The sequence below is a fragment of the Suncus etruscus genome, chromosome 7 (assembly GCF_024139225.1).
Source record: "Suncus etruscus isolate mSunEtr1 chromosome 7, mSunEtr1.pri.cur, whole genome shotgun sequence".
Classification (NCBI taxonomy): Eukaryota; Metazoa; Chordata; class Mammalia; order Eulipotyphla; family Soricidae; genus Suncus; species Suncus etruscus.
In genome coordinates, this window is record NC_064854.1 from 81,484,680 (window position 1) to 81,628,858 (window position 144,179).

Genomic DNA, 144,179 nt, shown 5'->3' on the forward strand with positions numbered 1-144,179 from the left:
TTAGTAGTTAACATAAAGATCCAAGAGATAGTACAGTAGGTAAGGTGCTTGCCTTGCACATAACCAACCTGGGTTTGATCCCAAGAACCTCTTGTAGCTCTTAGGGCCAGCCAACAGTGATCCTGAGAGCATAGAGGCCAGGATTAAAAAGTACAATCAGATGTGGCCTCAAAAACATTTAACATATTTGTTGTTTTATTTTTTATTTATTTTTTAAAATAATTTTTATTGAGACCCATGTGAATTACAAGTATTTCAGTTATCTATTTTTTTGATTTTTATTTTTTTTGTTTTTGTTTTGTTTTGTTTTTGGGTCACAGTTGACAGTTTTCAGGGTTTACTCCAGGCTCTGGGCTCAGAAATTAACTTCTGGCAGCTCAGAGGACTATGTGGGATGCCAGGATTCGAACCATCATCCTACTGCGTGCAAGGCAAATGCCCTACCTCCATACTACCTCTTCGGCTCCTCAGTTATATTTAAGGTACATAGTGACAGTGAATTAGGGCAATTCTCCACCACCAGTGTTGATCTCCCTTCGCCTCTGTTGCCATCATGCATCCCATACTTCCCTCTTCCCCCACCTGGACGGCTAATGTAACTGGTCCCCTTTGTATATTGTTGTAAATCTTGATTCTGTTGTCATTGACTTTGGGTTTAGTATTTAGGTGTGATAATTATTTATCCGCTCAATTATTATGTATGTACTCAATGTTCATGTGACTGTTTGCTCCTTGTACCATCCATGTTTTCCCCTTAATTTATAAGGCAGAAAGAGATAATTCAAGTTCGGCAGTTCTGTTGGGAAAAAAAAAAAGCTGGGAGGAATCCATCTAGGGAGGTATCAATATTAATTTAAAAGAAGAAAAAAGGGGGATAAAAAGACAAAAAAAAATGAAGAAGAAATGACAAAATACACAACAGCCACAATAAACAGCTACTAAACCACAACACAAAAAATATTTAAAATAATGAAGGGGGGCTGGTGAAGCGAGATTTTGTGCCTTATTTTTTTGCATAGGCAGAGTAAATATTGGGGGTTGTTTTGTTTATTTGAAGGAAGTTTTTTAGTTGCTACTACCTTGAGAAATTTTATGTGTGAACATTTATGGTCTTAATTTATAGATTTGAAAGTACATTTAAGATACAACAAGTACACTAAAATTATTCAGGGATTTTTCAAGTAATCATTTAAGAAATTTACTTTTAAAACAGTAGTGTAGCAAAATAAGGTCTTTGTCATAGAAGAAATAGAAACACAAATGAAAAAAGCATGAAATTAAGTAATTTTTTATTTTTGGTTCTCTTTTTTTTCTTCTTTCCTTCTTTTCTCTCTCTCTCTCTCTCTCTCATCTCTCTCTTTTAAAATTTTAGACCACATTATTTCTGTGTTCAGAAAACCATATACAGTGTGCTGGATCAAATTGTGGTCTGCAGTATAGAAGGAAATTGCCTTATTCTCAGTTTTGTCTCTGACCCCTTTTCCATTCTATTTACCTCCAGTCAAGAAAATTATTCCCAAGTAAAGTCATCTACTTCAATTATCCACCAGTATAGAATATCTGAGGATGTAACTCATTCTTTCTTTTGAGCTACATTCATACATCATTAACTGCTGTCCACATTTGGGTAACTCACAGACATCTGAAGCATAACTATAAATAAACTTTCAGGTAACTTTTATACTCTTTTATATTCTCTATAAACACATACACACATGCACACACATATACAGAAAAAAAACCCGAAGGTCTGCTCCACTTTAAATACTTTTGTTAAGATTAAAATGATATTACAATACGTGTTAACGATAGGGTGCTATTTCGAAACAATGTTCTACGACATTGTTACCCTCCACCAGAGTGAGTTTCCCTTCACCATTGTCTTCTATTGTAACTCAGGAAGAGACCATATACTATGTTAGGTGAAAATCTTAACATTCTTCAAGACTCTCCAGTCCACACACAATTACCCAAACAGATAAGCTATTCTTTTTCGTTCTAATTTCAAAAGTGTTTCCATTGTGATCCTTTATTTAAACCCAAATGCCTATATTTTATTATAACATTTACTAAATGTCTTGGGTTACTGTAGTAATTTTCTTGTTAAAATACATATAGCTTGTTCCTAATCCAATTTGTGGTCACCACTAGCAGATGCTCTGAGTTTTCTCCTGACTGTGTGCCTTAGGTACTACTCCTAAGAGATGTTTTGGAGGAAAACATAGTGTTACTATATATTAAATTCAGGTATTTTGGCAGGCAATCATCTTGTCTCATTCATTTCACAGTTCCATCAGTTCCATTATTTCCACTTTTCTCTTTCTTTCTTTCTTTCTTTCTTTCTTCTTTCTTTCTTTCTTTCTTTCTTTCTTTCTTCTTTCTTTCTTTCTTTTCTTTTCTTTCTTTCTTTCTTTCTTTCTTTCTTTCTTCTTCTCTTTCTTTCTTTCTTTCTTCTTTCTTTCTTTCTTTCTTTCTTCTTTCTTTCTTTCTTCTCTTTCTTTCTCTCTCTCTTTCTTTCTTTCTTCTTTCTTTCTTTCTTTCTTCTTTCTTTCTTTCTTTTTTCTTTCTTTCTTTCTTTCTTTCTTTCTTCTTTCTTTCTTTCTTTCTTTCTTTCTTTCTTCCTTCCCTTCCTTCCTTCCTCCTCCTCTCCTCCCTCCCTCCCTCCCTCCCTCCTTTCTTTCTTTCTTTTATCTTTCTTTCTTTCTTTCTTTCTTTCTTTCTTTCTTTTCTTTCTTTTTTCTTTCTTTCTTTCTTTCTTTTCTTTCTTTCTTTTTCTTTCTTTCTTTCTTCCTTCCTTCCTTCCTTCCTTCCTTCCTCCCTCCTCCCTCCCTCCCTCCCTCCTTCTTTCTTTCTTTCTTCTTTCTTTGTTTCTTTCTTTTTCTCTCTCTGTCTGTTTCTTTTAATTTCTTTCTTTCTCTCTTTCTTTCTTTTTCTTTCTTTATTTCTTTATTTCTTTTTTTCTTTCTTTCTTTTTTTCTTTCTTTTTTCTCTTCTTTCTCCCTTCCTTTATTCCTTCTTACTTTTTTCTTTCTCTCTTCTTTTTCTTTCTCTCTCTTAGTTTCTTTTTTCTTTCTTTTTTCTTCTTCCTTTCTTTTTCTTTCTTTCTTCTTTCTTTCTCCTCTCTCCCTCTCTCCCTCTCTCCCTCCCTCCTTCCTTCCTTCCTTCCTTCCTTCCTTCCTTCCTTCCTTCCTTCCTTCCTTCCTTCCTTCCTTCCTTCCTTCCTTCCTTCCTTTTTTCCTTTCTCCTGGGACAATATAGGATGCTGGGAATTAAACCTGGGTCCGTTTCCGGTCTGTTGTGTGCATAGCAAACGCCATACCTGTACTATTGATCCAGCCCCTGTAATTTTTTTCTTTTCATTAAAATAAAAATAAAGTATTCAAGTCCCTTGTTGCCTCTGAGTTAACATCTAATTTGTGTTTATCACATTAACTTTTTAATCTGGATAAAAACTTTTTATTTTCAGCCACACCCAGTGATGCTTAAGGGTTACTCTGGACTCTGCACTCAGGCATCATTCCTGGGAGTGCTTGGGGACCAAACAGGATGCCAGGTTTTGAATCAATATCAGCTGCATTCAACTCTCTATACACTATACTATAATTTCAAAAAAATACATTTTAGGAAGAACCACTGGAGTTATTATTCTCGTCTCTCACAAAATGAAGAAAATAAAAGTACTGGAGACATTTTTCTTTATATTCTTTTAAAAAAGTAGTAAGTGATGTCATCAAATTTCCCACAATTTATGTCAAGTAAGTCCCTCACATGTCACATTAAGAATATTTTTCCTGGGGCCGGAGAGATAGCATGGAGGTAAGGCATTTGCCTTTCATGCAGGAGGACGGTGGTTCAAATCCTGGCATTCCATATGGTCACCCATGCCAGCCAGGGGCGATTTCTGAGCATAGAGCCAGAAGTAACCCCTGAGCGCCGCCAAGAGTGACCTCCCCCCCACCAAAATATTTTTCTTGTAAATGAATTGAGAATAATAATCATGAGTCACACACATACATACACACGTTTGGAGCTTTAGTGAATAACCAAAGAATAACTTATTATTTTATTTTTATTATTAATTTAAATAAGTAATTAATACTAAGTCAAGAAAGGTAAGTTATTTATGGACTGATAAGTTTGAAAAACAGGTAATAGGCCTTTAAAAATATATGTTTATATATATATATATATATATATATATATATATATTGAAAGTCCTCAAAAGTAAAAAGAAAATACATTTTAAATTATGGTCATACATAATTGTGGACAATTAAATGTAGCATTCATTTTTGTACTGTAAGAAATCTGATACTTCTTATTATAATATATTTCCATTTTTTTTTTTTTTTTTGCCTAACCTGGGGACTCTCAGGTGTTACTCCTGGCTATGCACTCAGAATTAGCTCCTGACTTGGGAGGGACTCCATATGGGATGCCGCGGATCCAACCGATGTCCTTTCTGAGTCAGTTGTATCCAAAGCAAGTACCATAATATGCTGTGTCATTTCTTTGGCCCCTCTATTTCTATTTTTAAAAGTTGCTATTGATTATTCATTAAATCTGATTGCTTTGTTAATGCCTAATTGCAAACATTATTCTATATCATAATACAACTATTATTATTCTACCTGCTGATTATGTTCACACTGTGTTCTCTATTATCCTTTTCATAAGGCTCCAAACTTTTAAGTAATTCATGTTCTCACTCTAGCCTTATTCATCAACATAATAAAAATAAAAATCATATGAACATATCAATAGATACGGAGAAAGCATTTAATAAGATTCAACAACCATTCTAGATAAAAATCCTTATCAATATGGGAATGAAAAGAACTTTTCTCAAAATAGTCAAGGCCATGTACCATAAACCAGTGACAAATATTATTATCAATGGAGATAAATTAAAAGCCTGTCCCCTAAATTATGGTACAAGACAAGGCTGCTCTCTCTCACCACTCCTGTTCAACATAGTGCTGGAAGTTCTTGCCATAGCAATTAGCAAGAAAAATATATCAAAGGCATATAGATAGATAAGAAATAAGTCAAGGTCACACTCTTTGAAGATGACATAATACTATATTTAGAAAACCCTAAGACTCTTCCAAAAGGCTTCTAGAAATAAAAAAATTAGATAGCAAACTGGCAGGCTACAAAATTGCCACACAAAAGTCAAAGACCTTTTTATATATCAATAATGCTAGAGATGAAATGGACATTTAAAAACTTTCCCATTCACACTAGTGCCCCCAAAACTCAAATGTCTTGGAGTCAACTAAAGAAGTGAAGGACCTATATAAAGAAAACTACAAAAGCCTGAAATCAAGAAATAAGAGAGGACACAAGGACATACAGACACATAATCTGCTCATGGATTGGCAGGATTAAAATAATTAAAATGACAATACTCCCTAAAGCATTAAAGATTTAATGCATCCCTCTAAAGATACCTATGGCATTCTTCAAATAAGTGGATCAAACACTCCTGAATATCATTTGGAACAATAAACACCCACAAATAGCTAAAGCAATTCTTGGGAAAAGAAATATGGGAGGCATTACTTTCCCCAAATTTGAACTTTATTACAAAGCAATAGCTATCAAAACAACAATGTATTGGAATAAAGACAAATCCTCAGATTAGTGGAATAGAATTGAATATTCAGAAAATGTTCCCCAGACAGACAATCAACTAATTTTTGATAAAGTGGCAAGAAATCTAAAATGGAGCGAGGGAAACCTCTAAAACAAGGGTTGTTGGCATAATTAGTTAGCTACTTGAAAAAAAAGAAACTCAATCCCCCATCTCACATCATGCATAAAGCTCAAATTCAAACTGATTAAAGATCTTGATATCAGGCCTGAAATCATAAGGTATATAGAAAAACACGTAGGTAAAACACTCTATGGCATTGAGACTAAAGGCATATTCTAGGAGGAAACCACACTCTTTAAATAAGTGTAAGCAGGGATAAACAGATGAAACTACATTAAGCTAAGAACCTTCTGCATCTCAAAGGAAATAGTGCCTAGAATACAAAAGCCACCCAGAATGGGAGAAAGTATTCTTCCAATACTATTCAGAAAAGGGGCTAATATAAAAATTATACAAGTTATTGACAGAAATTAATAAGAAAAAAAACACATAGCCTCATCAAAAAGTAAGGAGAAGAAATGAACAGGGAAATTTGTCAAAGAAGAAAGACAAATGGACAAAGGGCACATGAAAAAATGCTTCACATCACTAATCATCAGGGAGATGCAAATAAAATCATCAATTAGTTACCATCCCAAACCATAGAGACTGGCACACATCACAAAGAATAAGAACGATCAGTGCTGGTGGGGATGTGGAGAGACAGGAACTCTTATTCACTGCTGCTGGGAATACCTTCTAGTTCACACTTTATGGAAAAAATATGGAGATTCCTCAAGCTGGAAATTGAGCTCCCATATGATCCAGCTATTCCCCTTCTAGGGGTATACCCTAGGAACACAAAAATACAATTCAAGTATCCCTCCTCACACCTATATATTCATTGCAATGCTATTTACAATAGCCAGACTCTGGAAACAACCACATTGCCCTTCAACAGATGAATGGCTAAAGAAACTGTGGTTCATATATACAATGAAATATTATGCAGCCATCAGGAGAGATGAAGTCCTGAAATTTTCCTATACATAGATAAACATGGAATCTAATATGCTGAGTAAAATAAGTCAGAGGGAGAGAGATAGACACAGAATAGTCTCACTCATATGTGGTTTTAAGAAAAATTAAAGACAGTACTGTAATAGGCCCAGAAACATTAAAGTTTAAGGGCAGGAAGAGCCAGAAGGATTGTCTCACAATTTGGAGCTCACCACGAGTGGTGAATGCTGTTAGGAAAATAATTACAGTAACAAATAACATGACAATGTTAAAGTAAGAAAGAAGTAGAATGCCTGTCTCGAGTACAGGCAGGGGCAGGGGTGGTGCTGGGGGCATTGGTGGTGAAAATGTTGCACTGGTTAAGGAGGGTATTCTGTTTATGACTGAAATCCAACTAAAATAATGCTCGTAATCATGGTGCTTAAATAAAGATTTTACATATCAAAAAATAAAAACCCTACAAAACCTCCACTTTTTAATAAGTATCCATGCTAATGAAAAAGTTGAATGTGCAGTCCCTCTAAGATGTCAGCTTCTATTAACCTTGAATACAGAGCACATTTTATATTATTTCAAATATATTTGAACTGATTGGTAAAACAAATCAAATAATAAAAAGATAATTATTTTATACTTGTCATTATACAGGCATCAAAAAAATGACAAAGTTTCCAGATTATTTGGTACAGATTAACATATAATTCATTGACAAAGTACTTGATAAACATGCATATAGATAAATTTTGTTTTGATACCAAACATTTGTAATTATAATTAATTCCAAAATGTAATTTTAAAAATCTTGAGGATTTCTCTATTATATGGAAGCAAGTGCTTGATATATGAGAAATAATTTATGCACATTAAATTAAAATATAAATACATCTAACTCGTGATATAGGGATATATAAAGACACAATTACCAGATATAAAACTTAATGGAAAATTTTACCTATAAATTTTTCTTCATAATTATATATTGAATGCATATAAAATAAACATGCATTGGTATAAGATAATATATCATTGTGATCTTGATTTGGATTTTCCTAATGAAAGTGATGAACAGTTTTTCATGTGACTATTGGCCATCTGTTGGTCTTCCTCAGAGGTGTTTCTGTCATTTTTTTCTCCTTATTTTTGGATGTGTTTCTTTAGATTTTGTGAGTTTAACATTTTGTCATACTTTTTATATCATGTATCAGCGGTCTTCAAACTACGGCCCGTAGGCCACATATTGTATTTATTCCCATTTTGTTTCTTTACTTCTAAATAAGATATACGCAGTGTGCATAGAAATTTGTTCATAATTTTTGTTTTTACTATAATCTGGCCCTCCAACAGTCTGAAGGACAGTGAACTGGCCCCCTGTTTAAAAAGTTTGAGGACCCCTGAATTGTATATCAACACTTTTTCTGATACTTAACATTTTAATATCCAGTATTAAGAAATCAAACTTTTGTTCAAATTTGAACTCATTGGTCATTGGTGATGGGAATGTTACACTGGTGATGGGGGGTGTCATCTTATATGACTGAAACCCAAGCACAATCATGTTTGTAACCAAGGTGTTTAAATAAAAAATTTAAAAAAAATATGAACTCATTGGAGAGACATATAAAGAATTTCAATTTAACAAATATTTAAATTCCAAAAAATGATAATATTGTGCTAAAGTTGATTCTTTGACCTCCTTGCTCAAAAGCACTAAAATTAGAAGGTAGATTTATTTGATAGATGTTACAACAAACACGGCTCAGGGTTTGCCATTAGCTCTGTGCGTAGGGATCATTCTTGGTGGGCTTGAGGGTTGGTTGCATGGAAGGCAAGCATTCTGTAAGCTCCAGCCACATGCGTTTACTATCATTTCTCTGAAATACAAATGATTATCTTTATTGAATATGAAGGCAACAATCACAAAATTCTATGTCAAAAAGTATCTTTTTAGAATAGCATCATCAAGAGCTGAGTTGCCCCACCCAGAGACAGTGGAACTAGCTGATCTCTGATGGGTGCCAGGAGACCGGCAGACATCTTGGGCCTTTTCTGCTTTCCTGCAGCCTGAGAATTTGATCTCTTGAGCATATTCTCTGAGGGCTAGCCATTTTCAGAGGTGACTAGCCTGGCCTACAGACAGTGGAATGAGCTGATTTCTGATGGGTGCCAGGAGACAGGCAGACATCTTGGGCCTTTTCTGCTTTCCTGTGGCCTGAAAGTTTGATCTCTTCAGCATTCTTCCCTGAAGGCTTGCCAACTTCAGAAGTGAGTCACCCCGCCCAGAGACAGTGGAACTAGCTGATCTCTGTAGGGTGACAGGTACTCGGCATCTCCCCTTCACTTCATGGCCGCACATATTCTAGCCAATGAATATCAGCATAACACAAGAAAAATCCACAAAACAAGCGTGACAATGGGTGAACCCAGTAGGCAAACACCATGCACAGAGAATGAAGATGATAGATTTGATGATCCAAAAAATATAAACCATTTGATTAATCTCTCAGATAAGGAGTTTAGAATAGAAATATGGAGGATCCTCATAGAAATCAAAGGAAGCATAGACCAAGCTGAGCAGAACACAAAGATAGAAATCCAAAAACTCCAAACTGAAATAACAGATCTGAAAAACACAGTAGCTGAACTGAAAACCTCAATGGAAAGCCTCTCCAACAGAGTAACAGCAGCCAAGGACAGAATCAGTGAACTGGAGGATGAAATGCAGAGACTGTAAAAGAAACTTAAAGCAAATAAGCAGACAATGAAAAAGTACTCAAAGAATCTGAACAGATGAAAACTGAAGTCTTTAATAAACTCAACAGAAACAAAATAAGAATCGTTGAAGTCCCACAGGCCCAGGAAGAAGATACCCAGGAAGAATCAACAGTCAAAGACATCATCACAGAAAAACTTCCAGAGCAAAAGACTGCATGCAACCAACTCCTGCATGCCTGAAGAGTACCAGCTAAAAGAGACCTGAAGAAAAGCATCCCAAGACACATCCAAGTCAAAATGACAAATTCCTCAGATAGAGATAGAATATAGAAGCAAGATCAAGAAGGGAAATTACATTCAAAGAAGCATCATTAAGATTTACAGCAGACATGTCACAAGAAAAAAAAAATCCTCAAGGCCAGAAGACAGTGGTGGGATAATGTGACAAGACTGAATGAAATGAATGCTTCACCTAGAATACTGCAGTCAACCCAACTCATGTTCAGGTTTGAAGGAAGGATATATAGCTTCATGGATAAGCAAAAGTTCAGAAACTATGCAGATGCAAAACCAGACTTAAAAGACAAGACAGACCAGCAGACACATCTAACTTATACACAAAAATGACATCAAATCTGCCTCAACATCAATGGACTAAATGTAACTGTTAAGAGACAAAGAGTGGCAAAATGAATAAAAAAGATGAATCTAACTTTCTGCCTCCTACAAGAAACAAACATGAATAGTCATAACAAACATAGATTCAAAATCCAACACCCATTCATGATAGAAACTCTGAGCAAGATGGGGATGAAAGGACCTTTTTCTATAGTTACAGCCATCTACCACAAAACGATGACAAATTCTATCCTCAACAGAGAAAAGGAAAAAAATCTGTACCTCTCAAATTTGGTACAATACAAGGCTGTTTTCTCTCACCACACCTATTCAACATAGTACTGAAATTATTTGCTATAGCGATTAGGCAAGAAAAATATATCAAGGGCATCCAGATAGAAAAGAATTCAAGCTCTCACTCTTTGCAGATGACATAATACTGTATATAGAAAACCCTAAAGACTACCAAAAGTTTCTAGAAACAATAAATTCAAACAATAAAGTGGCAGGCAAAAAATAACACAAAAAAATCAATGGCTTTTTTATTCAACAGCAATGATAGGGAAGAGATGGACATTAAGAAAACAACCTCATTCACATTAATGTTAGAGAAACTCAAATATTTTGGAATCTACTTACCTAAAGATGTGAAGGACCTATACAAAGATTACTATAAAACCCTGCTTCAAGAAATAAGAAAAGACACGTGCAACTGGAAATGCATACTCTGCTCATAGATTGGCATGGTTAACATAAATAAAATGGCACTACTCCCCAAGCATTGTACAGATTTAATTCAATCCTTCTAAAGACACCCATGCCATTCCTCAAAGAAGTGGATCAAACACTTCTGAAATTCATTTAAAACAATAAATACCCACGAATAGCTAAAGCATTCCTTGGGAAAAGGAATAATGGGAGGCATTACTTTCCACAATTTTAAACTCTATTACAAAGCAATAGTTATCAAAAAGAGTATGGTATTGAATAAAAACAAATCCTCATATCAATGAAATAAGCTTGAGTACTCAGAAAATGTTCCTCAGATATACAGTCACTTAATTTTTTATATAGGGCTAAGAAATTCTAAATGGAGCAACAAGTGGTGTTGGCACGACTTGTTAGCCACTTGTAAAAAAAGCGAACTCAGACCCATCTCCCAGATAACACCAAGTAATAAGGTAAAATACAGATGAATTAAAGACCTTGATATTAGACCTGATACCATAAGGTATATAGAACAAGTATGTAAAACACTCCATGGCAGTGACACTAAAAGCATCTTCAAAAGGAAACAGCAGTCTCCAAACAAGTGAAAGCAGAGATAAACAGATGGGAATATCTTAAGCTGAGAAGCTTTTGCACCTCAAAGGAAATACTGCCCAGGATACAAGAGCCACCCACTGAATGGGAAAAACTATTCACCCAATATCCACCAGATAAGGGGATAATATCCAAAATATACAAGGCATTGATGGAACTTTCCAAGAAAAACAAACATCTAATCTCAGCAAAAATGAGAAGAAGAAATGAACAGACACTTAGTCAAAGAAGAAATACAAATGGGCAAAAGGCACATGGAAAAATGCTCCACATCAATAATCATCAGAGAGATGCAAATCAAAACAAGTATGAGGTACCATCTCTTGACACAATGATTGGTGCATATTACAAGGAATGAGAACTAGCAGTGCTGGCGAGGATGTGGAGAGAAAGGAACTCTTATTCTGCCATCAAGTCCAATCTTTATGGAAAACAATATGGAGATTTCTCAAAACACTGGAAACAAATTCCCATCTGAACCATTTATAGCACTCCTAGGGATATACCCTAGGAACACAAAAATACAATTCAAAAATCCCTTCCTCACACCTGTATTCATTGCAGCACTATTCACAATAGCCAGAATCTGGAAACAACCAAGAAGCCCTACAATGAATGAATGACTAAAGAAACTGTGGTACATACACACAATGGAATATTATGCAGCCACCAGGAGTGATGAAGTCATAAAATTTTCCTATACATGGATGTACATGTACTCTATTATGCTGAATGAAATAAGTCAGAGGTAAAGAGATAGATACACAATAGTCTCACTCATCTGTGGGTTTTAAGAAAAATAAAAGACATTTTTGCAATAATTCTCAGAGACAAAATAGATGAGTGCTGGAAGGTCCAGCTTATGATATGAAGCACATCACAAAGAGTGGTAAATGCAGTGAATGCATAGAAATAACTACACTGACAACTATCATAACAATGTGAATGAGTGACGAATGTAGAAAGCCTGTCTTGAGTAAAGGTAGCATAAGGGTGGGACAGAGTTTGATTTGGAACATTGTTGATGGGAATGTTGCACTGGTGAAGAGGGTTGTTCTTTATATGACTGAATCCCAACTACTTTCCTATTTGTAGTCAAGGTGTCTAAATAAAGATATTAATGAAAAAACTTAAAAAAAATGAATAACAGTATCAGCTTTCCAACAAGAATTGATTTTGATCATTCAATTTCAATCTAGTTTTTTTTTTTTGAAAATAATGTCTCACATTGTTTAGTTTAGAATTCAAAATCTCAGACTTTTTGGAGACTAAAACTCATAGTAACTACTTATGCCAAGTACTGAAAGTAATTTAAGTAATTGGTATGTCTTAATTCTGTTTGCATAATTCCTTAAAAAATGTTTTGCAAAACTCAGCATTTTATACTTTAATTAGAAAAATATCAAAACACGTAATAAAAATGAGATTTTACTTCTTTTTATTTTCAGACATATTTTATATAACACCACTAATTAATCTTATAGAAATATACCATTTAACTCAAAGCAAAACATACAAAGAGAAGTCATGACCAAATTTGAAGAAAACAAATCTGAAGACTTGATGATCATATCCAATTCTTAAAGTCATAATTTTTTAATTAATTGCTATTTACTGAATGAATTTCGAGGTTGTGTGGAGGGTGACAGAAGTCCCTGAGACAATGGTGGAGTTAACTGGGCACTCTGATGGCAGGTGTGGAATTGAAATAATCTTTAAACAGGGCTATTATTGAAAATAATGTAAATCATAGTTCATAAACAAAAATGAGAAGTGGAAACCAAAAAATTGGTAATATATTGTAGTAGACAAGAAAAAGTGTATCCAGTGCTGCTTAACATGACATATTATCAGTAAATATTAATATAAACAAATAATATTGCTTGAAATTAAATATGAGTTAAAAATCTTTTAAAGATGCTTCAAAAATCATGGGAAAATAATTTAAAAAGACTAAAAATGAAGACTCATGGCTATGAACACAGTAAACACATGAATGAATGGAAAACTTCTGGATATAATGTTAAAACAGTAAACTTACAATATATTAATATTTGTACAAAGTTATTAATATTCATTCATTAGATCTAGAAACAAACTTTAATTTGGAATGACAATTGTTAACATTGTACAAGTATATGTATACATACATATAAAGTACTAATTCTTTGGCTTATAATTTCACCCTCTTTGTTTTAAATATTTTAGAACCAAACTAAATATTAAATAAATTTATTCATAAAACAGAATCACATAAGTAATACAGTAATAAACAAATTTTACATTATAGTATTTAGCCACAGACATATTGAAAATGCACGTACATTTTATGGAATACAAACACTTATGAAAAATTCTTGAATAGAGTCAAATGCAAACAAAGATCAATTTACTTCCATATTAATATTAATCCATTGGTATCAACTTGACTGAACACATTTGTTCCACAAGTGTAGACTCACACCCAGACCTCCCAGGGTAGGACTGTTCCTCATCTCAATCACACAGTTATATAAACTATTTTGAAACTATTTGCTATGACTTACTTTGAAATGTCACCTGTATCTTGAGTTTCTACTTTTCAAATTAATTACCAGAAAAAGTAAAAACTGCATTGCACAAACCTAATATGATAGTACATCTGTTTCATTACTTTTTCACCATTATTATTATAAGAAGTAAAATAAAATATTGTTTGAAATGATAATATCTAAGTAGTCTGGAATAATCTTTATAAAACTGAAAACTAATTAAATTATTTAAAGATTTAGGTTAATTTGCTTAATATTTTTTAACCTGAGGGATGAAGAGCCACATAAATTGGACAGTTGTTTTGTATAGATTCTGCACACACATGTTACAAGAAAGGGAAAAAGTAAAATAATATGAGAATGTTTAAAGGCATAGAATGTGTTTGCTGTGTTGAAAGCTTAATTAAAGTTCAAGCAGATTAATTAAGGTATCTCTACTCCCTATTATCCAGGAACTATATAAAAAAGGAACTATATTAAAATTATATAAAATCTATATATAAAAAAAGCAATGTTTCCAAAGTGATATATCTTTCTTATGTAAAGGAAACAGATGTTTCCTAGTAAATAAACATAATTAAAACTAGCCTTTACATAATTTATGTTTTTAACTGGATTATTCTTAGAATAAGAGTATGGAGAATATACAAAGGACATTTGCCTTGTACAAGGCAGACCAAGATTGGTCCTTGGAAGCCCATAATAGTTTTAGATCTTGGGTGAGATCAGAATCAATCTATTTAGTTTGCCTCTGAGTTCTGCTTTAAGTAAGTGGATAAAAGTTTATGTTTGACATTACAAAAATAAACTATTTTAATAACAATAAGAAAGTAAAACTTAAGGTACTAAATTCACTGGGTTATTTGGAATATTCAATTAGAAAATATATTTAATATTGAGCTCCATCCTCTGTCTAGTTCCAAATAATTTGCACTTTTCATAGAGCAAAGAAGCAAGATAGAATTCATTTATTTTGACTTTTCTCTTGCCACATGTGTAGTAGGTCAAAGATGTTGATTAAATCATTAAAATTTATCTGCTAGGTTTGCTATTTAGAAATTAATCTCAATATGATTTTCAGTTTAATGTAATATGGTTATTATATTTTATTGTATTATAATATAAACCCTGTATGTCTCCTTGTTGTCTAGTGAAATCCAACTAAACCTCTTTTTGAAAGTTATTATTGAGTTAAGAATTAGAAATAGGGGCCAGAGAGATAGCACAGTGGTAGGGTGTTTTCCTTGCACGCTGTCGACCCAGACGGACCTGGGTTCCATCTCCAGCATCCCATATGGTTCCCCAAGCCTGCCAGGAGCGATTACTGAGTACAGAGTCAGGAGTAATCCCTGAGTGCCTCTAGATGTGGCCCAAAAAGCAAAAATAAATAAATTAATAAATAAAATTAAAGAATTGGAAGTAAACCCTGACATAATTCCCAAAACTTTGGGTGAAGAAATTATTAAACTAAGTCAAGAGGTAATGCAGTTAAATAGAAAGTTACAGATATATTAGAATTGTTATGCAATTTTAGTTATGAAATTTGGGATGCAATTTGGTATGTACTTACTCTACTTGTTTTAAAACTTTAATTGTCACTACAATAGTCAGCAATAACTATAGGAGAAACTATACCCATAAAATATTTCTGTGAGAACTTTAGGTCTAGAACTAAGCTCAAGTAGGGAGCATGTTTAAAGAATAATGCTACACTTTTCCAATTCTCAAATGATGCATTGAATTTTAAATTTCATTCCTTGTGAATTAAAGCTGAGTTAAAATATGCCACAAATATGGAGCTTTGGTTCCTTACGCTAAGTAGGGCAAAAGAATCTTAGGAATCGCATATCTTAACATCAAATTGAGCTATAAAATAATTCAAAATCTTAATGCAGGCCCAGTTGTTATGGAAAATTTATAAAGATACTACTTGTCTGTTTCATGATGACACTGTCATGAAAACATCCCACATGTGCTGAATTTGAACATTTTTTTTAAAAATGAGCAAATCAGTGTCATACTAATTTATTGTAAGTGTCTGAAAATGGTTTGCCTTTCTAAAAGCTTCATTATATAGTGAAAGAAAGTGGTATACTCTAAACTGTTCAACTTCTTGTTAACACTCTGAGCTTGAAATAAAATAGACTGTTAAAGACCAACAGCCAACAAATGAATGTGCTACAGGCTCTTTGGAAAAAGTAGGATAAATGCAAAACTGTGGCTATTTTCAATAGATTAAGAAAATAAATACCCACTATGTGTGTATTAATGGGGTACTTTAAAAACATCTCAGGTAAAATTAAAAATATTATATAGTTGAATCTGTTATTACTGTCCACCTAGGTGTATACAGAAAAAAATGTTACCCTGCAAAATTTAAAGTTAATTAAAAGAAAAAGATTGTCTTTTTTTTATCTGAAAATATGAAAACCACCATGGAGTTTTACATGGTAACTGATAACTGTGATCTTGTTTTATATATTTTTTTATTTATAGGAAAGACTTTTACATGGTAACTGATAACTGTGATCTTGTTTTATATATTTTTTATTTATAGGAAAGACTTTCAAATAAATGGCTAAATTAATTCACCATCTCCTTGCTCATTTACAAATAAGATGTAAAATATTAATTCTGAAAGAAACAATTTAAATGTTTCTTCTACCATTACCATTTCTAAAACAACCAGGCATTTATAGACTATAGTAGAATAAAATACACCTAACTTTGTCACATGGATCAATAACTTTACTGTTCAGTATACCTCAAAATTCCATCTAGAGAAGATAATTGGCAAGTTACATAAACTGCACATTATACTGCTTTGAACCAATATTTATAGTCACTTTATTTCTTATTAAAATGACTACTTGAAATTACAGTATTTTATTTATTTTTGTGTAGGAAATTTTCAAACTTCTGCACAAATCCACGAAATTTGTTTCCACTTGGCTGGTAGGAGCGATAAACACCAGTATTATAATTTAGCATTGCGTTGGATCTACCATAACTATTGCCCATACTTGTAGATTTCATTTCTGGGCGATGTATGCTAGTAATTGCCATGTTATTTGTTGGCTGACGAGAGTTCTCAATCTTACAAAATGGCTCAAATCGGCTGTAAACACGCCGGTCAGTTGAGTGAGTTCTGAGAATCTCATTAGGCTTTGTTCTTGGTGAAGGTGGTTTTCTTTGAGGAGCCATTGCTACGTTAATCTCTTTTGAATCTTGGTATTGAATCTGCTCAGTGTTAAATCTTGGAGCAGAGGCATTTTCAGCTCTTTCTGAGAACTTTCTTTCTACTGGACCTGTAGAGGGCATTATTTTATTACACTCATCTGATGGAGAATTCCTTCCTTGAGAAGAATTGACAGTTACATCTTCCTTACTCTTGTGAATGCTGCCTTGAGAGTTTGATGAAGAAGAACGCTTTCGTCTAGGAGATGAATCGATTTTGGGTTCTGACCTTTTTAGTTTTTGATTATGCTCCACCTCGGAAACTAAGGTGTCAGAACTACTGCACATTTTGTAAAAGGCAGATCCTTTATTTTTAGACAGATTATCTTTCTTATCAGGACTAAGGCTGAGAAATGATCTTATTTTTTGAGATCCCTTTTTTAAAAAACTTGGAGAGCCCTTACCTTCTTTCTTTGGTGTAAGTTCTTTGTTATGTTCCTCTTTATTCACATCCAGCAAAGCAGCCATGGAAATAGATTTGGTGGTATTGACAACTGGTGGCTCTCTCTTGATAATCATTGTCTCCTCTTCCTGGGCCACATTGTGCATACTTTTAGAACTTTTCAGCATATTCTCTTTGGGCTTTTCTGGTTGTCGAATTTGATTCCTGGAAAGGGTACTGTACACATGATGCTTATTATTTCCATGATCAAAACTGACCTTTGCATGTTCAAAATAAGGGAAGCTTCGTCTTTTAAGGAGAATCTCTTTGTGTTGATTATTTGGACTTTCTGACTCCTTATTTCCACACAAGGTAGTGTATAAATAGTTGTTTGACTCTATCTGGCCATTTGTATTTTGATTTAAAACTGTTGAGTGTTTTTCAGGGACCTGCAAGGTATGTGATTTTGGTGCCTCCGATTGCAGCGATAACTGTGGAGCTAATTCTTGTAAGGGTTTGTCTGTTGAATGCTGTAAAGTTGTAGGGGTATCTTGGATCTCCTTGGGTGTGTCACTTCCCTGGGAACCAATGACAGTTGAGTTTGAAGATTCTGTTGTACAACTGTTAACTTCCTGTTGTTCAGGTAAAGTTGGTTTAAACATGAAAGAGGAACGAAGTCGAGAATGATTATAAAGGGCATTAGCTTTCAAATTCTCGGGACAATCATAGCACTCAAGCCGGTCACCCAGAGCTGATCCAGTAGAATCAGGTGCTGACTCTGACTGATCATTTAAGTAGGATTCAATTCTCCAGTTGCGTAAGAATGATTTGGTTGTATGTTCAAGGGTTGGCATTCGTTGTTGCAAAAGGCGGACATGATTATCGGTTCCATTAAAAGACCGCCGCATAGTTGAATTTCTTTCTCCAAGATTTGTTGCTTTTCTATGTGCAAGCCGATCAGCAAAACTCTGGGAAGGTGCATTCTGCTGTTTTACATAGCCTCCTCGGGAGGAGGATGAAACACTGAGACTATCTGTAGATCTTTTCCAGTTACTATGATGGTTAATGTTTCGATTCAGAGCTCTGTTAAGCATCAGGTATGGTGCTGTTTCTGATTGTTCCCCAGCATAGCTATGCCTCTTCCAATTTTCATTAATCTGACTGTTTTGATACTGATGGACAGCATTTGAACCATTAAAGTTTGGAACAAAATGTGATCTATAGCCATATTTTCTTATGCCATATTTGTCACGCTCATTTAAAGTACATATTCCTCTATTTTTGAAGTAGTTAGAATCTAGTTTATGAATTGGATCTTGCCTACCAAAAAGGTTTCTTTGACTAGAAACAGAAGCAAGTGAAGAAACTGAACACTGATAATTGCCATTCTTCCAGAGTGCTTTGCTGTGCTTCACTCTTGCTGATTCTTCTTGAATGAATGAGATAGGGATACAGGATCTAGCATAGAGAGTTCTAAATTCTTCGTCAAAGGATTCAACAAGTTGTCCTGTGATTATCTGAACCATGCTGAGGTGGACTTTTTCAAATGACCACATATAGCTAAAAAATCAAAAGAAGAAAATTTATTTTGGCAAGTAAACATATTAATAAAAGTCCTATTAATAAAATATATCATTGAATATCAACAAAGCTATTTTGATTTTGTTTCCTTTGCTGGAAAAATTTAGAATTTAAGCCATATCATCTTAAAATAGATGTTTCTCCCACTCTCATATGCAAAATTTTAAGAATGAAGGAACTGAAGTCCTGGCTTTAAATCTATCCATAATTTTTTATATTGTTCTTGTGGTCAAAAGAACAGCCTTCTATGCATTTCAGCTACAATGTTCATGGAATTAAAATACATCATCACAAATTGAATCCTGGAAGTTTGATAAAGTCAGAAATTAAGAAAAAGCTGGAAGACCTATTGTTGTTTGAGATACCCAGCCATATATGTTTGTATTTCTATTTTTTCATGTTCAAAATGAAAGCATAGAAAAAGCAGCTGAAAAATTTATTATAGATCTGAGATGCTCTAATGCAAAGCAGTCCAGTATTTAGAGTGCATTATGTTGAACTGAGGTTGACAGTATGCAAGCTAAGTACCTTATCTTGTAATATCTCTCCAGTTCAATTTTAGATTTTAGATGTTAAACTAATGTTTTCATATGAGAGTCATGGCTAAAACTAAACAGTGTTCACTGAGTGGGAGAAAATATATGCACTCAACATATCAGATAAAGGGTTGATATCTAGAATATACAAAGATCAACCTGCAAAAATTGAAAACAAAAATCAAAATATTAGGAAAGAAAATGAATAGACACCTTCCTGAGGAATACCAACAAATGGCTGAACAAGGCACATGAAACATGAATCAGGTTCATCAACACTTATCATTATGGAAATCCAAATAAAGATGACAATGGAGTATCATCTTATACCTGGGAGGACAGCACATATTAAATACTGGGAACAATCTGTGCTGCCTGGGATGTAGAATAAAAGGAACTCTCATCCACTATTGGTGGGACAGCTGGCTGGTCCATTCCCAATGGAAAATAGTGTCGAGTGTTCTCAGTAAGCTAAAAATTGAGTTACCATAGACTCAGTATTTTCATTTTGGATATATATCCACAAGACAGAAAAATATTAATTCAAAAGGATGTATGCACACCACTATTCATCACAGCACTCAGTATGATAGCTAAGAAATGAAATCAACATAGATGTCTGGGGCTGGAGCGATAGCACAGTGGTAGGGCATATGCTTTGCATGCAGCCAACACAGAATGAACCCCAGTTCAAATCACGGCATCTCATATGATCCCCCGAGTCTGCCAGGAGCGACTTCTGAGTGCAGAGCCAGGAGTAACCCCTGAGTGTTGCGGGTTATGACCCAAAAAGCAAAACAAATCAAAAACAAAAAACAACAAAACAATAAAACATAGATGTCCAAAACCAGATGAGTGGATCATGAAGATTTGTATATATGTATACTAATATACACACATATATTTGCAATGCATATATACATAATAGAATACTACATAGCTATAAGGGATGATGCACTCATGCAAATTTGTGCAACATATATATGTTAAATGAAGTAAGCCAGAGAAGGAGGATAAATACAAGATGATATCACTTATAGGAGGTATTTAGAATAGCTCTATGAAAGAATTCAATGATTTAAAGAGGAGTTTTCTAGAATACTCTTAACCCCACTGAATAGTCTGAAGAGAAAAAGAGTGGAGGCAGAGAAATACAAATGCGAAATAATGGGGTCAGGGTTCAAGGAGACTCAGGAGCATTTGTTGTATTAGGGAAGGGTAGTACTAAATATCCAAATCAGTGAGTCAACAATGAAATCATGAGATACAAACTTTAGCAACAAAAGTTAAAATATGACTTTTAGGGGCCAGAGTGATAGCACAGAGGTAGGGCATTTGTATTACACACAGCCAATCCAGGATGGATGGTGGTTCAAATCCCAGCATTCCATAGGGTCCCCTGTGACTCCCAGAAGCGATTTCTGAGCACAGAACAGGAGTAGCTTCTGAGTACCGCTGGTGTGACCCAAAAACCAAAATAGATATATTATATATAGTATATATGTATATTATATATTTATATAAATGCCTATAGTTAGGGTAGGCTTTAAAGGAGAGTGATGGGGCCTGGAGAGATAGCACAGTGGCGTTTGCCTTGCAAGCAGCCAATCCAGGACCAAAGGTGGTTGGTTCGAATCCAGGTGTCCCATATGGTCCCCCGTGCCTGCCAGGAGCTATTTCTGAGCAGACAGCCAGGAGTAACCCCTGAGCACCGCCGGGTGTGGCCCAAAAACCAAAAAAAAAAAAAAAAAGGAGAGTGATGGGATGAATTTTGAGAACATTGGTGGAGGAAGGTTGACACTAGTGGTGGGATTGATGCTGAAATATTGTTTGTATAAAACTTAATTATGAATAACTTTATGAATCATAATATTTTAATAACTCATAGAGTAACATATATTAAGTCAAGAAATTATCTAACAGTGATGAATCAAAAATAGCCATATCATCATATAATTTAAGAAAATGAAGCAAAGTCATAAAACATAACTTAACAATTCAAATATTACAGTTAGAGGACAGGAACTAGAAATAAAGAGAAAAATGAAACAAAATTAGTTTAGTTTTGTATTGCATATAGTTAAGAAATAGTGAATTCTAAAAGTACGTCCACATATCAACTTAGATAAAATTAAATAAGTTTATTAGCTCTCCTCCCTTCACAGTGCATTGTGATAGTCATTAAGTTGGCAAAGAATTATAAATGAAAAAAATGATTCAACCACTTTAATTTCCTAGAAGGTTATTAGAAGGGCCAAGTATATGGAGTGAAGGTGTACATGGAGTGAACGTGTCCAAATTTGAAGCCAACAATTTTTGTACGTCTAGAAAAAGTAATTTTTATAGAGTATAGAATAACAAAACTAAAAATGTTCCAGTAGAACTTGTGAACAATAGTGTATATATTCAATGACAATTTCACGTGAGGGTAGTATCCAGTACTAAACATAATTTACACGTCTAAAAGTTACAAATGTCTATGAGTTATGACTCATCAATTCTATCATTATGGTAATTGTGGTAAAACAAATGCTGCATTTTCTTGATCTATTGTATGGGAATTGGATATGGACATGCCCCTTGGATACCCCCACTTGGCATTGCACTTGGACATACCCCTTGGATACCCCCACTAAAATGATTATTGAACCTGGCAATAATTCCTGGACACATGCCCCCTTGTCATGTCAGGTATAAAAGGAAAAACTTGGACTGTTGGGCGGGGGGCAAAAAAAATAAAAAGAGCAGACCTGCTGGACATGGGGGGCTGAGATAAAGAATCTGTGAGATGCTGCCTGCCTTTTATCTATTCTCTTTTCTTTTTTCTTGGAACCTCTCCGACCACCTCTGGCTGATAAAATTCCTTTAAATTATACTTAGTTTTAATTACTCTATTCTCTCTATCTCAGTCCTGGGCAGTCTGTCACTACAGGTTGGCATCCCTGGATAGGCACGAGGCACACCCTGGCAGCCAGGCCCCATAGGCATCCTGTGAGCATTGAAGCACTGGGCCCTGGTAGTCTTTGGCCTCTGTAGCTTGTAGTCCTGGATCCATGGCAGCCTTAGGACATTGGAAATTGCAACCTTAACATGTCAAGTGAATCCTGTCTTTGTCAAGAATTTCACAAAAAAGAAAAAAATGTAAGTAAAAAATGAAAAGAGAAATTGAATGAATGAAAAAGATAGAAATGAATATGAGAATAAAATAACAGATAAATAAAAATAGATTTATCATATATAAAATAGATTAAAATAGAGAAACAGATAAATGAGCAAAAATATTTATTACATTGAGAAGAGTTAAACGAAGAGAAAAAAAGACAAACAATAAAATGATGAAATGACTTTTTTATAGAGGGGGTAAAAGACATTTAGACATAGAGAAACACACAAATAAAATTTTTACATAGAGAATATTTGCTCCTTTGATAGATTGAAATAGAAAGTCAAAAACTCTGGTAACCCCATAACTGTCCCCTATCAGCAAGAAGCAGCTAGAAAAGAATTTGTGGCCCCTTTACTCTAAACAATTAGCGTTTTTCACTTTCTTAGGTTAGGCATAGGCTTGATAAACAGTTACAAAGTTAATATTTCACTTCTTAAATACTATTTCATTTCTTCCCTACACTGTCTTTTGTCTTTGGAGCTTCTAAATAAATTTTAGGAAGAGAAATGCAGCTGGTAACCACCATGGCTTTTACAGACTGTCACCTGAATGAACCCCACTGACTGCTGAAGATAATCCTCAATATAAACAAAAAAGTAGAAATGCATGGCAGTTGGACTTGAACACACCCCTGGATATTCCCACTGTAATGACTGTTGAAAATGGCAGTACCCTCTGGATAGACCCCTTTGGACAGACTCTGTCATGCCTATATAAAAGGAAAAACTTAGATTGTTGGGAGGGCAGGCTAGTGACCAGAAAAGGCTTGCTAATCCAAGTGTGGCCAGAGATAAAGAATCAGTGAGATCCTGCCTGCTTTGTCTCTATTCCTCTTTCTTTCTTCTTGAAACATGGGCCCTCCTAGACCACCTCTGACTGATGAATTTCCATCAAAGTATACGTGGTTTCAATTTCTCCTGTCTCTCCATCCTGAGAGGTCTGTCACTACATTTTAGTGTCCTAGGTAGACATGAGAAACCACCTGGCAGCCAGGCCCCATGGGTCCCTGCGAGCCTTGCTTCTATGGGCTCTGGCAACCTTGGGCCTCTGCAGCCCTGAAGCTCTGAAAGCCATGGTCCAATGCAGTCTATCATGAAGAGTGTGCTGAATACAATGACCAGGTTTAGAACAGATACCAGGTCTCTGTAAACTTAATAAGTACTTCAAGTATGAAGATGTTGTATGGTAAATAATTGAATTAAGAAACCACTTTGAATTTGCTGATGAAAAGATCAATGGTGGTACTATAATATGAGTAAAGAGTTTATGATTAACCGAACAAGTAAAATTTTAACTAGATGGGTGAAAGTTGGTTTATAATTACCAGGTCTGCTAAATTGTTGTTAGTAATAAATAGCAAAGGTCCTTGATAATCAGAACAAAAAAATAAATGAAAGCCAATAATTCATTTAAAAATTATATAAATATTGTTATAGGTAATTGATTACATATTTTCTTAATAATACATTGATGCACTTTTATAATTTGTGGTCATATATATACTATATTCACTTACACAAATAGTAACTTAAATGTTACCTCTGTTTCGTGATGTAATAAATAAGAAAAGTTTTGTTTGTTTTCTAAACATTTAAGTCTCAGGAAGACATCTTAATGTTTAGCATCTATTAATAACTAGTAATGGCTAAATGATTTGAATTTAACACTTGATGATAATAAGAATTATATTGTAAAGAAATTACAATTTTGAGATTTACTAATGTAACTAATTCTATAAGTTAACTGAACACCCACTATTAATTAATTTTAATTAAAAATTCTCTAAAAAGTGAATATGAACAAACAAATACACTTTTAATGAGTTTTTTAATAAGAATCAAAATCCTAAGTACTAATTATAATTTTTATTCTTAAGAACTTTGCCATTAAATTGTCCAATTGTATTGTAAAATAAAGGGAAAATTAGTGAATGTGAAAACAAGGCCCCAAAGCAAAACTAACATTAAACGCTTATGATTCATTAACTCATTCAATTCTCACAATGACTCAAAATATGTTCTATTATTTATTTCAGTTTATAATGAAACAAATGAAGGTACATTCAAGTTAAATAAGTTTCTCACATCTATCTACATTGACTGTGTGATGCTTTATGTAAATTTGAAAAATTTTTGCCTTGTATTGTCCTATTTATATTCATATTCTCATGACTTCTTTCCACTGTCTTTAGTAAAAAATCGACTTTGCTCTGGTGACTTAGCAGTCCGTAAGACTTTGCTATAGTTTTATGTGCCTTTCAATATAGCCTCTTTGTGTATCCCGATAAGAACTGAATTCCAGATTGACAGGGAAATAATAGGGCAGCAAAATTATTAGTGCTGATTTTTTAGGGGGCTAGCCTGATGTGTCTGGCCCTTACTTAAGTAGGATAATTTCAGATAAGTTATTAAATGGTTTGAAACTTCAGCATCATTATTTATAAAATGTAGATGAAAGTAATAGGCTTGCGTGTGTATCAGGAATGGGAGCAAAAACTGTAAAAGAACCAACTCACAAAAAGGTAAAAAAAATATTCTACAAATGGCAGCTTAAAAATTGTTGAAAAACAAAATTTTGGATTGTGCAACTGTGCCTATTTCTATGAAATGTTTACTAGACAGAATAAAATATGTTTCAATAATAGTATAGTGGAACATGAGAATTATGAAGTTTTAATATTATAATAAGAAAATTATATCTCATCATTTTTCAAAATTATTTTAATACAAATGTTACAACTTCTAATCTTGATATTCTTTTATGGTCATTTTTAGTGATGAAGGACAGCTTTTATTGAATGACATTTACATAGAAAGACAGAGAGAGAGAATTGTTCAGAATACCAAAAAACAAAAAAACAAAAAACAAACAACAAAAGGGCAGAAAGAGGAAGATACATGTTCAAGGGAGAACCAGGGCTTGAAAGAGTAAGTCATTTTATATTTTAAAAGAAAGCAAAAGCACTTTTATTTTTGAGATCTTTATGGAACCTGGAATACTTGTAAACTTTTTGTGGGAATAAACCTTAATATCTAAGGGAGTTTATATATATATATATATATATATATACTGAGTCTTTAAAATTCCTTACTGGCACAGAACTAAAATCCAGTTCTTTATGTTTCACATATATTTCTCTTTTGTTGTGAAGAAATAACAAAAAAACAGTATATAAAAGCTTGAAAATAATTTGAATTGTTTGATGGATGGTAATTTGATCTTACCTGTAGGAACCATACATAACTTTCTGGCAGTCAATTAACAAAAACTTTTGTTCTAATTTTCCATGAAACTTTGATCCTGTTTTTGAAAGATAATCTTGGCCTCTTACTGTCCGAACTCGAATATTCTAAAATTATAGACAAATACAGAGCAAAAAAATATGGTTATAAAAGGGATGAATATTTTAAAATAAAAATGTTAACATAAAATATTTGTATAAAATGTATAATTGAAATAGTTCTCAACTCATAAAATAACAATTCAAAATAGTGAAAAATGTGAAACATCATCATAAAGTATGTACTAAAACAAAATAGTTGCTAAAATTATTAACATATTTTAATATTTAATATTTAATACTTCAATTAATATTGAAGTATTAAGATAACTTCAATAGCAGTTACTGCAATGTTTACAGAGAGTAATTTTATTATTTTCTTTGGATCTTACTGTATGAAACTTTACAGAATATGATGATGATAAAATAAAAATCTACAATTCTTTTAAAAATTTTTAATTCACTTAGATGTTGTAGCACATAAAACTGAAGCAAAGTAAGTTCTGAAGCTGATGTATTTCCCTATTAAGAAAAGATCATTTCAAAACCATCAGGGCTGTTGTATTTCCAGCCATATTCTACAAGGTAAAAGGGCTTTTCTGTGATCAATTTTAATATTACCATAATACATATTTTATCTTTTTGTTTGTTTTGGAGCCACACCTGGCAGTGATCAGGATATAGTATGACTCTGCTCTCAGAGATAATGCCTGGTAGGGTTAGGAGAGCATTTTAGATTGAATCCACACCAGCTTCATCCAAAGAAAACTCACTACCCACTCTTCTATCTCTCTGGCCCCAATTTTTATTTTTATTTTAGGTTTATTTTATTTTATTTTAGCTTCACAGATTTTCATTTTGACTATAATTAAATATACTACACAAAGATTAAAGAAATAGAAAAGATTTTCTTACCCTGAGCCGCTGAATTTGACAGCCCTGTTTCTCAGTCATATTTAAGAAAAAACTGAAGTTTTTCTCATCAAGCAGAATGTATACAGATATGCCACGAACTGATGCCTCCACAAGTTCTTTAAAAATGTCTATGTCTGTAAATATATCCATCGCTAAAGCAATGACCTGTTAAAGACAAGATCATAAGACAATTGTAGATTCTCAATAAGTCTCATAAATCATTTTTTAGGAAAAATGAAAGAAAAAATACGATGTATGATACATATATACATTTATATTTATATACATGTACACATAAAAGTATATGTAAGCTTTACAAATTATAAGAATTTTAATAGGAAGCAATAGTAGTCTTAATTTTAGAGATATTTATGGAACTTGAAATATTTGTAAATGTCAAACATAAACATCAAAGATAAACATGAACTCAAATATTTTAAACATAAACTATGTTTAAAAATTGTGTCATTAATTCATGTGCAATCATTACAGAGACTGACCACATATAGATCAGCAAAAAAGTGGGAAAAATCATCTGTCATTAGTAAAGGTTATATTCTACTGTGATAACATAAGTAATCAAAATATTAACAGCCACATTGTATAATTATTTATAGCATAGTAATTTTTGTTGGTGGTGTTACAATTTTCCAAACCTCCCAAGTACTTGGAATTATTTCTGGCTCTGAGCACAGGGATCAGTGCTGAAGTAGAAGGGGATCATACATTATATTAGGGATAGAACACCTGTCAAAGTACAAAGCAAATATTTTTTTCCACTGTATTATTTTCTGACCTTAGGTGAATAAATATATTCAAAATGAGATTGAGAAATGAAGTTTTAAGTTATTTTCCAACTTCATTCATTGGTAGTCATTAGGCTTGAGGAGGCTGAAAGTTTTATTTAATGATAAACATTATATAATGTGAGAGAAGAAAGTAAAATTGAGGATGAATGTAGAATGGAGAGAACTAAAAGAATATACTATGGAATTTAAACTTATAAAGTTTAGAGGAGATCATGGATTAAAGATTCAGTGAGCTACATGTAAGGATCAAAGGTTTGAAATATTTCTATGGAAAAATAATGGGTCAATATTAAGAACCCATGAAAATGTTTAGGGTCCTGAGCTATAGTACTGTGCTTGCCTTACATGCTGATGAACCGGTTTAATGCCTGGCTTCTCATAAGATCTCTCAAACAACACCAGGCATAATTCCTGTCTCAAATATAGGCGGGGGTAGGGTGAGGAGGAGGGAGATTTCGGACATTGGTGACGAGGATGTTGCACTGAAGAAGGGGGGGGGGTGTTCTTTACATGACTGAAACCCAATTACAATCATATTTGTAATCAAGGTGTTTCAATAAATATATTAATAAAAAAGGCAAACACTCCCTTAAAAGTTTGTGGTAGCCATATTAATATCTGAAAACTAAGACGTTTTATTTGTAAATGTTATAAGAGACAGAGATGGGCATTTTGTAATAATAAAAGGATGTGTACATCAGGAACATTTACATACCTAAACATGCATCATATATACTGTATATATGTGCTATTTATCCACAGAAAGATAAATACATATCCGTTTCTTTTCCTTTTTTTTTCAGTTTTTGAAACACACCCGGTAGCTCTCAAAGGTTACTCCTGGCTCTATGCTAGAAATCGCCCCTGGCAGGCTTGGGAGACTATATGGGATGCCGGGATTAAACCTCCTTCTTTTTGCATGCAAGGCAAACGCCTTACCTCCATGCTATCTCTTTGGCCCCACATATCCATTTCTAATACACACAGGGCATTCTAGTGATAGACCACATGCTGGTTCATAAATGATACCTCCATACAATGAAGAGGATAGTAATTGTATAAACTATCTATTCAGATCATGATGCACTCAAAATTGAAGTGAAACCTGACCCCCAAAAATAAATTTAACTTCTGGAAATTAAAAAGCTCACATCTAATAAAACACTGTGTCAAACACAAAATCAAAGATTTAATCAAAAGAGTCCTGGACACAAATAAGATTCAAGACAAGAAGAATAGGAATTTATGAGACACAGCCAATATTGCCATTGAGGAAACTTCATAGCTTTGCAATTATTCATTAGGAATAAAATCAGAACCAACAATAACTTAATAAAAGAGCTTAGAAAATTTACAAAGAAAATAAATAAAAATAGAAGGAATTCATAAAACTTAGAGCAGAAATTAATCAACTGAACAACACCCCCCCAAAAAAAAACCAGTATCAGTGAAAACTAGAGTTGGTTATTTGGTTCTGAAGTGATAGCAAAGTGGTGGGGCATTTGCCTTGTAAACTGCCAACGCGGGACGGATCTGGGTTCAATCCCCAGCATCCATATGGTCCCCCTGAGACTGCCAGGAGTTATGTCTGAGCACAGAACCAGGAGTAACCCCTGGGCCACACACTGGGTGTGGGCCCCCAAAAAACAAACAAAAAATAATTGATTATTTGAAAAAATAAAAAGTGAACAATAAACCATTAGCAAGACTCACAAAGAAAGAGAGAGAAAGCATCCTGAAAAGAAAGGAAGAAATCAATATCTCATTGTTTGCAGATAACATATAAAAAAACAAGAAAACTTAAAGGACTCTAACAACAAGCTTCTAGAAAATAAAATTCATAAAACAAATTGGCACACTACAAAATTAACACAAAAAATCCAATGGGCTTCTTATACACAGATAATGATAGAGAAGAAATTAATATTAAAAAACAATCCCATTCACATTAATGTCACCAAAACTCAAATACTTGGAGTATTGGTTGGTTGAACTGCTGGAGTTTCAGGGTGCTTAATACAAGTGGTTTGTTTAATTGTGTAAGAGGTGGTTGGAGCTATATATGGTTTAGGGTTTATTTATTCAAGGTACGGGAGGTTACCCAAGTATAATAGAAATATTGCAAACTAATTTGTTGGGCTGTTCTTCTGGAATTGGTGCTGTAAATTTTCTAAGGGGAAGAAATGTTAGGCTTGATCTGCCTAGAACTAACTCTCTGGTATAAACTAAAGTGTCTGTGAGTTTTGTGAGGCATCAAGACTATGGGCATTTCACACAAATCTATCCTCATTAGCATTATTGGCTTCATTGATGGCTACTGGAAAAACCCAGAAAGAATGTTGGTGGAGGAGCTGTTATATGCATACTCTTGCTTTGAAAAGTTTCTTAGGGGTCCCTCTGTCCCACTCACACCTAACTAGGGTCCACAAGGTTGGAGTTTGGGTTTATGGGTTGTGGCAGCACAGATCTATCCTGGGCAGTAATAGAGGTTTCTGCATCAGCCAGGAGCGATTTCTGAGCCCAGAGCCAGGAGTAACCCCTGAATGTCAATAGGTGTGGCTCCCAAACCAAAAAAAAAAATAATAAGAAAATGCAGAAAGAAAATTGGAGGGGTGGGGATTTGGGCCACACCAGGTGACACTCAGGGGTTACTCCTGGCTCTGCACTCAGAAATCGATCCTGGCTCAAGGAACCATATGGGACACTGGGGATCAAAACATAGTTCATCCTGAATCATGCAAGACAAATGCCCTACCACTGCGCCACAGCTCCAACCCAAAATTTCTGAATTTAAGAATCAGGTAATGGGGTCGGTGAGGTGTCTGCCTGCAAGCGCTAGCCAAGGAAGGACCGCGGTTCGATCCCCCGGTGTCCCATATGGTCCCCCTACGCCAGGGGCAATTTCTGAGCACTTAGCCAGGAGTAACCCCTGAGCATCAAACGGGTGTGGCCGAAAAACCAAAAAAAATTATAAATAAAAAGAATCAGGTGATATAGAACATTTTAATAACAAATATCACAATGCTAAATTAAACATCTGGGTCTTTAAAAGAGACTTCCAACCTCTATTTTTTAGGACATAAAATATCAAGGAATCAGTAAAAACCCTACAACCAGGGACAATGGCATTTTCCTTTCATCTTGGTACATACACCATTTAAAAACCTGAGATAAGTTTATTTAATGTTTTATGTATTGTATGTTATCCTGCTACATACTTGTATACATTATATTTAGAAAATATAATTCTAGATTACGAGGCTTGGACAGGCACATATGGAGGTGAACCAAGCTATGTGACAGGGAGAGGGGGAGGGGGAAATTGACCAGGTCCGACCTGCAGCTTTTCAGCAGCGGCTCCAAAATTACTGAGGCTGTAGTTATTCCCATGACAGTATACTTCAAGGGCAGAGAAACCCTATATCCCTTAGGCCAAGGAAATTCCCTTTCTAATCTCCCCAATATCTACTGTGCCTATGCAGAGAAAGAGAGAGAGAGAGAGAGAGAGAGAGAGAGAGAGACAGAGAGACAGAGAGAGACAGAGAGAGACAGAGAGAGACAGAGAGAGACAGAGAGAGACGGAGAGAGAGGGATAGAGAGAGAGAGAGGAGAAACACTAATTAAGTTTTAATTATTTTTGAAGTTGTTTGCTTTTTTTCATTTGTTTGGGTTTTTTTTTTTTGCTTTGTTTTGTTTTTATTTCAGGACCATGGTTATTGTTTGGTTGTTGTCTTTATTGCTGTGGTGCTTTTCGGGTTCTTTTGTGTTTGATTCTTTTGGTATTATTATTAGTTTTCTTCTTTTTTCACTTTATTCTCTTAAGTTAATATTTATAGGCTCTAGAATGATTCCTCCCATTTTTCCTTTCCTTCAAACAGAACCACATAACTTGAACCTTCTTGTTATGCCTCATAAATTGAGGGAGAAATAATGGAGGGTACCAAGACCAAACAATCGTATGAACATTGAGTAGAAATAAAAAATGATCAGACTTAAACACCAAATCCAAAGCCAACGACAACAGAAAGGATATCCAATTTACAACAAACGAGACACAGAGGGAACACTTATTCTAGCAGCCCAGGGGGCAAAGAAGGGGATATGGATGCATGCTGGAAATAGGGGTGAAGGGAGGACAACATTGATGGTGGGAATGCCCCTGATTCAATGTCACTATGTACCTAAAAAATTACTGTGAAAGATTTGTCAAAATAAAATTGGTCAAAATAAAAATTATTTAAAAAAAGAAAATATAATTCTATAAAGAACAATAAATGATAAATCTCCTGCAACAATCTAGAAACTTATTTTGCAAGGGGAGCATGTAATTTAGTGTTTTAGCAGGAGATATTTTCTTTTTGAAATGGAAACAAGTTGCCATTGTTGAAAAGATTGTTACTGATTTGCATGCATGGTTAAGAAAACTATCAAAGGAGATATTTAAAATACTTGTAAGCTCAAAGTTAACAAGGACACAGACAATGAAATTTTATTTGTATTTATTCTTAAACTGATGGTTATTTCTGTTGGAAAACTGACTGATTACATCAGTCTTTAAAAACCGAAGAATGGTCACTTTGCCATTTACCTTTAAACCACATATGAGAGAGATGAATCTGTATTTGCCTCTTTTCTTTTTGGACTGTCCTCATTAAGCATGATATCATCTAGATACACAAAGGTTAGCAGCAAAGTATAAAGGCAACATAATGGGAGAACTGATACAATTGAGTTTAGGGAGTGTTTGAGAGTGAGGGTTAGGGATCCTTGGAAAGAGAAAGGGGGTTCAGTGTTGGTGGGTGTGGTACTGAAATTACTTACATGAGAAACAATTATTAATATTATTTAACCCAATAAAAATAGAAAAGAAGAGCAGCAAAAAAGAATGGCAAAATGATGAGAAATCACTATTAAGGGGTGTGGGGATTATATAAAATATAAAAGTTAGATACCTGAGAAGGTTGGAAACTGGCAGAAATATTAGTAGCATTCAAGTATAGCATGGAGTAGAGTTAGACAAAATCTTCCATATTTCTGGCTTGAGTGATTATAGCTGCTATTATAAAGCAGAGGCAAAGGCTGAAAGAATATTGGACAGATTAAGTATGACTTTGAGAATATTGATTTTAGCTCTAACAAAGCCAAGAAGAGAATGTGACATCATATCTTTCAAACTACATAAAATTATATAATTGAATATATATATAAATGTATATATACATTATATGCATATATATATATTTCTTCTTGAGCCACATCCAGCAGTGAGCAGAAGCTAATCCTGGCTCTGTACCTAGGAATCACACTTGACCATGCAAAGGGGAACATATGTGATGTCAGGAATCTTATCTGGGTTAGCCATTTGCAAAGCAAGAACAGTAACAGATGTACTATCAATTTGGCTCTAAATATAAGTTATTAATAATGGCATAAAATGTCTCTATAATTTCAATAAATTTCCTTCTTAGATTTATTCTCTATTATATCCCTAGTACATATTTTATGCATTGTTCTCTAAAGGCCATGCTCTTCGAATATCTCAGATATTTTTTCTATAATTTCTGCTGTCTAAAATCCATGTCTTCTCCTTTACTATGACTGAAAAACAAAAAATATATATTTTCAGGTATACTTCACTGGAGAGCACTTAGAAAAACCCTTTATCCACTTCCTCAGCCTAAATTAAATGCATATTCATTTAGTTGATTACAGTTTTAATACTCTTTTAATAACATTTATTTCAGGAAGCCATACTGCTTAGTTATTATATTCAAGAGAATAGTTATTATTTTCAAGGGAAGCTGTAAGATGTGATGAATCTATGTCAGTCATTTTTTAATAATTTTTATAATTTTATCCTTCAAAATTTGTTAGTCACTGTAGATTATATAAAAACATCAAATATAATTATTATCAATTCTAATTTTTTCTCTTTTGAAATTTTCAGTACTCTATTTTTAATAAAATATTATCTCAAACATATTTCATGTCACTCACTTGAAACCTACCAAAGTTTAGGAAAGAGGATCTTAGCATATGCAAACTATTATTATTTGTTTATTCTAATTATAGGTTATATTTAATGCATGCATAACTACATACATAGCTTGAAGTCTCTTAAACATCTACAGTTTGCTATTCAAATGAAGTTTGTCCTAAATGTGTCCTAAAATTTCTCAATGTCACAGGCAATAAATGCAGGTAACTTCGGTCTAGTAAACTTGGAATAATAACTTTGTACTGTGGAATTTACTGTGCTAAACAAATAATGCTATACATCAATAATGTAATAAAAAGCTGATTATTCCAGAAATGACTATACTTAATGTAATGTAAGAGATAAATATATAACTATAATTAATTTAATAAGTACAGTGCTCTATTCTCTATTCTTGATTCTATTTGAATCACACTTCTATTTGAATCAAGAAGAAATGCTTAAGTCTGAGGGTATTCTTTGTACAGTGGCCATTTATTTAGGTGGATTCCAACTTGATCCAAGGTGAATTTTTTCTGATAATCAGAAGTAACAAATTTTCTCAGAGTTCATTTTATTTTTAATTTATTGAAGTACTGGTATCAAAGATTAAGAATATTGTGGGGTATAATATTACCACTTCACACTCACCAACATATTAAGCCTGTGTTCTTCCATGACAGTTCACCATACCACCTGCAGTCTTTCAAGCTATTCAGTCATTGTTAACCTCAGTTCCACTATTATAACTCTAAAGTATTGTTTTCATTGGAAATTGTCTCCATGCTGTGTTTACTAAAACTGTAAGAGTGAGATAATTTTGTGTTTATCTTTTATTTCTGCCTATTTCATTCCATAAGACTTTCTTAATTTAAATCCATGTCACTGGTGTGAGACTAGCATGAGTGGCCATATGCAGTGGCCAGAAATTAGATTTAAAAATGCAAGCTGGAATCAAACCTTAGTACTTGAACCCAGACACAGTTGTCTGCCAGTGGTGGGCTTAATTTTGAGGAAAAAACAGTTTGAGTTTAGATCAATGGTCCTCAAACTACAGCCCGCGGGCCACATATTGTATTTATTCCCATTTTGTTTCTTCACTTCTAAATAAGATATATGCAGTGTGCATAGAAATTTGTTCATAATTTTTGTTTTTACTATAATCTGGCCCTCCAACAGTCTGAAGGACAGTGAACTGGCCCCGTGTTTAAAAAGTTTGAGGACCCCTGGTTTAGATGATGTGTGTAAAAATAGCAGGAATGGTCACAAGCCATGGCAAAGTAATTAGATTAAAAATCACTAGCTGGAATTGAATGTCCATTATGTGAACCCAGAAATAGCAGCTTATTGGTTGTACACAGAGTTTTGAAGAAAAAATGCAGTTTGAGTCCAGCGAGGTGTATAAGACAAGCAGGATTGAACATAACCAGTGTTCAAAGATGGAATTAAATAGTACCAGCTGTAACTGAGCCTCCAGGACATGAACCCTGATGCAGCTGCCTGACAGTTATGAAAGGTATTTGGGGGAAAGTATTTTACAGACTAAAACCAACCTTGTTGATGTGAGACCAATATGAAAATTTTCCAGTCAAAAGACATGGTTTAGGAAGACTCTATTGAAGGCTCCACATGACACAGAAAGGCCATGAGAAAATAAAGCAAACAAACTCAAATGAAACTTTAACTCACTGGCTTGGTGTATTGTATCTCTGCCATTACTCTGTATCTTCAGACCCGTCCACCTGGGTGTTAGAAACAGTCCCTAAGATGTCCTCACCCAACTTGTGGAACTTAATATTTAATATTTTTATTTTGCAACATATAATAACTAATTTCACTATCGGAAAACTACGCATATTACAACCACACTTTGTGATTGAAGATGATAATTTTGGAGACATAATAAAAACCTGCCACATATATATTACCTTTGATGAGGACTTTAGAGAGAAAATATTAAGAATGTTAAAAGAAATTAAATAAATGATAGAACAGACTGTCCATAAGACTCAAGAGGATTTGAGAGTAGAAGTAAAAAAATCGAAACACAAATCTCAAGGCTGAAAAATATTAGTAGGAATAAAAACCACATAGGAAGCATTACCAAAGCAGTAATAGCCAATGAGACAGAATTAGTGAGCTACAAGATGAACTGCATAATACCTCCTTACAATAGAAAATGCTGGAAAAAATATCCTCAAAGAAAGTGAACAAATGGCAACAGAAATTGCCATTGATGAAGTCATGAAATTTTACATGTATGTACATGGAATCTATTACGCTGAGTGAAATAAGTCAGAAGGAGAGAGACACAGAATAGTATCATTCATCTATGGGTTTTAAGAAAAATAAAATACATTTTTGTAATAATTCTCAGAGACAATAGACATGAGGGCTGGAAGGTCCAGCTCACTATAGGAAGCTCACCACAAGAAGAGGTAAGTGCAGTTAGAGAAATAACTACACTGACAACTAAGAAAATAATTTGTGTGCTTTTTGTGTGTGTGTGTGTGTGTGTGTGTGTGTGGTTTTTGGGTCACACCCAGCAGTGCTCAGGGGTTCCTCCTGGCTCCATGCTCAGAAATTGCTCCTGGCAGGCACAGGGGACCATATGGGACGACGGGATTCGAACCGATGACCTTCTGCATGAAAGGCAAACGCCTTACCTCCATGCTATCTCTCCGACCCCAACAACTAAAAAAATAATTTGAATGAATGAGGAAAATAGAAAGTCTGTCTCAAATATAGGTGGGGGTAGGGAGGTGGTAGATTTGGAGCATTGGTGATGATAATGTTAGACTGGTGAAGGGGGGGTGTTCTTTACATGACTGAAACCAAACTACAATAATTTTTGTAATCAAAATGTATAAATAAAGACATCAATTAAAATTTGTAAAAATAACAACAAAAAACAATAAAAGGAAAACTACTTTCAAAGAGGCATCCTATATAGTTACAGATTTATCACAAGCAAATCTCAAGTTCTGAAGGCAGTTGTAGGATATAGTAACAAAGCACAACGATATGAATGCTTCACCAAGGATACTTCATCCAGCCCGGCTTTCATTCAGTTTAAAAAGAAAGATGCACATCTTGAAATATGAGCAAGAATTGAGAAACGTTACAGACTAAAACCAACCTTAAAAGAAAATCTAATGGACAAAAATAAATCAATTAATTGTGATCAGAATGACAGCACAGTGGGTAAGGTATTGGGCTTTCATGCTGCCAATCTGAATTCAAACCTGAGCAATCTATATGGTCCCCTTCCCAACTTCTTGTTTATCTAACTTGAATGATCGGAACCTCCCACACCAGGAATGGATGGATAGAGGAGTCTGCCTAGGAGGAGAGAGGGGATAAAAAGGAGAGTTAGAGTCAACAAAGGGGGTCAATCAGCAAGGAAGCCTGGAGAACAGCTGAAAGGGAGACAAGAGGCAAGGAGAGAGGGAAGTGGCTGCTTGGAAAAGGCTTAGCATAGAAGCCAAGTGAGGAAATATACATGGTGCTTAGGACTGTGAAATAAAGCTGGCTGACTCCTGGAACTTCATCTGACTGTTTTTGGGAATTTCTCCACCATCACTCAGCGACCATCAGACCCACCAGTCTATAGGAGCTGCAGGAGCCAGACCTAACCAAGAAAGACTTCACCATGCCTCTACCAAAACACGTGAACTGTCTAAATTTATTTAAAATAACAAATGGCACTCAAACACAGACAAAGGACTTGAGATCTCCTCAATGATGGTGGGTGCTTTGACCTTAGGGTGGCTTGTCAGGGCTTTAAGCTGGACTGAGAACGGAGAGCCCTGAATGGTGTCTGTTCTGAACAAGACAGAGGTTCATTCAGGTGGGACAGACTTTAGAAATGAAGGGGGAGAGTTGAGAACTTGAAGCCCCAACCCCCAGAGACCTAGGAACCTGACCTTTCTCCTACCAAAGGTAACTTTTCCAAGGACCATGGCCTTCCAAACTGCAAACAGAGTTCACTGATTGTAAAAAAGCCAGAAAGAAATCTCCTTGGAAAGGCATTGGTAGCAGGCAGAGGAGAGGATTCCCCCAACCCAGATTCCAGCCCAGATGAATTTAGCAGCCTAATGCAGAAGGTGAAGATGGAGAAGATGGAGGATCCAAGATCAGCTGAAGCACAACAAAGAAGCTGCTTTCAGAACATCTTGCACCTTGTTTACTTACAAAAAATTAACTTGCTCCTAGGCTAGTCTCTTGATTCTAATTTCATTGGCCTACTATGATGCTGGTTAAACTGTGTTTTCTTTATGGATATTATTGGTTTGTTCTAAGCCCCATTGCAAACAAAACATTCTGTATCTAACTTTAGTGCTTTAATACTTGTTTGCACAATACTAGGGAAATGCATGTAAAAGTTTTGAAAGTTGTCATCTATCCTAGTATATGTTTTCCAATTGCTATGATGTTATATTGCGTATCTTATGTAGCAGCATATTTTCAAACTGTACTATATGCAGAAATGTTCTTGTAATTTTGTTCAGAGAATCTTATGAAAAGAAACTTGGATGTTATATTTTTATCAATAGTGCTTGTAATAGTGTGTAATAATACAAAAAGGTTGGTGAATGTGGATATCCTCTCTCAACTTCTTATTTATCCTACCTGAATTATCAGAACCACCACACCTGGAATGGGTGGGTAGAGGAGGCTGCCTGGGGGTAGAGAGAGGATAAAAGGAGAATTAGAGTCAGCAAGGAGAGTCAGTCAACAAAGAAGCCTGAACAGCTGAAAGGGATACAGGCAGAGAGAGCCAAAGAAGGAGCAGAGAAGAGCTTGGAAAAGGCTTAGCACAGAAGCCCTGTGAGGAAATGTACATGGTGGTTAGAACTGTGAGATAAACCTTGCTGACTTCTTTTTAAATTTCTCTGCTGTCACCCTGAAAACTTCAACCTCACCAGGCCATTGGGGCTGCAGAGCAGCTGAGCCAAAAAAAGCTGCATCATACCCCTTCCAAACACGTGGACTGTTTTATTATATTAAAATAACAGGGCTAGAGGGATAGTATAGAGAGTAAGGTGCTTGCCTTTCACATGGCCAACTGAAGATGTATCCTCAACATTCCATCTAGCCCCACAAACATCCCCAAAAGTAACTCCTGAGGGTCAAACCAGGAGTAAACATGAAAATCTCTGTACGTGTACTCCTTAAAATAAGAGCTGAATGTTTTACTTTAAGGCATGGCTGAACCAACAAACACACCAATCTTCAATAAAAATATGACAATTAATCCCAGAACACATATCTCTCATTGTCATTGGACTAAATGCATCAATTAAAAGACAGAGTGGAAAAATGTAACAAGATATTGAATCCAACATTTTGCTACCTGCAAGAAACATCTCAATAGTCAGAGCAAATATAAACTCCAAGTCAAAGATTAAAAACAATCATTCAAGGAAAAACATCCCTTTGAAAGGCTGAGTTGTCATATGAATATCAGACAACACAGACTGTAATCATAAAAGGTTAAAAGACACAGAGATGGAGAAAGAAATGGAAGTCTGTTTGGCAACACCCAACCAAAGAAAAGTGGACTCCCACCTGAAGGACAGAGATATTAATGATAAGATCAAAGTTTATTCTCTGAAAAATAAATAGGATCGATAAAACACTAGCAAGACTCACAGGGAAAGAGAGAGAAACTTGATAAAATGAATCAGAAATAAAAAGGAGTTGACCACAAATACTGTAGAAATTCAAAGAATAATCAGATATTATTTGGGAAACTTTATGGTATAAAATAAGAGAACCTGGAAGAAATGAATGAATTCTTAGTATCTAGTAATGTCTCAAGAATGAATCAAGATCTGAAATATTTGAACAGATATTCAGATTTTCTACTGGGGATATTTAAATGGTAATATTTTTTTTTCCTCAAAAACAAAAGTCCAATCGCAGATGGGTTCATTAACAAATTCTTTCAAACTTTTCAAGTGGACTTATTGCTCTTCCATGAAATTCAAGAAACAGAGACAGTCCAAAATAGTTTTTATGAGGCAAAAATTACCATTATAGCCAAACTAGACAGAATATCTATAAAACATAAGAGAAATTCAGGTCAATATCTTTGATGAGCACAGATGCAAATATTCTCAACCTAATTCTAGCAAATAAGTTCGAACAGTCATCAAGAAGTTCATACATCATTACCAAATAGGATTCATTCAGAGATGTATGGATGGTGTCATGTACAGCAGTCAATCAACATAATACATCATATCAACAAAAGGAAATATAAAAATTATATGATCATAGCAATAGATGATTTAAAAGCAGTTGACAAGATCCAACACTGATTCACAATAAAAACTCTCAAGATGGACTGGAAGAAAATTTTTTCAGTATAGCCATAGACATTTACCACAAGCCCATAGCATATATTATACTCAATGGGGACAAAATAACAACCTTTCCTTTAAGTTCTCAAACAAGGCAATATTGCCTCCTCTCATTTCTATTTAACATAGTACTGGATGAACTTGCAATAGCAATCAGTAAAGAAAAAGATATCAAAGACATCCAGATAGGAAAGGAAAACTCAAGCTCCCATTGCTTGAAGATACTCTATTTGGAAATACTAAATACTATATTGATATGTGGCTAGAGAAAGAAGCATCTAGCTTTAAGATAATAACTAAGAAGTTTAAGAAAAATCATTTAGGTTCAGTTTTAAAGTTTTTCAATTAATCTTTGATAAAAGGGCAAGAAACAAATATTTGACCAAGGAAAGTTTTTCTAACAGGTGGTGTTGATATAACTGTTCATCTACATGCAAAAATATGAACTCAGAGCTCTCTAACACCATGCCAAAGTTCAATCAAAATGAATTAAAGACCTTCTTATCAGATCTGAAACCAAATGGTACAGAAAGGAAAATATAGGCAAACACTCCATGCCATTGAAACTAAAGGCATCTTCAAGCAAGATACATGACTGTCCAAGAAACTAGATGCAAAGATAAACAAATGGAAATACATTAAACTCAGAAGCTTCTGTACTTCACAGGAAACAATGACTAGCATTGCTTTGACTTTTTTTTGTCTTTGTTTTATTTTCTGTCAATCTGGAAATAACGCTAAATGCTTACTCCAGGCTGTGATCAGGGGCCATTCCAGATAGAGCATATATATATATGTATGCATATGTATGTATATGTATATATATAAACAAATATAAAACCAATATATATTTGTTTTGTTTTGTTTTTATTTTTTGGGCCACACCTGATTATGCTCAGGGATTACTCCTAGCTATGCGCTCAGAAATCGCTCTTGGCTTGGGGGACCATCTGGGATGTTGGGGGATCAAACCACTGTCTGTCCTAGGTTAGCGCTGATGAGGCAGATGCCTTACCGCTCCACACCACCACTCCAGTCCCCAGATAGAGTATATTTTTTATTCAATATATTTTCAAAATTTAGTTATCACTGTGCTATTTAACTACTCCATAGTATAGAATCAATTTATATATTGAACGAAGGCATACATTTGACCTTCTGGTTTTCTAATGGAATTTCTGATACTGAGAGTATTTCTGTTAAAAGATATATTTCTGTTAAAAATTTCATAAACATTCTCTATGAAAATCTTTCAAGCTTTTTTCTTCTACTTCCTGATTTCAAACTATTAGCCAACTCCACATGTTAAACACAGATGTAGATTTTAGGCATAGAGGCAAAAGTAAAGATCGTATAGGAGGTGAAATAATTAAAAACTAAAGAGACATATCATTAAAACTTTGAGAACAGCTCCTAAAATTCCTAATAGTGTTAGTCATACTGGAATATTTTTAATGCTACTAATATTAACAACATTGAACAGTATTCAGCTATTTTCCAATCTAACATTTTATATAATTTAGATCAGTAAATAAAATTTTTATATTTATTTATTTATTTACATATTTATTCATCTATTTTCCAAAGTAACATTTTTATACAATTTAGAACAGTAAATGAAATTAAACAACCTAAGAAAATACAAACATTAATATTGAATTATATTAAATATATAATATATATTACATTTATAAATATTTTATTTTTATTATATATTTATATAATATAGATTATTTATTAAATTATATTAATAACATCAAATTAAATTAAATAAAAAGAAAACAATCAAAATGATTCCACTACATTAAAATAACAAAAATTATCAAAATATGTTTCTAACATTTTTTATTAGCCAATATTGGAGAAAAAAACAGGCTAAAAACAGAAGCACTGTACAAATTCAAAGTAATATTTCCCTTGATGATGATAATGAGATACATTCTTAATGGTATAGTTCACTCTAAAAACATTACAATCATAAAATAAAATGGGCACTTTATAAAATAAATTTGATATAATCAGGAAAATGCCTACTAAAAGTATCTACAAATATATGCTTGAACATATAATATCAATTTATCTGTGAATTTATATTTTGTTCCTATTTTTGTTTCATGATTGTGTTTCAGTCATACAATGTACAACCAACATGCACCAATGAAAATTTCCTCACCAGTGTCTCCACTTTCCTTCCCATCCCCCCTTCCCAGATCTAACTCTGGAGCATACATTTAACTTATTTTTCTCCTTTTTTCTCTCTCTCTTTTTCTCCCTGACCCCATTTTGACACTGTGGTTTGTACTAATGAATGGATACCATGAATATCTTTATCCCCGTTCAGCAACATATAAGGACATTTTTAATTGCCTATTAATTACAGACAAGTGTCATTTCCTTTACTTATTCTACACTAAACTCATTCTACACTAAATTAAATTTTTTTCTTACATTTAATGAAAATAAAGTCAAATGTAATAAAAATAAATAAATCCACTGGATTTGCAAGGCGCTATCATAGGTTTTGGTATGTTAATCTGCTCTGAATAGTTAGTCACCTACCTTATTTCTAAATTTAATTGTCATTCTGTATGTTGTGACTTTTGAAAAGTCATTTTATAGAGATACAGGATTGTCATATTCTTCTGTTCTGTTAGGAGTGTTTGTGGTATGTCTGAGGGGGAGCCCAGCCAGATGTGCTTAGGATTTACTCTTGTTTCTCTAACCAGTGAATGCTCCTGTAATGTTCACTCCTGTAACATCATATATAGAGCTAAGGATTAAATGGGGTCAGCCATGTGCCAGGAAATTGCCTTAATTCTTGCGCTACTGCTCTGACTCAAGTTTTAGATTATTAATTAACTTTTATAACATCACAATATATATAATAGGAGCTTCATTTAGAGTAAAGGAAAAAGCAGGTTTTACAAGGAAAAATATCTGGTACCATGTCCATATGAAAGCAGATCTGAGAGGCACAGCTAGAAACAAAGGTGACTTCAATCTGCTCTATAGTCTTACACTGTATGTACAGAAAATAAATAGCTTTTACTAGATCAAAGATATTTATTTTCTTTTACTCCACACTTTGAATGGAATTAGACAGATTTAGACAATTTTCATATCATTTTACTGTTCCAGCATTAACCAACAAGTTATTTGTGATCTTTCCATAATTTAGTAGAAATTCCCTCATTTACTTCACAGGAATTAATATTCCCTCATCTCCTCAATCTTCTTTAATTTAACTTTCTGACTTTCTTCTTTAGCCTGTCTACTTTGTCCCTTAAACATATTTTTCTTTAGTTTCTTTACTAGTTGTTTGTATCATAAAGTTTTTTAAATTTAAATAATGTAATAGTTATGGGTTTAAATTACAATCGAGGGTAGGAGTTCATTCATGGAATGATACAATACTACCCCCATCAGGGTGTTCCATTTCCCTCTACTACTGTCCTGGTATCTACCCCTCAGTCTTTTGCTCCCATCACAAGTCCTAGTACACCCTGTCTCTTTCCGCCATGGAAAGTTTAGTTCTGAAAATCAGTTCACAGATTCTGTTTCTTTTCAGCAGAAAATTAATGTTTTCACCTCTCTCTCTCTTTCTCTCTCTCTCTCTTTCTCTTTCTCTCTCTCTCTCTCTCAACATTGATTTGAAGGAGTTACTAAAGTCATACATATTCTTGGCTTCTTGATATCTGATATCTGAACAATACCTTAACAGTTATGAATATTTTATGCCCATCTATGAAACAACTAGTAACAGTATGGGTAGATAAACATGAAAACAAGTCCATCTGTTTATCTTTTTTTTTGAGGGGGCACAACCAGCTGCTGTCAGGGGTTACTACTGGCTCTGTGCACAGAAATCACTCCTGACAGGCACAGGGGACCATGTTGGGATGCTGGGATTTGAACCACCATTGGTCCTGGGTTGGCTGCTTGCAATGCAAATGCCATACTGCTGTGCTATCTCTCTGGCCCTTCCATCTGTTTATCTTAAGTAAATAAATATTAAACAAATTTTCTTGTCTAGTACTATATGAGATTATTAAACTGAGTTGGAGAAGGATTGTAGACTGTGGTAAAGAAAAATTGAGCTTATATTATCTTAGAAAGAAGTAGAGAGAAAATAACTTAGATTAGAGCAAACTATATCTTTATTAAATTCCCTAACACTATGAAATATCCAACAGAAATAAGTATAACACTTTGGAAAAGAAATCATATCTATATCTATATATATGTACATATATTACACCTACTGATACAATACTATTTAAACTCTGAATAATATACAGACTTTAAGCTATCTGTTATGAGTCATAGAAGCTTTTTGTTTAGAAGAGAATATCTTGCCAAAATAGTATCTAGAATACAGATGTCAATTTTAAACAGAATAAAGATCTTTCCCAACCAATATATTAAATAATAGTTAAGAATAGTAGGGTGTACCTAAGAGATAATTCAGTGGACCAAGTACTTGTCTTGCATGCCCCAAATGTGCCATGCTGAAGACCAACCATATTTCATTCCCTAACATTGCATTTGGTCAAAAAAGCACCACTAGGAGTGTTACATGAGCAGAGAGTAATAAATATCACCAGTTGTGACAAAGAATAACATAAAACAAAACAAGAATGTTTAAAATTCTTGGATGAGGATGAACTGGAAAGTGATATTTGGAATCTAATTTACATACACACTGTATATAATGATAAAGAGCAATGATTTTTAAGAAAGAGCAATGATTATAGTAGTTGCCAGAATATAAACTTTGAATAGATAGAAAAATTTAGACAATAGACATGGTTCATGTGGCCAACTGGGTGCATTCCCAGGCATCACATATGGTCCCCGACATACTGCCAGGAATAATTCTCAAATGTAGAGCCAGGAATACAACCTGAGCATTTCCAGTGATATTCCAAAAACCAAAACCAAACAAACAAAAAGAACATTTCAGAAAAAACATAATCTAAAAACTGTAAACAGTTATATATAAACAAGTAAAAAGAATAGTAAAAAATAGAGTAAAAATGAGTGAAATGCATAACAACTTTTCTTTTTGATAATATGATGTTAGAGTACTTACATCAAATTTATGATATTAATGATTATATTAATGATGTGAGAAAATATGAAAATAAACCTAATATCCCAATATAAAAGTGACTAAACAATACAAGTGACAAATATACAAAAGATGTGCAAGGTTGCCAAAGGATTACAACTTACTAAATTTACTCATTATCTTATAAAAAAATTGAAGTGGCAGTCAGCAGAAGTATATAGTAAGAGAAATGGAATGTGGAATTCCAGTAGAATTAATTTGAGTACTACACTGGGGATTTGAATCATTTGAAACAAATATATCTACTTTGATCCTAAATACTACACTTAAAGTAAAACTCTAAAATTCCCTTAAACTTCTAGTGTATCAATTAAACTAACATAGTAGCTAGTAATCCAAGTTGGACCCAAAAATGATCTTGGCTCAATCCCCAGTGTCCAAGTCAGGAGCAATTTCTGAGCTCATAGCCAGGAGTAATTCAAGTATCATCAAGTGTGGTACAAAAAACAAAAACCAAAACCAAAACAAAAACAAAAAATCAGAAACAACAACAAAAACAAAAATAAAACAAACAAAAACTATCTTAATAAAACATTTATTTTCTGAATAAGTGATTCATAGGAAATACTATACTAAGAGCATTTAAATTATATTATAATTTAAATACTAAGTATTTTAAAAATGAGAACAAAATGATACATACAAATGATACAAAATGATACATACAAATACAAATTTAAATACTAAGAGAAAAAGTAATACATACAAAATAAAGAAGACTTTTTTAATTTAGATCATATAACTTATTTTCATTTCATCATAGAATTAACAAATCTAGAAATGGTCAAGTATAAGATAAATAAACTGACTAATAACATGGATAACTTCTATAATAATCAAGAAAACATGATTAAATATTCAGAGACACGTGAATATCAATAGCTATGTGATCTCTGCAACTTCTATGGCAAGTGATATGTTTAAAATAATGAGAAATTTGTTAGGGAAATTACACTAACAACTAGTATGACAATGTTAAAGAATAAGAGAAGTAGAATGCTTCCCAGTAGTTACTGTGCCTATGCAGGGAGAAAAAGGAAAAAAAAGCACAAAATAATCATTTTTCCACATATAAAGTTATTGATTGATCGATTTTTATTGACGTCTTTATTTTGGTGTAGATATTGAAGTTGATGTTTCCAATTTTATTTTATTATTTTATTTTATATTTATTTTATTTTTTATTTTATTTATTTTATTTTATTTTATTTTTCTCTCTTTTGGTACTCCAGCATTGTTTGATTTCAGAACCGAGACTATTGAGTGGTGCTTGTCTTTATTGCTGTAGTGCTCACTGGGTATTTAATTTGATATTTCTTTCTGTATTGATGTGGTGTTTCAATTACCTTTTTCATGTCCTTGCTCAAACTGAAGTTGAAAGCCTAGAAGGACTCCACCATGTTCAGCTTATTTGATTTAATTTAATTTAATTTTTTAATTTTTTTCTTATTTTTTACTCCATTCTGTTGCTTTTCTTTCCTTCAAATAAAACCACATAACTCGAATTATCGAGCTCCACCTCTCAAATAGAGGGGGGAACAAGGGAGGGCACCAGGACCAAACAGATGTATGATCACTGATAGTAAGCTAGACAAAGAGGGGATACCACCTACTCTAGCAGCTCGGGGAGTGATGGGGGGAATATGGTTGCAGGAAAGGAACGGGGATGGGGGGAGATCAAATTTGGTGATGGGTATTCCCCTGATTCAATGTTAGTATATACCTAAAATACTACTGTGAAAGATATGTAAGCCAATATGATCAAAATAAAAATTAAAAAAAAAAAATGAAGTAGAATGCTTGTTGGAAATACAGACAGGGGTGGGGGAAAAGTGGGGTATTGGTGGTAGGAATGTTGCACTGGTGAAGGGGGGTATTCTGCTTATAAATGAAACCCAACTACAAACACGCTTGTAAGCATGGTGCTTAAATGAAGATTTATTTAAAAAAAATTGAAACGGGGCTAGAGATATAGCATGGAGGTAGTGTGTTTGCCTTGCATGCAGAAAGACCATGGTTCGAATCCCGGCATCCCATATGGTCCCCCGAGCCTGCCAGGAGTGATTTCTGAGTTTAGAGCCAGGAGTAACCCCTGAGTGCTTCCGGATGTGACCCAAAAACAAACAAACAAAAAAGAAATAGAAACAGGAAAAACACATAGATAAACATCTGACCAATTAGATAAATAGGTACTGAAACAATATTCAGAAAATCTTGTTTGGATAAAAATTTGTTTGGAATTGGAAAGCTTATCATGGAAAAGGATTTTAAGTGACTTTAAAGGTATTTTTTTGAATACATGATCAGAATGAAATGCCAATTTCCTAGCCAGAAATAAAGATCAATTAAATATCTGATTTAAAGTGGGGTAGCTATAAAAAATTCAGTTGGGGAATTATTAAGCTTGGGTCTGAGAAACATAGAGGGCAATATCTAAAACAGTACAAACTGATGATTTAAGCATCTCTTTCTACTTTGGTACCAATTTTACACATTTAATATATAAACTCAAAGACACCTTCATTTCTATAACTGGTTCATTGGAAAAATATGGAGTGTTGTGCTTGCAGAGAGTCTTCCCAGGAATCCTGGAGTGCCTATATAGCTAAAGGCCTGGCAGAGGATTCTTTGTTGAGCTAGAGACAATTTAAGGGATGAAGAATATTAAAGAGCACAACAGCAGATTGGAGTTTGCCACAGTATTCTTTCTAACCCCATGGATTAATTCGAAGGAATATAAAAAAGAAAGCTGATCTATATAGTGTTATCTAAACCAAAAGGTTTAGCCAAGTACCTAAAGAAAAAAAATATAATAATAGTCATTCCAGAAAAGACCAACTAGAGCAACAGAGGAAAGAAAAATTATTTGCTTACAGCCAGTCACCAAATAGTTACCAAAATAAGTGATGGCATACTTTTTATTTTTGTTGATGCAAGATAAAAACCATAAAATAATTTGAACATTTTATTTTAAAGCCATTGTATTTGTCTAAATTTATTATTTTATTCAAAAGTATGAAGTTAGGAAAAGTTTCCCTTTGAAATTATTTTTAGAAAAATTTAAAACAAGAATATGTTAGTTCATGAAGAAAATTTCTAATGACAAAATCAATCTATCTCCCCAAATCCCAACACTAAAATCCATTGGTGAAAATTCAGCAGGGACTAAAAATCACCACTCATCTTCCTTGAAAGCCTTTGCAATAGACTCTTTGCCACATAGATTATCAATCAAGGGAATACTGAAAAGAGCTAGAAAGTAAATTTTGCAAAAGAAATCTTGGAGTATTCAACTCTGATATGGTCCATATCTAACTTGGGGTGTATAAGTCCTTTCATTTACACTACACATTAAGTGTATAGGTGTGATCTGAATATCTTAACTCACAATGCATATCATTATTAATGTTGTTATTAGTATTATCATATTTCTTTACACAGGGTCTTTTTCTTTGCATATTTTCTAAATAAAATTATTTTGCAGCCTCCCAATTCTTACCACAGGCTGTGTTCTTTACACTGACTATATAGAGGAGGAGGTACAGTAAATGCACCCCATATACACCTCAACACAGGCCCTTTGTCTGGCCTGTTTTGTGAATTGGGGGAACAAAAATTATTTTGCTTCACTGTGTTCTAAAATTTTCTTCTGTAAAAACAAAAAAAAGAGTCTCGGTGATAAGCAAAATAAACATTCCCTATGCTGAGATACACTTGCCAGAGAACTGAACTTAGCCCAAAACAATGAATACTCCAAACAGTAGTTAGGGAGCAGTTCTCAGGCTGTGTGGGTCAAGATACTGCTTGTTGATTGTCTTGCTGAGACTAGCAAAACTTTAGTTTAGAGTATGTAGTAACTGGTATGGATTTTCAAGAGTTCAGAACTGACTGGGTTCTTCATTGCCATGATTGTGTTGTGTCAAGCAATTGCAAATGTTTGATAACACTCACTTCATTGATCTACCTATTTTCTCCTCCATGGCTTCCCCCCCACACACACCCAGCAAGAATATGATTGTGCTATAGTTATATTATTGAAATTCCTTAAAAGGTAATGTTAATTATTAAGAGAATAGTTAAGGAATTCTTTCACGCATATCTAATTGCCACCTCCTTGCCAAAAGATTTGCTGTCTTTGAAGTGGCAAGTTAACTACCTAATTTTTCTGCTAGATAACTTAGAATGACTTACCTTTCTTTCATATTATTCTACTAGTACAGACAAAAACCAAAAATCACGTGTATCTAAAAATTTGACAAGATAGCCTATGAAACAAAAGCTTAAACATTTTACCTAAATTTGTCAGAAAATGCAAGAGGCTTTATACAAATATATATATGTATATATATATGTTTTTTTATACATTAGTAAACTTTTTCAAAAGAAAACTATTTTTATAGTTTCACTTAAAGTTTAAAACAGTACTGATCTTAGTTTTCTGTCCCTATAGTCTATTGACAAGAGAATAAAATAAACTATAGGTTAATGCAGAAAACTTTAATCAACCACATGTAAAATAAGTGAACTTGGACCTCCATCTAACACCATCAAAGGTCAAATAAAAATGGATTAAAGACCTTGATATCAAACCAGGAAAAATAAGGTATATTGAAGAATATGTAAGTAAAACACTTCATGACATTTAAACTAACTTCATCTTCAAGAAGGAGACACCAGTGTCCAAACAAGAGCAAGCAGAGATAAACAAATAGGACTATATTACTCTGAGAAGCTCACTCTCATTAATCCAGATTTGGAATGTTATTGCTATTATTTTTCACATCCCTTCTGGATGAGATAGTTCACAGTATTTACTTTTTAAAAGGCCCTGGCTGTAAGTTGGAAACTTAGGTTCAAATATTGTTAATAGCAATATTATTGGGACAACTTTTTGTCAAAGAACCCCTTGATTTTTTTAGTTTAATTAAAAAATGGGAATATAGACAGACCTCACTGTGCATAGAAATATCAAATTATACTATGTTGGGCAAATCACAAGATACCAAAAACACACCAAAATTGATGAAGCTGAGATTCAAACTACTCTCTCTAGATCTACTATTTATATTTAAACCCACTTACTATACTAAGATATCACATGTTTTTGTATAGTTGAATAGTAAATAATTATATTTTCCTCTGATTAGCATTACGCTTTATGGTCAAGAAAAGTTATTCTCTACTCCAACTGACTTTCCATTATATCATCCATAAATTAATGTGTGATTTACTTACCATTTTAGTAAAAAGCATCTTTGTACAAAGCAACAATCTTAGAAGTGCAATTTAATATAAATCTTAGTAAGTAACAATACTTACTAACAATCATGTATAAAAACAGAGAATAGGTTTTATATTCTATCAGTGAAGAACCAAAATTTTAATTTAAATACAAGATGGCCAAGGAAAAAACACTCGAAGGTATTGTTTCTTAAGCTTCTTAATATGGCACATATTCTTACTTATTTCTTAAAATATATTATCTCAAATATAAAGTATATTTATAGTAAATTTATTTGACATGTGCAACCTTACTGACAATCATTATATATATATATTTATGTTAAAGTTACATAAAGTAGATTATAGTTCCCCACTTTACTAGGTTGTTCATCCATAAAAATAAAATAATTCATCAAGTCTACCTTAGAACACACATTTACTGAGGTAAGCAGGTTATTGCATGACTTAATTTTGAAAATTCTTACCTATATGCACTGCTTGTTGCGATTAGATATGGAACACTTAAGAAAACACCAAGAAATCAATCAATGACACTTATGACGAAGACCATAAGCCTACTGAAACTATAGCATTTATGTGATAAAATGCAAAAGACTCGGGGTTAAATATAAGCCTATAAAAAACTCTTCTCAACTTTACATTAACTGCTAAGAGAAAATATATAGCAAAAAAATCAGAATGAAGAATTTTTCTTACTCAAACAACTAAAGATCTTTTTTCTTTGATTAGCATAAAAATATTACTGTTTAGTAAAAATAAAGGAAACAAAATATAACCTCACAAGAAGCAAGTTTCTTTTGGCACTTTTAACTATTACTCTGAGTTAAAATAGTCAGAGGGAGAGAGATAGACACAGAATAGTCTCACTCATCTATGGGTTTTTTAAAAAAATAAAAGGACATTTTTTGCATAATCCTCAGAGACAAAGAGAGGAGGGCTGGAAGGTCCATATCACAACATGAAGCTCACCACAAGGAGTGAAATCACTAACCATGTAAATGAATATGAGGGAAGTGGAGAAAGCCTGTCTAGAGTATAAGTGGGGGTGTGCTGGGGAGGAGGAAGATCTGAGACATAGTGGTGGGAATGTTGCACTGGTGAAGAGGGGTGTTCTTTACATGACCGAAACCCCACTACAATACATATTTCTTAATCAAAGTGTTTACATAAAGATATTAATAACAATAACTCACAGTAATGTTACTGTAAATTTACAGAATGTAAATGTCATCCAAAATGGAATGAAGATAGTCTAGTAGTAAATAAGGAGACTCTAAATATATACATATGTGTATATATCTAATATGTGTCTATAAACTATCATTTTAAGGTTATTTTTTATAGTCTCACTGCATCTCAAATTTTATATAAAATAATTTAAGTGCAAATAATTAAGATTTCTATAAAAATAAGTAGTAAGTCTGATATATCACTTGCTCCAGTATTGGACCATAGAAATAATTAAGGATTTGGATCTGTAACTTGATTTGGCATTAAATAATGTTATAATTTATTAGAATCTGAACATTTATCCTCATATAATTGTGTAAGATCCACAAGAAAATGACAAGCAATCATATTTAGGAGACTCTCATAAAATAAATTGTGGAGCTACCACAATATACCAAATTATAACATATATCAACAATATATTTAAATGCATAAATGCTATAGTAATCTTAATATTAATATTATGAGTCAAAGAATCTACCAATGAAATAAATCAAAGAAGTGTTAATGAATAACTTCATCTCTATTAAATATCAAGTTTTCTAGAAAATATGCTATATAAATTATTTCATGCTAACAAGTCACCAAACAAATTTATTACATAAAAAAGCATCCATTTCCAAGTTTTATAATCAAGAATTGAATCATAACTTGGTTCTGTTGTAATAAACTAAAACATTTAATCACCTGAAGGTAAATGAAAGTTTTCCTCTCATTGTAACAATCCTTCATTTATATACTAATATTGTTATAACTATATGCACCATACATGTATGAGTTCCTTTTTGTTTACTTTAGCTTGTTCTATTATCTCACTTTTATAGATAATTCTCCTATAAACCACTCTGAGTATTTTAGCTTATTCAATTACTTTCTTAAGATATATTTACTTAAGTTATATTTCAAGTAGAAATATAATGCTTCCATGATACTTTCTTATCTTTTATCTCTTTATATAAAACTACTGAGTGACATATGCCATAGTATCAATCTTCCCCATGAAATCCCAGTACTCCAAAAAGGAAAAAAGAAGAAGAACAATATATTATATTAACAATTTCCCCATTGTAATTTCTCCCCCATGTCCCATCTATTAAAAAGAAATCATTATGTCTCACTCAACATTCCAAAGTAAAAAAATACATCTTAACTTTTCTAGAGAAAAGTTTACTAAAGACATGTTGTATTATAATTAGTATATATAACATTAAGTTTATCCACAAACATATATAGCAATATGTTAGTGAAACAATGCATTATTTAGCAATGGACAAAATAGTACACAGTGCTGCTCAGTAAGTCTCACTCAACTTACACTCTATAGCCTATAATATAGTAGGTTGTACCATTCATGTTTGCATAAACCTGCTCACACTATACTACAAAATATCAAATGCATTGCTCAGAACATGTCTGTCTCTGAAAATACATGACTTTAAAATAGTAATAAAAAGAGATGAAGGAAAGCATTTCTGTAAAAAAAAATAAACAGCTAAAGATAAAAGCCAAGGTTTAGAGGTAAGAAACAGCAGATACAAATCTAGCAAGAAAGCCTCTGGCTGAGGTCAGTGCTTCTATGGCAACTGGAATACAAATATTCAAAGGTTGGTAGTCAGAACAGCTGAAGTCATTCTTATATGTCACAATAAAAATACTATAGAACGCAGGACTGTTATATAGTACAATGCACCTAATGTGGACTGTACTTAATCAACCCACTTAGATAGAAGAAAAAAACTTATTAGCAATGGAGAGATTTAAGAGCAGGTAAATTTGACAGAAACTCCAGAACTTTTGTCTTAAACACACACTCCCTAAAATGAGGTGTTAATTGGAAGAAGGGATGAATTATATGTAATTCCAAATAATTGTGAATTTTTTGGTTTCTAAGAATATGATAATATTTTAACAAAGGCATTGCTGGTGGGAAGGTTCTATGTGTGAGCGAAGTGTTCTTTTTTATAACTGCAACCAAACTGCAAACATGTTTGTAATCATAGTACTTAAATAAAGTTACTATTTAAAAAGGAAAAAGGAAAAATAAAACCAAATGGAGAGGAGAACACAGATTTGAAAGGATGGGAGTCATGGGCAAGTGGTCTCAGGCTGCATTGGTAGTGCTACAAAAGGGCAGAACTAAATATCTAAGCCAAGGCAACAGCTATTGACCTCAAAGGACCCAATCTTTAATAATGGTAAACCTAAACTGGGGCCTGTTATACGGCCATGCTGGGGGGCAACGCGAATGGTATCAGGTGAACTTGGGGGACATTGGTGAAGAGAGGAGGACAATTGCTTGTGAAATTGGCCCCAGAATTCATTTTATATCTGAAAAATCAACTGTAATTCATAATGGTTTTAATAAAATATTTTAAAAAATTAAAAAATAATAGTGAAATGTTTGGTTAACTAGCTACTACTTTGTACAAACTCAATTTTAATGAGCCCCAAAATTTTAAAATGTTGGACCATTTAGCTAAAATACAATGTCTCTGAAAAGAATAACACTCATACTACACACAATTGTAGTGACAAGTAGACTGTGTCAAGGAATTAAATGCAAAAAAAGACTAGTCCTCAAGGACAAAAACATTTGGGGCTGAGCAGTGGTGTGGAGTGGTAATGTGTCTGCCTTGTCAATGCTAGCCTAGGACAGACTGCAGTTCAATCCCCGTGCATCTCATATGGCCCCAAAGCCCAGGAGCAAACTTTTGAGCACATAGCCCAGGAGTAACCCCAGATCATCACCAGATGTGACCACCAACACAAACAAACAAAAGAACAACCACATTAAAATATGCACATACAGAAGATGCAGAGTTTAAAAAGCAACATTAAGAACTATAAATGTGAAAGAAAAGCGAATAAAGAAAAATAAATATAGGAGATAATGGTAGCATTCAGAAAAATACAACTTTCAATAAAGTGGGAGAATATGAGAGTATTCAAAATAAACAAGCATGTCCCATGTATGTTTGGAATAGTAGTCTCTAAGACACCAGTTTAGAAGAGTAAAATCCAAGTGCTGTTTGGAAGAAAGAAATAAAGAATGATGAGATATTTGATAAAAAGAAACTACAACTATTACAGTTATACAGCAGTAGTAATATATTACCAGTTAGTTATCAACAAATTACCAATTATAAAAGAAGGAAGTAGGGTCCCGAGTGGTGGCTCAAGCAGTACCAGATCTGTCTTGCCCCAGGCTAGCTTAGAATGGACAAAGTTCAATTTCCCCCCTGAATGTCACCGGATTGGCCAAAAAAATACAAAAAAAAAAAAAAAAAAAAAAAGAGGAAACAGTCTTGAAGCACTGGCTATGTGACCTATAGTTTAAACATCAATGCATCATAAACTTCAACAATTACAATTTATGGAGAGAGATGGTGATTTCGACTACATAATCCAATAGATCACAATCACTTAGAATTGATTTCATAGATATTATACAATTTCAAACCAACTAGACAGAGACGATATCTGTAAACCCTTAATTCTAATACAATTTGTATCTCCATTACACATTCAAAAATATTAGCAAGAGATTAAGAGCAGGATAGGAAAAAGAAACTTACTCCACGGAAAGAATGTTTACTTATAGAGGATAGCAAAAAAAGAAAGAACTCTCTGGGGTTGGAGAGAGAGCACAAACAGTAGGGCATTTGCCATGCAAGTGGCCAACCCCACGTTCAAAGGTGGTTTGAATCCCAGTATCCCTATGGTTCCCCTGTGTCTGCCAGGAGCGATTTCTGAGCAGAGAGCAGGAGTAAACCCTTGAGCTCCACCGAGTGTGGCCCAAAACAAAAATAATACAAAACAAAAAAATAACTCTAAATACAAATTAAAAAGTATAAAGTTCAAGACTGAAAAGATAGTACAGGGAATAGAGTATGTGCAAGCAAGGTGGCATGGTCTTGATCTCTGGCATAGCCCATATGGTCTCCCAGTCCACTCAAGTAGTGATCTCTGAGTATAAAGTTAAGAGCAAGTTTTTACAAACTGATATATATGGGCTCAAAAATAAAAAGGACAAAATAGTATAAATTTCAGATAAGTAAAATTATTGGTAGTTTATATTATATGTTTTCTCTTGTAAAAAAAAATCAGACATTAGATTTTGAGATAAAATGGCAAGATAATGAAAGGAATTCAATGAAAAACTCCCAAATCAAAAAGTAACCAGAAGATGATATTCAAAGAAGCAGTAGGTGTCACATGAGGGACATGAACTTTTACAATTTAAAATGTTGAGTCCTGACAAACTACACCCTGCCCAGTGGGGCCCCGCCCATGAGAAATTGTGTGACGTGCTGCCTGTCTTATCTGTTTCCTGTCCTGTCGCTTGAACCTCTTGGAGTGGGCTGAAATGAGGCTCCAGAAAAATCGCTCTCCCAAGAGGCTCATTCAAGGGCGGGCACACCAAGAAACTGCTTCACAATGTGAAAAACCGGCTATAAGCAGTACTTTGCAGAAGTCAGGTCCCCTGTTTGTGACGTCAGGCTGGGAAATCTACGAAATTACGCGTACCCAGTGGGGCCCCGACTGTGAGAAATTGTGAGTGCTGCCTGTGTGTGTCTGTCTCCCTATCCTGTCACCTGAACCCTCCCTGGGAGTGGGCCAAAAAGAGGCTACCTGGCCATGTGCTCTTTCTAAGGAAAGAACACCCATTGAAACAAGAAAAAAAAAAATCACACTAAGAACTGTGCTGGAGGCTGAAATCTTGTGGAAACTAGATGTCAGCAACCCTATCTGCCTGTCTTCTGTGCTGTGCTCCATTTTTGGCCTGATTTCATCCTGTATGTGGCTCATCTGTGGATAGCTCGCCTTCCCTGAAGCCCTCCCTGGAGCTGAGTTTACAACCCCAAAAAAGGAGAAACTACTGAACTCTGCTGGAACTCAGATGACAGCACCCATATCTGCCTGTCTTCTATGCTGTGCTCCATTTTTGGCCTGATTTCATCCTGTGTGTGGCTCATCTGAGGATGGCTCGCCTTCCTTTGGGAGCCTTCCCCTGGAGGTGAGTTTACAAGCCCAGAAAGGGTGGAGCCAGAGAAGCACGGCCACCTCCACTTTGCTTCCCCAGCCCATGCACATCATTTAGCCAATGAATACTACCACAAAATGTAAAAAAAAAAACCCACAATACAACGTGTGACAATGGGGGAAATAACTCAGGCCAGTTCCAGACATAAAGAATGATGATGGCAACTCTGATGACTTGAACATGACCAACCAACTAGACAGTCTCTCAGATAAGGAGTTTAGAGTTGCAATATGGAAGATGTTCAAAGAACCCAAAGAAAGTATAGAAGAGAACACTAATAAGAATCAAGAGAATATGAAGATAGAAATCAGAAAACTCCAAACTGAAATATCAGATCAAATAACAGGTCTGAAAAACTCAGTAGATGAATTGAAGAAAAACATGGTTGGCTCTCCCACAAGTTAACAGCAGCTGAGGATAGAATTAGTACACTGGAAGATGAGATGAATAACAATTCCATACAGCAGACGAAATTGGAAAAAGCTTTAAAGCAAATGATCAAACAATGGAAAAATTACTCAAAGAATTGGAACAGATGAAAATAGAAGTCTATGATAAGCTCAACAGAAACAACTTAAGAATCATTGGAGTCCCAGAGACCCAGGAAGAAAATCTCCAGGAAGAATCAATGGTCAAGAACATCATTAAAGAGAAACTACCAGAGCTAATTAATACATGCAATAAAATCCTGCATGCCCATAGAGTACCAACAAAAAGAGACCCCAGAAAAAAACATCCCAAAGACACATTCTAGTCACAATGATGAATCCCACAGATAGAGACAGAATTCTGAAAGCAGCAAGATCGAAAAGAGAAATTACATTCAAGGGAACATCCTTGAGATTTACTGCAGACCTATCACCAGAAACACTCAAGGCCAGAAGGAAGTGGTGGGACATAGTGACAAAAGTCAATGAAATAAATGCTTCACCTAGAATACTGCACCCAGCAAAACTCACTTTCAGGTTTGAAGGAACAATACATGGTTTCACAGACAAACAACATCTCATAAACTTTACAGACTCAAAACCATTCTTAAAAGAAAAACTGAATGGCCTTCTTTAAGACAAGACTGACCAACAAACACACCAAACTCCAATATAAAATGGCACCAACTCCCAGGACAATTCTTTCTCTCAATGTCAATGGACTAAATGGACCAGTTAAGAGACCACAGAGTGGCTAAACTGATCAAAAAATTCAATCCAACCTTCTGTGCCTATAAGAAATGCACCTGAATAGTCAGAACAAACATAGACTCAAATAAAAGGCTGGAGGAAAATCATCCAAGCAAGCAAACACCCATAAAAATAATAACAATAAAAATAATAAACAATAATGACCTGGTCTGTTTAACTAAGAATTGCTAGAGTGATTCTCTCTCCACAAATTTAAATTTCTTGTAATCATTTAACTTTGATGTGGAAACCTACAGCTTTTGAGAAAATCCTATTGTCTCTGGATATTACCACACTATCTTTATTTTTTACATCCCACAAATAAATTTGAACACACTATGTCAATCTTTTCCCTCTAATCATTTAACACAGCCTAATATTCTCCATATCCATCCAAGTTTAAGCAAATTTCATGATTTCATTTTTCCTAACAGCTGCATAGCATTCCATTGTGTAGATGTACCACAGTTTCATTAGCCACTCATCTGTTTTCTGGCACCTGACTTTCTTCCAGTTTCTGTTATTGTAAATAGTACTGCTATGAACAGAGAGATACAAAGGGCGTTTTTATAGTGTGTTTTTGTGTTCCTAAGTACTTCCCTATGTCTGCCATTCCTGGTTCATATCATAGCTCAATTTCTAGTTTTTTGAGGAGTATTCTTTTCAAGAAAGGCTGTACTAGACGGCATTCCCACCATCAGTGAATGAGAGTTTTTTTCTAATAACATCTGCAGCACCAGCACTGGTTAACCAACTGGTTTCCTTCCTTCCTTCCTTCCTTCCTTCCGTCCTTCCTTCCTTCCTTCCTTCCTTCCCTCATCCTTCCGTCCTTCCTTCCTTCCCTCCCCCTTCCCCCCCCTTCCTTCCTTCCCTCCTTCCTTCCCTCCTTCCTTCCTCCTTTCTTCCTACCCTCCTTCCTTCCTTCCTTCCTTCCTTCCCTCCTTCCTTCCCTCCCTTCCTCTTCCTTCCCTCCCTCCTTCCTTCCTCCTTTCTTCCTACCCTCCTTCCTTCCTTCCTTCCTTCCTTCCCTCCTTCCTTCCTTCCTTCCCTCCTTCCTTCCTTCCCTCCTTCCTTCCCTCCTTCCTTCCTTCCCTCCTTCCCTCCTTCCTTCCCTCCTTCCTTCCTTCCCTCCTTCCTTCCCTCCTTCCTTCCCTCCTTCCTTCCTTCCCTCCTTCCTTCCTTCCTTCCCTCCTTCCTTCCTTCCCTCCTTCCTTCCCTCCTTCCTTCCTTTCCTCCTTCCCTCCTTCTTCCTTCCCTCCTTCCTTCCCTCCTTCCTTCTTCCTTCTCCTTCCTTCCCTCCTTCCTTCCTTCCCTCCTTCCTTCCCTCCCTCCTTCCTTCCTCCTTCCCTCCCTCCTTCCTTCCCTCCCTCCTTCCTTCCTTCCCTCCTTCCTTCCTTCCCTCCTTCCTTCCTCCCTCCTTCCTTCCCTCCTTCCTTCCTTCCTTCCTCCTTCCTTCCCTCTCCTTCCTTCCTTCCCTCCTTCCTTCCCTCCTCCTTCCTTCCTCTCCTTCCTTCTCCTTCCTCCTTCCTTCCCTCCTCCTTCCTTCCCTCCTTCCTTCCTTCCCTCCTTCCTTCCTTCCCTCCTTCCTTCCTCCCTTCCTTCCTTCCTTCCCTCCTTCCTTCCTTCCCTCCCTTCCCTCCTTCCTTCCTTCCCTCCTTCCTTCCTCCTTCCTTCCTTCCCTCCTTCCTTCCCTCCTTCCTTCCTTCCCTCCTTCCTTCCCTCCTTCCTTCCTTCCCTCCTTCCTTCCCTCCCTCCTTCCCTCCCTCCTTCCTTCCCTCCCTCCTTCCCTCCCTCCTTCCTTCCCCTTCCTTCCCTCTCCTTCCTTCCTTCCCTCCTTCCTTCCCTCCTTCCTTCCTTCCCTCCTTCCTTCCTTCCCTCCTTCCTTCCTTCCCTCCTTCCTTCCCTCCTTCCTTCCTTCCCTCCTTCCTTCCCTCCTTCCTTCCCTCCTTCCTTCCTTCCTTCCTTCCTTCTCTCCTTCCTTCCTTCCCTCCTTCCTTCCTTCCTTCCTTCCTTCCTTCCTTCCTTCCCTCCTTCCTTCCTTCCCTCCCTCCTTCCTTCCTTCCTTCCCTCCTTCCTTCCTTCCCTCCTTCCTTCCTTCCTTCCTTCCTTCCCTCCTTCCTTCCTTCCCTCCTTCCTTCCTTCCCTCCCTTCCTTCCCTCCCTCCTTCCTTCCCTCCCTCCTTCCTTCCTTCCTTCCTTCCTTCCTTCCTTCCTTCCTTCCTTCCCTCCTTCCTTCCTTCCTTCCTTCCTCCCTCTCTTCCTTCCTTCTTTTTCTTTTTTCTTTCTTCTTGTTCTTCTCCTCCCTGCTCTCTTCCCTCCTGCTTTTCCTCTTTCTACTGTTTCTCCATCTCCATATTATTCCTCTTCCTCCTTTTTCCACTTCCTCCTCCTTTTCTTCCACTTCATCTTCTTTCTTCCTTTAAATCTTCTTCATCCTCTTTCTCCTCTTTTATTGTGATGTATGCCAGTCTCTGTACTTTGAAATGGTACTCTATTGTTTTGATTTTCATCTGCCTGATGTGCGGTACTTTTTCATTTACTTTTTGGGCACCTGTTTTTCTTCATTGAGAAAGTTTCTGTTCATCTCTTCTTCCAAATTTTGGATAAATTAGAACTTTTTTCTTGTTAGGTTCTACCAGTGCTTTATATATATTACATATTAAGTGCTTATCAAATGGAAACTTTGCTTTTAATAGCCTTTAAATTAAACCCTGAATAAAAAGAATTTTACTGCTAGAAATGCAGCTTATACATAATTTCTAAACACTGAAATAGTGAGTTTAATCTTCTTAATGTTGAAAAGCTGCATATATGTCTAATATTTATAATTTTTAGTAAACTGACATGTGGATTATGTAATATTCTCTTACTTTTTTCATTCAATGTAAAAGAAAAATAAAACTATAATTGTTTTCAATAAGTATTTCTTGTTTTTAAATAAAATTATAACTCTAATTTGGTCAATCACCCAAAAGAAATAGTTAGAAGGATTAGAAAACAAAAAAGAAAGAAAGACAGATTTTGTATGCTAGGATCAATTAATAAAAGTAAAATGTCATTTTTCTTCATCAATTTTTCATTTTAGATGATCTAAATCAAATAAAATTAGATATTTAAACTATAATTAAACTAGTTACCAGAGAAGAAAGAATAGTAGTACGAAAATTGGGTGGATAGATTAATTATATAGTGAAGGTAAGACATTGACTCAGTATTATATTTAATATATAAATATGTGTTGGACTTAATGATGCAAACCTGATCTATAACTAATTTCAATGTAATTAAAGTATATTTAAAACTATGAAATCTTTATATAAATTTTGAGATAAATATTCCTAGATCCAAAGCATCTATACTGTAAAAGTAAGCTCTATAACCACTTTATTATTCTACACACTTTCAATCAAGTTTTAATTTTATTTGGAAATTGATTTTTAAATGACTTTCAGAAAAGCAAATGGTTTTGAATACGCAGCATAGGAAAAGTACCCTAAGTAAATAAATGTTAGTACTAATTTAACAAAGTATCTAAACTAATAAACAAATAAAAATGAAGAACAGAGTTCTGAGATATAGAATAAAATAGTCAGCTTGCATTCAGTCAAGCTGGATTTGCTGTGAATCATCTCATATGATTCTTTGAGCCTTATCAGGAGTGATTCATAAGCAGAAAGCAAAATGTAAGCTCTGCACACACAAAACAAAACAACATGAAGTATAATGGTAATAATGATATACAGAATAACTAAATGAAGTCTTATCAAAGGAACTGCTCTGGGCCTCAACCAAGCTAGAAAAATTTAAATGGATTTTAAAAGATTAAGAACAAATAATGAAATGGGAAGGTTACTTCAAGTAAATTAAAGAGAAATAAGTACCATAAGAAACCTGATAAAATGCAGTGATAACAGAAAGAAAGGAGAGTAGAAAGAGAGAAGCTGTTGCACAAAGGTAGATATGCTGTAAAGCATGAACAGTCTCAGTATTATGCAAGGCTTACTTAGTTGTACTCAACAGCATAGAAATCCAGGTATGAATATAATAGCAACTACACAAAATAACTGCTCTGTACTGGAATCTTGGAATGAGTCACCTAATATTGAAGGCTAGACATTCTCTCTGAGCTTGAGAAACAAATGTCAGCCCCTAAAATTTCCTACTTCTAAATCCAGAGATAAATTAGTTAACTTCCGTTGGTTAAGTAAAAATAGTATAAAGATAACAATGTTAGACACCTGTCATGACTAGAAACATGTAAATCCTTCTGAAGATCTAATAATTCTGAAGATCTAATAATTCAATATCAGAATATCATTAACACATCTCGGTCTTCTTCTTATTAAAAATCAATATGAAGTAAGCATTTTGGAATGACAATTAAGGTCCTTGAGTATTATCTATCCCTAGAGTTATTCATTAGTCAGGTGACTGACCTTTTGGACTCTTTCAATTTCCTTTTACACATGTGTAAATAGGCATGGCCACGAACTTTAAATTATTTTTGTTTATTTTTCTTTTAAACAGTACTTCAGAATGTCAGTGCAGTCAGGTAAAATTATGAGTCAGATACTGATTTTATTCAAGACTATGTATTTATAAGTACCACATACTGATTTAATATTTAGCCAAACAGCAATGTTTTTACCTTTACATTTATTTACTTGTTTGAAACATTTACTTCAATTCAGAGAGGAAGAAGACTGGAATGTGACTTTTAATAAAAATAATAATATTTCAAAAGAAGTTTTATTTTGTGAAAGAAAATGTAGAGTGATTTTTTTTCTGCCATAAAAAGTTTTATTATTCCATGGGCTAGAAAAATTAAGTGCAAAGTTCACAGGTTTTTCTTGATCCCTTGTACCACAGAGTTCCGAAGCCTTAGCAGTATAGCTCTGGAGTCCTTGAGCCTCACTCAGGGGCATTTAATTCCCAAAGAAAACAAATTCAAGAGTCAATTACTTACTTGATGGTTAATGATTACACAAAACTTTTTCAAGATTTTCCTCATTTTAAAGGGGTTATCACTATGAAAATTACTAAAACCAGCCCTGCTAGACATGGGGTGAGAGGAAAATTTAGGGATGGATGGATGGTGGAAGTAATCAGTGAAAAGAATCATATTACTACAGATGGTATTCACAATTATTTGCAAAGGGGATAATAAAATATGACTACAGTTAATCAATTTTATTATAGCTTTCACATAGTCTGAAAATAGGGCACATAGCTTGTACCACCCTCTTTGTTATGCTACTGCTTATTAGAAAGGGAATCAATTATTTAACTGTGAAAGGAACCCTAAATTAAAACACCAAGCAGCAAGTTTTTATTCATAATCTAGTAATAATGTCAAATATATTCTATACTTGAACATTATTTCAAAAATTAGTATAAGGTTGGGGCCAGAGAGATAGCAGAGTGGTAGGGCATTTGCCTTGCATGCAGCTGATCCAGAACAGATGGTGGTTCAGATCCTGGCATCCCATATAATAGCTCATGCCTGCCAGGAGCTATTTCTGAGCACAGAGCCAGGAGTAATCCCTGAGTGCTGCCAGGTGTGACCCAAAACAAAAAAAAATTTGTATAAGGCTATGAAATGTATACACATGACCTTCTATGCTAGCTACCATTTTATCTCATAGAAAATAAGTTATTTTGGCAACTTACAGGATCTATGTACTTATTCCTAATTCAGTGGTTAGGATCACATCTGGTGGTGCCCTGGGGGACCATATGTGGTGCAGAGGTCAAAAGAGATGGTGACATAAAAGAAACATGCATTGTCCACCATAATATTTTTCTGACCCTTTTCTTTTTTTTAACCTTTAAAATTTCAAGAAATAGGGGCCGGAGAGATAACACAAAGGTAGTGCATTTTTCTTGCATGTAGCTGACCCAGGATGGACGGTGGTTTGAATCCTGGCATCCCATATGGTCCCCAAGCCAGGAGTGATTTCTGTGTGCAGAGCCAGGAGTAACCCCTGAGCACTGCCAGGTGTGACCCAAAAACCAAATAATAATAATAATAATAATAATTCAAAAATATATTGTAACACTTTGAAACATAAAGAAAAAATATAGGTAAAACCCAAACCTTTTGTAAAATAGATAAGATGATACCTAATTCCTGTGATATATCTCATTATCTTTAAGAAGGTCTCACAAATATTATACTGTAAATCACCTGATGCTTCTTTATCTATGATAATAAAATTTCTTGTCAATATTAGGAATTCAAAAATTATAAGAGGAATTAAATTTTGTACATCGCTACAATATTTTGCAGAAAAATATAATTTTACTTAATATGTGATAGTAGCTTTAGCAATAGTACACTTGGTACAGCACTTGTTTCTTTTAAAACACACATGTTCCCCTTTAGTACCACCAGAAGAAAGCCCTGACAAGTGTGGCCCAAAAAACAAAGCAATAAAATGAGATAATTAAAACATCTTAGAAACAGTATTAAGATGACATAGGAAAAAACACCTTTACAAGAGAGAATTAGGTATGTATACTGTAGCAGAAAATTAAAGGCAAATTGCATATGATAATGGGCCACAAAGAGCTCAATACTAAGTCCACACTTAGTTTTCTTTAACAAAGTTTAGTCAGCTCTAGTCTATGGTTAGCCTGTAGATCAGCCTTATTCTGATACCTAATAGCTCTTAACACTTTCTTGAATATTTAAATAAAAATGTTAATAGGTTTAAAAAAAAGTGTGATTGACTTAAGCAAAAACACTTCTGACTTTTATCACATTTTATCCATGTCCACAAAAATCATATTAAAAGACCTTGATGATTTGATCTAAATCTACCTCTCTTAAACTTGGTCTTCTTTTTTAAACTAATTATATTGGGAGTGATCCCAGAACATAAAGCCAAAAATAAATCCTGAGCACTTACTTCTTAAAATTTTAAAATTTGAGTCCAGTGCTACTTTGTTGTGTAGATTTACCTAACCTGAATATCTAAAAAAAAAAAAAAAAAAAAAAAAAACCCTTGCTATCTATTTGTACGTTTTTCTTTCTCCTTCATTTCATTTTTCACTTATTAAGCTTTTTATTAGTTTTCTCCATTGAAGCCTATTTCACAGTTTTGTTTAAGTTTAATTCAGGTTGATGGTTTTCTTTGGCACTTTATTACCGGTATAATAGTCCTCAAATTAGAACTGTACCTGAAGTAGGATGAATATTAAATATTTATCATTTATAAACAGCTTTCCGTATTTTCCACATGATCACAGACTGATCTGCTTTATAATTTATATCCAAAAAAACTAAATGACTTTCTTTTCTTTTTCTTTTTTTTTCTTTTTGGTTTCTTTTTGGGCTACACCCGTTTGATGCTCAGGGGTTACTCCTGGTTAAGCGCTCAGAAATAGCCCCTGGCTTGGAGGGACCATATGGGACGACGGGAGATAGAACCGCGGTCCTTCCTTGGCTAGCGCTTGCAAGGCAGACATTTTACCTCTAGTGCCACCTCGCTGGCCCCTAACTTTATTTTCTAATTTCCTTTTTCTTTCCTCATCAAATTTTTCCTATATCTGAAACTCAGAGAACCCTTTCCTTTCCATTATATAAAGATAAGGCAGCATTCTAGTAGCTAATTTTCTTTGAATAGATGTGCTGTTTCTGTCCTTTAAAAGCAATTTTATATTATCCTGTACCTGTCTCATTTAGAAACCAATGATTCCAGATCTCCATCAATAGGTGTCAGTCCTAGATATTCTCAACAAAATGTTTTAATTTCCTCCATTCAGAAATATAATATCATTATTACTATAAAATCATGAGCATTTTGATTGTTCTTTGTCCATTATGAAAGACTAGAATCAGATCATTTGCAAGAAACAAATTTGCATCATTAATATATTTTGGCAAAGCACAAGTTTCACAGGATGACTTCAAAGGTCAATTTAGGGTAATCCATGCAAAATGCAGAATATACTACATGATAAAGTAGTGTTCTATAAATACTTCCTTTAACTTTGGCTAAATTATAATTTAGTATTTAAAATAAACCCATTATTTTAAATTAGATGCTAGTTCCAATCTTAATGATAAAAGCCAATTATTTTTTCAAGATTATTGGAAGAGTGATTAATGAAATGATACCAACAATTGATATAAAAACACTGTCTACATGATAAATATTTGGCAAGAATACACTAGCAGGGAGAATCTCAAATGCAAAATGCCAGACTGGTATAATCTGGTATCCCTATCTCCATCATCTCATACGAGCTCCCAAAATTGTTGCATATATTTTATATTTTGCTGAATATTTGCAAAGGAATGGAGTAAAATTAGATTATTCTTATAAAAATTAACTTTGAGAAGATGCCTTAAGAGAATTCTGAGGTTCTAAGCTCATCTCACTGAAAACTATATTTATTCTTAACATTTTAACATTAATTCTTATAAGCAATTTATCTTTTTTATCCATGTTTCTTCACTTCCTATTAGTACGATGTACCAGAATTCTGTCCTTTGCAGCTTTATATTTCTGGCATGCCCTGAAGATATTTAAACTTATAAAGCATTAAATTTTTATCATTGTAGGTATTTTTAACCTAACATTTATCTAACTTTTTAAATAACTATGTAGGTTATTTAGATATTTGCTAGTGTCAACTCAGTACTTTATGATCATAATAGTTTATGGCTTACAATTAGCATTGCAATGCTAATAAATGATTAAACAGATATGAGAAAAATGTCACAAAGTTCATAAGAGACAAAACTATTATTTTTATTTTAATCCCATAACTGGATAAAGAAAAAAAGCTAAAAAAATTAATAGGCTTCTCAGGAGATCTCATAATAAACATAACTAAAAGTTGTATCCTTTCTACTAACATTCCCTTAAGTTCAATTAAAAAAATGTGCACACCAAATGAATTCATTACATAAATGTTTTCTTCCAGTTTATGTTGAAGAAAAGAAGCTAAAGAGCTCCAAGAGATATCAATAAAAAAATGGTCTTAAAAACATTTCACTTTCTCAGAAACACATTTTAATTATATACATCTATTAATAGAAACATATGTTAGTATTAATAAGGTGAAGTTTGTGATAAATTTGTCACTAAGTATTATTCTAATGTTTTATTTCTTTATTTATTTTGGTTTTGATGCCACACCTGGCAGCGATGAATGGTTACTCCTGGCTCTGCACTCAGAAATTGCTTCTGGTAGGCTCAGGGACAATACATGTAGCCGGGAATTGAACCCAGGTTCGTCCAGTTTTGGCTTTGTACAAGGTAAAAACTCTACTGCTATGCTATCACTCCGGCCCCCATTCTAATGTTTTAAAGCTAAAATAATGCCCAAAAAGCTGTTATAAATGAAAAGCTGTTAAAAATAAAAATAATATAAGATCTTAGCTTGTTCTTCATAACAGACTGTCTAGCAAATCATCTGGAACTCAAAAATTGCTGCTAACTTTGATTAGTGAACAAGTTAAAGAGTACTTAAAATTTTATTATCATTTTGGGGACCGAGAGATAGCACAACAGTGGGGTGTTTGTCTTGCACGCGGCTGATCCAGAATGGACCTTGGTTCAATCCCCAGCATTCCATGTGTTCTCCTGAGCCAGGAGCAATTTCTGAGCACATACCTGAGCGTCACAGGGTATGGCCCCAAAAGATAAATAAATATCTTCATTTATATACTCTTCAGATGTCAGACTTCAACAAGCAATAATATGGTGCAGTTATCATAAAAGCATATACATTTTTTTTAATTTTAGTGAAGAAAACTAATTTCGGCAGGCTCTAAAATAAGGTATCTCATCACGTTAAATTTTGTCATAATTATTCAGTAAGTAATAACAATTAACAAATTTAGATTTAATTTTTGACATCAAATGGCAGGTCAATATAAAATATAAAATTCCTAAACATAAATGTGGGCCAGAGAGATGGTTAGGAGTTAGGAGTTAGGGCATCCGATTTCACCCTTTGGCACAACATGTTCTCTTAAGTATTTATATGTGTAGTCTAGCAAAACCTTAAGAACTGAGAATCTTACTGCTGAGATCTGTAACAAATGGGGGGCATATATTTCCCAGCACTACTATAACAAACTAATCCAACTTCGAGCACTCATAATTGTTGGGTTACTGATTGGCCCAATCAGTAACCCAACAATAATGACCTGGTCTGTTTAACTAAGAATTGCTAGAGTGATTCTCTCTCCACAAATTTAAATTTCTTGTAATCATTTAACTTTGATGTGGAAACCTACAGCTTTTGAGAAAATCCTATAGAAATGAAATTTTGGGATCAAGTAGAAACTCAACTGGTATGAGACATGCTTTATATGCAGACCAGAAGTCAATCCCTGTACAGATATCCTCGTTTAACGACCTACCTATTTAGCGACCGCTCGCCCTTACGACCCATCTCTTCACCATCATTTTATTTTAAATATTCTTTTTCCATCTGTACACTCTAGAGCACAGTACAGTGGTTTTTGGTGCAATAATGTACCTACTTTACTAATTTTATGTTCTGTAATACATTGCAGTATTGTGTGTAAATTATACAACCTATGCAAATTAAAACAAGTGGAGGTTTTCAGTTTGATCTTTCTCGTTATTTTACTTATTCAGAATATTGTATTGTCAATTACTATGCATATACTGTACTACTGTATACAGTACATGCAGTTCCTCACTTAATGACCAATTCGCTTAATGACCAAGTCTTTGAAACGAAACTTGGTCGTTAATTGAGGAGTATCTGTATTACATTATACTCTTAGCACTTTGAAAGAATTGACATCTAAGCACTGAACCAAGAGTAAGTCACAACATACTATACAATTTATTTTTTCAAAGGACTTTCTTTTAAAGACATTTTAGTTCATTGTGACCTAACCCAAAAAGTAAAGTAAACCTCAAAAAAAGCACAATAAAAATTATTTTTTATAAATAAAAAATATCTTTTAAAAAAAGGAAGAATTCTGAAAAGGATGAGTCTGACTCAACCACTGCTGACATCATTACTAAGGGCACCTAACCGCTGCGGGTTTGAAACCAACACCTGAGTACGTTGGGGCCAGAGGAACATTCGGTGGCCAAGTGCAACTCTAGCAAATGAACTCCACAATAAAACTTAGGAAAAAAACACACAGCAAACACGACAATGGGAAAACAATGCAAGTCAACATCAGATATATTAATGATGATGGCAGCTCTGATGACCCGAAAAAGGCAACCACCTTATTAGCCTCTGAAAGAAGACATCAATAATAACACAATAATTGTAGGAGACCTCCACACGACCCTATCAACACTTGATAGGTCAACCAGATTGAAACCCAACAAAAACATACTAGCCCTGAAAAGAGTTATGGAAGAAAAAGGACTAGTAGATATATACAGGACACTCCATCCCAAAAAACCTGGATACACATTCTTTTCCAATGTACATGGGTCATTCTCCAGAATAGATTACATGCTGACACATAAAACATACCTCCATAAAATCAAGAGGATAGAAATCTTGCAGGCTACCTTTGCTAACCACAAGGCTCTAAAATTAGATCCAAAGAGAGAAACTTAATAAACCAGATTAGAAATGAATAGATCACAACGATACTGCAGAGATTCAAAGGATAATCAGAAACTACTTTGAAAAACTCTATGCCAAGAAATAGGAGAACCTGGAAGATATGGATAAATGGACTCTTAAAATCTTCCATGTTTAAATATGGATGATCTAGCATATAATAAAAGACCCATCACTCCTGATGAAATTAAAATGGTAATAAAATGTCTTCCCCAAAACAAAATCTTAGGTCCAGATGGATTTGCTAACAAATTCTTTCAAACATTTCAAGGAGAATTACCACCAATCCTTTTCTGATTTTTTCATAAAATTGAAAAATCAGTAACACTCCCAAAAATATCTTATGAAGCTAACATCATGACCAAGTAGGATTCATTCCAGGAATAGAAGGATGGTTTACCATGCATAAATTAATCAACATTATAAAGATATCGACAAAAAGAAAAATAAAAAGTATATGGTCATATCAATAGATACAGAGAAAGCATTCAATAAGTCCCAACACCTGTTCTTGATAAAGAAAACTTTCATCAAGAATAAAAGACCTGGGCCTGGAGAGAGCACAGTGGCATTTGCCTTGCAAGCAGCCGATGCAGGACCAAAGGTGGTTGGTTCGAATCCCGGTGTCCCATATGGTCCTCCATGCCCGCCAGGAGCTATTTCTGAGCAGACAGCCAAGAGTACCCCCTGAGCACCGCCGGCTGTGGCCCAAAAACAATAAATAAATAAATAAATAAATAAATAAATAAATAAATAAATAAATAAAATAAATAAAATAAAATAAAAGACCTGGGCCGGAGAGATAGCATAGCAGTAGGACATTTGCCTTGCAAGCAGTCGAACCAGGAACAAAGGTGGTTCAAATCCCGGCATCCCATATGGTACCCCATGCCTGCTAGGAGTGATTTCTGAGTACTGAGCCAGGAGTAACTCCTGAGTGCTGCCAGCTGTGACCCAAAAACCAGGATTGAAAGGACCTTTACTCAATATAGTCAAGGCCATCTAACACAAGCCATTGTCAAATATTATTCTCAATAGAGATAAAATAAAAGCCTTTCCTCTAAAATCTGGTATAAGACAAGGCTGCCCTCTCGCACCATTCCTGTTCAACATAGTGCTGGAAGTGATTGCCATAGTGATTAGGCAAAACAGATATATCAAGGGCATCCAAACAGGACAAGAAGAAATCAAGCTCTCACTGTTTGCAGATGACATGATACTATATTTAGGAAACTCTAAATACTCCACCAAAAAGCTTCTAGAAACAATAGATTCATATAGCAAAGTGACAAGCTACAAAATTAACACAAAAGTCAATGGCTTTCTTATATAATAATAATAATAATAATAATAATAATAATAATAGTGAAGAAAAAAGTAGGCCAAGCGATCTCAGGAGCAGTGAGTGGAAATAAAATATGGTCAAATTTAAATACCAATAAATCAAAATCAACGACAACAGAATAAAGAGACACAAACTACAACAAGCTATACACAAAATTTACCTTTTACACTAGCAGGGAGGTATGGGATGCATGTTGGGAACTATGGCAGAGGGAGTAAACACTGGTGTTGGGAACTGCCCTAATTCACTGTCACTATTTACCTTAAATACAACTGTGAAAAGCATGTAATTTACATTGGACTCAATAAAAATTATAAAAAATGGGAGGACCACAGGGTCTGAAAGGTGGTGCAGCGGTAGGGCATTTGCCTTGCACGCAGCTGACCTAGGACAGACTGCAGTTCAATACCCAGGCAGCCCATATGGTCTCCCAAGCCAGGTGCGATTTCTGAGCTCATAGCCAGAGTAATCCTTGAGCATCATCGAGTGTGCCCCCGACCCCAGAAAAGGGGAAGTAGAGTGATAGCACAGCAGTAAGGTGTTTGCTGTGCATGCGGCCAATCCAGGACAGATCTTGGTTCCCAAAGCCAGAGGCAATTACTGAGCTCATAGCCAGGAGTAACCCCTGAGCATCACAGGGTGTGGCCCAAAAAAACAATAAAATAAATAAAAAAAATATAAAACAATAAAATTTTGTTTTGTGTTCCTAGAATATATATCTACTAGTGGTTGCCGGATCATATGGCATCTCAATTTTTAGGTTTTTGAGGAATATCCATATTGTTTTCTAGAAAGGTTGGACTAGGTGGCATTTCCACCAGCAGAATGAGAGTTCCTTTCTCTCCACATCCCCACCAGCACTGACCACTAGCTCTGATTGTTCTTGTTTATTGTGATGTGTGCCAGTCTCTGTGGCATGAGATGGTACTTAATTATTGTTCTAATTTGCATCTGCCTGATGACAAATGATGTGAAGAATTATTTCATATGCCTTTTGGCCATATTTGTAATTTTTGTATTTTTGTATTATATTTGTAATTTTGTAATATTAGTTTTTGTAATAATTTCTAATAATGATTAAAATAATAATTTTGTAATTGTGATTTTCTTTGAGAAAAGTTCTGTTTATTTCTTTGCCCCAATTTTAATGGGGTGAGTTTTTTTCTTGTTAAGTTCTGTCTTAGCTTTTATATCTTAGATATTAGCCCCTTATCTGATTGGTATTGGGTAAACAATTTCACCCATTCTGTTGGTGGCCTATGTGTCCTAGTCACTATATCCCTTGATGTGCAGAAGCTCATCAGTTTACAAAAACACAATATAATAATGCCCTCTGCACTCCTATAATCAAAGTAGTGATATTTACAATAGCCAGAATCTGGAAACAACCTAGAGTCCCGACAACAGGTGAGTAGTTAAAGAAACTGTGGTACATATTCACAATGAAATATGTACCTGTTAGGATGCAGCTGTTAGGATAAACGAAGTCATGAAATTTCCCTATTCATTGATAGATATGGAAACTATTATGCTGAATAAAATAAGTCAGAGGGAGAGAGATTCACACAGAATAATCTCACTCATTTGTGGGATATAAAAAAATTTAAAGACAGATTGGTAGTAATACCCAGAGGCAATAGAGATGAGGTCTGGAAGGACCAGTGCACGATAAGGAACTTACCACAAAGAGTGGTGAGCACAGTTAGAGAAAGAACTGCTAACAACTATCAAGGCAATGATAGTAAGTGAGAGAATTAGAATGCCTGTCTTGAAGACAGGCAGGGGGTGGGGTAGGATGGAGTTGGGGTGGCATTTGTGGCAGGAAAATTGCACTAAAGAAGGGATTGTACATTTTTATGATTGAAACACAACTACAAACGTGTTTGTACAAACCATAATGCTTAAATATATTATTAGAAAATTAAAAATCAATAATAAAGTCAAAATTTAATCCAATATGAAGCATCTAAAATAGAGACAGGGTTGGAGAATTGGTGTAGCACATAGAGTGCTTGCCTTGCATGGAGGCAGACCTGGATACAATCCACAGCACCCCGTACATGCAAGCACTGTTAAAGTTGATCCTTGAGCAAAGAACCAGTAGTAAGCCCTGAACATTCTAGGTGTGGACCCAAAATTAAAAATTAAAAAAAAAAGTGGCTGCAGTTTTTGCCCCACAATTTACCATAGAAGGAAATTGAAATTATATTTAAGGCAGTACATAAATCTTTCATCATTTATCTTCTATAAATATTGTGCTAAAATATACCTTAATATTATCTAAGCTACTGGTAGTAGTGGAGGAAGTGAAAGGTGCATATGTTGAGAATATGAAATGTTCTTTCTCTGTATCACAGTGCGGATTATAGACTATTCTTAGATATAGGTAACATAGAAAAATCAGTCAGCAATTTTAATAAAGTCTTTATTGTTTCTTTCACTGCACCCTTTTAACTCTTTCTCTGTTGCTCTTTCTCTCTCACACACAAGCACACAAATGAACTCATACCTTATTTAGAGAGAGATGACCAAGACTAAATAAATGTAACCGACCCTTTATGTTAACTTTCTGGAAGGAACATATTTTTACTTAAATTCAAAGCATAAAATTATTTAAAGTGAAACGTTTAGCTCAAGAAGGGGCTGAGGAAAAAACTATTAATAAATATTGAGAACATGAGGGGAGGATGGTCCTTGACTAAGAGAGGCACTGAGATATACATGAATAACATTTACTTGGGGAGGATATGGCTATCAAGTAAATTAGTGGAAATAACAAATATGAAACAATGAAAATGTAATGTTACTATAGAGATCTGGATAGAGATGTTAGTTTTATAAACCACTACAAAGCATGTCTTCATATATTTGACTACATTAATGGAAGCACCTATAGGAAGGTAAAATAATTAGACCAAGGCCATAAATATTATCAAGCCCCATCTAGTATTTTATGTGATACCAACCAAATTACAGAAATTTTCCTCCACAATCCTACATTATCTGCAAAAACCATGCAGCGAAGTAACAAATAGCACTGTTTCTTTAGTGCATTACTAACAACTCCCTACGCAAAGCAGGCATATATACACACCCAAGAAAGTGACTCAGGAAGGAGGTAACATGGGAATTCAGAAGCAGCATAAAACACCTCAGGACTTACTTTGCTCTAATTCTCACTAAACTTTTGCTTATGCACATCTTGGTTCTCTATTTCACTAGCCTAAGATTCATCTTTCAGAGATGAAGCAAGTCTAGAATGAGGACATAGATGCAACCGTCATTCTTGCTTAACACTGATATATTCAAAACTATTTAAAGTTATAACTTTCATCAATATCTACCACTGAATGACTGGAAGAAAAATAACTTTAATGAAATATGACTTTTATAATAATTAAAGAGGATACTTTCATAACAGGTATTCCTGGTAATTAGGAATAATGCATATAATACCTTGGGAAATTCTCTTGAGACAAATAATTACCTGGGAAGTATTGCTAGATGCTATCAAACTTTATAAAGTCAACCCAAATGTAATTATGTCAAACACATAGTAAAAATTAGAAATGGCATAGAAAAACAAATAAAATAAAAATGAAGGACCTTTTAGGAAAAAGTAAACATGATCTGTAATTGTTTTTTTTTTTTGCAAAGGAAAATTCCCAAATAATAAAATAAACAATTTCTAAGTGATAAAAAATAAATGAAAATAAATTTATGAATTGTTAACTACTATAAATATTTTCACTTATATAACAAGAGCTTCAGAGATTATATTAATTTTAAAATAAAATAAAATCATGTGTACAAAATTAATAAAAATTAAAATATATAAAATATACTTAAGACATAACACTATTTTTTTGGCAGAGGGCATACTTACTGGTGTTTGGGGTTATTTCTGGTGATAATAGGGATCATTTGGGGGCAATTTCACTCAAGGCAAGTGCTTAACCCCTGTACAATATTTTCAGACCTATAGTTTCATTTTTATATACTTTTCTTTTCTGCTCTTTATTTATACTTATTATATTTATTAAATTTATTTAAGCACTGAGGTTACAAAACTGTTCATTGCAGGGTTTCAGTCACACATGTACACCGTCCTTCACCAGTGCACCTTTCTACTCACCAATGTCTCCTATTTGTTTCCCACCCCAAACCCTCATCCCTGTCTCGCTTAGTGCAGGCAAATTAGTTCTGTCTTAATCTCTCTTTCTCTCTCCCTCCTGTTCTCTCTCTCCCTCTCTCTGTTTCCTTTTTGACACTGGTTCTCACTACTGTTAATGGAGGGGTCCGTTGCCTGTTAGTTTCTCCATTTTAAGCGCCAAATTCTTGTCCACAGCAATCAGTTTCAACTATCATTGTCCTAGTAGTCCCCTCTCTATTCTAGCTACATTAACTTTGTATTTGTGGGGAGCTTTCTACCCTGAAATGGACCACCACATAAACTTTTTTTCTATTGTCTGTCAAACAACAAAAACAAACTCTTGTTTTTCTTATGTACTATAAATGAGTGAGATTTTTCTTTGTCTATCCTTTTCCCTCTTGCTCACTTCACTCAGCCTAACAGTCTTCGTCATCATCCATGTATAGAAAAATTTCATGACTTCATTTTTCCTAATAGCTACATAATTCTAATGTGTAGACATACAACTATTTCTTTGACTACTCATTTGTTGTTGGACATCTGAGTTGTTACCAGATTTTGACTATTGTAAAGATGGCTGCATTGAACATAGGAGTGCACTGGGCTTTTTAATTTGTGTTTTTGAGTTCTTAGGCTATTGCCCTAGAAGTATATGGTATTGCTTGGTCATATGGAAGCTCAATTTCTAACTTTTTCAGAAATGTAAATATTGTTTTCCAGAAAGGCTAGATCAATTTCCATTCCTAAAAGCAATTGAGAGTCAATTTTTCTGTGCATACATGTCAGTACTGGTAGTTTTTGCTTTATTGTGTGTGATGTACACTAGTCTCTATGGTGAGATGATACCTCATTGTTGTTTTAATATACATCTTCCTAATGCTTAGTCATGATGAACATTTCTTCATGTGCATTTGTTCATCCATATTTCTTCTTGAGGAAATAGCTATTTATTAGTTCTCACCATTTTTTCATGGAGTTAGATGTTTTTTCTTATAAATTCCATCAGTTACCTTACATATTTTAGATATTATTTCTTTATATTATGGTAAAATTTTTCTCCATTCTGTGAGGTCTTCTTTATGTCATAGTCATTATTTTCTTTGATGTACAGAAGCATCTGCATTTAATGTGGTGCCATTTATTAATCTTTGCTTCCACTTGCTTAGGCAGTGGTGTTTCATTCTTGAAGATGCCTTTAGCTTTAATGTCATGGAGTGTTCTTCCTATGATTTTCTCTATATATCTTATGGTTTCAGTTCTAATATCAAGGTATTTAATCCATTTTGATTTAAGCTTTGTGCATGTTATTAAGAAGAGTTCTAAGTACACATATTTTGCATTTAGTTGACCAGTTTTCACAACACCATTTGTTGGAGAGCCTTTCCTTGATCTACTTTGTATTTGTTGCACTTTTATCAAATAATAATTTATTGTATACTTGGGAGTCAGTCTTGGAATACTCAAGTCTATTCTATTGATCTGAGTCTGAATTTGTTCCAGTACCATGCTGTTTTAATGATTCCTGTTTTGGAGTACATTTTAAAGTTGAAGAAAGTGATTCCTCCCTTCTTTTTTTCCCTCAAGATTGCTTTAGCTATTAGGGGATATTTGTTTTTCATATGAATTTCAAGAGCATATGATCCATTTCTTAGAAAAATGTCATTGGAATTTTTATAGGAACTGCAATAAATTTGTACAACAATTTAGGAAGCATTGATGATGTTGATCCTTCCAACCCCTGAGCAGAATATATGTTTATATTTCCTGATGTCTTCTTTTATTACTTGAAACATTTTTTAGTTTTCTTTATACAGCTCTTTCAACTCTTTAGTTAAATTGACTCCAGGGTACTTGAGTTTCAAAGCACAATTCTGAGTCGGTTTGTATCTTTAATATTTTTCTTCTATATCATCATTTGTGTATAAAAAAGCCATGGATTTTTGCATATAAATTTGGTAGATGCCATTATACTATACAAATACATTGTTTCTAGAAGCTTTTTTTGTAGTCTCTAGGATTTTCTAGATTCTGTCTTATGACATGTGTAAAAAAAACTTGTTTTGTGCCATATTTTAGAGGAATGGCTTTTAGTTTTTCCTCATTGAGTATAATGCTTGCAAAGGGTTTGTGATGAATGGTATTGACAATATTAAGGAAAGTTCCTTCAATTCCCATATTATTGAAAGTTTTATCATGAATATGTGTTTTGTCAAATGCTTTTTCAGCATATATTAAAATAATCATGATTCAGTTTTTTCTTTTATTTATATCATTTATTGTGTTAATCAATTGTGTATTTTAAAATTGTGGTCTTCCTGGAATGAATCCTGTTTGGTCTTGATTTATAAGTTTCTTGAGAAGTTGTGAGATTCATGTGCTAATATTTTGTTGAGGATATTTGTGTTATTCTACATCAAGGACATGGCACTGTAATTTTTGTTAGTATCTTTGTCTGCATTTGATATTAGGGTGATGTAAGCTTATAGAAACAATATGAGAATATTTCTGTTTCTTCAATTTCCTGGAAAAGCTTCGAGAGAATTAGCAATATATTCTCTTTAAATGTTTGAAAAAATTCACTAGTGAATCCATCTGGATTTTGTTTTTGAGAAGCATTTTGATTCTCTTTCAGTTTTCTCAATAGTGATATGTCTGTTCAGATATTCTGCTTATTCTGATATTTATCTTGATTCACTCATGTTTATAGGAGTCCATAATCTATCTATTTCTTCCAGCTTTTTTGTTTTATGGTTTAGGAATTCTCAAAGTAAATTTCTGATGACCCTTTCCTTAAATTTCTGTACACTTTGTACTTATTCCCCCTTTTCATTTCCAATTCTGCTTATTAAGTTTATCTTTCCATCTATTCTGAGTTTTGCTAATGGCTTATTAATTTCTTTGTATTTTTCAAAGAACCAACTCTTGCTTTCCTTGACCTTTTGGATTGTGTGTGTGTATCCAGTTAACAAATTTCTACTATAAGTTTTGTTATTTCCTTCTGTCTGCTTACATTTGGTTCATTTTGTTTATCTTATTCCAATTTCCCAATCTGTGATATTATGTTATTTATATAGGCCTTTATTTCCTTTCTGATAAATGCTTATAAAGCTATACATTCCCTCATAATATGCCCCACCAATTATGATAAACTTATTACAATGTTTTTATTCTTATTTGCTTCCAGGAATATTTTAATTTACTCTTTGATTTTAACTCTGACCCATTGGTTGTTCAGCAGTGAACTATTTAATTTACAGGTTGTAACATTATTTCTCGATTTCTGCTTGTAATTCACTTCTATTTTCAATATTATATAGTCTAAGATGTTGGAAAATTTTTTTATCCTTTTAAATTTTTGGAAGTATGTTTTATGGCCCATAATGTGATCTAGCTTGAAGAATGTCCTAGGTGTATTAGAGAAAAATATACAGGTTTATGGGGGATGAAGATATATATATATACAAATATAGATAGGTCTATACATAGCTATATCTTGATATAAATAGACATATTTATATATACATATGTAGAGAGAGATCTGTACATATGTATATACATAACTACATATATATGTATACATGTCTATATGTGTATAGATGTATGTAGATATACATGTATCTACACACCTACACACATATATATGTATATATCTTCTAAGCCACTAACTAATTTATTCCTTCCCAGCCAGTTTATCTTTCTTAAGTTTCACTTTGTCCTATTAAAAGTTGATAAGGTGATCTTAAAATTTCCCACTATTATTGTAGTATTACTGATGTCTTCTTCAAGTTTCTAAGCAGCTGTTTTAAGTAGTTTGTATGCCCATCACTGGGTGCAGAAACATTTTGAAGTATGGTTCTTTTTCCTGTACATACCCTTGACTACTAAGAAATACCCATCTCTGTCTCATGACCTTTTGTACCCAAAAATTTGTGTTGTCTGATATTAGTTTGGCAACCGTAGGCTTTTTTTTATTTCCAGCCCCTACCCCAGGCTTTTAAAGGAAGTTATTTTCTTGAATTATTGTTCTACAGCCTTTGATTTTAGTCTATGTTTGCTCTGACTATTGAGGTGTGTTTCTTTTGAGCAAAAAATGTATTCTATATTAATAATATAATAAAATATTATTTATTTAATTAGTTTGATCAAATAATATTAATATTACTAACATTAATGTTAGTATTGATCAATATTTTTATCAAGTTTGCCATTCTATGTCTTTAAATTGACTTCAAGAGATGATTGTCTTGGGTATTTTTGATTGTCATTGGTATTTTTATTGGATCTACCTTGGCTTAACCTAAACCATGAAGTTCATCCTTTAAGGTTGCTTTAGAATCTTTAAATTTTCTGAGCTGTTGTTTATCAGTGAATCTGTTTGTGTATCTTTCCTTCAAACCCGAATGAAAGCCTTGCTTGGTGAAGTATTCATTTCTTTGGGTTTTGTCACTATATATCACCACTGTCTTCTGGACTGAGGATTGTTTGTGAAAAATCCACTGTAAATTGTAAGATACTTCTTTGTATGTGACTTTCATTTTTTATCTTGTTACTGTCAGAATTCTATCTGTGTCTGTAGTATTCATCATTTGACGATTATTTGTCCTGGAGAGTTTTTTTTTAGATCTTTTTTTTTGCTGATATTATCTGGGCGTGAAGGATTTAATTGCATGCTATTTTTATCTCTGGTCGTTTTTTTGCAATGATTTCTTTGACTGTTCATTCTTCTTGGGGATTTTCTACCTGGGTTTCTGGGACTCAAATTATTCCTATGCTGCTTCTATTGAATTTATCCAATACTTCTATTTTCATCGGCTCACATTCTTTGAAGACTTTCTATCATCTGGTGAGTTATTTTAAAGCTCTTTTTCAACCTCTTCTGGTGTATAGGGTTTTTATTCAGCTCATTTTTCAACTTATTGATTCTGTCCTCAACACTATCAGTCTGCTGCGGAGCCTTTCTAGTGAACATTTTTTTTGTATGCCAAGTTTTCAAGACCTTCTTTTGAGTTTGAATCTTTCTCATTTCAGATTTCAGTTCATTCCATGCTTTGAATTTTTTTTTTAATTTTTTTTTTTTTTTTTGGTTTTTGGGCCACACCCGGCGGTGCTCAGGGGTTACTCCTGGCTGTCCGCTCAGAAATAGCTCCTGGCAGGCACGGGGGACCATATGGGACACCGGGATTTGAACCAACCACCTTTGGTCCTGGATCGGCTGCTTGCAAGGCAAACACCGCTGTGCTATCTCTCCAGGCCCAACTTTGAATTTTTTTGATCATCCTCCATATTTATTCTCTAAAGTCCTTATCTAAGAGACTATATAGGTGGTTGGTATTTTTCAGGTCATCAAAGCTACCATCTTTATTCTATAAACATGGTAGAAGTCTGTATTTTATTCACTTTTGTAATGCTTGCAATGTGGTGTTTTCTATGTTCTGTGGTAGGGTTCATAGTAGGATAAGTGTGCATACATGGAAAGAAGCTAAGTATTCATGCTCCTCTGTCTCTCTCAGGATGAGGAGAACTCAACCAGTCAGCATCAGGGTCCAGTGCATAGGTCTTTTTCCTCAAGTTGGGGCCAACTAACCTCACATTTGTATATTTTTAATTAAAAAAAATGGATGGTTAACTTGGTAGTTAAGATTAGACTTCATTCTGACAAACCTGTGGGCTGCGGAACCAATTTTCTCTGGGGAAATAGAGAATGTCGCAGAAGAGTACCTTCTAGAGCTGTGTACTACTTTGTAGGCCCAGACACATAAACTTGGTTATTTTTGACCTAGCAACGGCAAAACCTGATACCGAGTTGTGCGGAATGATTAAAGGGGTTTTAAAAAGCCACGTGCATTGAGGGAAGTGTGGAGATGACACGCACCTTGCCAAGAGTTTCTGCGGTCTAGTGGGGGTTACCCTGGGGGTTAGTGTCGACATAACATTCTTTGCGTTTGTTAGGAAGTCCTTTTCTTTGTCTGGTCAAAGCAAGTTGAACTCATTTTGCTCTCTAAGTTACGGAAGATCAGTCGCTAGATGCTTTCCAGAAACATGTATAATAACACGAGCTGTTCTTTGGTTAAAAAAAGTATATATATATATATATATATATATATATATATATATATATATATATATATATATATATATATATATATATATATATATATATATATATTAGACTTCATGTATTTGAATCAATATTAAAAATTTGCTTTTAACTTTTTTTATTACCTTAAGTTTTTCCATAATATGACATTTATTTTCATAAGTATTTTATCTCAATTGTAAATAGAACAGTGAAAAGGATTTAAATTTTTCTCTGAAAATGCCTGCTACGTTCTGATGTGCTGGCTTCTAACTCAAGAAACTTTTTGTCCTGATATATCCAGCATTTTGCCATAATGATTACCAAAAGAATAAAAAAAAACTCCAAAAATCTAGAGGCAAGAAACTTTATTCCTCACACATCAACATATATGTTATTCTAAAACTTTAAGAAAATAACTGCTATTGATATTTACCCAAAAATATTTATACTGTAAAAAACTTTAAAATATTTTAAAATTTAAAAAAATATTGATATTTACCCAAAAAAATTTATACTGTAAAAAACTTTAAAATCTGATGGTACATATGCTTGCATTGATTCTAAAATATTTTAGAAATGTAATTTATCTGTTGATTAAGTGATAATTATTTCAAAAATCTGTTAATCTTTTTTGAGTAGATCGATGTCAGAGCAGCTGTAGGGTCTTCCCTGGTAGAGGAATGCCTCCAGGTGATGTTATATACAACCTTGGATGTTTTGTAGATGTCTTCTCTAGATCAGGGGTGAATGGAGAATGCCCATTCTTCTGAGGCCTGTACCAGGTCTTTAGGTCAATGTTCAGGGTGTAAGGTCTCATTGCACTACAAGATTTGTGTGTTCCCATCTCTATTAGATAAGAACTTATTGGTATGTATAGTATTTTCACATTTTAGTGTGCCTAAGCAAACAAGAAATAAAGCCACGTGGTGCTATCAGATATATGGGGGCGTAAGAACATTTCCAACAATACCCATGACTTGGTTCAAACATAAGCATTAAACTGAGGGATTCTTTCACACCAAATTTCATATTGAGCAGTTCACAAAGAGAAGATAAAAAACATGGGGTGGGGATCATCACTGTATAAAAAAATAGTCAGCAAAAGTTATAGCCATCAAAGAAAACACCCATAAAATGTTGAAGAGACATAAGTGTCCTTTTTATGCCTTTTAAAATAGTTGGGTGGGTGTTAACTCCAGGGCACCACTTTGATCTGTGACTTAGGACTCTACAGCTGCTCTGACATCGATCGACTCAAAAAAGACTTCCCTTAACACTAAGAAGACTTAACAAAAACAATGACCTGCTTACTGGACAGGGCTTACTGTATTGCCCCTTAATTGTGAGGATTGTCTATAACATCACCTGGAAGCAATCCTCTAACACGGAAGACCCTATCACTGCTCAGACATCGTCCTGCTGAAAAGAGACTTCCCTTAACAATGAGAAGACTTAACAACGACCTGCTTACAGGACAGGGCTTCCTGCATTGCCCTTTCATGGTGAGGTGAAACGAGAAGACACTCCACATCATGACTTCAATTTAGGATATGCAGATTCCAGAATCTTTAATACAGAAACATGATACCAACAACAGAGACTGTGTGAAAAGTGTGTTGGCACTACAGACAATGTCTTGGATCGGACGATAACTTGCCTGAAGCCTAGAGTTGGTCTTATGCCAAGAAACTTCAGGGGTAGGATCTCTTTGTATTTAGGCCAAGGTTATTCCTTTCCATGCCTCTCATATTTTGGTGGGCCTATGCAAACAACAATTGCCACTCTAACACCGTTTTTACTGTGCTCCTTTGACTCTAATCCTTAAAATGCACCCACTTAAAATTTGAGGTTAACTTAAGCTAATAAGCATGTACATGGAAATGTAAAAAATACTATGCCTCTAATGTTTAAGGAGTTACGTAAGTTTTATGGCTTTAGATTGCCTTGTGTGCTGTTAAGAAATATTATAATGTGCTACAATCTGGGGACTTGAGGGACAAAATTGTACATGGATTCTGTTTTATTTATCTTAACATTCTTTGGCTGAAAGTTCAAAGTTAAGATATCAGCAAGGGGACTTCTTCTGAGAATTATGTTATGGCTGATTGTCCTTCTACTGTAACTTTACCTTGTCCTCTTTCTTTGTATCTTTTGTTCTCATAATTCAAAATAAAAAAATTTAAAAAAAAATCAGTTAATCTGTGACAGTCTGATAGCATAGAGAGTAGGGTATTTGCCTTGCACATTGCTGACTTTGGTGAACCGTGGCAACCCATATGTTCTCCTGAGTTAGTCAGAAGCTATTTCTGAGTGCAGATCCAACACAAAATTAATAAATTAAATTTAATACAGTGTTTTTTCAAAACAAATGGATCAAACACTTCTGTAATTTATATAAAACAATAAAAATGGATGAACAGTTAAAGTAAACCTTGGGATAAAGAAGATGGAAAGAATCACTTTTATAAATTTTAAACTGTACTAGGAAGCAGGAATCAATAAAACTGGAATATAGACCCTCAAATAAGTGAAATAGATTTGAATATTCTGAGATGAACCTGAAACTACATGATCAATTATATTTTGATAAAGGAGCAAAAAATACAAAGTGGAGTAAGGAATGCCTCTAAAATAAGTGGTTTTGGGAAAATTGGTTATCAACATGAAAAAGGAGAACACCACACCTCTACTTAATGCTATGCACAAAAGTAAAATCAAAATGGATTAAGACCTCGATATCTGAGCTGAAATTATAAGGTACATAAAGGGAAATAAAGGCAGAACACTTAATAGCACTGAAGCTAAAGGCTTCAACGAAAAACACCACTGTCCGAGAAAGTGGAAACAAAGATAAACAAATGGGACTACATTAAACTAAAAAGCTTCAGCACTTCAAAGGAAATGACAACTAAGATACAAATACCCACACAATTAGGCAAACTATTTACCCAACAGTCATCTGATAATTGGTTAATATCTAATGTATATAAGACATTAGTAGAAAACTCAGCAAAAAAAATTTTTCCCAAAAAAGAGTAAAAATAAAACAGAAATTTTCTCAAAGAACTACAGATGGCCAAAATATAACACATCACTGTTCATCGGGGAGATGCAAATCAAAACAATGAAATATTATGTAACACCACAGAAATGGATACACATTAACAAGAACTAAAACAACTAGTGTTGTCATGGATGTGGGAAGAATGGTACTCTCATTCACTACTGGTGGGAATACCAACTGATCAAACCTTTTCTGGAAAACAATATGGATATTTCTCATAAAAATAGATATTGAGATTCCATTTCATCCAACAATACCAATCCCAGAGATATACCTAGGAACCCCAAAAGAAAATCCCTCTGAATTCTTGTTCATTGCAGCACTGTTTATAATTGCTTAAATTTAAAAACAACCCAAGTAATTGATAAAAGATGAGTGTTTAAAGAAATAATGGTACATCTGCATGATGGAATACTATAGAGTTGTCAGGATAAATGAAGTTATGAAATTTGCTTGTACATGGCTGTATATGGAGAGTATATGCTGAGTAATGAGTCAGAGAGAGAGAGGGATAGATGTAGAATCTTCTCAATCATCTGCGGTATATATAAATAATATAGCATGGTAATAATATCCAGAGACATTAAAGATGGAAGCCAGGAGGACTAGTCCATGTAGAAAATTCTTCACAAGTAGTGGAGCAGTGTGGTTAAGGTAGATATGGGACCACTAAGACAATTATAATTGGAACTGATCATGCTGGTCCAGTACTGCATGACGAACAGAGAAAAAGGAAAAAGTGCTATCATGATATCTCTTCATTAACAATAGTGCAAACCACAGTGTCTAAAAGTGAAAAATGAGAGAGAGAGAGAGAGAGAGAGAGAGAGAGAGAGAGAGAGAGAGAGAGAGAGACACTGATAGCGGGAAATCTGATCTGGTAAAGAGTAGTGTTCATTAAGACTGAAACCCAGGGGCTGGAGAGATAGCATAGAGGTAGGGCATTTGCATTGCATAGAGAAGAACAGTGGTTCGAATCTCAGCATTTCATATGGTCCCCCAAGCCTGCCAGGAGCAATTTCTGAGTGTAGAGCCAGGAATAACCTCTGAGTGCTGCCGGACGTGACCCAAAAACCAATAAAAGAAAAAAGACTGAAACCCAGTCATAAACCATCTTGTACCCATAGCTTTTAAATAAATGGGGAAAAAGAGTAAATATTTAAAAATAATATATTTGAGTCACTTTTAATTTCAAAATAGTATTTTCTCATCTTATCTTATTTTATTTTTATCTTAATTTTAGTCCATCTCCTCTACTTGTGGCCTAAGTAATATAGAAAACACTTTTTACATGAGCAGAAATTTTCTGGAGGCAATCTGCTGCTTTTTTTCTTTCTGGAGTACTCGATCCTTTAGAATTCTTTAAACTAATAATTGAAAGACATATATATGTTCCATATGTAAAGCATATTTAACTCCATTATATAATACATCTGAGCAGAAAATAAGAACTGTCAATATTTTGAGAAAAATTGTATCTATGGTTTCTGACCTCTGCTATATACTCAGTGTACAGGATTATAATATGTATTTAAATTTAATTTGAATAATACACATACACATATATAAATCTTTTATTTTATGACATGTTGACTTTATGGAAACAAAATAGAACATTGCATTATTGTTTTAGATTACAGAATCCAAGGTTGCTTTTTTTTACTAAAGAAGTAGGAGTTTCAAAAATGACTAGGCAGTGAAATTACTTGAACTGGCTGACTAAATATCACCTTACAAAGAAAAATATATTAAACAATCATAACTATTATTTAATTTTCAGTGACTGCTAGCATAAGAATTTATAAATTTTATTGAATTTTATATACATAATTTTTAATATTCTATAGTAAATATAATGTTTTTCAAAATCATTTTGACTGTGGCTCTTTCTGACCTTAATTTTCTTCTAGTGATCAGGCAATCTAACTGCTTACCTACTTAGTCTTGGTTGTGTTTCCTGCCCATATACATGATTTTATCTTTTACCTCTTACCATTTATTTGGAATATATAGGGGCAGTCATATGGTCATCAATTGAGAAATTATGACAGAAAAAACAAGATGGATAGGAGCTAGAGACTTCTTAAATATCATAGTTCATATTAATTGTTACTGTTATGTTCCTTTTTTAGAAACACTATTAACCAGTGATTTAAAATATATTATCCTTCCAAACTGAAAATGACAAATATTAGCATTCAATATTTATTTGTCTTTATAAAAATTCATCATGTTGATATTTTAATGATAAAATTATATATGTAAGTTCATAAATATAGGTAAGTAGCATTCACATAATTCAACTCAGAAAACTGTTCTCAATTTAATCATTAAACAAAAGTTATATTTCCAACTCTCTGCTTGATTTTTATAGTTATTTTTATTTATTTATTTATTTATTTATTTTTGGTTTTTGGGTCACACCCAGCAGAGCTCAGGGGTTACTCCTGGCTCTACACTTAAAAATCATTCCTGGCAGCCTGGGATGCCGGGATTCGAACCACCGTCCTTCTGCATGCAAGGCAAACACTACCTCCATGCTATCTCTCCAGTCCCAATTTTTTTTTTTTTTTTTTTGGTTTTTGGGCCACACCCGTAGCGCTCAGGGGTTACTCCTGGCTATGTGCTCAGAAATTGCTCCTGGCTTGGGGGACCATATGGGACACCGGGGGATTGAACCGTCCAAGGCTAGTGCAGGCAAGGCAGGCACCTTACCTGTAGCACCACCGCCCGGCCCCTCCAGTCCCAATTTTTATAGTTAATATTTTTAATTGAATTGATCAATACTTCCTTTCATGGAATTCTGGGAACAGAGTTAATATGGCATAGAACTCACCATTTATTTTAGTGCAAAAGATTTTAGAAAAAAATCTTTCTTCTACAAAGCCTACATTTGACATTAGCTTCAGAAAACAGTGTCTCCTTAACATGATTGCAGGCTTTTACAAATGCATGCTTCTTCAATAATCCCTGTGTCTTCTTGACATTGAGAAAGCACATATGTATATATCCTAGTTTGTTTTAGATTAAAAAGTTTTAAATATATAGTGTTAGTAACAAAAAAATAGATGTTTTGGCCTTTTTGCCGTTTCTCTCTTGGCCCGGCTTGGCTTCCTGGCTTTTGGATCTTGGGCCGCATGGAGCCCAAAGGGAAGATGGCTAACAGGAGATAAGATGCAGGGCTAGCAAAATATAGCTGAATGCTTAAAAGGTTGACATAGGCCACACACCTGTGGTGGCTAGGGCATAAATAAAGATGATTCTTCCTGATGGCTGCCTGTGAGTGAGTGATTTCACCTGGGCCTGGAACTCGCCGGCTGCATGGAGGTTGCAGAGCCATGTAGGCTGGATGGCATCATCCACCATCCAGCCCCATCGTTAATTATTTAATGCATCATCTGGCGCTCCGAACTTTGACCTGAATCCTGAACCCAACAAAACAGCGAAAATGTTTAAATCACTTGGAACTCTGAACATCCAAAGTGCTCCCAGAGGGGAAAAAAGGCAGCGGTGAAGCCCCTGCGGCAAAAAGCTCCAAGCGGCAAGCTCCAAGCAGCTCGGCTCGGCTGGGATCTCGGCTGAAATCGGCTTGGCTGGGCTCAGTTTGGCCCGGAAAAGCGAAAAACCTGGAATCCACCCTCCAGCGAACCGGCAGTGGGCAGCAAAACCGGCAACCTCATGGTCTACAAAACCGTCTACGGGGCCTGAAACTAAAAAAAAAAAGCCACGTGGTAAGATCAGCGTGGGACAAACCAACATCTGAACTTTAAAAGTTTACAGAAGCCACGTGGTGAGATCAGCGTGGGACAAACCAGCATCTAAAATCTAAAAATTTACAAAAGCCACATGGTGAAATCAACATGGTGAGATCAGCGTGGAACAAATTAATCATTTAAACTGTGATTTTAGGTGTAGAAACTAAGCAAATAGTCATATATTTCACTCATAGTTGGTAATGGAATAAGTTTTAGCTAGTTAGTGGTTAAAAAATAAAAATAAAGGAAGGTAAAACAGCTTAGCCCAACTAAAACATCTTATTTCTAACCACCTGCATCTTTGTCTTAGTCATTTTCTTTATAATTTAAATGTGTTTTGTGGTCTTTCAAAGTTAATATTTGTTATTGCAAAATGTTTTACTGTGTATTTTAATGTACTTAGCCTGTTTTTAAAATGTATGCTATGCATGTATGCTGCAGTACTTGTGTATAGGAAAGATATAGGAACAGTGAAGTTCCCCCAATATAGTTTAAAAGAATAGGAACATGAAAGTTCCAAAATAGTGCTTGGTAAAAAAGCATTAATAGAATTTTAGGTTACAGGTGTAAAGTATATTTTGCAAATGATATGTTTTTGAAAAGGGCTGGTATATTAATTTTCACTCTATTACGTTGGTGCATAAAAATATTAAGAAAAGGAGGAAATGTTGGTGTACCTAGCTAAAACCCTGAAGTTGGGTGCAAAGACCCTAAGACCCACCCATATCTGGGAGGGGTCTTGGGAACCGGATAATAGGTGTAACTACCTGCAAGACCTCCCATTTCTGGGAGGGGTCTGGAAAAGGATAGATAAACCTCTGAGCCAGGGGATTTGGGCCTTTTTGCCGTTTCTCTCTTGGCCCGGCTTGGCTTCCTGGCTTTTGGATCTTGGGCCGCATGGAGCCCAAAGGGAAGATGGCTAACAGGAGATAAGATGCAGGGCTAGCAAAATATAGCTGAATGCTTAAAAGGTTGACATAGGCCACACACCTGTGTTGGCTAGGGCATAAATAAAGATGATTCTTCCTGATGGCTGCCTGTGAGTGAGTGATTTCACCTGGGCCTGGAACTCGCCGGCTGCATGGAGGTTGCAGAGCCATGTGGGCTGGATGGCATCATCCACCATCCAGCCCCATCGTTAATTATTTAATGCATCACTAAAGACCAATGGGGCTACTGAAGACGACAGCTGGTGGTTTTCGGGAAAAGTGGGGACCATCCGGTCTCGGGGGAACAGCTGGCTCTGCCTTAGCAGAGACTCTGGGGCGCCCAGCTCCGCCCCCACCCAGCTTGTACCCCTGAACCTGTGCCAGCTGGGGGAAGGGCTCAGGTTCTGGCCCTCAGCAGGCCAAGGGCTCAGGGTGTGCTTTAACTCTGCTTTCATTTCCATGTCGAATGAGTCTACTTTTCCATTCTATTAAAAATTTTCCATTAAAAAAAAAAAATAGATGTTTTATAGTTATATTTCAAACTTTTGGTCATATATTGTATACACTCTTGTTTAAGCTCAATAAACAGGAAAATAACTATGTTGCTCTCTCTTAGATGATAATTCTGGTGTTCAGCACAAAGAAATCTATATTTTATTTAATTTTTAAAAGTATTATAAAGTATTATTTGCCCTCAAAAATAGGATTGTTGAATTTTACAAACCAACATAAATATTTAATTAATATGTAGGCCCCCAAATCCTAAAATGCTAAGCATTTACCTCATTTTAGAATACATATTTATAAATTTAATTATATATAAATAAATGTTTACATATACTATATATAAATATAAATTATAATATAATTAACATGCTTCACTTTGTAATGTTTCCAAACTCAGAAAAAAATAGTGAGATTATACTTTATTAGATAATACATTATCTCCAGAGCAAGAAATGCAGTGCTGTCTGACTTAAACCAATGCCTAAGCAGGCAATTCCTTACAACCTATTAACATATTTCTTTCCAGATATTAAGGAGATGTAAATATTTTGGGTTTATGCTGCCAAGTTACAGCATTCATCATCTATACATATTAGCATCTCTTGACAAAAAGGCCTCTTGAGTATGTGCATTTTAGGAAAAGAAGAGAAGCTTCACCTAACACTATTCCCTCAGATATTTGCAAGACTTGGGAAATATAACATTCCTGTATACCTATATGTGTATATTCATAAAAATAAAGGCACAGAGTGGTGGCACAGCCGGTAAGGCATCTATCTGCCTTGCATGTGCTAACCTAGTACAAACCGAGGTTTGATCTCCTGGCATCCCATATTGTTCCGAAGTCAGGAGCAATTTCTGAGTGCATAGCCTGGAGTAACCCCTGACCATCACCAGGTATGGCCCAAAAACAAACAAACAAACAAACAAAAATTACAGGCACAGTTCATACAGATTTCAATACAGATTTAAATACTGATTTAAAAAAATCCAAACACATATGTACTGTGCTCATAATATTCCACATTGGAATTTTTCATTAGAAATAGAAATACTCTTACCTTTCTTGCTTCTTTTATCATCTTCCGAACAGTTTCCTTTATTGTAAGTAGATGTGATCTTGGTGGATGAAACAGCAGGTCTATCTGGGTTACCCCTAAGAGTCCAGGTAATACACATGGCCATCCCAAGTCAAGATTTGGTGCTTCCACATCAGACTCAATGGGCCAGTAAGTTCCAGAAGAGGAGGCGTCATCACAGGAACCATCAGTGCCATGCTCTGTGCTTTGTGGAGTTTTCTGGACATTTTTCAAAATATAATTTTTTTCTTCCTCAGCTAAAAAATCTGAAACTCCTTCCTTTGCAAGGAATTCGTGGTATGCTTCTAATCCATGATCAATCAATGTATCAGTTGCTACTCGATACCATTCCTTGTAATGAGGTTCAATGTAATTGTCAGATTTACGTTCATCATTCAATGACGACAGTATTGATGAGGTCTCCATGGCTTTCAAATGTTTAAACAAGCTCAAAGTCCATTCAGGCAGTGAAGAGTGTATCTGAGCATTTGAAAGAAGAAATAATATCAATTCTAAACCATAATAAAACAAATGTATTATGTTATAATACAACTTGGGTTTTATATTAATTCATTCCACCCTCAGTACCCCAAATATGGCATATCCAGAGCAATATGAATAGCACTATAATACAAAAATCTCTACCACAAATAAAATACACACGTCTTCTCTCACAGAATTAGTTTTCCCTCTCTCAAGGTACCTTTTTGGCAATTTGTCACCTCTTCTAATATCGAGGGAAAACTCATTATTCTTAACCTTTAATATGGGACTGCACATGATAGTATCAGTTCTACACATCTCATTTTATTTCCTTTGTTTTATTTAAAAATAGAACCAGAATGCAATGGTCTTTCTCAGCCATTATAGATTGTATTAAGTATTTACTATGCACTAAATTATATACTAGTTGAGATATGCAAAGCATAAATCTTTCTCTTTAAAGATCTATACATTTGTTAGAGACAAAATGAGTCTACAATTGTTATCCCTTTTAACATAGTTCTATATTGCTAAGAGTACAAATAAGTATCTGCTTAGTATGCACAGCTTTCAGAATGAAAACAGAGGTCATATGGAACCACTGAAAAAATATAGACTTTGGCAAAAAAAATTGGAAATGAGTAATATACAAGAATGGAAACATAAAACTAAAAAAGCATATATCAGGCATTAAACTGCTATCTTAGGAGCTTATAAGGATATAAAAAATGTCTCTAGAATCAGTGTTCTTTATACTAGAAATAAGACACAAAGTTAAAAAGACAGATGTGGATAAACAGGATATATATTGTGTATCAGCAAAACTTAAACTTAAAACAATTATTTTAGTCACAGTAGGAGAATGGAATATAGACTTCTAGCATTTAAAACCTACATGAAAATGTTGGCAAGAATATCTAAGAAGGGTTTCAAGGCAATAACTCCTGAGATGAGATAACTTGACAATTACTAACAGTGGAAGAACTGTATGGCACCAAAGCATAATTCTTGAAACAACTCTTGGAACAAAAACATTTTATCCAAGTTCAAATTCCATCTTTCATTATGGCCACAAAATGGTATTCAGTGGAGAGCGGACCAATAGCACAGCGGTAGGGCATTTGCCTTGCATGCAGAAGACCCAGGACAAACCTTGGTCAGATCCCCTGAGTTCCATATAGTTCCCTAAGCCCAGAGCGATTTCTGAGTGCACAGCCAAGAGTAACCCCTCGGTGTCACCAGAGTGTGGTAAAAAGAAAATGGTATTCATGGAACACTCACTAATAAGACCACTATATCAGACTTATCTCAATCAAATAAGGGATTTCTCAGACTTTATGGATTCCATGGTGTAATTCAAGGAATTGTTAATGCTACTGATATACTGCAAGTTACTGAAGGGCTAATCTGACTAAAATCAGCTTTGTTAATATCCCTGTTTTCATTTTTTGAAATTTCCATTTTGTTTAGCAAAAGTGAACTGAGAAGTCTTTTATATCCCAAATCATTATGAATAACCATTAAAAAACACCGAAAGGATTTCTATTAACATTCATGATAGAGGTTGGTTACAAGTAAGAAATTAAAATATTATTAGTTATTAAAAGCTAGCGAGGTCATTAAGTTCATATACATAGTTAATTGACTCTTATAGTAAAATAGTATTATTAAACATGTGTCTCAAATTCTTGCTTCAAAAGCATTCCAAATTGTGTATAATATTGAATATTCAGGATATTTGGTAGAGAGAAATAAATTCTAGTAGGTAAATCTGAAAATTACAAAAAAGTATCAAAATGTTTTTTTTTAATTAAGGACACTACTCCTTTAAATTGTTTCACTGGCTTCATTCATGAAAACAAGTATACTACTAATATTTAATGCAGCAGTTACACTTTTTGTGATATTGATCCAAGGTAAATGAAAAAAATTAGTCATTATTTTTTCAAAGTATAAATATTAAAAATCATGATACCTTCATACTATATAATCTTATTTCACAATAAATTTAACTTGATACAGCCACAACATAGATGAATCCTATGTAATTATGTATAGTGGAAAAAACACATATATACTGTATAGTTTAAGTTTTTTAATTACATTATCAACAATAAAAATCAGATCAGTGGTTGGAAAAATTATGGAAGGTATTCTTAGGAGGGAAGTGGATATGGGGACTGCTATTTGCCGGCGTATAAGAGGACCCCCAAATTTTTGCAGTTAAAACATAGGGGTTTAGGCCTATATTCTCTGTAACAGACAGACCATTCCTGTGCTGCCAACTGTATGTACCACAGTGAGCCAATCACAAGCAAGCAAAGATTCAAAGGTTATACTGTAATAGACTTCCTCTCTGACTCTGGCCAATCTGAGTCAGGCTTTTTACAGTGTAGATTTCGGTGTCCAGAACATTGTCTAATTTGCATGCATAAAAGCCTGCTTGGATTGGCTGAGTTAGAGAGGTGAGTCCGAGCAGCCTTGCAGTGATTGGTGCAGGATCGAGTTGGAAAATTAGTTTTGTGGCAATATTCAGACCAATTTTCGTCTTAGTGGCATATTGAAACATTTTTTCAGGATATACTCAGTATATAAGACAACCCCCGATTTTTCAGGTTGACTTTATTTTGTTTCAAAAGTCGTTTTTATACATTGGAAACTATGGTATATAAAACACAAGAAGATATTCATGGTGGAGAAAATATTTATACTCTTGTAGAATCAATGTAATGTTCTGTTATGAAATAGTATTACATTCTGCAAGACTGTAAAACTAAACAAAATTAAATAAAGGACATAAATAGCCCCTCTATATATTTGTCTTAAAGGAGTGTTAAAGGAATTTTTTTCAAGATTGCAAGTTTAATTAATAAATTCAAGGACAGAACTAAATATCCAGACCATGAAGTCAACAACACTAAAATAATGAGACCCAAAAGTCAACAACCAATCTTACAAAGATGCCTATATGATGATATGGAATGGAGTCTGGGAGCATTAGTGGAGAGAAGTTGAAACTGGTGGAGGTATTGATAATGAAACATTGCCTTTATAAAACTAAACTATGAATAACTTTGTAATAAATTTATGTTTTTTAGATAAAATAGAAATTCATACTTGTGAGCAGTGTTGTATGCCCTGAATATCAAACAAAACCAAAAGCCAGTGTCTGAGCATTTCAACTTGTCTTGAAATTCAGAATATCAGGTTCATAATCTGCTTTCTATGAGCTGAGAAACTACTAGTAAGATATCTCTATCCAAGGTATCTCTTCACTATTTTCAGATACAAGTTATTTGTATCCACAGTCTTAGTTTATCATAAATAACAAAACAGATATCAGTATTTTTAACTCAAAGTATATTCACAGTAAGGAAAGGAGCTTAGAAGTACTTAACTTTTAATATTACTAGCACTATTTTTACCAGTAATTTTATTATTAATATTTTTCATTTTCATAATCTCATAGTGTACTTGGTATAAAGACAAAATTAAGTTTAATCACATGTGCTACTCTTAGAGTCAAAAAGACAGCATTTATTTCATAAGCAATGCCATTCACTATGTTATCAACTGTATTATCAAGTAAATGTCCAGACCCAATCTGAGTCTGTTTCTGATCTGAGAAAATTAATTAAAAATGTTTCTGATGTACAAGGTCAATTAACAAACGTTCCAGAGAATGTACTCCATGACTGAAAGGTATGTGGATTACTTTTATAAATTTCTAAATGGCATTCTTCTGTCTGTGTTCATGTATAACCATAAAATTATTAGTCATATTATTTGGAGACTTTTGTTTTCATGTAGTTTGGTAAGATAGCATATGAATGATCTGTATAAAATGATAGTTAAAACCAGGAATAGAATTAGAATTATTTTGGTATGCAAATGATAGTGCTACATTATTTGCCAATTAAAAATACATTAAAGCATATTTAGGTATTGAGCAAATGGAATCTATATTTTAGAATTATGGAGAACTTTAGGTTTATATGATCATCAATTTGCAGTACTGGGTGATCCACAGCTGTGTGTTTTTGTACCTTGGGTGCTGTGATTGAGCATGTGTCCATGACCTGATGCCATGCATGTTCTCTAAAAGCCTCTCATGTCTGCTATTACGTCTTTTGTGCTAAATGTTATTTTGAAGCCAGCTTAGAATCACTGAATAAATCTGGATGCCAAGATTAGATACCAAATTGTCCCTGGCAGTATAACTATTACAGTAGATGTTTAATTTAGTAACTCTTCTAGAGTTTTGTCGTTCTAAATTTCTACTAATTAAATTTAAAGTGAAACATCATCTTGGCTGCAAATGTTTTGAAGAAGAAAAGTCACATGATTTTCAATGGCTATGAATGATGTATCTGATGCTATAAAACAAAGGTTTTGAACATCATTTGTTATGAACATTTTTTCAATTTATTTATATAAATATTGTAGTACATATTATAAAATTAATTACCCGAATAAAAGACTGATTTGGGATATTTTTCTCACTATGTAAAGAATCAGTTATTCTGCAAAGTTAACATTATTGATATGGCAGGTAAACAAGTTTTGTAATATCACATAAACTGAAAAAGAAAACTATTAGATTTGTTTCTGCATGTAAACTAATTTTTCTTTATGAAGTTTTTTAATAACTTGTAAATTTTAAAGTCTAGAGATTTATTATGGAATTTAGAGTATTTCCTTGCACACGTCCAGTCCTGATTCAATTTGACATGACATATGGTACTCTGAGCAATATCAGGAATGATCCTGAAGCACAGGGTCAGGAGTAAGCACTTAGCACAACTGGGCATTCCCCAAAATACAATTTTATAAGGCTAAAAAAACCCATAAAGTTTAATTAAAAATAACATACTACTAATGAGCAATTTTGCTATGAATAGAGCGCTATGGATATGCTATAAATAGATAAGATAAAGCATTTTTTAACTAGTGAAAAACCCAGTTTGATTTTGGACAACATATATGGAAATAAACAATCAAAGGCAGATATGTTTCTGGAGCACAGAACCAGGAATAAGCACTGAGAACTGCTGGATGTAACTTCTTGAATCCCCTCAAATATAATACAATAAAGTATGTACTTTTATTTTTGGTTTTTGGGCCACACCCGATGACATTCAGGGGTTACTCCTGGCTATGAGCTCAGAAATCGCTCCTGGCTTGGGGGACGATATGGGACACTGAGGGATGGAACCGCGGTCTGTCCTAGGCTAGTGCGGGCAAGGCAAATGCCATATCGCTTGCGCCACCACTCAGGCTCTAAAGATATAATTTTATATGCTTTCATATCAGTTCCTATAATAATGGTGCTTCTGCATGGAATATAATGCATAGGATAAAAATATTTTGCATATTTGATAACATGTGTAAAGATATAACTTTCATAAGAAAAATCACATTCACTGGAACTGCACTTTGTGCTTGTGTGCTATCTCTTTGAAGGATGCGATTCAACACATAAGAGCATTCGAGAATTGACAATAATAGTCTAAGACAAAAGTTATAAAAGGAAACTCAAAAGTTCTTGCAGCTCTAAGTATTTTTCGATTTATTTCTCTTTTGACTTTGTGTTATCTGATTGCCATAAATAATTATAACCTCAAACTATTTGTGATTTAAGAAAGTTTCCATTGAAAAAGTGCAGTGAATTAATCTTTGTATAACTTAAAATGTAATTTACTGGATTAATCTTTATATAACTTAAAATGTAACTTAAAGAAAATTATTCATTTATCGGCACCAAATGTATGCTAAGTAATATTCTAATCTTAATACTAGCACTCTAGAATGTCTACTAAACTTGACAAGATCATTTGGATGGGCTTGTTTCAGATTCTTTGTCAAGGTCTCCCCTCTTATCATGGAGCTGAGCAGTATATGTAGCTATAATTTTCAAAAAGATATAAAAAATGCATTGCTATACAAATAAGAGTTCAAACAATTTTTAAAAAGCATGTCTACTAGACACCAGAATTTCAATAAAAATATTAAAAGTAGAAATAAATAATCAATACAATCAAGGTAAGAATGTAAGTGTAAATTGATATTAAAATCAGTCATATAATCACAGAACTGATAATTTAAAGAAAATTATGTCTTAAAAAATATTTGTAATTTAGAGTATTTAGTTAAAGGGAAAATGCTAGAATATTTTTTACTTATATAAAATTAAGAAGGAAGAGGGGCCGGAGAGATAGCTTGGAGATAGGGTGTTTGCTTTGCATGCTGAAGGACGGTGGTTCGAATCCCGGTATCCCATATGGTCCCCTGCGCCTGCCAGGAGTGATTTCTGAGTGTAGAGCCAGGAGTGAGCACTGCCGGGTGTGACCCAAAAACCAACCAAACAAGCAAACAAACAAAAAGTTAAGAAAAAAGAGTGAAGGATAAATCTTGGGTTGACTCTGTCATCATCATATGTTGAACCAGAATTTGAATTCTGTTCTGCCAAACTAACAAAAACTGTTGGAATAATCTGTCTCTACCTTAATCAGTATTATGTATCAGACTTCTTTCCCTTATCTATTATGGCTTACCTTTTACATATCAGAAACCCACCTGGCAGGAAAAAACACTAGATACCCTTTCTACTTCCAACCTGTTCTCACCAATGGGAACAGTCCTATTTTCACAATAAAGACTGCAGTTGTGCTGGGCCTCTCTCTCTCTCTCCATATGGTGTAATGATCACCTGACCATGTTTCATCTCTTTCCAGCCTGGTTTGGATTATATTTTGGAATGGACCTGTTCCAGATCTGAGTCGTCTTTTCCCTCAGTACTGGAGCATGAGGATTTATTTACATCTTGCATTTTAACAGGGACCTCTATGTAGTGGGTGATATGATTCCCAGGTAAATCAAGTAGAAAATCAAGTGAATAATTTATCTTTGGTTAAGGGCCATAATCCCCCTTTGATCAAGTCTATAATTGTCCCAACTTTGGACATAAGGAAGTTGGCCTTCTTTATGTCCTTTATCACCTTTTTTTTTTGCATCTTATATCATGTTCTTTAAAGAAATGGCAATATGTATACTAGGCAGTTTGATGTTATTTATCCTATTTTGGTCCTTTTCATTTATATTATGCATATTATGGGCTGTAGTGGCCAAACCTCACAAAAAGTCTTCCACTTCAGATAGTAAAAGCACTTTCCTAGTGGTGATGCATTCTCTAACTAAAAACTACCCAAGGCCTATAATTTGCTGCTTGCCACTGGCATTAAACCATAGAAACCAACATCTGCCAGGTTTAATGTATCAGATAAAAGTGATGCTGAAGATGAGGTGGCTACTGTCTCTTTGAACTCAGAGTGAAAAAGTAGCTCTGTAGAAATGCCCTCCACTTCTCCTCCACTACAACCCAGCAGAGTTCAAGAGATACAGATCCTCTGCCCCTAATCATTGGAAGATAATAGCCCCTATTATGTGGGTGTGAACATGTGGCCTAGCTCATTTGATTCAAAAAAATCTGTGCATAATAATGGCTAAGTTCAGTGTTTTGTATTGAGTTTCCTACTACCTGAATTGAGGATGGGCTTTGTACTTCTCAGAATTTTCATATGATTGCTACGGCCTGCCTGCAAGTCATGCAGTGAAGAATGTGGCTTTGTGATGAAGCTATGGCCAAGCTTCACACTCTAGGCCATTTTGGAAGAATGATCTCAGAGATTCAGTTGAGTAATGAATTATTTTTATGCGAAGGGCTTTATGCAAATATTCAGACAACTGGCATTACCTCAAGCTATTTTGGAGCAGGTTTGAGTGATGGTGCTGTGGGCTTGCAAAATATTGACATGAATGCTGAATTTAAAGTGATCATCTCCCAAGTTTTTCAAGGTATTTCAGAGCCATATGTAGAAATTCTGGATAAACTGATGGATGCTGACCATAGGCAAATTAAAGTTAAGGAACCACAGCAGCACCTGATAAGAACATTAGCTTTTGAGAATGTCAATGAAGACTTCCTGGTAATCTTGCACCCTATTAGAGAATGAAAAGGTATCATGGGGTTTCTAAGAACCTGCCAAAATGATGGTTTAATTGAACATAGACTACGGTCAACACTATGGGGTCTCTATGTGTATAGAGACAGGCTTGAATTGAAATTGAACAGGATATTCTTTGAGAGACTATAATACAGTCTTCCTCAATACCCCTGCTTTAGGGGGACCACCTATACCTTGTCCAAGATGTGTAAAGGAAAACACTGGGGAAGAGATTGCTGCTCATTAAGTTATCCTGTCTTAGGAAACTGGAGAAGAGGCCAACCTCACTTCATGAGTTCAGGGCAGATGCTTTAACTGTGATTTAACTGCATTTTTGTAGAAACTGCAGGATTCTCCAGCACTTGCCTCTTTAACAGTGAGATCTAAGCTTTTGGTCTAAGGAAATTGAGCAAAGGACCAGCACCAGGCCCCACAGAATCAGGACACACTCTGAGCCAATAGAGCTATGATCAATAGATTTGCTGCAACCTGCTATTGCAAAAAGTTGTGGTTTGGATATCCCCTTCTGAGACAGTGACCATAACATTGACCCAGTGCCCTACAAATTAAAATCTACATAAAGGGGCTGATTCCTCCAGGTAATATGGCATGCTAATGGGGAGAACAGTCTAACTATTAAAATGGATATAATAGATTCTTATCACATTGGAAAAATAACAATTGTCATTTCCATGCTGACTGGACTTTTGAGAAGGAAGAGCACATTGTGCAACTAATGAAATCCCTTTTGTAATCCCTTGCTACTCTGACTATCCTAGAATTGGAGGAATCAATAGCACTAACACTCTAACCATTTTTGCTAATCTTGTGGTGATCTTATCTCTAAATTTACATAGGCTGAGGGAGATTTATGGCAAGAAATTTAAAGGTGGGGCCGGCAAGGTGGTGCTAGAAGTAAGGTGTCTGCCTTGCAAGTGCTAGCCAAGGAAGGACCGCGGTTCAATCCCCCCACACCAGGGGCAATTTCTGAGCACTTAGCCAGGAGTAGCCCCTGAGCATCAAATGGGTGTGGCCCTAAAAAACAAAAACAAAAAAAAAGAAATTTAAAGGTATGTTTGACACAGTTGCAGATGATTCTATCATCTTCTTGAAAAACTGGCCTGTAATGGGCCTTGCAGGAAATACCTTACGGCCTAGAAGAAATAAGTACTCTGCCTTCCTCCTTTTCCAAAAGAGGGCTAAATGACTAATATTCACTGGCCCAGAAGGATATATAGCCACTTTCCTAATGTATATAGCTCCTCTATCCCTGAATCTATGGGTTCAAGATCTACATGATCAGTGGGGTGCTGAATATCATATTCCTCAACCAGTCTCCACTCTGTTTACTAGTTCAGAGGTCACACCTCTTTAATTAGGCCAATACAGTTAGGCACCTACGCCCCCCCAATCCAGAGGAAATTTCATGGTCCTGTGTTTATGAAACAGAATCATGAGTAACCCCTTAACAACACAAAATTGAAGGCACTGAAATTGGTAGAGAAACAAATTTAAATGGGGCATATTGAAACCTTATTTTCAGGATTAAACCTCATGATTTTCCTTATACAAAAATAATTTTTTAAATGGCTGTTGTTAATTGATTTAAGAAATGTTAATTCTTGTAGGAATGCCATCTAATCCAGCCTTTATGGAAAACAATATGGAGATTCCACAAAAAGCTAGAAATTGAACTCCCATTTGATCCAGCTATACCACTCCTAGGGATATATCCTAGAAACACAAAAATCCAATACAAAAAATCCCTTCCTCACACCTATATTCATCGCAGCACGTTTTACAATAGCCAGACTCTGGAAACAAGCAAGATGTCCTTCTATAGAAGTCTGGCTAAAGAAACTGTGGTACATATACACAATGGAATATTATGCAACTGTCAGGAGAAATGAAGTCATGAAATTTTCCTGTATATAGAATCTATTATGCTGAACGACTTTAGAGGGAGAGAGATACACAGAATAGTCTCACTCATCTATGGGTTTTAACAAAAATTAAAGACATTGAAATAATTCCCAGAGATGAGGCCCAGAAGGACTGGCTCAAGATGTGAAGCTCACCACAAAGAGTGGTGAGTGCAATTAGAGAAATAACTATGCTGACAACTATCATAACAATGTCAGTGAGTGAAGGATAAAAAGCCTGTCTCAAAAAAGCCTGTTGTGGAGAGGGGAGAGATATGAGGGCATTGGTGATAGAAAGTTTGCAAGTGAAGGGGGATGCTCTTGTTATGACTGAAACCCAACTACAGTTATGTTTGTAATCACGGTGTTTAAATAAAGAAAAAAAAAAGAAAAAATTAAAAAAAAGAAATGTTAATTCTAAAATGATCCCTATGGGCACATTGCAACTAGGCCTGCCTACTCCAGTGGCAAAACCTAAGGGATATGTGATGATAGTTAGAGCAAAAATATTGCTTTTATAATATTCCCATACATCCAGAAGACTGTCAAAACTTTGCATTCTTCATTCTCTCTCTTAATAACAAGTTCCTCATACAGCAATTTCAAAGAATGACCACTCACCTATCATGAGATAACATAGTTTATATCTCTTGTAATTTTGTTTTTGGGCCACACCCAGCAGCACTGAGGGTTTATTTTTGACTCTGTAATCAGGAATTGTCCCTGGCTGGCTCAGGGGGACATATGTTGATGCTGGGAATAAAATCCAGATACATCCCAGGTTGACCACACGCATGGTGAACACCCTACAGCTGTGCTATTGCTCCAGTCCAAGAGTTTGTTGATGAGATTTTACACCCTGCTCCCCATTCTTATATTCTTCATTATATGGATAATATCTTGCTAGCATGTTTTAATGACAGAGAACTTCAGGATTATATGAGAATGACACGACATGTTTGTCAGTGTCTGGTTTACTGGCTGCCACAGAAAAAAGTCAGACACTGCTCCCATATAAATACTGGGCTATTCCCTGAAATGCACTACAATGTGTCCCCAGAAAATATCCATTTATCAGAAAGATTTCAGAACTCTTAATGATTTAAAAAAAAACTAATGGGAGAATTTAGTTGGATATGCCCCTCTATTGGAATTCCCAAATCTGAGCTCGGTAACCTTACTCTGGAAGTGGACCCTGCCCTGAATAACTCTACCAGTTAACTCCTGAAGTTCAAGGGGAATTAGACTTTTTTAATATAATTTTTATTTTGATCATAGTGGCTTACATATTGTTGACAATAATATTTTAGGTACATATTTACATAAAATCAGGGGTATTCCCATCACCGATTTGTCCTCCCTACACCTCCGTTTTCATCCTACCTCTTATATCCTCCTCCCTCACACCGGGGGCTGCTAGAATATGTGGTCCCCTCTGTACCTAGCTTACTACTTAGTAGTCTTGGTCTTGGTGCCTCCCTTATTGGGGAATTAGACTTTTATGTACTGGTTCCAAAATTCCTATCTTTCCAGATTCACACCTGGAGAAAATATATCGTTACTGAGTTTTGCTAGTTCCTAATACACAACTGCCACTACAGTTGAATTATCAGGACCAAGAGAATAGCTCTGTAACATGAAAAACAGCCTTGCACCCTTGTGCCACAGAATTAATAGCTGCTCTAATAATGAAAGGTAGACTGTGGGCAAATGCCCTAATAGGTTATAATCTCATATCATTGTTCTGCTCTTTCGAAAAAAGGAAATTGTATTCATTCTGTCCCTGAGGGAGGCTCTTCAAAGAGCTTAAGGTGATTTCTCAGGAGAAATTTCCTTCTTTTACCCAGCTAAAAGAGGCTGGAATTTTTTCAGAAAGAAGCATTTTGTAACTTCTTCAATAATCCATTCTTCTCATATCTAATACCTTGGTATTTTATATTGATGGTTAATCCTCAAGGAATGGTGGGATCACTGGCCCCTCACTGGCCACGCAGTGTCTACAAATTATATGTCCACCCAACAAGTGAAAAATTCCATATTAATGTACATACATTTCCAGGTTTCAGGCCCATGTAATGTGATGAGTGACTCAATGTATGTGGTTGGTCTGGTTTTTTTCCTGGAATTGTCACTCTTTCTTAAATGCCCATTGTGGAATTAATTGGATTGTGAGATTAATCTGACCCGTTTCACTCAGTATATGCCTTGTTACTCATAGGTTGGATATATCTTTGAATGTAGCACCTTGGATTGGTGGTTAGTCCACCTAATCCCACCTACAGGTGTGATCTCTTTCTTCCTAATACTCAGATTATCAGGAAAACGCTCTCCTGCATTTCTGAACTTTCATGGAACTTGCTGCTTCTTAGGGGCTGAATCTTTTTCTTCCTCCTTCTATGAGTGTGTGTGTGTGTGTGTGTGTGTGTGTGTGTGTGTGTGTGTGTGTGTGTGTGTGTGTGTGTGTATTATTTGCTAGATTGATGTTTGTTTCCAGACCCGTATCTCTCAGGCTTTAGAACCTGAAGATTAATTCTATACCCGTAACCACCAGGTTTTTTTGTTTGTTTGTTTCACCAGTTACAAGCTCTTTTGCAAAAGCACTCCTAGCCTATTTTCATTACTCATAGTAAATCTCATTCTGGCCTCCCAGAACTGATGGATCAAGGAAATAAAACTGCTGATCACCTGGAGGCACAAGTTTTTAACCTCACCTGTAAATAAACATCAAGCCTCATACACAAATGCCCACCAATTTATTGTGCATTATTGCATTCCATGATGCAAGCCAGACATATTTTCAAGTCATGTAATACCTGTGCTCCTCTGAAGAAAACTGCACATGCACATGGAGCCAAAGTCTGCAGAAAATGAATTATGACAGATGGATGTTATGAATGATAACCTGTTTTCAAATGAACCATATCTTCATGTAGTGGTTGATACTTATTCTCATTTTATATGAGCTGTCCCTATCATTTCTGAAAGAACTAAGGCTATTGGTTAATTCTTACAATGTTTTTATGTTATGTTATAACATTTATGTTATGGGCATTTCACATACCATCAAAACTGAATAGTCCAGCCTACACTAATAAAACTTTTCAATCAATCTGCAAAGAATGGTAAATCAAACACATCACTGGAATCCCTTACAATTTTCAGGGAAAAGTTATATTTTAGCATGCTCACAGTACCCTCAAAACTCAATTACTTTAAATACAGTAAAAGAGCATGACCCCAACTGTAACAATATTTTCATAAAACCTCTTGAATTTACCCCAAGGAAAGCCCTGCACAGTTACAGAAAAACACTTTCAACAAACACGGGCTCAAAAAACAATTTACTCACAGATTTGAGTAAATTGAGAGCTGTTTACCTCCTCACTTGAAGAAAAATATATGCTTATATTTCTACAGAGGACAGTCCCACTAAAAACTCTGGTCCTCACTATGCCTTATGAGAAGCAGAATTCTCAATAATAATAATAAAGTCAAGCCACAGATTCCTGATGAATGGGATAGGAGCTCCAAACTGAAGCGCTCCTGCTCCTCCCCAGTTCCAATGCAAACGACTCAAAAGAAAGAGAAAAAAATATAAAAAAGCAAACAAAAGAACAGTAGCAACCCTAACAGGTAATCAGGACAACAAACTGATATATCACACAAAAGCTGAGACTAGTAATTAGGGGTGGCCAGATTAAAAATTTCAAAAAAAGAAAACCAAAGCTGCCTTAAGTATTTTTCACTGTTTACTATGGAGGTCATGCTATTTACAGGTCTTAATTCTAGCTCTTTGCTCAGGGATCATTCCTGTCAAGTTAGAGGAAACATATAAGGTGCTAGAGAAGGAACCCAGGTTGGCTGCATACAAGATATGCACATATTTTTTAAGTTTTCAGGCTACATAAATAATAGCAGGCATAAAATAGTGTGATAATTAAATTATAATTAAACAATTCATTGAAAAAAAGAAATGCAAATATAAGAATATTTTTATAGATGGGTTCACATCACAGTAAGAAATAGCCTATATTCATGATGACTCTCAAATCTTCAGATATTAAATATTCTCTTGGCTCCAAACACTCCAAACACAAATATATAATCAGTTAGTATATGAACACATTTTCTGGATGGCTAACAGGTTTTCTTTCTTTGCACCTCACATGCTGAGTTAAATCCCATTATAGATCTTTGCATTAATTGTCTGTGAATAAGGAATGCTCCTAATTTACAACACTTCTTTATCCACATAAGAATTATTCAAACAACCTAGTTAAAATAGAACCCAATCTCTGTATCATATTTAATGCTATAATCTACTTCACTCAATTTTGTTTTTATTTTAGCTTTGGATAAACACCAAGTGGTACTCAGGACTTACTCCTTGACCTGCTTTCAGAGATCATTCTTGACAAGGTTCAGGGATTGATGTGGATTGCCAGGTATTCAATCTAGGTCTACCACAAGGAAGGAAAGTACCCTACCTGCTAAACTATCTCTCTGGCTCCTATCATCTTATTTAGGGATATTTCTCCCACTGCCTATATCCTTTTCATCCAAAAGGAAGCCTACCAAAGGCACTAAACCTGGTGTATCCTGTTTGTCATTCCTCTCCCCTATTGCTCAATTTATATCTTGAAGATCATTGTCGTAAATATAGCCTATTGTTTAGCACTATAAGTAAGCTGGAATCTAGGTATCATTCTTAACTTTTATGTAATTATTAAGAAGAAAAGTTCCTATTCTCTTTTTATTCCCTCCCTCCCTCTCTTCCTTCCTTCCTTCCCTCTTTTTTTCCTTCCTTCCCTCCCTTCATTCCTTCCTTCCTTCCTTCATTCCTTGCTTCCTTCTTTTCCTGTTTTCCATAGTATTCCTCTCTACTTCACAACACCTAGACATATAAATGTTTTAATTATTCAGAAAGTTTGTCTCAGAATATTTAAATGTTTCTTGATATGGTACATAAATACATGCCAGACAACAACATTCTGAGGGATGAAAACAGTAAACATATGTTATATGTCTTGTCCCACATTTTGGATTAATTAAGGATAAATAAAAGTAAATCTTAGTAAATGTTGACATTTACAGAGGAGTAGGTTCTTTATAAAACATTATAAAGATGTTCTCAAACAGGTTAAATTGTCCAAAGATACTAGTCAAGACTCTGGATTACATCCATATAAAAGTGTAATCTTAAAAATAAAATGCATTAAGCAATGTTTTTACTTATTTGTGTTCGGAACATTTTCAAAAGTATTATCCATTATACATAAAATTTCTAGTCAAAATGTTTTTAAAAATAAATGTTAATATATCTAGTTGTGAAACTCTTACACTTTTGTTTAAGGAGCCATTTGAACAATATCTCAAATAATTCTACTGTCTAAGTAATCATTTATTAGGCACTTTCCTTAGGAGTCATCTTTAATCAAACCTGTTTAGAGATCTGTATGTTGAAATGAAGTGTTTTATTCCCCCAGTATTGAAAATACAATAATATAAAAGCTCATTTGGGAAACTAATCAAGCCACATTAATTCAGACCTTCCACTGTTTTCAATAGAGTACTCTTTATTGGGTCCCCAAACTTGGTAAAACAAAAAGACAAAACACGTATGCAAGAAAGGTAATAAAATATAAAATCTTTAAAAAAAAATGCAGATGGTGATTAAGTTTGTATTGATGAATTTCTAGGTAACATGGATCACAGATAAATAGTAGCCTTATCTTAGTGTAGGATATTTTCCACACAAAGTTTTAAGTATCACAGAGAATTAACAGAAAAATAAATACTAAGGGGCCAGAGCAGTGGTGCAAGTGGTATGGCATTTGCCTTGCACGAGCTAACTTAGGACGGACAGTAGTTCTGTCCCCAATATCCCATATGGTCTCCCAAGACAGGAGCGATTTCTGAGTGCATAGCCAGGAATAAGCCCTGAGCATCTCGGGCTGTGGCCCAAAAACAAAACAAAACAAAAAATACAACAAAAAACAAATACTAAATGAAAATACAAGAATAACTAAAAAATATCTCTGTGAGTCTGCTTCACAAGGTGCCCTTTTCCTGTAACAGTGGGTCTAAACTGATAAGTGAGACAAATGACAGAGATAAAACAAAAAAAATGTTTATCAACTTCCAGTTACAGGTGCCTACAGCAGATCTGAATCAGAAAACATTCTTGTCCACTCCTTTTTTCGCTTTCACTTTTTCTTAAGTTCCTGTCAGTATAACAGTGAAGAAGGGTAAGCATGAACAGGAAGCTTTCTGTTCTGCACAACTTACTTGTGTGTTTAAAGTTAACCTTTCCAGATCTTTGTCCCTCAGAACTGCACAGATTTTATAGATAGTCCAAGATCTCCACTTTCTTGTCCACACCACCATGGGGTGTGTGTGTATGTGTGTGTGTGTGTGTGTGTGTGTGTGTGTGTGTGTGTTTTGATCCTGGCCCCACCTGTGCCATATCTCTGTTCACGGGGAGGGCCTGAGCTTCTTGTTCAGTCCCCATGCAGGCCAAATGGAAATCTGAGCCCACACCCCTCCATCAGGTTGGAGCAATTGCATAATTGGGGGTCCAATTGTCACATCCCTGTAACTGTTACATGGCATCGGCTGTCATTGAGACCTACGGTTTCTGCAAATAGAATATTTTGTCAAGGGCACCCATACCTGGTGGTGCTTGGGGCTTCCTCCTGGCTCTGTGCCCAGGAATCATTCCTGGTGGTGCTCAGGGGACCCTATGGGATGCTAGATATGAACCCAGGTTGGCCTTGTGCAAGAGTTTGGACTATTCCTTGTATCAGTTTCTAATGGGTCTAGATCTGTAGTGTGTTTCCTGACATTTTATTTGCACAGGAAAGATGAGTTTGGAATATCCCTCCATGCAACTTCTTTATGGATACAGATCTTCTATGTTTCCTAACTTCTCACTTGCATAGGAAAGTTGAGTCATGACTTTTAAAGCCATTGCTCAACCGTTCATTCTGGACTGTCCTTGGGGTTTCAGTTTTTTTCATGATTAAAACTGTGGGGAAGATGCTGGGTTTGATCTTCGCCTAAATCTTCTCTATCACCAATGTCCTACAGGGCATCATACTCTTTGTGGTTCACCGTCTCCTTAATTGCCAGGTACGAATGAAATATGAGAAATGGCTGAGTGGCATAAGAAAAGAGACTAAGCTAGAAAGTACTAACAATTCCAGGTCCACTACCCACACCAAGATGGAGAAAAATAGGAAGTCACTGGAAATGGAAAGACAATCACATATTGTGTCAATCCAACTACAGTCCCAAACCCATAATGTCTCTGCTTTATGGCAAAGAAAAGAAAACTAATGAGCTTGTCAAAAAGGCAGTGCTAAGATCACCCATGGTACAAACCAATGCCACCCTCTACCTTTATGGTAAAAATGAGTAATGACACACTTCCTCCCCAAAACACCCCTTTTTGCAATTTATCTTTCTATACAACTGCGAAGACAAAATGGGAATTGCCGTAAGACCTGGCTGGAAGTTGGAAGTGCCTTTCACATGAAATTATATGCGCCAGGGAATAGGTACTTTGATGTTTTTACTTTTAGTCTTTACCCCACCCTGCTTGGATAATCAAGGGATCAGCAAGTGGAACCTGTGACTCTTTCATGCAAAGTTTAGGCTACAAACCTTACAGCCTTCTCTTCATTTCAAATAACCTGGTTTCCTATCATGAAAAGAAAGAAAATTTTTATACAGAACATGGTCAACATTAACTAAGTTCTTGTTGATTGACATTTTGATCCTGGCATCTGATGAATGTATATATGTATGTATGTATGTATGAATAGATGGATGATGAATGGATGGATGGATGGATGGATGGATGGATGGATGATTGATGAACAGGAAGGAGTCTATCCATTCTCTCTGTTGCAACATAAGCTTCCAAAGATCCCACTTCACTCAACACCAATACCTCCCACATAATACATACTTCTTAAAAGTAGTTGCATCCTTCAATGTCAAAAGTCATCACCATTCTACTTTATCATTGGGAAGGAGTTTAGGGGTCAGATTTTTAGCTTTTTTTCCTAAATAATTTTGGGTTTGTTTTGGGGTCACATCCAGTGATGCTCAGAAGAGACTCCTGGTTCTGTGCTCAGAAATCACTCCCAGCAGTGCTGGAAGGATAATGAGATGTGGGGTATTGAACCCAGGTCAGTTGTGTGCAAAGTTAACACCCTTTCTGCTGTCCTATCACTCCAACCTCATTTACCTCCTAATTTTTAAAATTATCCAATGTCTTCTTCAACTCTACCCTTTACTCAAAGTAAATATAATTATTATTTTCTCGGTGTCTTCTTGATTTTATTTTTGAGACAACTGTCCCAAATAAACTATGCTCTTTTATGACATGAAAGACAATATAGAGATAGGACAAGACTCTCTAATATCCCTCTTTGCAGGGCTAGTTTATGCAGAAATGATAGATAACCTTCTCCATCCTCTTAGTCTTTCCAAAGGCTTTCCATTAAAAAATGTGGCTAACATTTTGTAATTCCTACAACAGCATTTATTCTTAGAAGGAAGAAATCTGCCTTTCTTCCCAGCATGTGACCATTGATTACACTACCAATAACTTTCCAATTTTCTTCAGTCTTAAATACCTTCTATATGTATCATGAAAATTACATGGTATTATATATTGGGCTTTCCTCCAAACACTAGGACCACCATGCAATGATATTAAATTCAAAGCTAGCCATTAGTGTCTTTAACGAGGTTATAGCAATGAGTTTATTAAGTAACTTACTCTGTGTGATACTTGCACATACTATAAAGGAGCTGCTTAAGGGCTCTGTTCCAACATTCTACAGAATTATATATTTAAATTCAATGCCTTGGGCAATTGTATGCCCTTTCCTTTAAAGGTTCTTATTTGAAAGGAGAGTGGGGAACATTTTACTGGCCAAGTGCCATTTGGATATTTATCACATAATTAGCAAGTCATTATGTGGATGGACAACAGCAAATATCCATTTTTGTCCAGTTTTGTACTGGGGCCAGGCCACATGACTCCAGGAGCCTTAAATGGAAAGCTTAAATGGACATTTACTACCATTTTAACTATTCTACCTATTAAATTACCATTTCTCCATAAAAAATGCAGTTACTTAAACTGTTTGAAATGTGTGGATTGATATTTTGACATAGAAATTATAAAGTTATTCTTTAGGTATAAATATTGTAAAACAATTTATTAAGATACATCTTATTTTTAACTGAATTTACTTATTGTTACATTGCCAAGGATATCAATCCAGGGCTTTATACATAAAAGGCAAGTAGTGTGCAGCTACTGAACTACATTCCTAATTCACCTAGAATCTAGGTCCTAGATATTTTTAGAAGCTCAATTATATGTTTAAGGAGACTCCATATTGGTTCTTTTGAACTAATTAAATACTAACATTTATAAAATTATTTTAATTATTTTTAAATCTAAAATTAAGAAAATATTGCATTTTGGGAGGACTCACATTTATTTGTTGCTCCAGGGATTATATGGTGCTGGTGATAGAAGCAAGGACTCCAATCATCAGAGACTTCTCCTCAGCATTTCTTTTAAACATTCTATTTTAGATACTGACATGCAGACATATATAAAAAATATGGAATGGGAGAGAAGTAAAAGAAGAAAAATAATTAAAGATGTATAAGAAAAGAAGTCAAGAGACCAAAAATAAAATTCAAAAAGGTAGAATTTGCTCTGACACACCACATGCTTCAGGTGAGTATACACATGCACCATGTTCTGGTGATCCACAATAGCTCTTGGCCCCAGCATCATAAGTCATGCAATCTGTACTGCCAATCTCAAGTACTGTACAAAGGTCCCTATTTAAGAAAGATAAAGTAGTAGAAGGGGAGGATAGAGAAGAGAGAAAGAAAACAGAAAAAAATGAATGGAGAGAAAAGGGAAGAAATGGAAGAAGGAGAGAAAAGAAAACGAAAGAGACAAAAAAAGTAGTGGAAGGGGAGGATAGGGAAGAGAGAAAGAAAACAGAAAAAAATATGAATGGAGAGAAAAGGGAAGAAATGGAACAAGAAGGAGAGAAAAGAAAACAAAAGAGACAAAAAAAAGGTAAGAAAAGACAAAAAAAAAATCAAAGTCTATATGAGAGAAATGGGAGGCACAAATCAAGGTAACTAAAAAAAATCATTTCAGAACTCTAAAATTGATGAGAATATGGCCAATATCTTTCACTTCAAAAACAACTTATCATGTTTTGCAATTTTCTAAAAGTAACTCAAATATTAAATATTTTTGGAGAAAAATATATACATTTATACATAAAAATATACCTTTATATAATTTATATACCTTTAATATCCAGAAACTTTTTTTTTTTGGTTTTTCGGGCTACACCCATTTGATGCTCAGGGGTTACTCCTGGATAAGCGCTCAGAAATCTCCCCTGGCTTGGGGGGACCATATGGGACGCCGGGGGGATCAAACCGCGGTCCTTCCTTGGCTAGCGCTTGCCTCTAGCGCCACCTCACCAGCCCCAACCAGAAACATTTTTAATGTGTCACATTAAATTAAATATTTGGAACAACCTTCTGTGAAGAATCACATCTGCACTACATAAATGAAAGTACAGATGAGCATTACATGTTGACTCCATCTATTATAGCAAATAAAGTAAATGAACTTTGAATGCTTTCAAAGTTGCATTTTACCTTCAACTGAGTTGCATTTTACCTTCAACTTTTAAGATTAGAGAAGAAACTTAATGTTCAATAGATAATCAAAGCTTTTAAAAATAAAAATCTGACAATGGAAGTAGAAATAGTGAACTTCCAGTTATTGCTGTGGGGAGACCTTAGTTAATTTTATTGCACAATACTTTTCACACAAAGTGATCTCAAAAAATTCACGGCAAAATCGAAGATATTTGTGATCATGTAGTCCCAAACCATTCACAACACCTTAAATATACTGTATATAAATCCAATAGACTTTTAAGTATTTGTTCAAAATCACAACTAACTCAGTTTGGCTACTGTTCAAATTTACAAATGATTATGAAACATATATAGTATCATCTTGAAACTTTCAGGAAATATGAAAATTCTAATTAAAGGATTCTGATATATCTCTATGTGTCCATACATACAATTACTGCCTTTCTAATTGTGAGCTTCCTGACACTTAAAAACAGTATTTTTTAACCTTTAAATCCTCAAATTTAGTGTTCAACAAATAGAACACAAATGCTTAGTAGATGGAAAGAATATAAGAGCATAAAATTCTAATCCTTTGATAACATGACTGCTAGGCAATTATATAATATTTTATCCACTCAGTGCTGGAGATCAAACCCAAGGCCTCATACGTATAAAGCGAGTACTTTCTACTTTTCCACTGTGCTATGTTCTAAGTTCCTGCATGAACACTTTCAAGTAGGTCACTGATAATAACATGGAGAGTACACCCAAGTCAGTGGTAATATTCAAGAGTATGAACATTAAAACTCCATCCTACCTAAAGATAAATCTACAAACTATTTGGCAAATAGCTAAAATGATAAATGCTGTCTGCTTTTAGGGGGCATATAGTTTCATTTACACCTAAAGGGAGTATAAAACGAAAGCAAACAAACTAAAACAAACCAGGTTGCATCCTCCCTAAAGGTAAAAGTACTCATATCATTCATGACCATGTAGGCCAAATACGTCCTAGCAAAAACTTTCCCAGGGTCTTCCCAATAATATCCCTCACACTCTACAATAAGGGACTTCTACTTCAGAATCTTAGCTGTTTAAAAAAATTATTGGATTCCTTGATATCTCCACTCATTTGTTTTGAGTATATATGTGAGCCCTCTTCCCTAAAACAAAAATCAACTTGCTCAAATTTTATTTCACCTTCACATATACCCATTTTGCTGGGACCTGTCATGTCCCAAGCTCCAGTTATAATAATCCACAAACGTGGATATTCACAACTGGCAGTGGCAATCTTCCTGAAACTGTGACCTGTGATTATAAGATGGAATACCTTAAATTAGAGTCAAATTTGGCTTGCCCACCTCAGCAGCAAAAAACTCTACCTGAAAGGTCTAGCACATTTTTGACACTTGTTTGATTTGACTCATGGTCCTTTTTGTACAAAAATTAACCCATGATATTTTCAAATAGGTCTGTGAATTTATTTAGAAATATTTAATTGGTTGGTACCAATGAACCTTGATTGAGGAGAGGAGGAATACACACTATTTTCTAATGATAGTCACCAAGTTCTAAAAGAGATCCCACTCCCAAGTTAGAGATAATGAAAGATATAAAAGTACATTTTGAAATGAAGAGTAACATTATTTAACAGATTGGGTTGAATTGTGAAACAACCTTATAGCATATACTTTGCAAGTTATGAGAAAGACAAGCAAACTTACCTGACTAGCTGAACAAGGACAAAATGTAATATTACAAGTAGTTAAATTAAGCCAAGTGAGGCCTTTTGTAAAAGACCCCATGCAGACAAATTTGGGACTAGGATTACTTTTCACAAGATTGCAGATTTTAGAGTAGGGAAATACATTTTCAAAAGTGTTTGAGGAACACAGCTGAATAGGAAACAGGTAGGTGATTTTCTTGCAGACAAGTCTTGGTCAAGAAAAAAAAACAAAAAACACTGCCCTTCATAAATTTGAAGGGAATGTGGCAGCAGAAAGGAGGTATAATAGAAAGGATAATGAAATTGATAAAGTCACACAAAATGAGGGTAGTCACAATAATCAAACACATCACTGAGTAAGCAACCAGAGGCATGGTTTGTCTTCATCCCTGCCATTCTTTTCAACTACTATTCAATCCATGATGCTTTCCACAATGATTCCTTAAAAGTCTACAGTTCACTATGTGCCAGGTTTAGAGGCTGGCTACACCCAGCGCCTTGGGCTGCTCTGCAGGGTGCAGTCCACATGTCTCAAAGGTGTGCACACCATGTGTTTTCTAAACCCCAAAGTTAGGGGGTGGAACTGGAACTGGAAGCAATGGAGACTTACCACTCTGGAAATGGTAGAAAAATAGGTAAGGAATTAACCCCACGCACCACCAGTCATCCCTTCCACATCTCACCCTATCTTGCTGCACCCAGTTTCACACCATTCTCTCTGGTGTCTGCACACATGTTGAAAACCACAAAACCAGATCTCATTTCTAAGTTTCTTACATCACTGTCCTCTTTCCTGCTACTTGTCAGGACTGATCTGGGCTGTTAGTGATTCCCCTGGGGCCCTGATGCTGGCAGCAAAAGGAGAAAGGGAAGCAGAAGGTGCCTGCCAGTAGCCTGTCTAGCAAGTGTGAATCTGGAAATAAGCAGTTGAACATTGGTGTCTACTCTTGACAGCCTGCCATCATCACGACCCTTTGTCTTTTCTTCTAAGTGTTCTTGACCTTAGTTCTCAATCCTGCACTCCTGGCCAGCGACCCTATTATCTCCAATGTCATCATCACTTCAGGAGCAGTTAATATGCTTTAGTACATCTCCCCCAAATCTCCGGTCTCCAACATCAGAGCACTCTGATATCTCTACATGTCCATGATACCAGTAGCGCTCATTCTCTTTCTCTTTCCTTGCCCAGTCACAATGAAGAGGTATCAAGTTCCCAGTCTAGGTTGTGTCTTCTTTGAAGACAATTCTCTTGAAACTGGAGTTTCAGTAGAACCACAGGGCCAGACTAATCACACTGGCACTATCAACCCCAAATTAGCAAAGCCATAGTTTCTCTAATAATCTGAGGGCAGAAGGTGGGCCAGATATAAATAAAATGGGAGATTTGCCAAGAACAAAACCCAAACAAACCAAAAAAACTTTAAACAAGCTCTTCCCTGAGACCTAGAACATCCACCCGCCTAGCCTCAGAAACTCACTTTTTCTCTCCATTCTAGCCCACCCACTCCTTCACCTTTACTTCTCCAAAGGGTGTGGTTCTCTCCTGCCTCCCACCCTCTCTCTCTTCCCGTGGGGAGGAAAGAAAGAAAAATAATAAAACTAACTCCGCATCCATAAGTGTCAGACCTCCAATATTTAGGACATCACGCTCCAGGGCCTGAGACATAATAGCAAACTTTTCCAGTTTCTCCCGAAATAAGGAAAGTGCAGGAGATGGAGGAAACTGAATCGGCACAACGGGGAGGTCCAAATCATGAGCGCTCACTTTCCCTCCCATCCCTCGGACCCAGCCCGGGAGGGGCATCCGAGCTCCCCCAGCCCCCACGGAAAGTCCTCGGGCCCCACTTACGGCCCCAGCGAAGTCAGGAGCGCTCGGCAGCGCGGAATCGCCGCCCGCCGCCGCCCAAGGTCGGTGTCCCAGGAAGCGGGAGGGCGGGCGGCGTCTAGGGGAGTCACCTGCGCTCGGAGCGTCAGGTCGGCTGCGCCGGGCTGGTTCCGGCAGGACCGCGCCTTCCGGTTCCAAGTGCAGAGCCCGGGAGGGCTGGTGCGCGGATGAGTTGTAACAAGCCCAAAGTCACGTCCCACCAAATCCCTTGCAGCCAGAAAGTACTTCGGAATCGGCTAGAACTCCAAAAGCCCAGCCCTCCACCCGTTTGGCAATCTTACCCGTCCCGGTGCCCAGCTCTGGAGTCTCGGTCCCTGGAAGACAAAGCGCTCACCTTGGAGGTGTTCCCATTGCCGCCCTTCCCGCGCTCTGGAAGCTACCTGAAGCCAGGGAACAGCGGCGTGAGGGGTGATGTTTGTAACTCCCTCTCGCCTGGGATTGATTCAGCCCCCAGCCCTTAAGGCTTCCAGAGTGGGAGACAACCTCCCCCCCACCCCCAAATCCCGAGTCATTTCCAGGCCAGGCGAAGAGCAGGAAGTAGCAGAAAGGTAAAAGGGAAAGCCATTACTTTTCCGTACGGAAATTTTTTTAATTTGTAACGTATTTTCGGTTTGCCCTGAACAATGATTTGGGATGGTGGATTCAGGGATATTTGTGAGAAAAGACGTTGTTATCTCAAGGCTATGAGATAGGGCAAGGGTGAATGAGCTTTTCTTACACAGGGCAACAAGCCTTATTTGATTCCAGTCACTGCCAGGAGTGATAGAGCCCCAGCAGAGCCAACTATGGCAGAATGAAACAACAACAACAACAACAACAACAACAAAGCTGGCCATTCTTTTTTTGGGGGGTGGTGGGTGGGGTCACACCCGGCAGAGCTCAGGAGTTATTACTGGCTCTATGCTCAGAAATCATCGCTCCTGGCACGCATGCTCCGGGACCATAGGGGATGCCAGGATTCGAACCACCATCCTTCTGCATGCAAGGCAAATGCCTTACCTCCATGCTATCTCTCCGGTCCCAAAGCTTGCCATTCTTAAGTGGAATGCATTGAAACAATTTGATTTTAACATAAAATAAAACAAAACTTTTGTTTTCAAAATTTCTTTGCTTACATCTCAGTAAATCTGATATTTGTGTTCATAATGACTGTAGGCTCCTGTAATTCTGAAGATACAGCCAGTTACAGCAAGTGTTTCAATGCAAACGTGTAAAGAATAAATGAAATTTAGATAATTGAAGAGCTCTAACAAATTTGGCATTCTATGTATGTAAGCTAAAAACAACTTTTTTATGACTTCACTAGCATTCAGATTGAAACTACACAAGAAAATGCTTATCTATACTGGGGCCAAAATGGTGGTTCAGCAGGATCCCAGATGTTTTCCCCAGGAATTCCAGGAATGTTTCCTGAGTGCAGAGGAGAAGTAACCCTTCAGCTAAGCTGGGTGTGGCCTCCAAACAAAAATAAAAGTAAATAAAAAATGTTAGTCTGTATAGATTTGAATTAGATCCCATATGTCTGACTTAGAAGAATAAAACTTTTTTTTTCTGGAAAATGAAACAGCAAAAGCCAGTGAGGGAAAGTAAAATTCAGTTCTTTTCTTGTACAATATATACCGAATCATCTAGTTTTATAGTTGTAATGTTTTCTCTGGTTTTCTCCATATCTCACGTCTATCTTCATATCTCACCTGGCAATGATGGTCTTCATTTTAAATAACAATTCACTTCTTTTTTTTTTTTCCCTTTCGGTTTTAGGGCCACATCCAGTAGTGAACAGGGGTTACTCTGGGCTTCTGCTACAGAAATCACTTCTGGAAGGCTCTGGGAACCATATAGGATGCTGGCGATCAGGACTGAACCCAGGTCGACTGCATGCAAGGCAAACGTCCTACCTATTGTGCTATCATTCTTGTCCCGAATCACTCTTCTGTGAGGTGCCTTTACAATGTTCATCAATAATTCTATAAGTGGCTTAAAGGAGATACATTTATGAGCATTTTCAGAAAACATATTTATACTGTTTATGTTGCACAGGAATATTTCAGTAAACAAATAAAAATTTTTCATTTTAAGGGTAATTTTTTGGAGGGTTCACACCTGGCTTTGCTCAGGGGTTACTCCTGGCCCTGTGCTCAGAAATCGTTCCTGGCAGGCTCAGGGGACCATATGGGATGCCGGGATTCGAACCACCATCCTTCTGCAAGCAAAGCAAACTCCCTACCTCCATGCTATCTCTTCGCCCTCCTTTTTTTTGGACTTTTAGAGTAATTTTATTTAAAAATATGAAATCTGGTGCCTGAGATATAGCACAGTGGTAGGGCATTTGCCTTGCAAGAGATAGATCCAGGACCCACATTGGTTGGAATCCCAGTATCTCATATGGTTTCCCGTGCCTGCCAAGAGCAATATCTGAGCATAGAGCCAGGAGTAACCCCCGAGTGCCTTCAGGTGTGGCCCAAAAAACAATAAATAAGTAAATAAAAATTAAAAAAGAAATTAAAAAATATAAAATCACATATTAACTACTAAAATGCTAATTACTAAAATAATAAAGAGGAAAATGTAAATAGAGACAGAAATAAAGGTGCTACCCAAAGGTGTTTTCACTGAGGGTAGCTTCAGTGGATGGTGATCTGATGATGATGATCCCTTACAAAACCGAAGCTAGGACTGAAGGACATATACAAGGATAGTTGGAAATGATCTTTCTGGACAAGAACTGTGTTCTAAAAAGAGATAAAGTGATATACATTATATCCCTTAGGTAATAATGAGAGGGAGAAAGAAATAGAGAGATAAAGAGAGAGAGGGAGGAAGGGAGAGGAAGAGAAAAGAAGAGATGTGCCACAGAGGCAGGCAAGGGAGAGGAAGAATGGGAAGGAGGGAACTGGGGACATTAGTGATGGTGGGAAATGTGCACTAGTGAAGAGTGTTGCTTACATTATGACTGAAATTTAACCACCATGAACAACTTTGTAACTGTGGAAAAGTTGTTCACTGAATTATGAACAGTCTTGTAAGCAACATTTAAAAGGAATATTTTATTAAAAAATAAAGTACGGGCCCGGAGAGATAGCACAACGGCATTTGCCTTGCAAGCAGCCGATCCATGACCAAAGGTGGTCGGTTCGAATCCCGATGTCCCATATGGTCCCCCGTGCCTGCCAGGAGCTATTTCTGAGCAGACAGCCAGGAGTAACCCCTGAGCTCTGCCGGGTGTGGCCCAAAAACCAAAAATAGAAAGAAAGAAGAAAGAAAGAAAGAAAGAAAGAAAGAAAGAAAGAAAGAAAGAAAGAAAGAAAGAAAGAAAGAAAGAAAGAAAGAAAGAAAGAAAGAAAGAAAGAAAGAAAGAAAGAAAGAAAGAAAGAAAGAAAGAAAGAAAGAAAGAAAGAAAGAAAGAAAGAAAGAAAGAAAGAAAGAAAAAGTACAAGAAAAGCATAGCACAGAGATTCAAAAGAAATTATAAATGGAAAGGCCTTTTATATTTTAAGAAGATAAATCTAACTGTTAGATAAATTGAACTGTTTAGATCCTTGGGGAATTCTGACAGAACTTCATAGAATTGATGGAATTTTATTTGCCTCCTGAGTAGAAAGAGTTGGCAGGACTCTGAAATTGACATATGACTCTTTACTGAACTAGCATTGTAAAGATGAGATGTGGAGATATAAGCAAGCGTTGGGACCAAAGAATCATTTGCTAGGATTGGCCATTGATATCATATAGTTGTGCTGCAAGATGAGGTTTTTATTATTTTCTATTTAGAACCAATTATGAGAATTGTGAATTAATTTAATATGTGTAAAACATTATCACAGCCCTTTACGGTGTTAAGATCGTGATAAAAACTACTCATTTTCTATGTAAAGATTAGATGGTGAAGACCTATAATCAAAAGCAGAACAAACAAACAAAAAAATAAAAAACCCACTTTTGTCTATAGAAAGTTATACAATGGCTAATCATGACTTATGCATATAAATAGTAGAAGGTGAGAAGGTGGACATAGCTACGTTGTGAAAAAATATTAACAAAGATGAAAGTAGTAAAATGGAAAGAAAGAGAAAAAATTCAGAACTAAAGAGATTAAAAATTATTGTGATCTGGGGTCAAACTAAATGAAGAAGATTAAAAGGAAAGGAAAAGTCACTCTAAATTATCAGTGGAAATAGAATAACTGTTTATATGAAAATTAAGCAAAGGCAAGAATTGGCTCAGGGAAAAGGTTAATTTTTATTTATTTTTTAGCCACACCTAGGATTGCTCAAGAATTGTTTCTGGCTCTTCATACAGATCACTTCTGGCAATGCCCAAGTGATTCTCTTTTACCAGGAATCGAACCATGCCTGATGCTTTCATGTCAAATATTGTACTCCACTACATTTGCTTTGAAGCCAAGATGTCCTTAGGATACTTCTCAATTGTTTACATATATTAACATTCAAAATAAAGATTGTGGAAAGCAAATAGCAAAAATTAGAAGAATACTCTTTTAAAAAATCAGTTCTGATATATAGGAAGACTATATAGACCTGTCTTTCTGATTAAAAAATTGCCTAATTAAGTTGGCAATACAATTATATTAACCTCATTTTTAAAAAAGAATGAAAACGAGAAATTTACAATTAATATTTTAAGATATCATATGAGAGCTGGAAAGATAGCACAGCTGTAGGGCATTTGCCTTGCATGCAGCAGACCTGGGAGAGACCTGGATTCAATTCCTGGCATCCCATAATGTCTCCTGAGCCTGCCAGAAACAATTTCTGAGAGCATAGCCAGGAATAACCCCTGAGCTTGCTGGGTGTGACCCAGGAACAAAACAAACAAGACAAAACAAAAACAAAGACTCATCTCTATTCTAACATTAATTTTACTTTTTACCTATATAGTCTGTTTCTTTAATACTTCAAGCCAACAGTATAGTCTTTTGATTGAATTGCAAACTGTTGTTGAAGTTTCATAGAAATAAAATTCTCAATTTCTTGTCTTCTATTCATTTGAGGATTTCTCATTGGAAATAATACGAACACAGAAGGAATATTAGGAAAACACTATAATAATTAACATGTTTATAGGCATTTAATGGGCCAGTATCTGAAATGAATTAAATCTTGTAATGTTCTGCACAATGGAAAATTACCCAGGTTTCCCGCAAATGGCAGCTGTCCTGCCAGTCAAAAGGAGAATTATAAGCTATTAATTATTACATAGAATTCTGCTTGGAATATGTGAGAATTTTTATTCTACATTTTAGTGTGTTAGATTGCATGGATCCCAAGATTAAATCTGTTCTTAATTTAGTTCTTTATTTTGTAAATCAAGCAATAAAAATTGCACCAGATTTTTATCAACAAAAATAATCAGCCTCTCTTTATGTACTTTCTCAGCATATATATATGTGACAATTTCTTCATGTCTGAGGTATAATAAATATCTGCATATTTTCTGAAAACCACAAAGGTGCATTCACTCTGAAAGTTGACAACAACAGAAAACGATAATACCCTTTCCTACAAATGTATAAATGAAGAAGAATTAATACAGAAATCTAGGAGTGATTAAGAAATTATATTATACTCAGAATACATGCTTAAATTTTAATCTACCCACGGCATTCTGCAGGACAAGACCAGAGATGGCATGCAAACACTTAGTGATGAAGATCACCTAGTTCAAAGGCATAAAATATTTACTGAATGAAACCAGCAATGTCCTTAACAAGACCTTTCTTTTTATTGACTGACCTGACTACTTGCTGTTTTTCTCCTGCCACACCCTGTAGTCTCTGCCTCCTTTTTCTAGATGTGCTGGTTCTCAAATGTATCCATTTGTTTATGTCCACAACATATTCCTATTACCAGGGTAAGATCTCTAAAATATGTGAAACGTAATTGAATAAGTAAATATTATAAATATATGTGCATATAAGTGAGAACAATTTCTCTAATTCCTTTAAATAATGACTTCATGGTTTCTCTTTTCTCAATTCTTATAGATAGTATTTACTTTGTTCTTCTGAGAAATAAAAATTGAAAAAGATTTGATAATGAGAAGTAATCAGAGATTATTTCAAGAAACTTTATGCCACGAAACATGAGAACATGGAAGAAATGGATAAATTCTTGGACTCCTATAGTCTTTCATGGTTGAACAAGGAGGATGTAGCATATATAAACACCCCCATCACCATTGAGAAAATAAAAATGGTAATCAAATGTCTACCCAAAAAGAAAAGCCCAGGCCCAGAAGGATTCACTTATGAATTCTTATAAATTTTCAAAAGGAACTACTACCAATCCTGGCCAGGTTCTTCAATGAAATTGAAAAATTGGGAATATTTTCAAACAGCTTCTATGAAGCCAATATTATCTTGATACTAAAACCTGAAAGAGATACTGTCAAAAAAGAAAATTACAGACCAATATCCCTGATGAACACAGATGCAAAGATCCTCAATAAAATTCTGGCAAATAGAATTCAATGCCTCATCAAGAATATCATTCAATATTATCAAGTAGATTTCATCCCAGGAATGCAAGGATGGTTTAACATCTGTAAATTCATCAACATACTACAAAACATCAACAACAAGAAAAATAAAAATTACATCAACAAATGCAGAGAAAGCATTTGATAAGGTACAACACTCATTCTTGATCAAATCTCTCAGCAATATGGGACTGAAAGGAACCTTTCTCAATAAAGTCAAGGCAATCTACCACAGCCAATGGCAAATATTATCCTCAATGGAGAAAACCTAAAATCCTTCCCTCTAAATTCTGGTACAAGAAAAAGTTGCCCCCTCTCACAACACCTATTCAACATAGTACTGGAAGTACTTGCTATAGAGATCAGGCAAGAAAAAGATATCAAGGGAATCCAGATAGGAAAGGAAGAAGTCAAGCTCTCACTATTCAAAGATGACATGATACTATACTTAGAAAACTCTAAAGACTCTACCAAAGAAACAATAGATGCATATAGCAATGTGGCAGGCTATAAAATTAACAAACAGAAATCATTGGCCTTTTTATATACCAATAATGATAGGAAAGAAATCTACATTAAGAAAACAACCCCATTCATATTAGTGTCACAAAAACTCAAATACCTTGGAGTCAACTTGACAAAGACGTGAAGGACCTACACAAAGAAAACTATAAACCCCTGCTCCAAAAAATAAGAGAGGACACACGGAAATGGAAACACATACCCTGCTCATGGATTGGCAGGATTAACATCATTAAATGGCAATACTCCCCAAAAGCATTGTATAGATTTAATGTGATCCCTCTAAAGATACCCATGACATTCTTCAAAAAAGTGAATCAAATACTTCTGAAATTAATTTGGAACAATAAACAGCCACAAATAACTAAAACAATACTTGGGAAAAGGAATAGGGGAGGCATTACTTTCCCCAACTTTAAACAGTATTATAAATCAATAGTTATCAAAACAGCATAGTATTGGAATAATATCAGAATAGTGGAAGAGGTTTGAGAACTCAGAGAATGTTCCCCAGACATACAGTTACCTAATCTTTGATAAAGGAGAAAGAAATCCTTAATGGAGCAAGGAAACACCCTCAATGAGTGGTGTTGGCACAACTGGTTAGCAACTTGCAAAAAAGCAAACTTAAGACACTGAGATAACATGTACGAAGAAAAAATTCAAATGGATTAAAAACCTTGATATAAGACCTAAAACCATAAAGTATATAGAACAACACGTATGTAAAATACTCCAAAACATTGAGACTAAAGGCATCTTTAAGTAGGAAACAGCACTCTCCAAACAAGTGGAAGCAGAAATGAACAGATAAACAGATGGGACTATATGAAGCTGAAAACCTTCTGCACCTCAAAGGAATTAGTACCCAGAATACAAGAGCCACCCACTGAGTCGGAGAAACTATTCACCCAATACCCATCTGATAAGGGTCTAATATCCAAAATATAAAAGGCACTGACAGAACTTTACAAGAAAAAATCATCTAACTCCATCAAAAAATAGGGAGAAGAAATGAACAGACACTTTGACAAAAAAGAAATGCAAATGGCTAAACGGCACATAAAAAAATGCTCCACATCACTAATCATCAGGGATATACAAATCAAAACAACTATGAGGTTCCATCTTACACCACAGAGATTGGCGCACATCACAAAGAATGAGAACAAGCAGTACTGGCGGGGATGTGGAGAGAAAGGAACTCTTATCCACTGCTGGTGAGAATGCCGTCTAGTCCAACTTTTACAGAAAGCGATATGGAGATTCCTCCAAAAGCTGGAAGTTCAGCTCCCATAAAATCCAGCTATACCACTCTTAGGGATATACACTAGGAACACAAAAATTTAATACAAAAATGTCTTCCTCACACCTATATTCACTGCAGCACTTTACAATAGCCAGACTTTGGAAACAGCCTAGATGCCCCTCAAGCCAGGCCTTGTGTTTCAATAAACAGAATTGGATTCGGATTTGGCTGGAATCTTTTTCCCACTTTTGTCTGTCCGTGTCTGTCTTTGTCTTTATGTTTGCGCAATCTCCCTCCACATCTTAATTGGTGTCCCTGCAGGAAAGGGCACCCACATTTCTATAGTTAGAGAACTTGGTTTTTGTTCAGATCCTAACATGAAGCCTAGCATAAAGTATTTCTTTGTAGAACATCAGTAGATTTTACTAAGGAAGGTACAAATAAGATCATGGTTGGAAAGACGTTTTGCCCACTCACTGTTATGCATTCATGGTCTGTGGTTGATGCCAGGAATAAGAAAACATAAGGATGGGCAGCCATAGGGACAGTTTATACCAGGGATTGAACTTTCATAGCAAGATGGAATTTTAGAATGGCTCAATATTCAGTTTTATAGAAATATTTTGGTTTTATTTTCTATGTATTTTTAGAAAATGATTATGCCCAAATGAATTGAGAAAATTGCCTTTGATGTCATATTGTTTCAGGGCATTATGCATCCTGAGTAGCAACAGTCATGAAGAACATTGCAGTGAGTATTTTTTGCATATGTCACCTTCAGAAACAAAATTAAACAGCACAAGGAAGGAAATGGTGTTTTCAAATCTTTGTATATAGACAAACCTATAATCACACATATATTTTATTTGGGATTTTTAAAGGACAGTGTATAAAAATGATTGTAATTTGTTTCACTAGCATATGCTTTTTGTCCTCACCATATTAATCAGGCAACAGTTAGCTTTATAATCTCAGGCCATGGTATATAAAGTGGTAAGACTGATACCAGCATGGATTGATCATCATTAGCACTGAATGTCCCTCAGATGGTTTTGACTAGCAAATCAATATTTCTCCACTATTTTTAGTTTATTCTGTTTGTATTAAATAGATCTGAGAACCACAGTAACTCCTCACCTTTCTCACAGTCACAGTGATGGACATATTATTTTTCACATTTATTTTTATTTTTTGTTTTTGGGTCACACCCAGCAGCGCTCAGGGGTTACTCCTGACTCTATGCTCAGAAATCACTCCTGGCAGGCTTGGGGGACCATATAAGATGCCGGGATTCAAACTACATTCCTTCTGCATGCAAGGCAAACACACCACCTCCATGCTATATCTCTGGCCCCAATTTTTTACATATAATGTATATAAATTTTATAATATTATATAATTTTATATGTGATACATGAATCATATATAATTTATATATGTGTAATATATATGCAAATTGTAATAGTATATATTATAAAATATATATAATTTCTGTATATTGTATATACATATAATATATAATATATATGTTAGTTTTCCACATTATGCTTTACTAAATGTGCATAAGATTAAATTGTAAAACTATCTTATACAAGGACTGGAAAGATGAAAGTAAAGTGCATAAGGAAGGTGCTTATATACAGCTGACAAGTAGAATCTCTGGCACCAGTTGTGGTCTTTTGAGCCACATCAGGAGTGGCCCTTGAGTACAGAACCTGAGTACATAGTTAGTCCTGAGCACTTTGGAGTGCAAAACTAAATAAATAAAATGAAAACAACTATTATATAAAAACCTATTATACAAATAGAAGAAACTATCTTCTCTGAGATTATTAAAATGGCTGAGAGTACCTGTAATATTACTTTTATCATTCCTAATGAAAAGATAAGATGAAAGATTAAGGAAAATGATTAAATCAATGAAATCTCTGAAAAATATTAAATATTAAAAATATAGGAGCAATATTTTACTATGTTGATTGACTCTGATGCAACCAAGTTTAAAAATATACAGTTCCCATTTTAAACTTAATAGAATTGTTTTTTCCCTTATAATATAAAAAATTCTCCACATAAATTTGTATTTTGTAAAGGAGGGTATTCCAGCAGTGTTCAGGAGACATGGGGACTCTCTTCTAGTGACTCTTGGTAAATTTGTGCCAGGGAAGTGTGCTCAGGGGTCCTTAAGGGTTTTAACTAGCAATGGAAGAGATCTTGTGATGTTGTGGACTGAAACAGGGTTAATATATTCAAAGTATTTATTTTAACCACTGTGCTATCTCTCTGGTACATAAATTGATGTCTTAAACCTGAATAATATAGAGAGAAAAAAATCAAAATGAGAAATATCACTGTGTGGAGAAATAATTTCAGTATCTGCAAAGGAAATTGTGGGTTTCTTTGTATGCCTTTTTTTTTAATGCCTCTGATATACCCTGGAACTCAGACCCATTGCTTTCTTTTGACACAACTTTTGTGCCTTGGAAAATAGATGAGAATGTCAGCAAATATTGATTAAGTTTTAGCAATCTCCTATAAAAACTCACAAGAAATTACAAGCCTAGATTCATAAGCAATTTATCTGGAAACATAAATGGGGCAGCATTTAACTTTGTTAATAACCTTTAAAAGAGAAAGAGTTGTGTCACAAATCATTAGAAAGCAAAATATTTGGTTTTTAAGCAATATAAGCAAATAATTTACTTAAATGTAAAAAGGTAAATAAAATCAGAAAATATTTAAATTGTAGACTTTACCTTTGAAACAACTCCTATTCATTCTTAGTTTTATAGGAGTAACACTCTCTAGATAGCATGTAGTACTATTTAATGAGATTCCATGGGATAGACAGAGATGGGTAACCACAACTAAAGGTTCTGAATAAGCTACTGAAGTAATTTTGAGAAAATAGCAGACTACCAGAGATATTTTCTCAAAGAAAAACCATAGATTTCAATATTCAGTGATTTTATTAAATATTTATATTGCTGATTATTACCCAGTGCAAAAAATGAATAAGAAGAATTGATCTCTTAGGAAATTTAATTGTAAGAGACTCTTCAAGTATAGAATATAGGAATATATCTTTACACAACCATTAAATTCAACTATCAGGCCACTAACCCTATCATTACAAAGAGGGTGAGTTAAACAATAGCTGTGCAACAGAATAAAGCCTATCATTGTACCATTTTTATATAATCATTGAAGGAACCATATCATAACAACAGTTTTAAGAGAGATATGTGACATAGAAGTTAACCTATGGCCCAAGCCCTGGTTATTAATTCCCATAGACTAAGGTTCAATCACAGCTATTTTTTAAGTTGCTTCCCCCTTTTCAAAATCAGCAGACTTATTCCAGTTATCTTTTCCCCACTTAACCACATAGAGTATTGTGTCAGGGTGATTGATTAAATATATTGGAAGGACATATATCTAGACACAATAAATAGATAATACACATCAAAATTTCAATCAACTGAAAATGATAAAGATCATTGCTACCCTATGGATAGAAATTGAATAATTATAGCCAACTTATATGAGTATATTTAGTAAATGGCCATAATATAGATTATATACTATGGTTAGAAAATAAAAATTAGGGGCCCGGAGAAATAGCACAGCGGTGTTTGCCTTGCAAGCAGCCGATCCAGGACCAAAGGTGGTTGGTTCGAATCCCGGTGTCCCATATGGTCCCCCGTGCCTGCCAGGAGCTATTTCTGAGCAGACAGCCAGGAGTAACCCCTGAGCACCACCGGGTGTGGCCCAAAAACAAAAACAAAACAAAAAAAATTAATAGGAGTAAAATAAATAAATAAATAAATAAATAAATAAATAAATAAATAAATAAAATATTGGTATTTCTTTTTTTTTTTTTTTTTTTTTTTTTTTTTATTTAAACACCTTGATTACATACATGATTGTGTTTGGGTTTCAGTCATAAAAGGAACACCACCCATCACCAGTGCAACATTCCCATCACCCAAGTCCCAAATCACCCTCCTCCCCACCCAACCCCCGCCTGTACCCTAAACAGGCTCTACATTTCCCTCATACATTCTCAATATTAGGACAGTTCAAAATGTAGTTATTTCTCTAACTAAACTCATCACTCTTTGTGGTGAGCTTCCTGAGGTGAGCTGGAACTTCCAGCTCTTTTCTCTTTTGTGTCTGAAAATTATTATTACAAGGGTGTCTTTCATTTTTCTTAAAACCCATAGATGAGTGAGACCATTCTGCGTTTTTCTCTCTCTCTCTGACTTATTTCACTCAGCATAATAGATTCCATGTACATCCATGTATAGGAAAATTTCATGACTTCATCTCTCCTGACAGCTGCATAATATTCCATTGTGTATATGTACCACAGTTTCTTTAGCCATTCATCTGTTGAAGGGCATCTTGGTTGTTTCCAGAGTCTTGCTATGGTAAATAGAGCTGCAATGAATATAGGTGTAAGGAAGGGGTTTTTGTATTGTATTTTTGTGTTCCTAGGGTATATTCCTAGGAGTGGTATAGCTGGATCGTATGGGAGCTCGATTTCCAGTTTTTGGAGGAATCTCCATATCGCTTTCCATAAAGGTTGAACTAGACAGCATTCCCACCATTTCTAACTTTACAGAAGCATTCCTTACTCACTTATGTGGTTCAAGTGAGACTTGTAATTACAGAGTCTATCCCTATCCCACCCATTTGACCAACCCAAAAGTACATACCCGATATGGGCTGAGCCACAGATAAACTTCATGATACTTATATTGAAAAATGATATCAAATGGGCATTTAGCCAAAACAAATCAGTTACAATAATCTTATCCTGAAATGTATGTTACGAGTGTAGAGAGAAGTTGAAACAGAACAGTGTGACTCTAATATGACCCATCTTCTTCAGATCGTAGACAAACTTTTTTGTAATAGAGAATGTTAAAATTATTTCCTGAGTAAATTAATGTATGTAAGGAAATGGAAAGTTGTTTTAAGTCTGAAACGTAGCATAAAATAAACACAGAAATATCTCCCAATTAAATTATATAACGTATTCCCTTTAGTTTTAAGTTAGTTTGTATTATTTCCATTCTAAAGCAACTTATGGCATGGCATGTCTCTGGGTAATGTAACATTATTTCAAGTTTTATCCACTTACAGAGTTATTGTCATTAGATATATAATAATTAAATGGTGGATATAATATCTTCACTAATATAAATATATATTCTGAATAATCAAAAATTCACCAGAGTGATATTAAAGTGTTTCACTTGTACACAGTAAACCTAAGTTCAAGTTCCAGCGACCCACTCATATGTTCTCCCAAACCCCAATAGGATTGATGCCTGAGCATGGACCTAGGAATAAGCCTTGAAAACAGTTGGGTATGGCCACAAAGTTTAAATCAATATGAAGTGAGAACACTGTATAGTTCTTCTCTTGAAATTGCACCCAGTGTTATGAAGGTAACAGCTAACAAATTCAGAGGGAGATGAATGAATCAAACTGGGCAAGTCACATTTTCACACCTATTTAGAAACGGTGCTGACAATCATGGTATGTCACTGCAACTGCAATATATAACCTAAAAAATGAAAGCAATGCCTTCATCACTTTGGAGAATGAAATTAGAGAAATAAATATGCCAATATAAATATGAAGGTAGATATACAAATATAAGCAAGAAAGTGAATAAAGAATTTTGATGCTCCTGCAATGCCTAACTCTGTTTCCTGAGGCTAAATATCATTACAGTCTTTATCCACTCTTCCACCTCTGAAATTCAATTAAACGATATTGTATGCTTGCCCTATACTAATTGGTTTCTATAATTAAAATAATACCACACAAACTTATAATAATTTTGATGACAGTAGATACAGTAATATTATACACGTGTTAACTTTAATATCAATTTAAGAGCTAAGCATGTATCATTAAATTATTAACCTCCTGAGATGGAAGCATTTTCTGTAATTTAAGTAGTTGAAATTAATGGCAGCCTATCTTATTATACATTTTGTTTAAAAGTTACTCAGGCGAGTTATTATTAAAAATTAAGAAATCAAAATATTGAGATATTTTAAATGAACTATAACAATACAGTGAACTTACAAGACAAAGGGTAAGGAAAAAATGAGGAAGAGAACATGTCCTCTTTTGGGTATAATTTTTTCACTAGTATTATAAGGCATCTATTAAAAGATAAGCATCAGCTATTGGGTGGTTTTCTGAGTATTATGGCATACATTCATATTTGATAAAAGATTCTCATTGATGCTAAGCTTGTTTTTAAGCTCTCAGTAAATATAAAATGACATTTTATTTTAAATATTTTGTTATGTCATTCCCTAATATATTTTCTTAGCTGAGGCACTGTCATTATATTTTGAAAAAACGTTTACATAACTCTGACCATTTTATGTGATCTGAAAGAATAACCTTACCCTTAACTGAAATTAACTCAATTGCTTGCCTAAATAAAATGTCTGGAGATTAATCATGGGACAACTTCTCTGTGATATAACCCTATAATAATATAGTCCAATACAATGATACAATATAAATCAAGGCATATCCTCTGCCTTCTACTCCACTCTATACTTTAAAAAGTGCTACTCATTGTATTTTTATTTATTTTTATTATTTAAGCACTTTTTTACAAAATTTTCATTATTAACTTTCATCCAAAGATGTACACCATCTGTCACCAGTGCACAAATCTTGACACTAATGTCCCCTGTTGCCTTCCTAACCCCAAACCAACTGTCTGTCTCTAGGGCAGGCACGTTTTTTCTCTCTTACCCTTTCTCTTTTCTTTTTGTCACTGTGATTTGCACTCTGGTCAATGGAGTGGTGCTTTGCATATCACTTTCTCCCCTTGCAGCATCAAGTTCTTGACCAGAGTGAGAAGTTCTAATGATCATTGTTATAGTGTACTCTATTAACTGCACTCTTATATTTTTGAGAATAGCATTCAATTATAGCCAGCATGTTTATGATTCACTGTTTTCTCTCTTTAAAGTTTCAATTTCAGTGAGCCCTCAATTAATCAACTTTAAATTGTTCACATCTTCTTGCAAACATTATTCTTCATTACTGTCTTACCAGAACTAGATTTTATGGTCTAAGACTATTCAGTCAAGGTCCAGAGTGATATAACAACAGGTAAGGCACTTTTTTTCCATGAGGTTGAGTCTTGATAAACCTTTGGCATCCCATATGGTACCCTGAGCTACTTGGAGTAATTTCTAAGTATATAGCCAGGAGTAAATACATACTCCTGAGTAATACTGGGTATGGACCTAATATAAATAAAAGTACAAACAAAAATACCCTACTCAATAATTCCCTTATATACTCTGTTCTCTTCCACTAAATTCCCCAAACCAAGTATCCAGTGCTGTGAGCTTAAAACATTTGGTAAACTGTTGTAACTTAGCTCCTACACAACTAGAGAAAAGAGTAGCTGGAGAAATATTCAACACCCTGCTTAGTGATATGTTTAAATTTATGAGTACTAAATTTCAACAACCCTACCATAATCCCCTGGTTCAACTCTCTGTGTACCTTGTTCTTTCTCAGTATTTTTCATTCATCTTCTCCCCAATAATTTTCCTAATATATGTTTTCTCATCTCACACTGAGCTAATAATTTTACATCTGATTTTATTGAAATTACTGGTAAAAAAAAAACCTACATTATAATAAACAAGTAGAAAACCACTTATGAAATACAAGAAGTATAATTTAGTTCATACTTTGAATAAACATTCCTTATTTCTATAAAAGGACAAGACAACCACATTTTCAATGTGAGAATTAAATTTTATCTGTTGTTGCCTTCTCAGAGGCAAGATTTGGTTTTCTCTCTCTGCTTCTAAATTCTTTTAACTGAGCTTACTAATTACACTTCTGAAATTTACACAAACATGTAGTAATTTATTTTATACCAAAAAGACAATTATAAAGAAATAAAAAGTTAGTTTTTTTATTTATCTGCTCCTTTTTAGGAGATTCCAAAAAAATTTTTATTAGGAGTTGCTATACTTATTTTATTTCTAATTGAATCCATCCAGTGAGGTCTACCTAAAATATTTAGTACAAATATTAGATTAAAAGTCACAATGTTATGCACAAAGTTAATGCCAAAATTCAATTCTTGACATTTTTGTTTATCTATTAGTAATAGTTAATAAATCTTCTATCCTTGAAACCCAATCCTCTGGTGCCTGTCCTTTGCTTTCCAAGACACATCACTTGTTGTTCCTTTTTAATTTTCTTTGTTGATGAATTCTTCTTTTTTTTTTTTCTTTTTTGGTTTTTGGGCCACACCCGGTGACACTCAGGGGTTACTCCTGGCTATGTGCTCAGAAGTCACTCCTGGCTTGGGGGACCATATGGGACGCCGGGGGATCGAACCACGGTCCGTCCTAGGCTAGCGCAGGCAAGGCAGGCACCTTACCTCCAGTGCCACCGCCCGGCCCCTGTTGATGAATTCTTAATGTCTTGACTATAAACAACAATACTTTTCAGCTTACTGGTAGAATTTTTCTTTGGGTGACTCCTGATGAATTCACAGTTTTTAAACAATCTAGTCTTCTTTCTACTAGAAAATCATTTATCAGACTTCCTCTAGATATATGCTAATTTATAAGTATTATAGCATTTATAATAAGCATTCATAATAAACCAAGGATTGGGCCAATCCTACAAAAACAAAATATTCTGTGTCTATTACTCTAAAATTAAGTTAATTCACTTCTTTTTATTTCAGCTTAACAAATAGACATATGGATAATAAATCTTTTTGTAGTAAAATCTTATTCAAGGCATTAACAAATTCTGTTCGGTTGCTTGGTAAAATATCTCCTGAACCTCTCTCTTTATTATTATCATTTAATAGAAGTAGTAGTAGATTAATTTGTATAGTAGTGGTAATAGTCATTTATTGTTTCTTAATCCTGTTTAATTCTTTTTTTTTCTTTATCTTAATTCTTAATGAGACATGACAAAAATCTCCAAACTTTTCTATTTCAATTTATTTTTAATTTGCTCCTATATTCTTTTATTCTTTTTGGGTTTTATTTTTTTTCCCTTTGGTTTTTGGGCCATACCTGGTGACGCTCAGATGTCACTCCTGGCTATGAGCTCAGAAATAGCTCCTGGGTTGGGGGATCATATGGGATGCTGGGGGATTAAACTGTGGTTTGTCCTAGGTTAGTGTGTGCAAGGCAAATGCCCTACCATCTGCAACACCCTCCGGCCTCTGTTCTCCTATATTCTAAATTAAGTTTATATGTTATTGTATTAATAGGAATATAGAAGCAGGGGCTGGAGAGGTGGCGTTAGAGGTAAGGTGTCTGCCTTGCAAGCGCTAGCCAAGGAAGGACCTTGGTTCGATCCCCCGGCATCCCATATGGTCCCTCAAGCTAGGGGCAATTTCTGAGCACTTAGCCAAGAGTAACCCCTGAGCATCAAATGGGTGTGGCCCGAAAAACCAAAAAAAAAAAAAAGGAATATAGAAGCAATGACATAAGCAAGGTAGATATTTCCAGAACATTCCACACTCCTTGTAAACCTTATAGGTTTTCTCACTGTTCCAAAATATTAAGATGTTGGCCCCACAGTCAAAAACATCTGCTCATCCCAGATTAGAATATGCTTATATTTGTATGAAGAAAAAAATTCAAAAGCCTATTTATACACAAATAATGATAGAGAAGAAATATAATAAAAAAATAGTTCCATTGAGGCCAAAGAAATGGCACAGTGGTATAGTGTTTGCCTTGCATGCAGTTGACCCACGATGAGCCACAGTTCGATCCTCTGTCATTCAATATGGTCCCCAAAATCAGAAGTAACTTCTGAGCACATAGCCAGGAGTAAACCCTGAGCATCACCTGGTGGCCCAAAATAAAAACAAAAGTCCCATTGACAATAATGCCATAGAAACTCAAATGCCTTGGCATTAACTTAAATTAAGAGATGAAGACACAAGGAAATGTAGATGTGTAATCTGCTCATGGATTGGAAGGATTAGCATCATTAAAATGACACTACTATTCAAAGTGCTGTATTGATTTAATACAATCCCGCTAAGGTTACCCATGATATTCTTCAAAAAAGGGGATCAAAAACTCCTAAAATTGATTTGGAATAATAAATGCCCATGAATAGCTAAAGCAACCCTTAGGAAAAATAAGATGGAAGGCATGACTTCCCCGTCTATCTCTGGGGATCCGAAACTCAGAATTTAGTAACTTGTTTGGTATTTTGAAAGGTGGCCCAGATATAAATAATCCCAGGTGTTTAACTTAAAAGGCAGAACAGAATTTAAAAATGTTTATGAACCAGCAAAAAGAGTTGTATCTTACTAGGTTTATACCCAGAGAGAAAGTCTGATTTTCAAATTTTGCTACCCCTCTTTATCCTATAGGTGATATTGCTCAGATGTCAGGGCCTCTAGAATGGGTTTATTTCCATAACTAACAGCCTCGCACATGTATGTCTTATTTTGAGTTATAGTTGCTCTTATAATCAAGGCAGACTCAGAACAGTTTCCCTGTTAGGTTATGATCCCTATATAATATTATTTCCTATTCCTCAAAAGAAATTAGAAAATATAATACCTCTCAGTGAACCCCTTCAATGGCCTCATCTGATTTTTCAGAGGAAATTTCTTCCTACTATGATGGAAAAGTCTGGAACTACTTTTCAAGGAATAAATTTGTGATATCATCAATTATTCTCTTTTCTCCTATACCTGCTGTCCCCGTGTTTTACATTGATTTGTCAGAATTAGGAAAATGGGGTATAACTGGTTCTTCTCTATCCAAAATAGTTCATAGTACTTATAAGTCTGTTCAGCAAGAAGAGTTTGGTATTTTATTTCACTTATTATCATATGTTTCAGAGCCATGTAAAATTATGATTCAGCTTACATGGTAGGTTTATGCCAGGCATATAAAAAACTTCTTTAAATGCTCAGAATCAGATTGTTCAAGATTTGCTACAGCAATTACAAGCACTTTTACAAAAACGGTCTGAGCCTATATTTATTACTCATATTAGAGCCCCATTCTGGCCTTCGAGGTCAATGACTTAAGAGAATGAAACTGCTGATTGCCTTGCCAATATTTATGTCTCTTAAAGAAGAATATGCAACATTACATACAAATGGCCATTATGAAGTGACCGTCTTTGTCCCTTACAACTTTTCTGAGTCTAAAGTTTGTGTTATCTGATATTAACATGGCCACCCCAGCTTTTTAAGGGTGTTGTTTGCTAGGATGATTTTTCTCCAGCCTTTGATTTTGAGTCCACATTTGTTCTGAATATTCAGGTGTGTTTCTTGTAGGCAGCAGAAGGTTGGATTCATCTTTATGATACATTTGCCCACTCTATGTCTCTTAAATGATGCATTTGGTTCATTGATATTGAGGGAGATGAATGTCATGAGATATAATGTCATCTTTGTGTAAGAGTCTGGCATCTCTGTTAGTCTGTCTTGTCTAAAAGTAAACCTTTCAGTTTTTCCTTTAAGGCTGGTTTTGCATCTTTAAAGTTTCTGAGCTGTTGCTTATCCGAGAAGCTCTGTATCCTTCCTTCAAACCTGAACATGAGTCTGGCTGGGTGCAGTATTCTAGGTGAAGCATCCATTTCATTCAGTCTTGTCACAATATCCGATCACTCTCTCTGGCCTTGAAAGTTTCTTGTAACATGTCTGCAGGAAATCTTATGAATGCTCCTTTAAAGGTAATTTCTCTTTTTGATCTTTCTGCTTTTAGTATTCTATCTCTATCTGTTGGATTATTTATTGTGACTAGAATGTGTCTTGGGATGTTTTTCTTCGGGTCTCTTTTAGCTGGTACTCTTCTGGCATGCAGTATTTGATTGTATGTTTTGCTCTGGGAGTTTCTCTGTGATAATATATTTGACTGTTGATTCTTCCTGGGGATCCCCTTCCTGGGCCTCTGGGACCCTAATGATTCTTATGTTGTTTCTGTTGAGTTTATCAAAGACTTCTATTTTCTTTTTTTTTTTTTTTTGTTTTTGTTTTTGGGTCACACCTGGCAGTGCTCAGGGGTTACTCCTGGCTGTCTGCTCAGAAATAGCTCCTGGCAGGCACGGGGGACCATATGGGACACTGGGATTCGAACCAACCACCTTTGGTCCTAGATTGGCTGCTTGCAAGGCAAACATCGCTGTGCTATCTCTCCGGGCCCAAAGACTTCTATTTTCATCTGTTCACATTCCTTGAGTACTTTCTCCATTGTATGCTTTAAGATTCTTTTCCCATCTCTTCTGCTGTATTGAGTTGTTCTGCATTTCATCTCCCAGTTCAGATTCTGTCCTCGACTGCTGTTACCCTGCTGGAGAGGATTTTCATTGAGTTTTTCAGTTCAGCTTTTCAGTTTTTCAGTTTGGAGTTTTTTGATTTTTGTCTTTGTGTTCTGTTCAGCTAGAGCTATGTTTTCTTTGATTTTCATGATGATCCTCCATATTTCTACTCTAAACTCCTTATATGAGAGATTTTTCAGATGGTTGGTATTTTATGGGACATCAGAGCTATCATCTTCATTTTCTGTGCATGGTGTTTCCCCACTTTCAAGCTTGTTGTGTGATTTTTTTTTTCCTGCAAGTTATGGTAGAGTTTATTAGCTTAAGTGTGTGTACACGAAGCAAAGAAGAGTGTCCATGCTCTTCTGTAGCCACTAGGAGAGTTATTTTGCTGGGCCCTTCTTGGCAGACTCAGGAGAGGTTCAGAATACAACAGTGTGTAGGTACATGCACAGGCAACACCCCTCTCAGTCTCTTCCAATTGGTAAGCTCACAGCAGGGGCAGATTCTTCCTGCCTGACTTCACAGACAAAGGATCTGCCTTTCTGCCAGGGCACCTCTGATAACCGGTTTTCACTCACTGATTTAGTCTTGGCTTTTCGGCCTGGGCACCTCTAAGAGAGCGATTTTGTTCTCCCCTTCTTGGCCCACTCAGGAGAGGTTCAAGATACAGAAAAGTAGAGATACATGCACAGGCGACATCCCCCCCGCCCAGTCTCTCCCAATTGGTAATCTCACCGATATCCTATAATAAATTTAAAGACAAATACACATGGTTTTTCTAACATCTATGGAACACATTTTAGTTCTAACTTTTTCATTCTTATTTTGTTCAACTGCTACTGTAGAGTTCACTACTAGAGTAAACAGCCCCTGTCAAGCATACACAAAAAGAATGCTCATTGTAATAAAATTTATTCATGAACATTTTTATGCTTAATATTTTATATAATATTTGGAGAAAAGATGAAAACATCTAAGTTACAGAAAGTAGCTTAAAATTTACCTCTGATAAATATGATCCAGTGTTTTGACAAAAGTGAGTACTAGGAGGTCAAATCATTAGCTAAGTTTTCTTTAATTTTCATGATGATCCTCCATATTTCTACTCTAAACTCCTTATATGAGAGATTTTTCAGATGGTTGGTATTTTATGGGACATCAGAGCTATTATCTTCAATGTCTAAGAATCACAGAACCTGAGTGGGTAGCAACAAAAATATAATGTTTTAATTTGACTCTCTGCTCTCGGTTTTCTTAATACAGAAGCATAAAAATATTTTATGAAAATCAGTTCTATATCCCTGTTAGGTTTATTTTAGAGCAGTGTCGTTTATAAAACACTATGCTGCATTTTTATAGACATCTTTCTTCAAAGCAAATAACAAATCCACCATAATACAATATATTATGATAAAATTAATTTTTTTCTCATAATATTGATGAGAAATCTTATATTCTACCTTATATATACTTATATACTACTACCTGCTTTAAATTATTATTGTACATTCATCTTAGTTTTAATGCTATATACTTTTAGAAATTATATTATTTGTAGGATTAATTCTTATGAATTATGTTATATTATGAATATGTTAAATGTTATCTTATGAATATGTTAAAATATTGATAAGAAAAATAGAATAACTTCACCAGTTTTGTGAAAATAGAAAGAGTTTGCCACCTGCCAGAGTTCTTACAAATAATTACAAACTTCTAAAAAGGGCAGTGATAAGATTTTATGTTATAATGGAACTGATCTATGTCTGTACATAATAGAAATACCTTAGTATCTGTAGAAGCTCTGAACCTTGTGTCACTACTGAACATTAAATATGTCTACACTAAGACAGTTTGTTTCAGTCTTTTATTTACCATGGCCCCCTTTTAACCTTGTTCCTTTCCTATACCACAAATTCTATTGGTTGAATCTCTATTCTTATTTTGGGGCCCATATTTATGTAATTTTCACCTGAGAACCTTGGTTGCCCATAGGATAACAAGGAGCCCATAGTAAAATAATTTGCTTTCTAAATTAGAAACACTAAACTGTGGAATAAAATTTTTAATTTTATTTAATTTTAATTAATTTTGTTTGTTGATCATTCTTAGAAGGTTTGAGGAATCATACAGGGTGCTGGGGATTGAGCTCAAGACAGATGACAACAAGGCAAATTCCCAATCCACTGTACTATTTTAATTTAGATTATATTTGTTTTAGCACAATTTTAATTTAAACTTAAATTATTACAAAAATAATGATTATTCTATGTGACAAGACAGCACTAAATTCTCTCTCTCTCACTTTCTAGATATATATATATATATATCTAGATATATATATATGTATACACACTTGCTGATATTTGAATATCCCAATTTTGTTGAATAAATAGATAAGCTACGCTAATTGCATTGTAATAATTAATTTGATTAACAACTTACTTCTCACTCCTATTAATTCACAGATTGATTTAACTGTAATTTGCAACATCTGTCATATATTGTATAATAATATTTAACCTACAAAATGCTTCTCAGAGTAAGATTTAGAATGCATGTAAATTTTAATATTAATAATTATTTTTTAAATATTTATTAAATAGTAAATATTAAAACTCTTACTAACTTGGTTTGCTCACCAGAAAGTAGGTTTGAGGGTGACTTAAACTAACACAGTTCTGTTAAAGTGGTTAGGTGAGATTGCCAGTAGAATCTGTACTTGTGTTGTACTTTAGAAACTTTTAATGCTGTTGCTCTTCATTCACGTTACGTTGTCACATAGAACAAACCGCAAAAAGTATTTATTGTAAAATGACAACTACATAAAAAGAAATAATAGTAAATATTTTATACAGACTAGGAAACTGTAAACTCATGAGGTTTGAGAAGTTTGGGAATTTTCTTAGGACCAATCTAGTTATTTAAATTTTCAGTCTTATCACTTACCGCACAAAAACGGCATCCCTGCAATGAAAACCAGGCTATATTTATAAGCAATTGTAAGTTGTTTGGAAAAATATGTGAACAGAATTTGAAAGAAGCATAATTTATTATAATAACTGAGATTATATATTCTGACAGGTTCACCCATTCCCAAGGTTTAGATCAGATTAAAAAAAAAAAGTAGAAAGCCTGGTACCTGGTTGCTAGCCTTCCACTGTCATAGCAAGTATGTGCCTGGTACAGAAAAAGATACAACTGTCCTTCTCATCAACACTTCTTTTTCCAAACTACTTGGACACTATCCTTGGAGGGTGGGCACAGTGATCCCAGAGCTCCCACTTTAAACATCACCTGAGCTGCCTCCAAGGCCTTCTTTCAGGCTCCTCCAAATTTCATTACCAGCCTGGTTGCCAGCCTTCTGGTGCATTTTAGATTTATGTCTGTGTACAGAAAGGAATCATTGGTCTCTCCAATCAACCCTCTTTCCCCAAACCACGTGGACAGTAGCTCAAGAGGGTGGGCACAGTGACCCCATTCCCCCACTTCAAACACTGATGGAGCTGCCTCCAAGAGATTCCCTCTGTCTCTTTCTGTATCTCATGCCTAATCTGTTCTCCATTCTCTCACACAAAGAGAGTTCAATTTATATAGTTCTACGCAGTTCTACCATATCTTTCCCTTAGAAAATATACAGCCCTAAGCCCAGCTGAACAAATCAATAAAATTATTTGCAATATTTTTCCATAAGTTAATATTTCTTGATTAGAAAAATAACCACTAAAACATATACTTTAACCACCTCTCATACAATGAGTTCAATAGATCACTTTTATTTGGGGGGGGGCAAGCGCTGTAATGCTCAGTTCTATGTATAGCTCCTTGCTAGCTCTTTGCTATGTATTTAGAAATTGCTCCTAACTTGGGGACCACATGGTTAGCTGGGGAATTGAATTATGGTCCATCCTAGGTTAGCTCGTGCAAGGCAAACACTGCTTGCTCCTCACTCCAAACCCCAATAGATCACTTTTTAAAATAACCTAAAACTCCAAAATCCAAACCATCAAATGCAAAGAACAGTAGAGAAACTAAGGAAGATACTTTCAGTTGGGGATATTGAGAGAAATATTGACAAACTTTCAAGTCCACCAAAATGCATGGGCCTTATAGAAGAAAACCTATAAACAACAATAAACACTTAATATCATATTAATAGAAATCAAGAAGTCATTAGACAAGAAAATTAAGAAATGTATAGATTAACAATTCCACCAAATACAAGAACTCTATCAGATAATGAGAGAATCCATACAAAAAATGTAACTAAGAGAATTAAAAAACATGTTAGCAAGCCAAAGTAAAAAAGAAATCTCCAAAATTTATGGGAAACAGCAAAAGCAACAGTTAAAGGAAAACTTGAAGAAAATAAGCAAAAGAAAAGAGAAGAGGAGGAGAATTAGGAAGAAGAAGAAAAAGAAGCAAAGGAGATAAAGAAGAAGAAAAAGATGAAGAAAAAGAAGAAGAAAAAGCAGAAGAAGAAGAAGAAGAAGAAGAAGAAGAAGAAGAAGAAGAAGAAGAAGAAGAAGAAGAAGAAAAAGAAGAATAAAAAGCAGAAGAAGAGAAGAAGAAGAAGAAGAAGAAGAAGAAGAAGAAGAAGAAGAAGAAGAAGAAGAAGAAGAAGAAGAAGAAGAAACTCATAGCTAAAAAAGTAAAAAAAATTAACTCAGTTAAAGGAAAGAAAGAAATTAACTCATAGAGGAAAGAAAAAAGATAAAATCAACAACTTAAAGGGTCATTTTAACTATCTGGAAAACAAAGCAAAGGAATCCAAACATAAGCAGAAGAAAAGAAAAAATAAAAAACAGAGCAGACTGACCTTGATGAAAGAAATGCATAGAATCCAGAATCTCTAAATATAGGAATCTGATACCAACAACAGCTAAAGTGTGAAAAAGTTTCACCAGGACCACGGAGAATGACTCGGGTTGGACAGACTGGTATGCCTGGAACCCAGAGTTGGTCTTATGCCAATAAACTTCGGGGGTGAGGCTTTCTTGTAATCAGGCCAAGGATTTTTTCTGTTTTCCCCATATTTTTCTGGGCCTATGCAATCAACAGCGATTACCACTGTCATACCTTCACTATTATTTTTTAACCCTTATTCTTTAGGAAAATAAAAAAACAATTTACTGAACTTAAAAACAAATAACTGTAGTAGAATGCCTGTCTCGAATACAGGCTGGGATGGGAAAGGGGTAGGGGGCATTGGGATGGGGGAATGTTACACTGGTGAAGGGGGGTGTTCTTTTTGTGACTGAAACCCAACTATAATCATGTTAGTTAAATAAAAATACACTAAAAATAAAAATAAATGGGCCCGGAGAGATAGCACAGCGGTGTTTGCCTTGCAAGCAGCCAATCCAGGACCTAAGGTGGTTGGTTCGAACCCCGGTGTCCCATATGGTCCCCCGTGCCTGCCAGGAGCTATTTCTGAGCAGACAGCCAGGAGTATCCCCTGAGCACCGCCGGGTGTGGCCCTCCCCCCCCAAAAAAAAATAAAAATAAAAATAAATAAATAAAATACAAAGCAGAAATTAATATACAAACAAAGAAAATATACAAAAATTAATGAGAACAGGACCTGAGTTTTAAAAGAAGAAACAAGATATACAAGCCTCTGGAAAGATTAACAAGAAAAAAACTAAAATAAATTTGATCAGAAATTAAAGGAGAGAGATGACAAGAGAACCCCATGAAATCCAAGACCTCCAGAGAGTTTATTATAAACTACTATACACAATTAAGCTAGAACCTAAAGAAATGGACAGATTGCTGGAAAAATATCACTTCCTGTAATATCACTTAATGAGGAGGAAGTAGAACACCTAAACATGCCAATTACAGGTAAGAAAATTGAAACATCAATTAAGAAATTCTACAAGGGGCCCAAGAGATAGCATGGAGGTAGGTGTTTGCGTTGCATGCAGAAGGACGGTGGTTCAAATCCCGGTATCTCATATGGTCCCTGAAGCCTGCCAGGAGCGATTTCTGAGCTTAGCGCCAGGAGCGCTGCCTGCCAGGTGTGACCCCCCCCCCCAAGAAGAAAACAAACAAAAAAGGAATTCTACAAGATAAAAGTTCAATGTAACTCCTCCCTAAAGCCAAATGCTAATCTTACCTGGATGGTCAGACCCTCCAACAGCTGAGAGGGGTCTGTGATTGATAATTAATAGTAGCCTAAGGGAAGGGTGAGGAACAGACTCAGCAAGGAAGATGCATCAGGTAGAGAGGAGACACCGGAGGAAGGCAGAGGATGCAGAGAGGCTGCTTAGTTCCATGTGAGGAATATGCACATGGCGGTTAGGGCCTTGTAAATAAAGCTTGACGTCTCCTGTAACTTCAATTGACTGCCTGTGGATCATTTCTTAGCCATTATCCTGAACCCCAAGACCCGCGGGCCTAAGAGGCTGCAGGTGCCGTGCTGGGTAGAGAAAGGCTTCAATATCCACCATCCATACTAGGACTTTATAATTAATTATTAATACAACAGTCGAGGACTCCAAGAATTAGACTGCAAAGAAGGCTTTGATGATAGGATATTGAAGGCAAGAGCTGTAGCATCAATCCGATTTAATTGGGACTACATTAAAATAAAATATTGTGTATGGCAAGAGAAACATGGGTTAACATTAGAAGATAGCTAATTGGGAGAAAAAAATCACACATCAGATAAATTGTTGATATCTAGAATATACTAATACTCATAAAAGTTAGCTTTAAAAAACCTAAAAAAGTACTCACACACAACAAAAATAGAAAGAGTTCGGTGTCAGCCATATAGAGACAGTGAATTAGAGCCATTTCCACCAACAGTGTTGACCTCCCTACACCAAAATTCACAGCATGCATCCTAAAACACGATCCTAAGTCCCTTGACCTGCCAGTGTAACAGACCTCATTTAATATTAGATTGTTATAGTTTTGAGCTCTTGATTCTATTGTTGTTGACTCTGGCCTAGATAATATATGCTTCTATGTCCCCTGGCTCAGAAATCGCTCCTTGCAGGCAAAGGGGACCATATGAAATTCTGGGATTTGAACCACCGACCTTCTGCATGATAGGGAAACGCTTTACCTCCATGCTATCTTTTTGGCTTCACATTGTACTTTTGTTTGTTTATTTGTATTTCTTTGGGGCCACCACAGGTGATGTTCAGGGGTTATTTCTGCTATGTGCTCAGAAATAGCTCCAGGCACAGGGGACCATATTGGATGCTGGGGAATTGAGCCACAATCTATACTGGGTCAGCAACATTCAAGGCAAATGCATTACCTCTGCACTCTTGCTCTGGTCCCATGATTGTCCTTTATTTTTTATCACATTATTATAGTCAGCTGAAGAACCTTAAAAATGGAAAAGGTGGATTTCTGCTCTGTTTCTGCAGCAGAGCAGACATCTTTGGACCTCTCTCTGCTTGCTTCAGCCTAAGTACTTATCCTGTGTGGCACTTATCCTTGAGAGCTTCTCTTCCATAGAGATGAGTCAACAAGCCCACAAAGTGTGGAGCCAGATGAGTTCTGTTGTGTCTCTGCAGCACAGCGACATCTTTAGAATTTTCTCTGCTTGCTTTGGTCTAAGAACTGATCCTATGTGGCATTCTTCTTGAGGGCTTCTCTTTCTTGGAGGTGAGATGAACTGCCCAAAAAAGGGTGGATCCATATGAGTGCAACCACTCTGCTCTGTTTCACAGGAATGCACATCATCTAGCCAATGAATACCACCACAAAATGTACAAAAACCCACAATACAAGCATGACAATGGGGAGACAACATAGACAAACACCAGGCATAGAGAATTAAGAGGACAAGTCTAATAACCCAAAAACAGCCAACCACCTAGTCTCTCAGATATTGAGTTTAGAAAAGAAATATGGAGGAACTCAAAGAAAGCATACATTGAGTTGAATGGAACACTAATAAGAATCAAGAGAATATGAAGTTAGAAATTAGAAAAATCAAAATTAAAATAACAAATTAAATAACACATCTGAAAAACTCAGTAGAAGAATGGAAAAAAATCAATAGAAAGGCTCTACAACAGGGTAAAAGCAGCTGAGGATAGAATCAGTGAGCTGGAAGATTAGATACTAAAAGCACCATACAGCAGAAGAGACTGGAAACAAGCCTTGAAGCAAATGATCAGACAATGAAAAAATTACTCAAAGAATCTTAACCTATAAAAATATAATTATTTGGGGCCTGGAGAGATAGCACAGTGGCGTTTGCCTTGAGGCAGCAGATCCAGGACCAAAGGTGGTTGGTTTGAATCCCCGTGTCCCATATGGTCCCCAGTGCCTGCCAGGAGCTATTTCTGAGCAGACAGCCAGGAGTAAACCCTGAGCACCGCCGGGTGTGCCCCAAAAAAACAAAAAAAAAATATTTTATAAGATCAACAGAAACAACTTAAAAATCATTAGAGTCT

General features: G+C 35.0%; 1 protein-coding gene and 1 non-coding gene across 2 annotated transcripts; one reads left to right on the top strand and one right to left on the bottom strand.

The window, feature by feature from the left end:
• Window positions 1-16,728: 16,728 nt before the first annotated feature.
• Window positions 16,729-90,839, bottom strand: FAM83B (family with sequence similarity 83 member B). The gene is made up of 4 exons (XM_049776832.1): window positions 90,396-90,839; window positions 26,940-27,104; window positions 25,969-26,093; window positions 16,729-19,021 (listed from the first exon to the last, which is right to left on the bottom strand). The coding sequence occupies exons 1-4, from the start codon at window positions 90,837-90,839 to the stop codon at window positions 16,729-16,731; spliced, it is 3,027 nt and encodes a 1,008-aa protein (XP_049632789.1).
• LOC126014803 (small nucleolar RNA SNORA51) lies at window positions 48,707-48,839 on the top strand. Its single transcript, XR_007497794.1, has one exon. It is a non-coding gene; the product is annotated as a small nucleolar RNA SNORA51 (small nucleolar RNA).
• Window positions 90,840-144,179: the final 53,340 nt, after the last annotated feature.

Bases quoted from the DNA above. Each gene is read 5' to 3' on its own strand.
- FAM83B (XM_049776832.1), bottom strand. From the start codon at position 90,839: ATGGAGACCTCATCAATACTGTCGTCATTGAATGATGAACGTAAATCT. The intron at 27,105-90,395 runs GTAAGAGTATTT...TGTCTTTAACAG, and splicing joins TGATAAAAGAAGCAAGAAAG to GTCATTGCTTTAGCGATGGA. The intron at 26,094-26,939 runs GTAAGAAAATCT...CTATAATTTTAG, and splicing joins GTCAAATTCAGCGGCTCAGG to AATATTCGAGTTCGGACAGT.